General features: G+C 43.5%; 2 protein-coding genes across 3 annotated transcripts; both read right to left on the reverse strand.

The window, feature by feature from the left end:
- Positions 1-8,978: 8,978 nt before the first annotated feature.
- On the reverse strand, positions 8,979-102,810 carry HEATR6 (HEAT repeat containing 6). 2 transcript variants are annotated; one of them, XM_075589529.1, is made up of 20 exons: positions 102,514-102,806; positions 100,346-100,453; positions 98,568-98,708; positions 96,967-97,082; positions 93,569-93,683; positions 89,765-89,866; positions 83,945-84,082; positions 75,794-76,068; positions 71,359-71,536; positions 70,763-70,969; positions 67,878-67,977; positions 66,190-66,548; positions 65,961-66,083; positions 65,697-65,783; positions 62,940-63,074; positions 51,928-52,050; positions 27,513-27,637; positions 27,077-27,173; positions 26,485-26,689; positions 8,979-10,702 (listed from the first exon to the last, which is right to left on the reverse strand). In XM_075589529.1, the coding sequence occupies exons 1-20, from the start codon at positions 102,766-102,768 to the stop codon at positions 10,167-10,169; spliced, it is 3,525 nt and encodes a 1,174-aa protein (XP_075445644.1). In that variant the 5' UTR covers positions 102,769-102,806; the 3' UTR covers positions 8,979-10,166. The 2 variants fall into 2 exon arrangements, with proteins under 2 accessions (XP_075445644.1, XP_075445645.1); XM_075589530.1 differs by lacking the exons at positions 8,979-10,702; positions 26,485-26,689; positions 27,077-27,173; positions 27,513-27,637 and adding an exon at positions 40,828-41,241 and having other exon boundaries at positions 102,514-102,810.
- Positions 59,741-61,189, reverse strand: LOC142489182 (actin, cytoplasmic type 5-like). Its single transcript, XM_075589528.1, is given in 1 exon segment — positions 59,741-61,189. A coding segment is annotated over 1 exon segment (1,131 nt). The 5' UTR covers positions 61,091-61,189; the 3' UTR covers positions 59,741-59,959.
- Positions 102,811-144,179: the final 41,369 nt, after the last annotated feature.

The following is a 144,179-nucleotide window of genomic DNA, read 5'->3' on the forward strand; positions in this document are numbered from 1 at the left end:
TCTGTCTCTGGTTTTAAATAACTTACTCACATGTAAGTAATTAAAAGTAGGCTCCTCACAACACCGAAAAGAGCTGTGTCGACTGACAATTGCAGTGTCTCTGGAACTCACAGCCGTGGGTTCCTATTGGTCGACAGCTCGCAGCACCCGGATGTGAAGAGATGCAAAAGCAACTGATCAGCCTCTGAGAGCATCCTGCATGCAGCCATCTGCACCAATGCCAAAACAGGGTTAACCTCACTTGTGCCTCCAAGCGCTAGAACACTTCCAACTACTTAAGGTCAGGGAGTTCCACCGTTAATGTGCTTGATACCATAATAGTGACTACCTCAACTGGTTTCGCACGAGAAGTATTTCATTGGGGGTGACTACTGTCATGACCCCAGATGAAGTCCGGTGGGACGAAACATGTTGGGCCTTTTTTGATGCTTTGAGGCAACTGTACCCAATCTCCTGAGAAGTCCTGATTGGAAGGAGATTGCCGAGACGGCCGTGACGCGGCGGAGTGACACCACTGCGGGTGAGAGACGCTGGCAGAGGCAATCATGGTCTGTTCCTGACTGAGAAGTGGAGCGGTTGCATCAGGTGCTGTTATCTAAGGAGAAGGGTTGAAGTGCGCCCAAAGTCACTTCTTGTTTACTTACAAGCGGGGAGAGTGTGAGTGTGTTACCATCCCCTCTGTGTTATCTGTCATCTTAAAGTAAATGTTAATGCACTATATCCTTTGCATTTGTGTTTTTTTTTTCTTCATATGAGGGTCTACAAATAATCTGCTAGCCTGGAGAATCTTCTACTTGGAGTTACAGTATTATGTGTTTTTCAGTGCTAACTAACACTGGGTTCATTTGCACATATTAACTGTTTTATCACTTTGCGCCATGAACACCGTTTTGTTTAGGTTTTGTGCTTAAAGTCATGATGACTAGAGCACAACCTTAAAAATCCTCTTCTACCAGTTTGCTGAAAGTATCAACAAACTAGCCTTTAGCCTGATAAAGATAAAAGACTGACACTGGTTTGAATCCAGAGTGCAAAACTGGTATGGGAATACAATCTGTAGTGTCACCCTCTTCCAAGAGTGACTCCATATCCTTCAAAGCAGCCACATCAGCAGTGCTTGTAAGGATATCAACATCCAAACCCCTGGAGTTGAGTCTCTTGAACATCTGAAACCCCCATTTTACTAAAATGTCTTTTCAAGAGTCAATGTTCTAATATACTTCTGCAAGTCCAGATATAATTCCAAATCACTAAGTGAAGAGGAAGGACAAAATGTCACACCCTTCCCCAACACACTCATATGATGAGATGTGAGTTGCATGTCTGACAGATTGTAAATTCCATTAGACCTTAGGATGTCCAGGTCTGGGAATACCTTTTGGAGGGAGGACGTTCTCCTTCCTCGTACTTCTCATCTTGATAGCTTCTTTTTCTCCTTGTTGGAGTTTCCTGGTAATGAGGAAGATGATGTTCAGTCCTCCATTCCGAATCTTTTGATCTCGTGACCCAACACTCCTGAAAACGAGATGCCTTCCTTCTAGACCCCAAATTTCGCGTTGGTTCCAGAGAGCAAGACTCTAAAGCTGAAAATCTATTAGACACAGTTCTCATTTTTCTTTGCATTTTCTTTTTGTTTCGTGCCTATATTAGTATTAGCAGAATTCTTATTTATGGATGCTGGTTTAGAATGATTGTTTTTCCCTTTATACAGTAGAGGCAACGTTTATTCTAACATTTGCCGTAAACTAGCCGGGTTACATTCTGGGTATGTGCTGGGTATGTTCTGGGCTAGTTTGAGGCACGTTTAAGGCATTTCTGCATTGACTAACGACCCATAGGATTAACACAGCAGGGATACCTGGCAGTTCAATTCAGTTTGAATGGGACTGCCAGGGACCCCCGCTGTTAATCTGATAGGCCATTAATCAATGCAGAAATGCTGGGGCTAGTTTAAGGAAAGTTTAAGGCATGTATTCAGAATGTACCTGGGTGTTTCCTGGTTTTTTTGGGGAATTGCCACTGGTTTTTGTTCGAATAAGAGTTGCCTCTACTGTAGTTTTTAGAGTCTTGGGCCTGCTGTTTTTTTGAGGGGCGTCCTTGCACCTTCCTCCATCTCTCAGAGACCCTTGGTGATTTAGCATCAGTGTCAAATCTGACTTTATTTTGTATCTGACGCACAATGGATTTTTCAATTTTCTGAATATTAGTGTGTGACTTACAGTACTAATATCCCAATCTGTCTATTTAACAGCTAATCTATCTTATCTCATTTAAACTTTTTGTTTTTGATATTCATAATATGAGTTTCATACTTCTTCAAGATTCATATCTGGATAAGAGTAATTTTGCCCATTACTGTACTGTGTGTTAGGGGCGTTGTTGGGGGTTCAGGGGGTGGGGTTGTGTATTGGTAGAGTAGGTAGCAGGTATTTTAATGTTGATTTTGGGTAGATGGATTGAGTGAAGGGGTAGTTGCCACAGGGTGGGTGGTCAGGCCTCGGTGGGTAGTGGGAGGGGTTAACCCTTTCATTACCATAGCGGTTACTACCGCTAAGGTAATAAAGGAGTTAACCACTCCCAATGCCCACCCGAGAGGCCTAACCACCTGTCCTGGAGCTATTACCTCCTTCACTCACCCTCTCTGCCTCCAATAAACCTGGTAGTCTGCCTTAACCCCTTCATTGCCCTATCCATAGTGTGCGTGAGCAGGGGGTCTTTTGAGCTGCACCGCATTGATTTCAGCCTCGGGGACCCTTTGCTTCCCGAGATACAGGCCCCGTTATGGGGTGCCGGTATCCCCGCTATGTTAAAATCTCTGAGTCACATGACCGGAGGCCTTTAATATTGCGGGGATACCGTCACCCCATACTGGGGCATGTATTTTGGGAAGCAGGTGGTCCCCGAGGCTCAAATCAATTTTGTTCAGCTCAGGAGACCGACTGCTCATGCACACTATGAATAAAAATAAAATGTAAGCAGCTTCATTACCTTAAGTCTGTAATATAATGCGCCCGTGCGCGCGCGTCAATGAAAATTGGCTGTGTAAGCCAGATGTTTGTATAATTGGGACGTGTGCACGCAAGGCTGTGAACGGAGGTGCGGCAAACCAGAGAAAATACAAGAAAATGTTATTTTCGCACTGTTGCCGCGCCACGTAACGCTATGAACCAATCACAGCGTGGCCCAATGCTGTGATGTCATAGACATGCCCCCTAGCCGCATGCATCACAGCTTGCCCTATACAAACAAAATGCCCGTGCAACGCCAGGTACGCATCCCTACTATATAACAAGCCTTAGCAGCTATCCGCTAAGGTAATAATTGACCCACAGGATTTTAACATGGCAGGAATACCGTTACCCGATAAAATTAAATAAAACCCCACGATTGCCTCTTACAGGCGCGCAGGTAGAGTGACTGATTCAGCCTCTCTTTTACTACGCATCTCTTACAGACAGGTAGACCCCGGCAGGATTAACACAGCAGGGATCCCGACGGGCTATTAGTCTGTTGTGGCAAATCTAGCGAGCATCTCCGGAAGATCTCCGAAAAAAATTAAATTAAAAAAATCAAGAAATGGTCGGATAACGGCCGCTGCATCTGTACAAAGGATAAAACCACATATAACCCGCCCCAAAAAAAACCTGTAGAAACAGAGAGAAAGGGGAATTCAGGTGGGAAAGGGCAGAACACACAGGATAGAGACAAAGGGAGAGACCCACACCCAGTAACAAATAATCAATCTGAGAAGTATGCCCGACAAGATAGGGATAATGGGAGAAGAACGGACCATAGGTACCATACACACTATGATAGGAGGGACCAATATGCACCCCATTACTCTAGGGACACTAGGTATTACAAGCATGAGTGGCGAGACAGAAGGGAGAGATCACCACGGTGGGAAAGATCACCAAGAAGGGAAAGATCCCCTAGGAGGGCCAGGGAAGAAAGGTCGAATGAAAGATATGACTATAGAAGGGAAAGAGGAGACCATAGGGACAATAGACACGATCATGCGCCTCAGAAGAGCCCAATCTGGGAACGAACTGATAGGAGTAAGTTGGGGGTGTCTTTTTTAGATCAGGCACCAAAGTCACCAATAATAACACAGAACAGATACTCCATTCTGGACGATCCAGGGATATCAGGATCAGTGGAAGGGAAGGGAAAAAAAAGAACCAGAGAGGGAAAAGAGGAGGAAGAAAGCGCATCAAACAAACGAGCAATGCGTTAAGCAGTATCTTTAATATTAGCACGAAAATATTGAATGAAGCAGAGGAGAAAGTTTTATCAAAGGGTCTTAACTTTGCACCCTCTAGAGGCCCAAGTGGCTTCGATCTGTTTGTGGACGCACAAAAATACTTACGCCAATTGACCGTAAAGCGTTTTTTCTTAAATAAAAATACAGTAACACAAGGAGATCAGGGTCTAACTATTAACACAGAAACTGAAGTGGCCCAAACTGCACCTGACAAATTTGTCCATTCATCATTAAAAAATAAATCACATTTCTACCCTAGCCATTGCAAAGGACAATTTTTAGAAGTCTTTAACCAATTGGTGATGGATGATTTTGAGGATATGGTGAACCAAAAAAGGAGACAGCACAATAACCTAAGAAAGGAAGAGAGGGAAGCTCTGAAAGCTTTGTCAGAAGACAGAAGTATTACTATAAAACCAGCGGATAAGGGAGGCGGGGTGGTAGTGATGGACACACATTACTACCACACAGAAGCGTTGCGCATCCTTAATGATCGCATTACATATGAGAAACTAGAACAAGATCCGTCAAAAAAGTTTCAGGAGGAATTATTGAACATTCTAATTCAAGCTAAGGATGTAGGGATTTTGGGTGAGAGAGAATACCAATATCTGTTGAAATCACAACCAGTAAAGGCGGTATTCTACTTCTTACCCAAGATCCACAAAGACCGCCTTAGACCCCCGGGGAGACCAATCATCTCAGGGATTGGGTCACTGACGCAAAACTTTTCTGAATATGTAGATCATTATCTTCAGAAGTATGCCACCAATGCAAGATCATACTTAAGAGACACCCTACAGGTTCTAGGGGTTTTATCTGAGGTACAGTGGCAGACAGATTTCCTCATGGTCACGTGTGATGTGACCTCACTTTATACCTCGATTAGACATGAAGACGGATGTGAGGCAGTAAGGGATGCTTTAGAAGGAGATCCTTTAATCCCAATTGAACAGAAAACATTCCTAATTGATGGGATTAAGTTCATTCTAAAACATAATCTCTTTTGGTTCGATGGCTCCATGTTCATACAAAAATGCGGGACCGCAATGGGGACTAGGTTTGCTCCCAGCTATGCAAACATTTTTATGGCACATTGGGAAGAGAAGAACATCTGGTCAGGCAACCCCTTTGGAGCAAACCTAGTCCTCTGGAAGAGATACATCGATGATGTGATCTTCATATGGCGTGGAAGCAAAGAAGATTTGAACCTTTTTCTAAGTCATATCAATGAGAATCAGGTAAACCTATCTTTTACATCTGAGATCAGTCCGACAAGCATCAACTTCTTAGATTTGACCATCTATATAGAGGATGGTCAAATCAAAACGAAGACATTTTTTAAGGAGGTAGATGCGAATAACTTTATTTTACAGAACAGCTGCCACCATCCACAATGGCTAAAGAATATACCCTTTGGCCAATTACGCCGGATCAGGCGGAACTGCACTGAGGTGGGGGTGTTTAATGAACAAGCTGGGATCCTAAAAAGCAAGTTTGAGGAAAGAGATTACGAACAGGGGGTTATAGAGAAGGCCCTAACAAAGACATTGGCACTATCAAGGGAGGAACTATTGAAACCTAAATCAAAAGCTAGGGTAGATAATGATAAAATTACAGTACCCTTTGTCACACGCTACAACACTGAAGCCAACAAAATATGTGAAATTTTAAAAAAGCATTGGCACATTCTACGTAAGGATGTAATATTGAAGGACCACCTACCAGAAGCCCCACGCGTGATCTTTAGACGGGCGAACAATTTAAAAATGCAATTAGTCCCCAGTGTTTATAGGAGGGAAGTTGTGGAGCAAACCACTAACTGGTTGCCCAAACCAGTGGGCTTCTATAACTGTTTTAGTTGTAAGGCGTGCAAACACGCGTCAAGGGATAAAACAAGCTTTACTTCGACAAAGACTAAGAAATCATTCAAAACAAAGCAATTTATTAATTGCAAGTCCACTTTTGTCGTTTATCTGCTGGAATGCCCGTGCGGTCTCCAGTATGTGGGCCGGACTTCGAGAAGTCTTAAGGTCCGCATACTGGAACACATAGGCAACATTAGAAGGAAAGTGGCGAATCATAGTGTACCTTTGCATTTCAGTTCAGCCCATGGAGGTAACCCTGAGGGTTTGACCTATAGGGGAATAGAAATAGTGGAGGAGGATTGGAGGGGAGGAGACAGGCTAAAGCGTTTACGCCAAAGGGAAACATTTTGGATTTACCAACTAAAAACCCTAAGCCCCAACGGTCTGAATGTTGATTTGGACATGGCTGCGTTTGTGTGAAAGTGAATGGGAAAGAACCATTACACATATTCCCATTCATTAACCAGGGACTTTTTTCTTTCATCATCCACTTTCTTTGTTCATTTGCCCGCCCCCCCCCCCCTCCAAGGTCCTCTTCCCCCCCCCCCCTTTCCCCCGCCCCCCCCTTCTCTTTGCTTCCCCTTTCACCCACTTAATCTATTTACCAAAATATAGGGGTTGATTGGAACAGGTTACCAGAAAAACTGTGTCTTAACCAATATAACCCTGTTTTTTGATTACAGATACACGGATTACCATCTACTGTGTATAAACTGCATTGACCACTAAATTCAGGTCCATATTCATTTTAAAGTGGAAAATATGAATTTGAGCATAAACACCATTATTTTTAGGTTCATTTATACTTATCATCGCAACTAAACTTTTAACATAATAGTTACACATATTTTAAAGATTTATTGAATAGTATGAGTTTTTTAACATTTTTAAAACTTCGACGTGGAAATTTATTTTCTACCAATTTTTCCGATAATAGCAGTATGCATTTTTTAAGTTACATTGTAATGTAATAAAATTTGTAATGTAATTGAATTTTAACTTGTGAAAGAAGAATGCCCTAGAATTAACTATATTTTTAGTGATTGCTAGGATGCTTTTAAGAGTATTTTATATTTGTATTGTTTTTACCTATATTCATTGTTGTACATCATTATCACATTTGATTAAGTCAGCAAGTCTCCATTTTTAATGTTTTTTCATAATGTTTTCTACAACACACTATAGCAGCCCTGCATATGAATTAGATACCACAACCACAATGGGGGCATATCCCTTTAAGGCAGATAACAATTAACTGACCATGTTTAACCAATATGTATGATTAATGGGGTCTATATAAGTTAAGAAGACCCCCACCATTTTACATTTTGAGCCTGAGGAAGCCGTCGAGAACGGCGAAACGCGTTGCTCTAATTCACCACATCATTTTGGACGTTGGAGGCATCCGTAGCAAGTGGAAGCAGACTGCAGTCACAGCCGCGTCAGAAGTTTCCATCACTTCTGAATCCGGATACGGAAGACAGCGCAGCTGGAAGGCGACCTGCACCCACGCTGATCGGAGTGCCACGGGGTGCTCTAAACATTATTCTGTGAGTCTTTTGTTCTGTTTAAATGTTTAATAAAACGCTCATTTAATTGAAGACTGTAACTGACGCCCTGCTATCATTTTACCCCACGCATCCCCGTTTCCTGAATCGGGGAGGGGGGAGGATTGGAACGTGTGAGGGAAGGGGAACCGCCAGCAATTACTTTGCCCGCAAGCAGCTGATTATACGTTGCCACGGGAAGTACCACGGACGGGTCCATCAGACAACCCCACATTATTCTCTCCCAGGATCGAGCTTACACATGGCCGTGTAAGTAGTGTATTATTATTTTTTCTAAACCCCCCCCTTCCATCTGAACAACATTTGGGCTAAGAAGTGGATACCAGGAACAAGATACCCTTACACATATGTGCTCACACAGGGCCGTGTGAGTATTGGATTACCATATACTGTCATTTCGTCACCCCACCTTTATTAAACAGCTAGATATGCTATGAAGTCATCTTAGTAATGTTAATATAGGTCCATCTAATCCTTTGCTCCCCCTTTTTTTCCTTTTCGTTCTCCTATACCTTGAGGGTTTGGATACCCCTCTCTGGGGTCGAGCAGAGGAATTCATCGCAAGCCACGGATTGCACTGTGAATGACTACATCCATTGGTTTTGGGATAAGTATTTTACTTTATTCTCTACCCTGTACTAATACCCTAAGGTAAGCGCCCGTTTTTTTGCCTGCATTTCAAAGGATAAATCACCAAGATAGGGGTGTAATTCTGTTACATTACATTTTTCAACAATATTCGCAAGAAAGCCAAGGATTAATAAATAATTTAAGAACTGTGCTAAAAAAAAAAAAAAAAAAAAAAAATTTAAAAAAAAGAAGTTTTCAAATACAAGACCTCACAGTAAGTTTCAATAGACCACATAGCTGAATTGCGAATTACTTACTTACTTACCGGTAAGAAATCATTAAGAAAATTGAAACAAAACAAGAAAATGAAATGACTGAAGCAAATAACCTTATGATTGTAAATGTTTCTAGGGTCTTACAGAGTGAAATACAGCTGGGCAGACAAACATGAGATGTTTAATCTAAAATACACAAATAAATTACCATGAATAAATATTAGAAGAGAAGACAAATTACGAAAGGGGAAATATTGTCTAAGAAAACTGTAAACTATTGAATTATTTTCCAAGTAAAATTAAAATGGGTGAATGTGCCACACAGGCATTAAAATGATTATGAAAATGCATTTTAAACCCTAAATAAATACTATAAATATATTTATGATATTAACCTGTATGTTTTTATAACATTCAAATAGCCATGAATCTGTTGCATATTAAAATAAGACATTCATTTATTTCGAGCAGATACATTTATAGGAAGTAAAAAATGTGTTCCTGAACATACATTTTTAGATAAATATATTATGGAACAAGCAGATAATAAAGTTGTTCAAACCATTGTAAAATAGTTTTGGTTTTAAAAACAAAAAAAGATTCAAAACTCAGTTTAATGGTGCTGCTGTTTGAGGAGACATCTTGAAATGAAAAAGAAATGCACATAAATGTGAGTTGTGTCATATCTTCCAATACTACAAAATAAAGTGTTCCTTTACACAGCAGTTACATATACAGTGGCGAGAAAAAGTTTGTGAACCCCAATGATAATTACGGCAATTCCATAGTTTTCCATGATAAAGTGTGATGGTTTAGGGCTGCTTTGCTGCCTCAGGACCTGGACGGCTTGCCATCAGACAACCATGAATTCTGCATTGTATCAAAATATTCTAGAGAAGGTCAGACCATCTGTCTGTGAGCTGAAGCTGAACCGAAATTGGGTCATGCAGCAAGACAATGATCCTAAACATACAAGCAGATCTACAAAAGAATGGCGGCAGAAGAAGACATTACGTGTTTTAGAATGGCTTAGTCATCAAAATGTTGTGGCAGGACCTGAAGCGAGCAGTCATGCAAGGAGGCCCTCAAATGTTACTAAGTTTAAGCAGGTCTGTAAGGAGGAATGGGACAAAATTCCTCAAAGCCGTTGTGAGAGACTGACCAGCATTTACAGGAAACGCTTAGTTGAAGTCATTGCTGCTCAAGGAGGTGCCACCAGGTACTGAATCTAAAGTTTCACATACTTTTTCATAATGGAAATTGAACATCGAGACATTTGTGGATAAAATTAAAAACTGATCATGTTTGTGAGTAATTTGTTTGATCAGGTTATCTTCATCTATTATTAGGATTTAAGATTATGATGTAATAAAATTTTAGGTTTTTAATATATGAAAATCCTAAGGGGTTCACAAACTTCCTCTCCACTGTAACCGAGCTCTTGTGTAATCTGTTCTTACAGACAACAAACTACATTTTAATTCTTCTTTTATTTGTATGGAGATTTCTTCCCAAAGAATTACACAGTGAAACTTAGTACTGCAATGCACCTATGGTAGAAAAAAGAATTTCAGTAAAATAACACAAATATTGGGCTTTCTGCTTGGTGTAGTGCATATGATTAGGCTTCCATTTCTTTCTCACAGTTCATTAAAATAGCTTCTAAATAAGACACTTCAACTACCGCTGTCACGTCTTCTGGTAATTCCTGGATACTGCGTACATGATCTATGGCATTTTGAAGCATTTTATCCCTTTCTTGATGTTCTCTCTGTGTTTCATCTCCTTCGACTCCTGATTTCACATACTGCAATATGTAGTTTCTGATTGTATCCCCTTTCTCCAGCACTGTTTTTCTAATACATGGCAGGTCTCCATGGTTTGCCATGCTGAGCAGATGTATTAAAGCCTGGCAGATTTGTGCACGTAGACTGGCACAGTACTTGAACTCCAGAAAATCCTCTGTCTCTTCACTTTTCTGCAAAGCTGTAACTAGGGCATTCCAGATGTCACTATATTGTTCAGTATGCCCATACTGCTCTCTTTTTAAAGGTATGGAAAGAGCCATTGCAGATTTTATCCGGACTTTGAAATTTTTACAGGATTTTACAACAGTAGTGAGAGCACTGTAAGCATCTGCTGTCCATGCAGCTTCACCTAAAATAGAGAGGTTTGTGCTTATATTGTATAATTCACAAAAAGGATAAACAATGTGTTAAAGAAAAGGTAAATAATGTGACTACACATTATCTAGCACATTTTTGACACTACAAAAGATCGCAGCATGGAGTTTAGTGAATGCAGGAACACCAACCCAAATGAAGATACTGTACCCCGTAGTAAAACTGGGAAAATATAAAATGCATTCCAGCTTAAAGTAATTTTATTTTCCTGGAACCATATGGCAGTGGGCACTGGTATGGTTAACTCCATCCTTAGCTTGAGTAGGACAGGAAATTGAATTCTGCAGGTACTACAAAAAGGCCCATCCTACTACCTGCGGGCAGGTCTTTGGTTTCTCCCATAGCTGAAAAATTCAACGGATCTATATTAAACATAGAGAAGGTAGCTATGTGCCCATTGCCATATGGTTCCAGGAAGACAAAAGTACAGTAAATTGAAATACATTTTCTCTTTTCAAGTTCCCCATGGCAGTGGGCACCGTAAGGACATACCCAAGCAATACTACAAGGGAAGGAAATAATGAATACAACCAATATCAGCTTAAACCATATTTATTTTGTTACTACAGACAGAAGTACTTTACGTCCAAAACTTGCATCAGCTGATGCCTGATTGTCTAGTCTATATTTCATAAACATATTAAATGACCATACAGCTGCCTTTCAGATCTGTGCAGGCAATGCTTGTAATTGAAGGTAGAGCACGCACTCAATCATAAAGTGTAGAGGGGGGTACTTAGCTGTCGGTGCGCTGGGTCCAGGGAAATCCAGGTGTCCAAAAGTAAGCCAGTGAGTTGAAAGGAAGCAGGAACACTGTCAATCAAATAATTCAATCTAGAACCACCAATTGGGGATCTCCGTAATAGATTTTTTAGCAAGGGGGTATCCCTCTGCGGCGTTGGACAAAACCCTTTCTAAGGAGGTGAATGCCACCAGGGGAAAAAAAAAAAAAAAAAAAAAACAAACAAAAAAAAAGGTGGATAGGCTTATATTCACCACAACTTATAATCAAGCAAGAGGCTTCGCAGAGCAATGATTATGAAGCATTGGCACCTTTTACAAAATGATGATTATATTATCTGATGTATGCCGTACACCACCTATGGTTGCCTTTAAAAGAGGGAGAAATTTGGCTGACACCCTTACACACAGACAATGTAGGTAATTATAAGGTCCATCATTTTCTGGTCTGTGGCAGATGGGGTCGTTTCAGATGCCTGAACTGCTCGGTTTGGAATAGCCTTGTCACCGGGGATGTATTTTGTCACCCCAGTAATGGAAAAGAATTTCAAATTAAGAACAGAATTACATGCAGATAAACATATGTGGTGTACATCATTAAAGTGTCCCAGTGGTCTAGTCTACGTAGGAAAAACAAACCAGAATGCTCAAAATAAGGTTTATTGAACACAAAAGTGTGATCCGAAAAGGCACAGACCCCACAGTCACAACATTGTGTGAAGCAAAGGCACAATGTGGCATCCCTTTAAATTATGGGGATGGAGTATGTAGCACATAGACAAGGGATTCCTGACAGGGAGACTTTTCTGCTTAGGTGTGAAGCCTTTTGGATACACTCATTGAACACCGGCAATGGTGGTGGTCTCAATGAACAGCAAAATCTGAGGCGCTTTCGTAACTGGAGATAACTTTGTCTCCCATCAGACTGTAGGGAGCATGGTCGTGGACTACTTATGACTCCCCCTGGACTCCGTATACCTCCATTTGGTGGATTTCTCCTGCTTCTTGATGGGCACCCAGTGTCTTGTGGTATGCACTGCTGCTGTTTGAACCAAACATTCATCACAAATTAGATGATTGTGGAGTATCAACAGTTCTCATTATTAATTCACTCGGTTATGGTGTTTATAATTGCTAATATATGTATATGCATAAGGTATTAATTTGATTTATTATAGGTGATTGATTTTCTTGCACTTCATAATCTCTGAGAGGGACCACACTCCTCCCCGCTCCGACAGGGTTCCCATGGCGACCGGCAAACACTACCAGCTTAGTCCGGTGAGTTTTTTTTTTTGTTGAATGGGGCCCGTCCCTTCTGACGTCATCACAGCGCATCAACATTATGGGGGCGTCGGTGTCATGGAGGGTGCACGATTTGAGCGTGGTGGGGCGAGTACAGCAGGGGATAAATATGAGTTATGTTTGTATCATCCTGTAGCCCTCACCTTGTAAAAGGCAGGTGTACTGCCGAAATGTCGGTTTCTTAGGCACATTAAATTCTTTGATGATTAAGACTGTGTGCCTGCTTCCTTTCAACTCGCAGGCAATGCTTGTGTCTTAAATGCTCATGACGTGGCCATGGCCCTTGTTGAATGAGCCTTTAGATTAATGGTGGATTTTCCCCTTTCTGTTCGTATGCATGAAACGATCTATTGGGCTATTGTTGCCTTGGATGCTGCTTGTCCAGTCCTGGGCCCCCCATGGATGTTAAACAACCTATCAGAGTTTCTGATATTTTGTACCCGGTTTTCAAACTCATCCCATTAGGATTGTGTAATACTTCCTCTTTCATATTTCCTGTGTTTTGGGCAAAATGAGGGCATTACAATTTCTTGGTTAATGTGAAATTGAGATACCACTATAGGCAAAAAAACATGGTAAACTGGCAGCATTACTGCTTTATCCCGGTGAATGATGAGGAGCGGTTCTTTGCAAGATTGAATTTGCAGCTCTCCTACTCTTCTTGCTGACGTTCTATGAGAAAAGCCATTTTTCATAACAATATTTTCAAAGAAGTTTGGTGTACTGTCAGCGCATCTAGGACCAGAGAGGGGTCCCATGACAGAATTCGAGTGCTGACTTGTAGTCTTAATCGTTTGACTGCTTGCTAGAAACTAATGATGAGCCTCTCAGATGCTAGGTTCCCTTCTAGCAGTGCTGATAACGCAGATACTTGCACCTTTAATGTACTCAGACCGAGTCCTCTATCGAATCCTTTTTGCAAAAATTCTACCAGTACCACGTAGGTTGGAGAGAAGAATTTATGTTTGTTACACACCAGTCCCTGAAAAAGCCAAATTCTGTAAGACAGTTGACTTCGTCCTTGCTTCCAACCAAGTCTGTATAGTTTTATCTGAACATTCTTTGTCTCTTAGGACTTGCCACTCAATCTCCAAGTCACCAAGACTAGTTGTTTGGATGTTTCACAAGGCCTTGTTTAAGCAACCCTCGTACATTCGGTAAATGCCATGGTCTCCTTGGCCAGTATGGTATGATCAGTATCACTTCTACCTGATCGGCTTCTATTTTCCTCAATACCTTTGCAAAAAGAGGGATTGGAGGAAAGCCAGTTTAAATTGCCATTTGAAGCCGAGGGCATCTGTTTGCATTGCACAGGGATGAAATGCACTTGCGCAATAACTGTCCACCTTTTTGTTGTCGTATGTGGCCATCCAATCTACTTCAGATTACCCCAACGCTTTACTATTTAGTGAAACACTTGGCTGTCTAAAGCCCATTCTTCAGGGTGAGTTTCACTGCAAAGGAGAATCTTCTGTCGTGTTTTGTGACCATGGTATATGTAAGGCTGTCATATTTGTGACATGGTCTTCTGCCCATAACAGAATTTCTTTTGTCATTTTCATCATCCTTCTACTCTTTGTTCCTCCCTGTTTGGCTATATATTTTACCACGGTGCTGTGGATGGATCTTATTTGTTTATTTCCACGGTTTGTGTGTCCTTGGAACGCTTGTGGCGCTTTCTGAACTGCCTTAAGTTCTAGCAGATTTGCTGGTAACGGCTGGTCTTCTGCTGATCAACTACCCTACACCACTAGCTCTCATCTGTGCTCCACAACCTGCACCACTGGTGTCTGTGGTGATCGGTAACTAATGTACTTGTAACGTTTGTCCTTTTAACAGATTTTGGGAATTCTTAAATCGTCTTTTGTTTGCGGGTATATATATATATTTCTTGTGTCATATCTTTTGGATTTCCGTTCAATTGTTGCAAGAAATGTTTTTGTAGATGTCAGGGAGACTAGGACTAACACACCAGGGATCAATTTGCCTGACAGAGTTTATAAAATTAATTTATTGGAAAAATAATTATCCACAGCTATTTACAGCATGTCAAAAAACAGACACACGAAATTAGGGTAACCTATAAATCTAGGCGCAGGTACATCCTTAAAGAGATTTTCCCTGTTCTTCCTGCAATGTCCATGCAGCTTCTCCCCGTTGCACACAGCTCCTTGCCAAGCTGTTTCTCCAAATGAAATCTGCTTCACAACTAAAAACTCAGTTCACAACTAAAAATCTCACCAGGAATCTCCCCTCCCCCAGATGCTTGCATCAAGACCCAGTTCCTGATTGGTAGGGGAAAGGGCAACACAAATACGGTTACATGCAGAGAATTACTTAGGAATAAATTAACCACTGGTCCTTGAAGTGCTGGAACCAGGCTACAGAATACATACAGTGGTCGACAAATCACCAAAAAATCTACTCGCCACCTAGTACCACACGTGTGCTGCTTGGGCCAATAGGAGCTCGCCACGATGTTAAATCCACTCGCCCGGGGCGTGCAAATGTATAGGTTTGTCGAACACTGCATATACACACACAACATAATACAAATGTATTACTGACAGGTAGGGATAATGAAGGGCTTGACATTTATTAAAAGCAGTCACATTTACCCCTACCGTCACAGTAGAGGCCTCAAATGAAGCACTGCCCATTTCCCCACATTCAAGGTTGACATGAATTTTCCCAGGAGTTCCATACAACCTGCTGCGGAAGTGGAGCTTGCTGTCCCAAGCGCTCTTGTCTGGACCAAAATGTCTTGGGCTTTTGAGTTAGGCAAACAAACTTCTCCTTCTGTCATATGAGATTTTATTCCCAGGAACTTCAATGACAGAATTGGAATTAGTTGGCTCGTTTTTATTTAGGTATGATGATGTAGAAAGGAAATTACTACCTCTCCGTTTTCTAATAATCACTCTTTTCTTTGCGATTTTACCAGCAGTTTGTCCAAGTAAGGTTATATTTCTATACCCATCTTCCTTAATTCCGCTATCTATGGTGCCAACAGCTTTGTAATTTTTCTTGGTGATGTTGCTAGGCCAAATGGAAGAGATGTATACTGTACTTGTAATGCTTCTAACTTAAAGAATCAGTAAAGTGTGGGACACAAAATGATTGTGTCCCAAAGAAAATTCACTTAAATGCACACCACTTTAATAAAATGTAACCTTTATGATTTTGCTCGTTTATATACCATCGCGGCACACTGCCACTCGAACTCAAACTTTAGAGCGCCACTGCGCATGCGTGACTACATAGTCAAGCACTCTAGCATAGGTTATATAAGCATATGCTTTGATATTTTAACCCCTTCTGGGCTTATTTCACATAACACTAGTATGCATTTAGCGTAGGGACCTGCTAAAGAAACTTACCTTGACGTGGTTAGCAGGCTTGGCATTATTTGATCAAAGGATGTATACCAAAAGTCTCCTTTTTTCTTATAGGTATTTACACCATACATATATTTATATTCCCCATTGATTGGTATGCCAATCTGTACCTGGGCTGGTGGGAATTTGTTAACGTGTTCAGTGAGGAGTTATCTATGTATACTGATCACATTTTGCTATGGATCAGATACATAGAAGATATTCTCCTGTTGTGGGAAGGCCCTCAAAACCTTCTCCACCAATTCGTAGAGCATCTTAATACCAACAACTTGAATTTGAGATTAACAACTGTACTTAGCACGATATCAATAACCTTTTTGGATTTTAATATATATGTCGATAGTGACCGCAATATTCAAACCAAAGTATTTAGAAAAAGCACGGCTACGAAGTTTACTGTTGGCACAGAGCCAACATCCAACTAGTCTCATTGCTGGCATTCCTACAGGCCAGTACCTCCGATTAAGGAGGAACTGCTCTACGATACAGGAGTTTATCATACAATCAAAAGAACTACGTGATCGGTTCCTACGTCGCGGGTATAAGATCAAAACACTCAATCGTGCCTATCATAGGGCACTACATAGTGACGGAGTTTCTCCTATCATCCAACACACCGAAGGCTAAGGATACAACCATCAGATGCATTGGGACCTATAATAAAAGATGGTGGGCAATTAAAAGGATATTTGCTCGCCACTGGCATCTTCTCCTATCCGATGTGGATTTGGCTAAGGTTATTGACCCTAGACCAACAATCACTAGTAGGCGATCTAAAAATCTACGTGACACTCTTGTCCACAGCCATTATCAGCGTTCTAGCTCTACTACCTGGTTAAGTACTATAAAAGGCATGTATCGTTGCCAAGTGTGGCAGGACGGCCTCCCGGCGGGGTCAGTAAGACGCTTGACACGATGGGAAACTTTAAACACTAGTGGTTTATTAGCCACAACCAAAATAAGCACGGGTGCACTGTCCCTTTAAGAAACTACTTTCTTGCGAATTAAAGCCTAGTCCCGTTAGGGACACTAACTCACTAAGCTGCAGGTGTGCTTCCTTATCTCTGAGAAGAGTAATAACACTCTGAACTGGCTGCAGCGTCTCTCCATTCACTATTCCAGCCTACTGAGTCAGTGACTCTGTCACATATCCCTCTCCCCAGCGAAACATTGTCCTGTGGAGCGGCCCGTGCACCATTCCCGTGCACCAGCATTTTTGGCGAAAATGTCTGACGTCGGCCCTTCCCTCCCCCCCCCTTTTTTTTTTGCCTTCCAATTTAGGCATTTTCTTTTTTGGGTAATTACCAGGCCATCTGGGCCTGAACACTCATCCTTCTCTACCTCTTTCTCTTGTGCCGTCCTGAGTCTAGGGTTGAAGCTCCGCCTTTGTTGTGTCCCCCTTTTGCAAATGTCCCCAAGCCTCCTGCTGTCTATCAGCTATCTCTGCCTTCTTCCTCTTGGGCTCAGAGTCTCCCTTACCCTGTAGAAGAGCCAAGACCTCCGTTAGCTCATAGTATTCACTCACCAGTGCTTGTCCTGCTTCTCCCTCTGTTTTTTGACCTTCCTCAAAGGTTTTTTGTACTTCTTCGTCTGAATTAGAAGTCTTCCTGGCCATTTTCTTAGAAGAACCCACACAAATTAAAGCTTCCCATGATACAGAGCTGTCAACCTTTTATCTTCCGGGCTCTTTTCCAGCTTTTGTTCCTCACCATTTTCTTTAGCTTCCTCTTGATTTTCAACAGAACCAGCACTACCAGTAGAGGACATGGTAGCACTTTTTGCCTTTTCAACCTCATCTTCTTTGTCACTTTCAGAAGGCAGCTTTGCACGCTTTTTAGGGGTGACCATTTTTTTAAAAGAGACCCATGGTGTAATGCCTTCCTTCTTTCTTTCTCCATCAGAAGTTGCCCCAGATCCAGTGAAAAGCTTCCTTAGAGGGCTACCTTGAAGCTTAGCCTTCTCTTGTGAAGACAGTAACTCCGCTTCAGTGGTGATGGCTTCTGGACCTTTCTCCATCAGCGTATTTTTAGTGTTGGTTTTCACCTCATTTATCTTTATAACTTCAATTTGGGTGGGGGTCTTATCAACCCTAAGTGCACCCCATGATGCCGCTCTATTACCGTCGGCAGACTCGTAGGCTTGGGCCTTTCTTTCTTGTCCCTTTAATTTACTCCGTTGGGAGTGTTGCTGGATAACCTGTGATGTCTTTCTCATCTTATTTTCCAACTGAGCGGTGTCCAACATAGCCACATGCTCAGTCTTTAGGGCCTCGAGTATCTCGTCCAGGTCACGCTTTTGTTTCTCCGCCAACTTGCGGCCAGCACGCTCAGACTCCAGGTCCTTCCTCAGGTCATGAAGCTGTCCTTCTGCATATCTTTTTTCACTCAGTGCCGCTGCCAGTTCATCCTCTTTGGCGTTGAGTCGCGACTCCACATCTCTTAGCAGGTTCAGCGGAAGGCTTAAATCTGTTTCTTTTCCTCTATTTCTGACCTGCAATTGCCTGTGCTCCTCCCAGACCTTGTCCAGCTCCAGCTGCAGTCGGTCCCTCTCATTGGCCGTGTCGTCCAGCAGCCTGTGGGTATCAGCCATCTCGATTTCATAGCGTAATGTCAGGCAAGCCACCTGACGGACGGTCACCTCCTCCCTCTCGGCGAGTTGTATTTTGCGCTCAGCAATCTGCGTCTGCAGCTCTTCAATTTGATCCTGCAAATCCCCTCTCAGGGCCTTCACCTCTTCCCGGTGCTTGCTCTGGGCTTGCGTCAGCGCCGCCTTCATCTTTTGGAGCTCTGTAGTTTTTGTCGCCAGTATCGCCGCTGCTTCTGTTTTCCAGGCTTCTTTCTCCTTGGCATACTGACTCATGGAGATGGAGTTGCCTCTCTGCTTCTCCAGCTCTTGCTCCAGTCTCTGGACCTTTTCGCGCTCCCTCTCACACAGAATCACCTGGCTTTCAAGCTCCGCCCCCAGCGATGCTCTTGTGGCGTACAGCGTGGCCCTCAGCTCCTCATGCTGTTCTGTGGGGACATACTGGGTACTCAGCCGTTCCTGTAGCACTTGCTGCTTCTACTTGGCCGCTTGCAGACTTGCATGTAGCTCTTGCAGCTGGCTCTGCCATAGGTGCGCTGCTTGTGTGTGCTGCTCCAGGGAGACACGTTGCATCCTCTCTGCATTCTGCAGTGCTTCCTGTACCTCTAATTTTTCTTGCGCCAATTGCGCCTTCACTTTCTGCGCTTGGTGAAGCTTCTCAGTCCCATGACTGACCTGACCGGTCAGGTTTAAAACCTCTTCTTTCAGGTTTATATTCTCCATTTTCAAAGTCTCTATATCCCTTAGGACCGTCTCATTGGCTTTCTTCAAAGTACCTAGCTCTGTTTTGAGCGCGCTAGCTTCTTGGTGAGAAACTTCTAAGTCTTTGATGAAGTTTTGCACATCTCTCTGGGACATCTGATAGCACAGTCTCCAGTCAGGACTTGTTCTTTCTGATTCCATGTTAGCAATTGCGGTGTTGGCTTTATTCAAGCTTGTCGTCAGCTCCTCCAACTCACTCCGCAAGAGTTGCTCTGTTTTCTTTAAAGCCGCATACTCTTGTATAGCTGGGAGTATACACCTCTGTACCTCGGCATTAGCTTCTCGCTCCCTATTCAATTGTTTCTGCAAGACATCATAATCACGCTGGGCAGTTTGGAGTGCAGAAATTAAGGCCTCTTTTCCCTGGATCAAGGATTCAGCTTCCCTTTGCTCCTCCTTTTCCTTTGCCACCGTTCCTGTGACAATTCTGCCCATCACTCCGGTCTGCAGCACATCTCGGTGGCTTGCTGACGCCTGTTGTCCTGATATCGCAGGCTCAAGTGGTTCGGTCACTTCCTCTGTGACTTGAGAAATATTTTTATTTTTCTTCTTTCTCTTTGTTTTATTAGTTCCAGAGACATCAGTGGTACTGGGCACACACACACTGGACACTTTTGCAGCTTTCATCTGCGGGTTCGTCTCTCTTCTCGGGGCCACATATGCGTCGTCATCATAATCATCATATGGCCTGAAGGGACACTGTTTTGTATGGTTATGTACATTGCAAAACTGACAAATGACGGCGGCCATTTTAAAACCCCGTTTTTTTTTGTTTTTTTTTCCTACACCCGACGAGGCAGACTTTGCACAACACAAGCAAGTTGTTCTTGCTTTACAATATTTGAACCTTCTGGGTTCTTCTTAGGGCAACTTCTTTGCAAAAATTCATTTTCACTTTCTTTTTTTTACCAGACAGGGCAACCTTTGCTCACAGCACTTGCTAGCTGCAAATTCACTCACTTCAGCAAAAGGCATTAGCTTTACACAGCAATCCTTTCATACCCGACGGGGCAAAATTTACACTCAGCGCTTGCTAGCAGTAACTTCCATGCTTCAGCAAAAATCATTTTTTTTTCCCGCTTGAGTTCAGTGTCTCAACACATCTTCATCTACTGACCCCCAGACGCGTAGCATCCCACTTCTGACACCACCTGTGGCAGGACGGCCTCGCAGCGGGGTCAGTAAGACGCTTGACACGATGGGAAACTTTAAACACTAGTGGTTTATTAGCCACAACCAAAATAAGCACGGGTGCACTGTCCCTTTAAGAAACTACTTTCTTGCAAATTAAAGCCTAGTCCCGTTAGGGACACTAACACTTCTTGAGCCCTTACTAACAGGACAGCCAGATAATCTGGTCATGCCCAAAACATGCTACACAAACGATAACCAATAAGCATAATAAGAATAAAGTCTTATCTATTTTGCAGGTCCAACAGCAAACAGGAACACGGTTCCAGGGAGCAGGCTGTGTCCAGCCTCGCAGCGATCTTGATCTTTATCCTGGGTTGGGGTCCCAGCTGGTCCCAGCAGCCTAGCTCCTCGCAGGACTGGGGACCAGAGCAACAGCAACGACTTCCCAGCCGGGAGAGTTCTCTCCACCTTCCTGTGGAAAAACAAGCTCCCTGTGTGTGTGTCACTTCCTGCTTTTAAACCTTCAGTCTCTCAGGCCACCTGCTTAATTAGGCTGCAGGTGTGCTTCCTTATCTCTGAGAAGAGTAATAACACTCTGTGAACTGGCTGCAGCGTCTCTCCATTCACTATTCCAGCCTACTGAGTCAGTGACTCTGTCACACAAGCTAGCAAAGCATGTAAGCTTGTAACGGTGGCAAAGAACTTTCCGAGTCACGATAATACCCAGCTCTTTAGTGTGGACAGTTTTATCAACTGTCGGACTACTAATGTTATAAACCTCATCACGTGCAACTGTGGCAAGAGGTAGGTTGGTAAAACAACTAGACAGCTCCGCAGGCGTATACTGGAACATGTCAATTCTGTTAAGCATTCTGGTGAATCTCCAGTCGCAAGACACGTGACACAATTCCATAACGGTGATGTGAAGTGTATAAGTTTTATGAGTATATACCAACTGAAATGCCCTGCTAGAGGTGGCAATACTGACCAGATGTTATTACGCATTGAGTCAGAGTGGCTCTATAAGCTAAAGACTAGGAGTCCGAATGGGCTCAATGAAGGTTTTACCTATACTCCTTTTATTTGAAGCTGTTTGATCTGAACGCACAATCTTCCCCATGGGTTTATTTTCTATTTTATTTGAACCAATTTTCAACTAATCTGATTATAACCATTCACCTCTGCCAATCTCTGGGAGTTACATGCCAATCCTGTGAGTTACCTGTTCATGGTATTAACGCTATATATTAATTTATAATACTATATCTCAATTTTGTGATTATATTATTAGTGATATAAACCCTTTAAGGTTTATTTTGAGTGTAATTGTTATACATGCATCTGATTAAGATTGAACTCTATATTTACAATATAGGCTATGCGTGTATTACTACCTTATTTATGTTATATCTATTTATTATCATCACTTTAACTTCTGACATTATTGCGCACTTTATATTTCAGGGTAGCTTAAAGTATGCGTGTGCTGAATTTAGTGACATCCTACCTATCACCAATATTAGACATTTTTAAATGGATACAGTAGTATATCAGTAATGTTAATCCTGCAATACCTTTATTGTGTATCTGTTGTGGGAGTACATCATTTCGACTTTAGGAAAATTGCATCTCTCTACGCATGTGCTATAGACTTAAACAATTGCAAAGGTGGAAAATATTCTATTTCCCCACACATGCGCAATGGCCATCAATAGCCGACTGAAGCTCTAGGTGAAAACCTATCTCCCCACATGTGCGCAATCGGCTTTATTATCCCAGTAGATATTCTATCCCTTCACACATGCGCAATTAGGTGCAAGAGTGCTTGACTCTATGTAGTCACGCATGCGTAGTGGCGCTCTAAAGTTTGAGTTCGAGTGGCAGTGTGCCGCGATGGTATATAAACGAGCAAAGCTGATGCTGTGCTATCAGGTAATGTTGGTGTCATGTCGAGTAATAGGAAAGGTAGTCATAAGCATACTTTAATCATATTTGAAACACACACGCATACGATCGCGCATGCGCAATGGCCATATTATGATACTAGTACATGCGCAACGGGACCTATGTATTATGTTTCCATGGTGACGATCAACCATAAATATGCTTCGCTCCCTGTTTAGTGCAAAATTGTCCCTGAGGAAGCTCCGTAGCTGGAGGGAAACGTGCGTTGGGCACGTGATAATGTCATCAGTCTCCGTTATGGAGCTGTTTTAGTTTTGTGTGTGATCAGTGATATCAGCTACACAGTCTATATTTTATAAGTGAGGGGGTATACATCTCTCCCTGAATAGGCACTAGTGTCCAGTAGTGTATCCTGGTATCCCTGTGCTGTTATACTCAGCATAGTCTGTGTTATATCTAAGATATACCAAGTATTCATCACAGTGTTTTACATCTACAGCAGTGAGGGCCCATTGTTGTGGATCTCTGCGGCATTATATACTGTGTTATCTCATTAGGAGGATATGTGTGTTAATATTCACCATCTACACACAGTGAGGTGTTGCTAATGCCAATACAATTTGACAAACTGGATGACACCTTGGCATTGCCCCTGGTTAATACTGGACCACACTTTTGTGTGTGAATATAGTGGTATTTCTGGGAGTTGGCAATTCATCAATACTATATGATTTATCTGTTTCTCCCTCAGCACATTTCAATATCACTGACTGTGTTTAAATAGCTGGTACTGGTGGTTTATCCACCTTCCTGATCTGCAGTATCAATTCCCACCATCTCATTACTATTTATGTTTATGAGTGGTCATATATACATTAGGGTTTGCTGCTGTCCTGTTTAGTTTATGCTTAATATTTTATCACAATTACATTAACACTCGGTAAAATATGTTTTAAGTAAAATAATAAAGGTTACATTTTATTAAAGTGGTGTGCATTTAAGTGAATTTTCTTTGGGACACAATCATTTTGTGTCCCACACTTTACTGATTCACTTTTCAGTTCACAGTTTACACCCACCTATAATTATCGTATTGATTTTTTGTTAATTAGTAAGGTTAAAGTTGATCACTCCCTATCCCTATTGTTTTGTGTAAAATACAGAGAATCTTAGAAACCGTTGACATTTCTTTGCTAATCAGGTTATGCAAGTAGGCATCTTTGAAATCGATTGATATCCTCCAATTGTAAGGCTTTACCTCTTGCATAATTGTGTTTAGTGAGACCATTTTGAAACTTCTTACGTACAAGTTGGTATTCAGTTCTCTCCTCCCTCCTGATGCCTTTTTTTTTTTTTACAAAAAACAAATCTGAAATTAAACTCCCGTTTCCATCTGGCTTTGAGGTATTCTTATCCCCTTTTCTTGCAATAGCGGTTTTAAAATGACACTAATTTTCCTTGGTCTTTTCTTTGGTATGAGGACGTCTTGATATTAAGAATACACCTTTTCTTTGAAACCTATTGAATTTCAGGTGGTAACCGTAAGAAAGGATCTGGAGAACCCACCTATCCCTTTTGAGTGAGTCGAAGCAGCCTTGAATTGGATTAATATTCATTCAACTGGACACCGCTGGACTCGTTGACCTTCATGCAAACTTCCCTGGGATGAATGTCTGCCACTCCAAGAAGTTTGACTCAAAAATGGTCTTCTTGGGCGGTATGACCTTGTTCTGACTGCTGAGATGAATAAAATCTTTTTGCTCGAGGTATTTAAAAAAAAAAAAAAAAAGTACTTTTCCCTCTAGACGCTTTTGATATACTTGTATCCAGCTTTTCCCCAAAAAGGAATTCTCCAAAGGGTAAATGAACAACTGTGCTTGGATGCGAAGTCTGCCACCCATTGCCCAAGTCACAAGGGTCTTCTTGCCCGTACAAAAAAAATGTGGTAAAATTAGCAGGCAGATCAATTGCATCTAGTGATGCTTCAACTATGTAGTCGGCTGCCCACTTGATCTCTGACAGGTCTCTTAGAATTGAAGCTCATTTGGCTCCTTTTTCTAATGCTTCTTCAATATTAGAGATCCATATGCGCATAGCTCTGGGAACAGCCGTGGTTGACATTGCAGGATTACATGCTGCACCTAAGATTGTTTTTTTTTTTTTTTTTAAACAGGTTATCCATCTTCCTATCCATCACGTCCTTGAACAATGCTGTGTCAATTGGTAGCGTGGTTTTCTTTGTAACTCTAGATATTGCTGCATCAATTTTCCGAGCTACTTCCCAGTATTTCACGTCTTTGTACAAAAGGATACATTCTGCTGAACTTGTTGGGAATCATTAGCTTTCTACACGGGAGAACCCATTTCGGATTCCACCATATCCTTAAATCACTTGAAGATCGAGAAACAGCTAGTCTTTCTTTGGGTCCCCCCAAATAACTTAACCGTTCTTTGACTTATCTTCCACATCCTCTAATTCCAGTGCTTCTCTCATTGCTTTTATTAGAGGCTGCACAAGTATAAGTTGATGATTTTGTCTAAATCTCTTGTTCTGAGGATTCACGGTATTCGATTTCTGAAAAATGCTGGTACTGAACCGTCTGACAAGGACTCTCACCTTGTCTAGTTGCTTGTTGTACTGCTGACTCAACACTGAGGTACTGTATCCTATCCATGATAGGACGTTCAACTGTTCGTTTGAAGCTGCTGCTGCATCTCCACAAACTTTCCAGTTCAGGTTGATCACATGCTGAACATACTTTATCTTTTTAGTAATTTTTTTTTTTTGATAGAACCTCCATTGTCACTTTAGACATTCCCTCTTCTGGCTGTGTCACAGAATAGCGGATGACAAAAATACTTTTAGACCCGCATAACCAACTCTTTATATAGGTCAACTCTGGAAGCAACCAGTTTGTACCAGTCTACATACTGATTTTTGAAATCCTCCCAGCTTCTTGCAGCTGAATTGTTCTCTTCTCTGCACAGCACTCCATGCTGCTAAGTGGCTTTAAATTTTGAGGCTTTCGCTCCGTCACCTCTCTGACGGCACTGTCTGTTTATCCAATCAGAGCACTGAAGGCATTTGCACAGCCGTGCTTGTACCTGCGTGGGGGGATCGTGCGCAGGAAACGGCCGCGCGCAATGCAACCACGTGGGACATCATGAGAAAGCTATGTCCCTGCATCGGTTTTCTTTGCCGCCGCTGCGTTCTGAGACACGTCTGCAGTCTGCCCGGTCGCACAGGTGTCCAAACCGCAACCACCCACAGTGTTATATATCGGAGCTGCAGGAGGTGAGAGGCTGAGAACCCCCTGGATTAACAGCACTAGCTGCAGTCTGGCGAGGCCTTTAAAAAATAACAAACACTACCCCTAGCTGTGACAGAAAAGAGAGACTACCTGCAGGTAGTAGGAGGGGCCATTTGTAGTACTACCCACAGAATTCAATTTCCTATCCTACTTAAGCTAAGGATGGTGTTAACCCAACGGTGCCCACTGCCATGGGGAACAGGAAATAATAATTTCTTAGCTAGCTCCCAAACATGAGAAATGAGAAGGCTCAGCGAGTAAAGACACTGACCCTGTAAAACAACGACACCTAGTTTGAATCGGGAACGTGGTTCAATTCCCGGTGTCAGCTCCTTGTGACCTTTGGCAAGTCATCTTGGCAAGTATCTCTCTGTGGCTCGGGGACCAAAATCATAGATTGTAAGCTCATCTGGGCAGGGATGTGTCTGTACAAATCCTATGTGCTTCATTCCGCACACTATACGGTTATTGTGAAGCGAATTGAATCCCATTGGGATATATGAAATAAAGTTATTCGTATTCTAAATGTAGGTTAAATTTTATTCTTATGCTTTCTATTCAACAGGAGGGACAAAATTCAATTGAAATACAATATGCCTACAATTTCAGCTACTCACCTAGAGGCAAAGCAGAGTTTTTAAACACATTTCCTAATGCATAGCATGCGTTCCACCTCACTTTCATTGTACCATCTCCAAGAACAGTTGAAATGAGAGCCTGAATAGAGCTTTCAATGGTCTCGCTGAACCTGGGTTTTATGATGTGATAAGGCTGTAGAAAATGAAGTAGATTCCCTAACGCACGAACTGCATTACTCTTCACCTGGGAAAAGATAACAAAATATGTTATGTTTTGTATAGGACTAGTTAGATAGTTTTTAATCCGCGCTTCCTAAATTAATCTTTAAAGTAGATCTTCTCCTTCCTCTTTCAGCTCCTGACATAACGCTTTGCCGCATTCCTGTGCTTCTTTTCTTTTTGTATAGGACTGAAATGTACAGTCAATCAGTGTGCAACTTAAAGTTTTATACTTTTGACCACCTTCAACGTAGAATTAGGCACAGTTCGTTATGTCCAAATGACAAAATTAATTGTAAATAACTTGTTGTGCACTACTGTATATTTACCAGCAAAAGGTACTGCCAAATTAGGATCATCAATGCATACTGACATTGATTCATAAGTTTGCAAGCGGTTGTACTGTACCTACCTTATCTTTGTCTTTGGATGCTTCAGTTGCTGAACGCAGCATTTTTAAGAGTAGCATGTCTGAAAATTCCTCCTGAAAACTTTGCCCCAAAGCTTCCCTACAAATCAAAGTAATCGTTAATAATGCATTCTACGGACAAACAGATAGTTGGTTTAATAAAACAATTTGACAAGCACACAACATTATACTATTCAATTTGATTGTAGTTGAGAAATTGAATTATTAACTTTTATCCTGTACTGTAGGAATGGAAGCTTTGTATAGCAGTAATTATGTTTAAAAAGTAAAGCTTTAAAACGTAGCTTAATGGCACTACGGATGTGTGTCAAGGCTGTTATGTATTGGAAAAAAATAGCATAAACATCCGATACTGTTCACAAATATTTAACGATCGTCTCCGTAATAAAGTGCTTACCGGAAGAATAACAATACTTACATATTAACAATTAGGGTGTCAGTAAGGTTGCCCAAGGACCAGGCTGCCTTGGCTCGAACATTTGGAGATCTGTCACTTAGAGACATCAGTATTGCATTGGCTGTGTCAGCCACAAACATGACATCCTATAACATACAAGAGAAAATACAAGAGTTCTAGCATTTGATCTATTTTCATTTTGAAGCAGGGACTGATTCATTCATACAAGTCTGTATTTAATAACTTAAATCTTAACTGTACTAAAATAGCATTCTGGTTTTCATTTCAAGCCATAAAAGTGAGCAACTGACAAATCATGATCAGTGGTTGCTTATTAACAATTCAGAACCTTAATTCTCAGGACATTTTCTAATATAATTTTGAAAGAATTAAAATGTGTAAGCATTGAATATGCTCAGGAGCGATGTTTAATTAGGATACACAAAGCAATAAAGTGCCAACTATACTGCAAACTATAACTACATATTTCCGCATATGGATTAGAGAATAACCCTCATCTTTTGCAGAAGTTGAAAAGCCTTTTTAAGCCACTTCATTACTGTAGACTTTCCCCTTCTCTCTATTAAAACCGAAAGTAACGTCCAGGGGTCTCGGGTCCAACCCCATATACTGTACTAAGAGGATTCAGGGTAAGGAGAATAACTTGTCAGACTTGGCCAGTGTGAACCAGCAATGGATGGGTTAATGTTGAATGGATACAATGGCTGGACAAGAGGGGGGGGGGGGCAGGCATATCAATTACCACCTAAAGAATAGAAGCTTAAAGATGCAGATCAAGCTGCTGTTTAAAAAAAATACATCAATACAATCTGCACACTGACAAGTGATTAGCTAAGCTGCAGATCGATCCGTTCTTCTGTAATCGATCGCTTGCTCAGGGTTATTTAATTCAGTTCTTGCACAACATTCTGGCCAATATAGTCCTGGAATATGATTGACTGGGCAGTTACTAGATACAATTGGTGCACTGCTAGAGAGAGGGTGGGGCTCAAGAGCCAGAGCCTATCAAAAGGTGAAGGGGGCTGTCACTTTGGAATTGCTTCCTACATTACAAACATTAAAAAGGTCTTTAAAACATTTTTTTTTAAATGCTACAAGTATTTTCTCATAGTACAGCACTGATTTATGTAAAAAAAAAAAATACACATGTAGGATATTGCTTGAACTGCTGCTTTAAACGCAGGACAAAGATATACATGGATAGGGGTCAGAAAGTGCCCCATGCATGAAGGGATGGTGGATTTCAGAGAGACGGTTGGTACCACAACAGACGGAGGTATACGGTTACCTTGGCAGCCAGACACCCCAGTGAACCGACGCTGACGTCCACGCGGCTTGTGGTAGGAGGCACAAACAGCTCCGGATACTTTTCAGGGCTTCAGATGTCGGCACGTTAGACACAGGATACCCAATATCAGGTTGTATATCACCTCACGGAGGCTACTAAGTATACAAACTATACTGGGTTTATTCTCAGCATTTACCACCCTGTTTGCTGTGCACCATACAGTATGTACTTACTTGGCATATAATCACACATATTTTATGTGTGATCACGCAGCTGTTGTCAGTATATTATTGTGGCTTTGGACATTGTCCGTTTTCAGCCCGTTCTTGTGCCTCCACACATTTGGGGATTTTAGTTCATGCATTCTTATGCATTTTTATGGTGTCTCGTCAGTTTTTATATTGTTTATTAAAATATTTTCTTTTTTAATTTGAGTGTGACCTTTTGCGGCTTACCCTATTTAGGGAATAGGCTATTCAGTGGCCTCCTATGTGATGACATTTTCCTACAGTGTCACCTACCAAGAGTGCAATTATAGGGGGCTTTATATAATCCTTGCTGATTATTTGTGTGTTTATGCAAATGATAGCCCCCAGGAATCAAATACAACATGGAACTTTTCGAGAAATATGTTCACAAGTACAGTGGCTTCTATATCCCCTTCTCCTCCTTCTCTTACCGTGCACCCCAAAACTGGAACAACCTACCGGAGATTCTCACATCCACCACCAGTTTAAGTTCTTTCAAAACTTAGGCTGTCTCACATTTTAATCTGGTCTGTAACTGTTACATAAGCCTATAATATACATCATCTCTAACTGTGCATGCAATGTATTGTATATAATGTATACCCTGTTCATTTATGTAACTATTTGTAACCACGTATTATTTGTCATATTAACTATGCCCAGGACATATTTGAAAACGAAAGGTAACTCAATGTATTACTTCCTGGTAAAATATTTTATAAATAAAATAAATAAATAAATCCCCTGTAGTTGATCAGTTTTTAATTTCTTCAAGAACAATGTAAAGAGTGTAATAAAAATAAATAGGATGAGGTGGTGAAATTAGGAAACATTCTGACAAGGTTTTCTGATGCGTTCCATAACCGAAGAGGCTAGTCAAAAGTGGGCCAAACAACTAGCCTTCCAAAAAGAATTTGATAATACCCTAATCACACCTTTACCCATCAACAACCTGATATGGATTAAGAAAAACAGACTCAAAATAATATAAGATATAATCACCATTAATCATCCCCGTTATATATGGGATAGATGGAAGCTAAAAGCAAAACTTGTCACACTACCCCTCACCATTAACAACCTTACTAGATAACCCAGACTTCCCCAATGGATGAATACCAGGGAACTTTCCGAAGTGGAAGGAAGCAGGTGCCATTAGGTTGTTCCACATGTTCGAGGGAGGGAAATTGAGACCCTTCTCTTATCTCCACACACAATTAAAAACTAGCCAAAACCGAATTTTATCGTTATCTACAAATTCAACATTTTATTTTCTCCTCAAGGGTCACACGTGCCTCACTGCATTCAAACACGATTTTAATAATTATATAAAGACAATTCCCACACGAAAGGATTGGTCTCAATTGTATACAATATCCTACAAGAGACAATTACACTCCAAAACCTCATATATGCTGAAATGGGAAGAGGAGCTGTGTCTTGAACTACCTATGGAGTCATGGCACTCAATCTCTGTCAAGACAAACTTTACATCTACACAAATATTAAACAGATACAAGATCTTACCAAGTTGGTACTTCGTTCCTGAGAGATTACATGACATTTTCCCTGAAGTATCCAACACATTCTCGAGGGGTTAGTTGTGGAGAAGTGGGATCCACGTTACATATCTAGTGGAAGTGTCCAATAATTTCCCAGACCTGGGATCAAGTATCCACGATCATTTATATATCTTAAAAGTAAACATTCCCCAAGACCCTTGTATGGTCCTTTTAGATATAGATATTCCTAATATAACAAAGAATGGTAAGTTATTAAACGCTTACATTTTATGTATCACAATTAAGATATATATATATAGAGAGATATTTGATTTTAAAAAAATCTGAAAATATTTCAGTAAATTTTAATAAAATTAGATTTACTAGAGGAAAGGACCCTTCATTACCAAACCCTTTCCATGTCAGCACTTCACTTCCTCAGCTACACTGCTGCCTAACATACACCTTTATTCATCCAACCCTCATTCCATCACTCACCCTTAGATATTCTCCCCATTTAAAAACATATTTTCTTAAGAATTCTTGAAAAACAAAACTGTTCTAATTAATTTTATAAATGAAATGTGTTTTTTTTTATGGAGTGAGTATCTTACAGTGTGGGTGATGGGACGTTGGGGTGATGGAAGTAGTGTAGGTAAGAAAGGCCAAAGTGCAGACATTGAAAGGAAGCGGTAAGGGTCCCAAATGGGGTAGGGTAGGAGGGGTTAAGGGTCCCAGATGGAGTAGGGTAGGAGGGGTTAAGGGTACCAGAGGGAGCGGGTTAAGGGCACAAATAGGGGGGAGGAAAAGGTGTTAAGGGCCCCAAAGGGTGTGGAAGAGGTTAAGTGCCCCAGGAGCCAGCACCCCAAAATACCACGATAACAGGTAATCTCATATCAGTACAGCAGGAGATTCCATTACCACAGTATTTCGGTATAGCACCCAACCCTACTCCCACCCAATTGGTCCTCCCAGTTAGAAAGTCCAGTGGGTTTGTCCATCTATCTTAGCTGACCCTAATACAAATTCAGGCTGGGGAAGCAAACCTTAAAGATTGGAAGAGGTAACAAGAATTTTGGGATGCAGCAAAGTTGATAAACTACCCTAGGGAACATGAAAATAAATATAACACTCTCCTGTAGAATTTATGATCCAGTATTAAATATCTATAGATCTATTTCGATCTATAGATTATTTCAATCTATAGAACTATATACACACACACACGCCTGTTTTTTTTCCCACAGCCAGAGTAATCTTAGTATGAATGATTCTGGCTTCCGATTTTCAGCTTTTGCTCGCATGCCATATAAATTCTTAGTCTTATGTCCAATAGCAGCTATGAACAATTTAGTAGTCCTACATGACTGGATACAGGAAAAAAAGGATCGATCACAAATACACACTTATAAGTGTATTGAAAAGTACATAATTAAGTGCAACACCTTTAGTGAATAAATACTCATTCCTGGAAGTAGTGTGGCTCCTCGAATGGACTCAAACCAAGTCAAAAACAGATAGATAAAGCAGGATCCAGAGTGCAAATAAGTCCAGGATATGTGAATAAATAAACAAAGCACAATATAGTGTAATATAGTATCAACAGTTATTGTGAATGATGCATGTTTAGAATATCCCACTCACATTTCAGTGAGTAATTAAAGTGGTGTGATGATCAGGCGTAACATACACATATAGCCTCTCTGGCACCCTTGTCAGACATCCATCAGACCCAGTAATGGGGGGGGGGGGGCGCGGAGGGAGGGAAGGTGATTCCCACATAGATTAAAAAACAGCAATATAGTGCAGATTGCTTTGATCAATAAAAAGTTAAAATATAGATAACACATTCACAAACATGTGTGGTTTTTAAGCAGTTAGGCCACCCAGGGTCAGAGGCATAGAATGGCTGCTCACTCCGCGGGTATTGTATGTCTTTATTTATATAGCGCCAAAAGTGTACTCAGCGCTTCACAAAGAATACAGTACAGGGAATTATAATTATACAATAAGTGCTGCAAAATCAGACAATAGGAAAAGAAAAACCCTGCCCCGAAGATCTTGGTGATGTCACCACCAAGAGGTATGGGGCATACTCCCCCTCGACTGTTCCCAAGTGATTCTCCTGTACTTGCCACGGAAGCTTCCTCAGGGTCTATAGGAGACTGAGGAAGCTTGGAACAGTCGAGACACCCATCGTAAATACAAATACTAGAAAACTTCTAAAGACAAACTCAATAGGCGCAGAAAAGTAGGAACAGATAAGATAATAGTATAGACGGAAAAAAAACTTAAATGCATGCTTGCTAATGCAAGAAGCATGACAGAAAATGGGGGAGCTTGAATTAATAGCTGCAAGGGAGCAGTATGATATCATAGGCATTACTGAAACATGGTGAGATTAAACTCATGACTTGGAAGGGTGGAGCAAATAGAAAATGAGATGTAGTATGTTTATATGTTAAACCGAATCTAAAACCTATTCTAAGGGCAGATGTTTATGAAGGGAATTGTGAAAATGTACAGACCTTGTGGACAGAAATTAGCAGTGGAGGTAAAAGTACAAAGAAAATGTTTGTAGGGATATGCTATAAACCACCAAATATCAGTGAGATTGAGGAAGCTAAAATACTTTTGAAAACAGAGAAGGCATCAAAACTAGATCATGTTTGCATAATGGGTGATTTTAATTATCCAGGCATAGACTGGGGCAATGAGATTAGCATTACAACAAAAGTAAACAGGTTTTTGGGGGTGCTTAAAGACAATTACATGACTCAAATTATTGAGGAACCAACCAGAAGAGGGGCCATACTGGATTTAGTAATATCAAACAATGTAGAAGAAGTAATAACAAATATTCAAGTCCGGGCACATTTAGATAACAGTGATCATAACATGGTCTCATTTGAAATAAATTATCAAAAAACAGATTACTTGAGTTCCACAAAGACCTTAAACTTTAGAAAGGCAGATTTAAATAAACTGAGGACTAATCTGCAAGTAATACATTGCCATTATGTTTTTACCGGGGAAAAAAGTAGAACATAAACAGGCAATCTTTAAAACATTCTTAGAAAAGAACACTTATCAGTGTATAACCTTGGGTAATAAATATAAAAGAAATAAGTCAAAACCAATGTGGCAAACTAAACTGGTAGGGAGGAAATGGAAAAGAAGAGGAAAGCGCTAAGATACTTGAAGTCAGAAAAGAAGGAGGTATATCAGAATAAGGAATGTAGAGGCGCATGCGCGGCTGATAAGGGTATGGCGGCAACTTTCTAAGCTCCGTCCAGCCTGGCACAATCAATTGATCAATCAACCCGAAAATCGGCGTTCACACGCTAATAAACACAGTAACTGGTAGCGGAACCCCCCAGGATGCCTACAAAAACAAAAAAGACAAATAAAAAAAAGAAAACTGACATGAAAAGCCATAGGCACAAGCAGGAACATCAGGGGCAGTTAGACTGTCAGAAACGGCACCAAAATATGGCTCCGACTCAGAGCGGGAGAGCAGTGCTGGCTTAGACAGTGAACTCGTCACGAAAAGTGATTTTAAAAAAAAGACCTGAAGGACCTGTTCGTAAATTTTAACATTCTATTTCAATCAGAGATCCAGGATCTGTGGCGCGATATCGCCAGTATTGGGACGAGAACAGACGAGTTGGAGAAAAAACTGGATGTGACAATCAGAGCTTTGAAAAAGACGGAAAAGACAACATACCAGAAAACGCAAATATCAGAACTGGTTGACAAACAAGAAGACCTAGAAAATAGAGAAAGAAGGAACAATGTAAGGATAAGGGGAGTACCAGAGTCTATCATAGATTGCGAGTACTATGTTTCAAAATGGCTATCAAACGACATCTGAGTTAGCAATGGACAGGTGCCATAGAGTACCGGGAGTCTAGCCTCAAGGAAATGAATTGCCCAGGGACATTATTCTGAGACTAAACTATTATAAAACTAAGGAAGCTTAAATCAGGTCACAAGAAACTTGAACCCTATAATGTTTGACGGTACAAGACTACAGATCTTCCAGGATCTATCCCCTGTGACTCTAGGCAGACGACGGAGCCTCCGCTATCACTAAATTACTCAGGAACAATGGGATAAAATACAGGTGGTTATTCCCATTTGGATTGCTAGTGATCAAGAACGGCAAATCCTTCTCCCCGAGATCCCTGGAGGAAAGTGACACGTTTTTTTAAAGAAAGTAGGTATAAAAAGAATGCCTACTTACCAAGAAGCAGAAGATCCTGGGTTGGAGCCGACGTGGAGAGAAGCAGGCAGCAGAGAAATGGCTGTCAATTAAGCAGTTCAGAGTTTTTGCAAAAAGACACAGTTGCGGTTAAGATCTCCCAATTAAGAATTAAAGCTATACATTCCCTTTTCCTACCAACTCAATGGATCCTAAACCGGGTTTTCCCTCAAAGGACTGCGGAGCAGAGTGCTGGCCAGGTGAGGTCCCTCACCCCCTCGGACAAAAAAAAAAATAAGAAGAAAAGAGACAGAGCAATGGCACCTGAAGCGACGGGAGAACAACTCAACAGCAGCGATCGGAAGGTGCCTTGGACAGACGCTGGGGGCAGCAGACTCCTTACATAGGATGGAGAGTGATCCTAAAAGGAAGAATGGAAGAAGGTGGCATAGACCCGAGAAAGGGTGCCATTGACGAGACCTAGAGAGAAATGCTGGTCGGTCCCCGAGAATTGACGGAGTATAGGAGGCCTCCCCTGCGCCAAGCTGGCAGAGCTTAGCGTTAAAAGTCCTTCAGAGTTTACAAAGGTTTGGGGAGAGGTTTGGGGAAGCTAACAGACACTGAAGTGGCTGGGACTATATTAAACTCACCAAGGGTAGAAGCCGAAAGGCAGAAAAAAGATGCGGGAGGAGGTTGTTGAGGAGTGATCAGAAGGGGGTAGCGTGGGGCTTGGGCAGGGGTCTGCAAACCTGTCCTCAAGAGCCGCACACAGGTCAGCTTTTATGGATATCCCTGTTTCAGCACAGGTGGCTCAATCAGTTCCTCAGTGCTTGACTGGGCCACTGATTGAGCCACCTGTGCTGAAACAGGGATATCCATAAAAACTGGCCTGTGTGCGGCTCTTGAGGACAGGTTTGCAGACCCCCTGGGCTAGAGGAATCCACTGAGGGGTAGCTCTGAAGCCATCTGCCCTGCCACAGAGATTGATTTAGAGGGGATAACGCTAGGTGGACCATATTCGGGTGTTTCCTTCCCCGGTTCTGGCAGTTCAAAGGGGAAAACTCCCTAAGACCTCCCTGACCGAGGTCAGCTTGATTTTGGTCCCTTTCTTGGCCCTCGGGGGTAACAACAACAAGTAACATCACGAAGAAACAGCACACAAAAATAAAAATACATATAAATAATACATATGATACATGTGTATGCATGTGCGCAAGGGGTACATGTAAGTTCATATATGTGTATAGGCAGTGTTCGACAATCATATACATTTACACGCCCGGGGCGTGTTGATTTAACCCTTGTTTTTTTAAATTTCCCTGCTCGCGCTGAAATTCTCCCTGCTCGCGCTGAAAAAAACAAAACAAAAAAAACTCCACCTACCTGATTGCTGATTGGTGCGCGCTCCCAGGCTTTGTGGCGCGCGCGGCCAGGCTCTACATGAGCCCGCCCCCAACGAGCGGCCATTCTTTCTGGCCGGAGATCTATTGGAGATTAAGTACTCTCCAATCTCTGCATGCTGCGGCCCCTCTGCTCCTTCCCTGCAAGTCCCCTTACTCCCGCTTCCCGCGCGGGGCAGGAGATGATAGTGGTGTGTCCCCCCTTCTGTCCCTGTCCCCGCTTACCCTGGCTTTCCGCCGATCCCCGCGCGGGGTTGGAGATGGTCACGGGGGGAGGGGGGAGGGGGGTGGTGGTGCTCGGTCGCGCGGCCTTTCCTCTTCTTCCCCCTGTCGTGTGTGTGCATGGGTGTGCGTATGCATGGGTGTGTGTGAGTGTGTGAGTGTGTGTGTGAGTGTGTGAGTGAGTGTGTGTGAGTGTGTGAGTGAGTGTGTGTGAGTGTGTGAGTGAGTGTGTGAGTGAGTGTGTGAGTGAGTGAGAGTGAGTGTGTGAGTGAGAGTGAGTGTGTGAGTGTGTGTGTGAGTGTGTGAGTGTGTGAGTGTGCATGGGTGCGTGTGCATGGGTGCGTGTGCATGGGTGCGTGTGCATGGGTGCGTGTGCATGGGTGCGTGTGCATGGGTGCGTGTGCATGGGTGCGTGTGCATGGGTGCGTGTGCATGGGAGAGTGTGCCTCCCCCCCACCCTGTCGCCTCACCAAAGATTACACTAAGCCCAGCTATCTTCATGACGGGGCAGCATGTGGTGTGTGTGTGTGTGGGGGGTGACTGACACTGACTGGGGGGGGGGTGGGTGGGGGGGGATGCCGGTCTGCCCGCTCGACCACTAGCTTCATGCCGTCGAGGGGAGCAGGGCAGTGGCGGCCACGGCAGGGCTGACTGTCCCCTGGCGGACACCTCGCCACGTGCCTGCCACCTCCCCACCTCCCCAAAGCTTCCGACTACGCCCGCGTGAGGTATGGGGGGGGGGGGGGGATGTCGGCCTGCCGCCCCTTCCCCCCCCCCACGAGCGGGAGATGGGCGCGGGTGGGTGGGGGAGGAGTGTGGTGGTGGTGGTGCTGGTTGCGGCCTTTCCCCCCCCCCCCCCCCTGTATGTGTGTATGGGAGAATGTGTATGGGAGTATGTGTGTGACACCAGAGGTACCCCCCCAATCAGTCACCCCCCACCCCCCCCCAGTCAGTGTCAGTCACCCCTGCCCCACCCAGCCAGTCACTCACCCAGCCAGCCAGTCACTCACCCTTCCCACCCAGCCAGTCACTCACCCACCCAGCCACTCACCCAGCCAGCCACTCACCCAGCCAGCCACTCACTCACTCACTCACCCAGCCAGTCACTCTCTCTCTCTCTCTGTGTGTATCACCCACCCTCTGTGTGTCACCCACTGTTTCCCCCCTCTGTGTCTCCCCCCTCTATCTCCCCCCCCCACACACACACTCTCTCTCTCCCCCCCCCACACACACTCTCTCTCTTTCCCCCACACACACACACACACACTCTCTCTCTCCCCCCACACACACACACTCTCTCTCTCTCCCCCCACACACATACTCTCTCTCTCTCCCCCCCACACACACACTTTCTCTCTCCCCCCTCCCTACCCACACACACACACACTCTCTCTCTCTCTCTCCCCCCTCCCCCCCCCCCCCACACACACACTCTCTCGCTCCCCCCCCCCACACACACACACTCTCTCTCTCTCCCCCCCCACACACACTCTCTCTCTCTCCCCCCACACACACACTCTCTCTCCCCCCCCACACACACACTCGCTCTCTCCCCCCCCCCACACACACACTCTCTCTCCCCCCACACACACACACTCTCTCTCTCTCCCCCCACACACACACACTCTCTCTCTCTCCCCCACACACACTCTCTCTCTCTCTCCACCCACACACTCTCTCTCTCCCCCCACACACACTCACTCTCTCCCCCCCCACACACACACACACTCTCTCTCTCCCCCCACACACACTCTCTCTCTCTCTCCCCACACACACACACTCTCTCTCTCTCCTCCCCCCTCCCCACACACACACACTCTCTCCCCACACACACACACACACACACTCTCTCTCTCTCTCCCCTCCCCCCCCCACACACACACACACACACACACACACACACACACACACACACACACACACACACACTCCCCCCACACTCTCTGTCACTCACACTCTGGATCTCTTATTTACCCTATATATCTTAACTGCCCTATACTACACCGAAATCTTAACTGCCCTATACTGCTTTCTTCCAGATCTGACTCAAGCTTCACACGGAAGACATCGGAACCCCCCCCTAACCCAGAAGACAGGTAGGGAACACCTCCCCTCCAATGTACAACATTGCGGGAATGAGGGTACCTGGACATTGAGGGACTCCGGATCAGTTAAGATCCCAGCTGGGATTGCTGCTTTAGATATTGTGAAGCGGGGACGTCCAGACACTGGTTAAGGGGTTCAGCAAACTAGTCATTCACACCTGGCTTTTAATTCTAGATCTGACACACACACACACACACACACACACACACACACACACGTCAAAAACAAATGTTGTTCTGACTAGGAATTTATTAAATGTATTTTATTTATAGATTTTATTTTAAAGCGGGGTTGGGGCGGGTAGGGGCGGGACTAGGTGGCGAGTAGATTTTTTGGTTGGGCGAGTAGATTTTTGGGCGATTTGTCGAACACTGTGTATAGGAGTGGATAATTTTGTAGGTGGGAAGGTGTGTGTATGCGGATATGTGCGTGTATGTGTATATTTAGGTGCAGGTATGTAGCGCAGTTGAGGGCATGGGTGCAAGTAATACATGTGATAGGGATATGTGCATGTGTGGTCGTGAGCATGCTGATGTATGCCCATATACATATGAATAATTATTAATAATAATATACAAATAATGAGGAGAGTATTAATAATAAATCCCTATACAGGAGTTGCAAAGATAACGGGAGGGGGTAGGATTCACAGAGTATACCTTATGGCTCAAAAGTCAATCAAAAAAAAAAACCCTGATGGAGGTGAGAGGTATAAGGGAGAACCTTAGATGGTTAGCAAAAAGGGAGTTGTGTCACGTACACATTGCCTCTACAAAGGCTTGTACGGGTTGTAAGTTAGAGTTCATAGTTTTGAGTTAACTAATTCGGTTAGGGTTCTGGGTTTCGAAACTATAGAGTTCTCTCCCTCGCACGAGTTAAAATGGAGACAGAAATAGGGAGTAGAGGAAAAAAAACACGTGGTCCACAAGTGCAATCAAAATCAGAGCTAGTACGAGAAACACACCCGTGGCCACGAGCGGAGGACGACGCTGATCCAGCGCTGCTTAAGACGATCGGGTACTGTATATACATGTTGCGGACGGCAGTGTGTCAATTTTAAAGGCAGGATACATTTTAAGTGTGTCTTACCAATGTTTTAATCGTTTGTGAGTAAAAGGAATAGTTGTAGCTCGATTGCACTATTTGGTGTTTTTCTCATCTTGTCATTTGGATGATCTGTGGTGTGTATGTCAATGGAGAGTTTTGGGACAGAGGACTGAAAATACATCACTAGGGGTCAAGTGGAAGGAAGTCCTTGAAGCAAGCTCAGATTCTATCCATTGAAAATTCTAGTCTGCTATTTTGTAAGTAGGCTTCTTTCTAGGGTAAGGGATCCTCATATGTCCTTGTGGTACTGTGCAATGGTTTTGCGTTTTCTTCATTTTTCATAGGAGTAATAAAGGAAACACCTGTACTTATTGTGGGACTAATATCCATCGTAATGGATTGAGGCTACGACAATTGGACATAGTGATTGGTACTTTATTCATTTTTTTTTTCAAGCGCTGGGAATTGCATTTTTTTATTCCATTCCTAGTACTAGAAACGTTACAACTACTGAACAGCGGGCGCACGCATGTAAATGCCACAGCGGGAGTCCCCGCCTCCGGATCGCGGCGCGCATTATCTGTGCGCGGCGCACGCGCGTGACACACCCAAGCTCCGTGGCAACAGAGCCTGATTGCTCCAAACACCTCCACCTGGCTTCCTTACATTAGCCTATTGCAGGCTCCGCACTGAAACTCCCCGATTCCGCCTCCTCCTTGGATTGGACTGCTTCACCTATTTAGGCTCAGCTGTGCCACAGGCACGTCGGCTGAGCATAAGCTTCCTGTTCCTGTGCTTACCCCTCCTGTCTCTTAGATATCCTGCATTGTCTTGCTTGATCTCCCGTGTACCGACCATGGCTTGCTTTTGGACCACCGCTTCTGGAACTCTGACCTTGGCTATCCTCGACCTACCGCAACTCTCCTACCCTGAACTTGACACTCGGACCGCGACCATTCTACCTTCTCCAGCACCGACCCCAGCGACTAGTGCCTCCTACGTTCCGGACCTCATACCCTCACCTTTGGCAAGTATTACAACGACTCTATCCTCTCCACTCCAGACCCGGCGAGATCAACTATCCGCACTCCAGACCGGACCACGGTGCCCGTCGGTGGTGTTATCCCTAATCCCCCCTCAGTACCGAGGGTCTCATCTTGTTTGTGGTGAGCACAGCGTGACACCAGGATGGTAGACCACAAATTAGCGGACGGATAGGGTGCCATCCGACTGATCTGCTAATTAACACAGGTGCTGCCATGAGTGTAACTGACCTTGACTTACTTAGACAGAAAGGTGCACCTGCTCTATCCTTAATGGGAGTCGACGGTGCTCCAGAATGACATCACACCTTTCAGAGAAAACAATTGCAGATGGAGAACAAAATGTTTGAGAGACAAATACTGACATGTAAGACACAAGGGAACTATTCTGAGAATTAACTTTATTGCAACGTTTGGTATCATTGTGGATTTGTGCAATCTTTGTCTCTGGCAGGGACGCCAATCATGATCACAGATGTTTTTTTCCTTGTTATCAATAAAAACTTCAGATGTATTGGATCCATCCAGCCTACTGGCACCAAGGATCGAGAGCTCGCCAACATACTTCAAAAAAGGATTGTGGAAGGGTTTCCAATATGAAGCTATTGGTTCAGGGGCCTGACCCACCTCCACAAAGACAGTAGAAGTTATCCGCCAAGAGTTTACCCTCTGTGAAACAGAATATTACATCACTTATACAGCAGTGGGTGCTGAGATAATGCACATTAGCAAATAATTCCCCTATTCGGCCTGTTAAGAAAACAAATGACATGTAAACTCAAAATCGCCTACTGTGCCCTAAATAAAAAGTAACCCCAAAAAGGTAAACAATGTTGTGTCAAGTATGCCCGACTTAATGTCTAAATGAATCCCTAATGCCGTCTGCTGTCACGAACGACCCCTGCTAGCACGCGACTTGCATACGGGACAAGGGTTAATACCGACGCTCGCAAGCGCACCCACTCTTCACCTCCGCAAAAGGTTCATCAAATGGACAGTATCCCCTCTCAAGCCGTCCCAATATACCACCGCCTAGAATAGCACACAAGAGAGCACGTGACTCTAGCAACCCCCCTTTCTCCTCAGCAAGGAACCAGCGAGTTAGTATTAATCTCTACTCAATTGCACGTCATAACCATCCACTTGAACATAACATCAACTGTAGTAACTTGTGCCCGAGCTTAGTAAATTATTCTCTCCAGCGTGCACCAGTTCAATCAGAGACCAAAGCATTACTTATTAAATGAGATATATATATATATATATATATATATATATAACAAAAAGAGAGAGCGCGCAGCCCATAGCGTAAAAAGCGTAAAATGTAATAAAAATATAATGGAGGAGGGAAACAAGCTCACTCACAAACGATAAAATATAAAAGGCATTTGAAAAGTATCACCACCTCGGGAACAGCAGGTTGAAGTCTCCACAGCAAGATGAAATGAGCGCTGTCAGCTGTTTGTCCAAAAGTTCAGACCTCGTGGATAGGTGATAACAATCAGTATGGAAGTCCTGAGTAGTCAAGTTCTTCCTACCAGTGGGTTCTCACCCGTACCGACACTGGAGCTCCGTGCAGCAGGGGAAGACGCTCGTCACAAGCCAGCCGCCCCACAATGATGACGTATCAACGTCGCTGCGTTCCTGACGCGTTTCGTCAGATGCCTGACTATCAAAGGATAAATGAAACTCCACTCAGACCCGAATATAAACAGAAAGGGGCGGGTTGCTTAACGGCGAATATCCAATAAGAAAAGAGGGACAACCCTGCATATATTATACTTCAATTCCTGTATACAGATTCGCCGATATAACTTGCTGCAGTCTCTGAATGCTATTTTGTTGTTTGTGAGTGAGCTTGTTTCCCTCCTCCATTATATTTTTATTAAATTTTACGCTTTTTACGCGGTGGGCTGCACGCTCTCTTTTTGTTTTGTAGATTTCTTGGATGTGAAAGCTGCCATATACCCATTTCAAGCGCAACTATTGGACTGGATCTATTTTCCAAAGGAGTGGATTAGTATCTGTTTCTTTTACACATATTAGCTGTTATTTTCTCTTTTTACTGTATTAAGATTGATATATATTCATCATTATTTACTATTGTCTGGTTATCTCTTGGTGCTACTGTGTTTTTTGAGATAGATATCTATCTCTCATGAGAACCAATCCAAAGACCAGAAAAGAGACAGCAAACTGCACGGGGTTAATCCAAAAATAGTTGTATTCAAAACATACACACACGTGGCTTACGTGTATCTATGTTTTGAATACAACTATTTTTGGATTAACCCCATGCAGTTTGCTGTCTCTTTACTGGTCTTTGGATTGGTTCTCATGTTGTGTGCAGCTCTATGGGACTAGCATCTGCCCTTTGCTTTATTTCAGTGTGCTGACTGATTTCGTGTGGAATATAGATAGATAGATAGATAGATAGATAGATAGATAGATAGATAGATAGATAGCTTAGATTACAGAAAGGAGATACAAAATAAACATACAGTTGCAATATAAGGCAGAACAGTTTCTTAAAATAAAAGGAGTAAAACAGAAAATCCTATACAGTACATTACCAAAGGACATAGGTTCTTCCCAAAGAGGTCATTGATAAGAGGCAATGCCATATCCTCAGTCGGGTCTCCATAAAACTCTGAAGCTAACTGCCTACAAAATCTTGTAGCCAACTGCCTTTCTCAAGGCACCACCGGAAGGAGCCCACCCCTTCTACAGAATACTTTGAAGCTACCCTCCTGGACAAGGTCTGTAGGCCTTGGTTAAAACAGTTAACACCTTGAGTGGGCCATCCAGGATGCAGAACAGACCAAAGAAACATCCTGGCTGGTTTCAAACCCCGCGTTTTTATCTTTTGTTAAAAAAAAAAAAAAAAAAAAAGTGTATGTCATTAACCCCTCAAGCACCAACAGGGATTAAACGACCTAGTAGTTCCTGATATCATGACATGACCCCAAAATGTAAACAATGTTGTGGCAAGTATGCCCGACTTAATGTCTAAATGAATACCTAATGCCATCTGATATAGTTGCATCAACGTCTGCAATGGTTTCTTTCCTAACCCTGTACACAGCCAAATTGTATTGTGCAGTATGTGAACGATGTACTTTTATAAACGGCCACAAGAGAGTAGCATTACTCTTTGCTTGAAGAACTGCTAACTTTAATGCTCAAAGCAGGACTTAAAAGCAGCAAGACTTTTGCGTTTTCATTTTTTTAAATTAATTTATTGTGTACTATTAAATAATACTTAATGCATTTTTTTTTTTTAAATAATTTTTTTTCCAACTCGGCCTTTGTTTAATCAGTTTTAATAACATACTGAGCATCCCGTGGCAAACTTAACAGCCATATACAAAGTCATCTCTACTTTTTGATTTGAAACAGGCTCTGAAACACTCCTTTTGGAGTTCTGTCTGTTGGCAACCAAGTATCACAAAACAGATCTGTTGTGGTGTTCCAGAAGCAGAGGTCTATTGCTCAGCTGAAAGCTGTAACAATAATGTTTTACTTGGTAATCTAATGTTACATTGCAGCTGTATCATTTCACAAAATGCAGGAGTTATAAGTCAGCCATTTTGATAGCCCTGGGAGGATATTCAATATTTCTCATTAAAGCTACTCAGATGCTACATATAATAATAATAAAAAAAAAAGTTAAAACCAAAAAAAAGTGTAACCAGGACTGCTGCTGTAAGCCAAATCCTGCAAAAGCACAGCTGCTCAGAGAATTAGTCTCAGTTCTAGGGGTGATTATTCACGTTGGGGCAGAATTCCAGCCCCCCCCCAAAAAAACACAATTGATTCAGAAATTACCTCAACCACTGACATGTACAGACCTCTGCTCCTGTGAAAGAGGCAGTTGATACAGATCTGTTTGTTAAACAGCTCCAAGAACAGGTGTATAACAGCAGCAGTTTGGAGCCCAGAAAATTACTCCCCCCCCCCCAGGGGAACAGAACACAAAGCCACACATAAAAAAACTCTTAGGGCCTCATGCAGAGATCAGCGCTATTTAGAATTGGAGAGGGGAATACAATTTAGCTTTTATTTTTTCTCCATATGCAGAAAGGGCATAAAACTGCATTTACAATCCTTTCTGCATATGGAGAGTTTCAACCAGCACTATGAGCGCTGTTGAAACTAGTGGGAAAGAAATGGTTTTTTTTTTTTTTCTCCTCCACCGGCCGCCGAGCGCCAGCTTCATGGTGGAGAGGAAAAAAGTTGAAAATCGCGCCAACAGCCACTAGATGGCGTTCGCGGCTCTCTGCATACGGCAGAAAAAAACACTGGAGAGATTAGGATCTCTCCAGCCGCGCGGCGAATTTCAAGATAAAAAAAAAAAAAATGGCGCTTTTTTTAAAACTTGCCTTTTTCTGCTGCTTTCAGCTCGATTTTCGCCGGAAAATGGCGAGATTGCTATTAGCGCTGCTCTCTGCATGAGGCCCTTAATGTGGGAGATAAGGTAATGGTGGACAATTTGCCCAAACATACTCTTGGGAGGCACCATACACAGTCCTGCAGACACACACTCAGTGGGCAATGAGTTAAAGTAACAAGAAAACCACGCAAGGGCCTTCAACAGAAGAGCACCCCAAGGAGGTATAAACACTTTAAAACAATGAACAAAAAAAATGGGTACATGTGGATCAATGTAAGTTGCATCTGCCTAGCACTGCTAATAATTGATATTGAATTTGATCTTTTACAGACTCCACTACCATGGAGCAATAACAAAACAAAAAAAAAGTAATCCGTGGGATCTGGAATCACGGATGCCAGTGTTTGTCATCCTAACAATTGGAGCCATGCTTGGTATTGGACTCAACTATGCTCTCAAGGAGCCTGACCCCTTCAAGCACCTGTAGAACCGACCATTGCAATTACTTGAGGTTCAATTTCATTTTGGCGCCAACCGGCGTTTGTGAAGGTCTGCTTGCTGCAGCGACGTCTACAGAGGAAAGAGCCAGGACGCCGACTGACCCAGCAACTGAAACGCACTCGCAGAAGAAAGCTGTGCACTTGGTCTGCTAAAGCGGATAACTACAAGTGCCACAGCACTGGGCGGGCGGACGTGTCAGTGGGTGTACCGGCGGACTTTCGTGTGAGAACTACGATTTGGAGTGTTGGAGGGAGCATTGACGGAGGAATCTGGGAATCGTAGGCGATTGCTTCACAGGCTGCAGATCCCAGCAGCAATCTTGTGCTGTAAAGGAACACAGGTACAGCAGCCAACTGATCAAAGATCAGCAACGGTAGCAGTTTGAAGTATTGCGGTACCACTGATTTCAAAGAAACCCTTCAGAAATCTGGAGGACAGCTACTAAGGTGATATACTTATTCTACTTCTTAAATCTGATGAGTTATCTATAGAAGAGACCATCTTAAAAGTAATATCACCCTCTATTATACATAACCAAGTGTGTTATATACAGCACCAAGTTAGATACATTTCTTCAAATCAACAAATACATAATTCTCCAACTTACCCAACAAATTGCTCCATAAGGAACATAAATAAAAATTCAATATATAAACAATTTATAAGAATTTTTCTCCATCAATATTTGGAACTTGGAAATATACCAACTACAATATATATTGTTTTCTTTGAATATCCGTAGTCCAATTTAAACATCTACCTTTAATTCTGGACATTAACATCCACGAAATATCCAAACATAACATCAGCTGCAACTATAAATATTAGGTTCACCTATAAGCTTTATTGAGGTCAGGGCATACCAATGTGTTATTGATTTAGTGATGAAATGTTTTTGTTTTTTAATAAATATAAATCGTATGAAATACATGAATACATGTTTTGTTCTCGGGAAACTCTGTGACCACGATATACTGTAATTCATTCGATGGAAATAGTCTAAATTTATGCGCTAAGGGATATCTATTGCACTTATTTTAGGGAGTAAAGAGACTCCTTCTCACCTAGGGTGCTAAAAAACTTCAACATCGTTCACACAAGATACACATCGATAGATTTGTTTGTTATAAATGTATAATATTTATCACATTGTATTTCACATTTAATATTCACTGATTGTAGCTATCACGAAATGATAGCACTTAAGTTTTTTTTATCAATATGCTCTCATGAAAGCTGTCCTATGAACACTTTTTGACAATAAATTGTTCCAATTCATAGGATTTTGTTTTACAGAGGACTGATGAAAAAGAGTTGGAAAACCTTACTAAATTATTCTTTTACTAGCAATGTGAAAGGTCGGGTCAATTTAACTGGTGCTAATATGAGGGAATTCCCACCCCTTGAGCCATCTATAATGGTAATCCCTCGTGGAAAGTTAATTGCCCAATGTAGAGTTGGGGGTAAATGATAAAATATTTCCCAGATTTCAGTATTCCACAATACAACTTGTCACAACCAGGCCCTGGAAATGTGTAACCATCAGCAGCCACAAATTAAGGGTGTCAGTGAGGCCAACCCGTGGTGCTGCAGTGCTTCCTGTGATTCCCCTGGAATTTTTTTTTAAATAAACGACTGCAGGGAGAGGCACCATAGAGACATGGGAGAGAAGCCAGCGCGCCCCCTAACCAGCTCCTTGACTGAGCTATGGTTTCCAAGAAGCACAGGGTACAGAGAGTATACACCCTGCCTGCTGGGAGCTCCACATGGTGCTTGCATTGGAGATAGGAAAGCAAGGTAGGGACAATCACTCCACTGCCCCCTTTCCCACCTTGCCTTCCCCTTCCCCTCCTGCCACCCCAACTGCCCCTATAAACTTCTTGTTCACCACTGCCCCAGTGACCCCTTTGTACCAGCTGCCCTGTCTTCCCCACTACCCCCACCCCATCCAACACCCCTCCCAGTGTGTCAGGTTATACTCTGCCCTATACACTGACAGAACATAACTGGGTGGCACTACGCACTGAGACAGTCAGGCTATGCTCTGTCAAAATATAAAAAGGTATTAATTTGATTTATTTTTATTATTATTGCGGCCATTTGACAATGGCACTGGTAATTTCTGGTTCCAACTCCGTCAGGTTGCCTACCCCTGTGTTAGTGGATAGTGTCTACGAATTGAGAGAAAATGTTTCATTGGTACTTGTATGCACACAGACCCAGAGAATGGTCAACCAATTTAAAAATCAGCCCGCAAATGTTATGGGTAGGTAAATGGCCCATGGAATGGCTTTTGCCAGTAAAATTTTCTATTTCACATGTGTGACATGAAAATCTGTAAAGTGCACTCTCTTGTACCATGGAAAGGGGAGGAAAGGATCATTTATGAAAATATAGTCGTAATGGTAGCTATGAAAGGATTCACTCTCTATCCCAGACTGCTCCACACACGTGTTGAGCTTGATTCGACACTGGGAAATGGACATTGGTTGACTGGCCACTCTGCACTTCAGATAAATATATGCATACTATGTTATGTTAACAAGCACAATACAAGGTTGCTGATTAACAATGCTGGGTAAACAACACACGTTGCATCATGGAGGGTAAAGAACATGTAAATGACCCTGTTTATTGCCTTAGGCCACGCTTATAGTCCTTGCTACAGTGACAGCAACGCTGTTACGCTGCGGTCGCTGAAAAAAATCAAATTGAATTGACTTTCAGCGATCACGACCAAGCTGTCGCGTCTCTCCTACAATAACCGCACACAACGTATTCAATACATTTGTTTTGACGCAACGTGCTGTTGTCGTCACTATAAGCGCGGCCTAGGACAGGATAGTATGTTTTTATCTTTGGGGAAAAAACAGAATGCAAGTTATACAGACATGAAGGGTAAATTAAACCATACTCCCGAGTGAAGGAACCTGGTGTATTAAGATCTCCAAAATGTATTGTAAATCACTGACAGCCCTGACTACTTGTCGAGGAGTACTGGCAAACGGTATCTGCGCGTCTTCACTTCCACCCATACTCGAGCCGTCACCGGAAGTGACGCAGAGATTCGGGAGAGAGACACACGCCGAAGATTGAGACACCAAACACTCATCACAATGCCCAGTTCGAATGTTAAAATATGAGTGTATTTATCTTCATATGCTGTGATTTACAATACATTTTGGGAATATACCACACTATGAGAGTTTTCTTTATATGTCCTTGAGCTACACAAGAGGATCCATAAGGCTAAGGCCCCGCTCCCTCAGCAGCGTGCTGAGAGGAACAGACCGCTATCTGCGGTCTGTAGGGAGCGGGAGCCGGAGAGGGGGGGGGGGCGTGGTTTGAACGGAGGGTCCTTCTGTTCGTACCCCCCTCCCCTCCTCCGGTGTGCAGGAGCCCGGAGATACGATCACGCTCTGGCACAAACAAACAAAAAACAAGCCATGACACACAGCTCAACAGGCCGCCTCCCTACGAGCTCCTTCCCTGCTCCCCTCCTCATTGGCTCACACGCGCACCACGTCACGCGTCAACGCTCCAGAACACCTTCTTCTGGTAGAGCTGGCCGGCTGACACGTCACAGCACGTAGTGAACCATGGAGAGGAGAGGCAGCGGGGACCAACGGATTGCAGTTAAGGGGACCAAGCGGGGACCAAGCCCTTATACTGCCACGAGAGATCATACCGATGTCCATTATACTGCTGCAAGAGAGGCCATACGGATACCCATACTGGCTCCAGTTAGAGAGAGATCGAGTCTCTAACATGCTCTAAATCTAAGAAGACATTTGTGAGTGGATTGATATATTAATCTAGAAATTTATTATACCGCACTGGTCGCACTATTTTGTTCTCTATTTTATTTTTTTCATACGCTGTGAACACTCTGCGCTCACCTGGAAGAAAAGAAGGTTCGTACAGACCTAGGAACGGTCTAAAGAGGGTTTTTCTAGAGTCACTTTACATTTTTTTTCACATGTATCACTTGCACTAATGATGGTGTTTTTTTTTAATTTATATTGTCCACTTGAAAAGGTTAATTGCACGTGTGAAAATGTGTTCACTTTAAACAACGTGATATAAAGTGATCAAAAAGTGTCTTAGTGTGTATTATACACCTTATTAGTCTCCTTATATCCAGTATATTGGAGCGCCCGATTACATTTGTATTAAGATCTCACCATTTACTATTCAGGCAAAATAATATATTTTTCCCATTCCCATAACATATAAAAGCCCAATTTAACTATTCTTCAAGAGAAGTAAACTTGCAGAGATCAGCTTTTAGATTGGGAATGGAACAGGTTAAATAATTTTGGAAATGAGGAACGTATCTTCAGGAATTACAATACCACGGTACCAAAACAGCCCTAGTTATTAAACATGATTTACAGAAAATCAGCCAGGTAAGTTAATCAATTGGAGAGAGCAAAATAATCTTGGTGGGAGGCAATTTTCAGATATAACAACAATTAATCATGTGTTGAGTGTTATTTTTTTGATCATTATCTTTTTCTTTCTTGCTCAAATCGTTGTGCTTTTTTATTAGAAAAATGCATCACAAGGTTCACAGAGTGCAGTATTAATTGTAAGCACAACACAGCATAATATACTGTAGAAATCACTTAACTAATCATATTCAGTACACTTTGACATGTGAAAGTTGCACTCCACACCTCACCCGAGGAGTCAGAAGAAGGTATGGCACTATTTGGATTTGGGCCAAAGGGGAGAACCCTAGACTTTACCCCGAGGATTCTGGAAAAGAAGAATGACCGTTTTGTCTAAGACTTGGAAAGTGTGAACCAGCAAGCCATGAGTTAATGTTCCAAGGATACAATGGCAGGACAATGGGGAGGGGAACAATTACCACACAAAAATAGCAACATACATTCTGTTGAGCGGTTATCTTTTCGAACGACCTTGCCAGAGACTGATCTGAAATACCTAACAAACAGCTAACGCAGGACAAAGATCATCTTACATAAAACACACACACAGAAAAATAGGAAACATTATGCTTAAGAGAAAAGTTACAGAACAGAAGACAGGTTGGGGGTGGAGCACGGATGGAGAATGCTAGTGGTACGAGTGTAACTGCTTTTGCAAAAGATATAAGTATTGAGCCCTGAATGCAATTCCTTTGTCTTGACCAGGAAAGCATATTCTTGATTGTTTTGTTCTGCGCACATACTGTAGGATAAAACTGTCTATTTGCTCATATTGATGCTGTGCTCATAATAAACGACTTCTACCCTATGAACACACCTCCGTGTCAGCCTGACCTTTCCTATGAGTATGCTTGCACAAATGTGCGTCACAATACATTTTTAAGTTGCTTATTAAGCAAACTCCCTGATACTTTAAATTAGAACAATTGTGTTTTCAAAATCTATACATGGGTTCTTTCATTGCAATCCATAATCAAGGTAATATGTAGTGATATTGCCTATGTGCCAACATTTCACTGAAGATTGCTTTCAAAATTTCCAGCCACAGTATGTACAGGAGGGAGAATGTCAAATGTCCCAACACTTACAGAAATGCAGATTCCATTTATTAAAAAGTTTTTTTTTTTTAATTTAAATACTTTTTTTTTTGATGTTTCTATATGTGATTAAAACATGTACCACTTCTCAAGATGCAAACGCAAATTATTTCAAAAGGAACTATTTTTAAAATATAAACAAGAGTTCTGGATCTTATTCTTTGTAGGAATGCTTGGAGTGTTTTCCAAAACCTATTTTAGAGGATTGCATATTTAACTACCTTTAGCTTTACTTATATAGGATTACACTGAAAGTATCAGAATGTTTTACCGCTCGTAATACTGCTACTATTACCAGATACTCAAGTTTCCGATGTTTATATACTTAAAAAAATTAAAACAATTTGCAGGTGTTCTAATTTTTGTGATCAAATTTTTTTCAAAGCATACAAATTTACGAGAGTTGTCAGTAATCTGAAAAACATTCAAAACCATGGTTTTAAAAATGCAGTTATTTTCGCATGCTTACAATGGTTTGTCTCAGATGTTTGCATAAAGGCAGCTCTCTAATGCAATGCAGACAGAAAACAAACATTTCAATTTTAATCTGCCAAACCCAGAATAATTGCAATAAATCACTGAAATGTCAAATAAAAAAGGAAAAAAATAAACAAAAACAGAAACTGCTGCAAATGTTTGTAACATTTAAAGTTATTATTTATTGAACCAATTAAGTTCAGATCTAACTCCACAGACTGGAGAAGAAAGACAGTTACTGTAACTAAGGAATTACAGACTGTTGGTTTAATGGCAGGAGATGCTATAAAAAGCTTGAAATAAGGATATCTGGAAAAATTATTGAAATAAAAAGTAATACGACTTGTAAATCATTTTATAACGGGAGCTTGAATGATGCGAAATTTCTGCTAAATTAGACTGGGAAGCAAGAAGGATAAAGTTGAGCACCAACCTGTCGAAGACAAGGAAAAAGGATGTAAACCCCAAGGGCTCGCGCAGCTGCTGCCTTGACCAGTGGATTCTCACTATGATTCAGTCCAAGCAACAGCGTAATACAAAGAATCTGACGGTCATTCTGTAATTACAAAAAAAAGTGTATGAAGTCAGCAAAATTATTATTCAACACAAATACACACATGTAGATATACACACACACACACACACACACACACACACACACACACACACACACACACACACACCAGAAGTGATAGTGTTTTGCATGAAACACGTAAGAGTTTTTTTCCCTTGCTGCTCTCAATGTGCCAATAAATATATTTTTTTCTACTAGTTGATAGCAGTCCAGTTTACTTTGTCCCGGAAGCAGATGCACCGCCTCACAACCTTATTTTACATCCAAATTATGTAATATTCTCTCCTTTTCAATAGAAATGTGAGGGCAAAAAGAAAGGACCACGATATCCAGATTCATAGCAAACTCGAAAAACCACTGTATCATGTTAGTGAGTAATGCCTCACGACAATATTTTCCTGTTGAATCTTGAAATATAGTTCCTTTCATAATAATGCCTGCAATTCTCCAACTCTGTGTGCTGAGGTGATTGCTGTGAGAAATACAGTCTTTATTGTTAGTGTTTAAATGGACAGGTCACACAAAGGTTCAAAAGCCAGCAAAGTGAAAGCCTCCAAGACCAAATTCAGATCCCATGAGGGTATAGGAGTCTTTATAAGTGGTTTGATTCAGATGGTTGCCCTGATAAATCTGGCGACCACAGGATCGAGAGCAATTTGCTTATTAAGAATTGCACCTTCAATGAAGCACACAAGATCTTTTTGAAAACCAAATTGAAGGAACGGCAAGATCTGTGGAGTTGTCACTTTGAGCGGAGTCATCTTGATTGTGACACCACTTAAACAATATCTTCCATATTTTGTAATATATAGCTGAGGTGACATGTTTTCCGTTGGAAGGTAGCTATCACCTGGTCTGAAAAACCTAATGCTCTCAAAAGATTCCCTCTCAACCTCCACGCTGTTAATTGAAGGAAACCAGGATTGGGATGGAGAATCGGCCTCTGCGTCAGCAGGGTAGGAAAAAGAGGGTGTCTCCATGGAAAGGTTCATTAGGTCTGCAAACCGTGCCCATCGGCTCAATGTGGCACTATTAGTATAGCATTCGCCCTGTTTAATCAAAGTGATCAACCTTTTTGTTTGCTCTGGATGCCATATGGCTCAATAAGTTTGTCTTTAAGTTTTTGTCTTCTGAAAGGCAAGTCGCTTAAAGATGGGGAATTGCATGTTCTGCCAACATCAAAATGACCTCTGAGCTTTTATACTTCTGATGCCCCCTTGTCAGTTGATGTAGGCTATGGCTGTGACATTGTCCAACAAAACCCTGAGCGCAAAAGTCCTTGGACTCATTCTTTGGACAGCGTAAAACACTAAGATGTAATTTGGTTTCTGTGGGTGACCACTGGCCCTGGACTGAAATCTTGACAGAAGGCCTGTCCACCCCTTCGATTCAGACTGGCATCAGTGGTAAGCAAATTCCTAGAGTAGGGAGTCACAAACCTGCCTTTGTGAAGGTGTTCCTCCTTTGTCCACCAAAGCAGGCTGTCTTGTGGATGCCAATAGAGGAATTCGCTCTTGCGGTGTGGGAAACCTGGTCCTCACGTCAAATAAAACTGACCCTTTTGCCACCTGAGATGGAATCTGGCCCATGGAACCACGTCTGTAACAGAGTTTAGAAGCCCAATTAGGTGCATAAACTGCAGACGGATAGCCGTTTGATCGTTATGAAAGAGTGAATTTGCCCAACTATGTTTGTCACTTTTATTGGGGTAACAATACTATAAGCTGTGTAGTATTGAACAGAACCTCAAGAAATGGTGTTATTTGAGCAGGAATCATATTGCTCGTTTCCATGTTTGACATTGATCCATGGTCATCAAGCATGTTTGCGAACAAGCTGGATATGAAGTTGTCCCAGGTGTTCTGAGGAAGCCTTGATCAGCCAAATGTCTAGATAAGGCAAGAGAAATCTCTATTTGGCAAAGTTTTGCTGCTTAACATCAACTTCGTTAATGACCGAAGTATTGTCACCATACCAAATGGCAAGGCCTTTAGCTGGAAGGGTCTGCACTTCATGCAGAAGCAGAGGAATTTAAGATAAGCCTAGTGAATCGGGATAGTGAAAATGTGTCTCACATCGATGCCAAGTAATGGCCTACCTGTATCGCTGTCCTGACTACTCTTAAGGACTCAATTTTGAAGTGTCTAAAACTTAAACAGTAAAGAGGCTGCTTGAACTTGACAGGAATTCCAGGGCAAACGGTGTTCTAGGATCTGGAGTAGGGGAGCGTAATCTGTTTCCCCTGCGCCGCTTTCCACGCTCCCCCACTCCTTACCTTGACTCAGACGTTCTGGCGTCATGACGTCACATTGCCATGGCAACGTGGCATCACAACCCCGCGGCGTAATCTGTTGCTGTATTGCCATGGCGACGCGTCATCAGAAGATGTCGGAACCAAAGAAAGAGTTAGAGGCCTTCGTCGCTTCCACAGCATTTAATTTAAATGCCTTTGGGAAACATACTGGGCCCGCAACCCCCGCAGATAATCTCGTGCCCCCCCTGGGGGGCGCGTCCCCCCGGTTTGCACACCCGACCTGGAAGACACAGGACCCAACGGTCGAGAAACTTTGGCAGTCTGCCTCCAACTGGTGTATGCTTCTCAACTGGGGGCCGCAAACCTCCAGGAGCTAAGCTTCTTCAACCTGTCTGGCTGAATCTTGATCTTGGCCGGTCTCTGAAGACTGGCTTGCACTGCCAAGTCTGCACAGCCTAGTTTCTGATGGAAGGCCTGCCTCATCTGTAGGTTCTGGCCTCCGCTAAGACTTAGTTTTCAGATCTCAAGAGTATGTTCTAGACCTTTTTAGTTGTGGATCCTGGCAAGGATGACATTCATAGATTCTCCGAAAACATAAAAACCATTATAAAGGCAGGGATACCAACTTCAATTTGGTAGATGTGTCTGCCGCCCAAGTCCAACTACAGCGCCCTCCTGGCGGCTACTGCATTCGCTGAGGATCTTGCGTTAAGTAGGATGACAGCCATGGATGCGTCAACACAAAATCAATGGCACCTTTGAGGTTCGTAAAATCCCGCAACCATCTCTGGAAGTTCCCGTTTCAATTTGGTCTTCCAATTTGGAGATCCAGATTCTCAAGATTCTGGATATACCGGCCATGGCAGTTGCTGAATTCAAAGCCGTTTCCAGACTGGTGTATTCCTTCTGCAACATGCACTTTATACATTGCGCCATCTGTTCTTGCTATCCATGAAATCGCTGTGTGCACCTTAGGAGAATAACCATGTTTTGCAGTCTACTTCGAATGGGTACATTTCAGTGAAGCGTTTTGTCGCATTGCTAGGTCTTTCCGCTAAATTACATTTGATTCCAAAAGTGCGTTGAATGGAGCTGTGAATTGGAACCATGCAGCCACCTTCCTGGGCCCAGAAATGCTTGATTTAAGACCCCGAGCTGTTACTTACGGTCTTCAATATGGTGCACATATTCTTTATCAATACTTCAATGGAATCACCTTTTAATGCCCCAAGCTCTTCCTGGATATCCACTTCTTTCGAGGACTCCTCATCCAGCTCAGAAAAGGCCCGGGCCATAGAGGGATGGGGAGAGCGGAGGCGCGCTAACGCTGAGGCTCGCCTGCTTCAGTCAGCGCGATTGCACGGACTTGCAGGCGAGCCAGCGTGCGCGAAGGGAGCCGGGGGCCGGAGGTGGTTGGAGGCGGGGCAGTGACGTCGCTAAGCCAATCGCCCGCAACGCACTGACGTCAATGTCATGGCGCCGTGACGTTGACGCTGCTGTGCTGTGATTGGAGGTTTTCAGCCGACAGCGCACTGAAAAACAGCTTGGCGCTCGGCTGAAACCTCCAACTCGTCAGCACGCCTGCGGACGCTCGCGTGAGCCCCCTCTCAAGGCATCCTCATTGAGGATGCAGGGGCTCAGCGCGGAGCGTCCGCACGCCTCAGCACGGCCTGTCCGTCTATGGACTTGGCCTTTGTCTACCAACACTTGAGGTAAGGAACGTTTGAAGTTAGTCTGGGGACCTAATTTCTCAAAAGATTGCATGAGAGTAGATTTATTTCAGTCAAAGTTATTTGAAGAAGGAACATCTTCTTCAGTAATTTTCCTAACACAATACGAACACATTCTCTTAGGATGAGAGGCTGGTAACTTGACATTGCAGGTAGTACAATATTTGGATTTTGCAACTGCATTCTTTGGCTTAGAAGCCTGAGAGTCATGCAGCAGCTGCTTAGATTTCTAATCCCCTGAAGCAGGTGGGGCAGACATTGTTAAGGGCAGAAATGCCAATATAGCTGCAGGGAAGAGTAGACTAATAAGGCCGTGATGGCTAGCTGTGAAAAGCGGTCAACAATGGGTTGCAGACAGGTTGCTAGACTTGCAGGGAGTGCCTCTGGAACACAACAGCGTTTCAAGGAGGTGTAAAGAGCTTGTTGAATTTTGCTGAGAAATAAATACATTCTATTAAAAAAAGGTACTGCAGCAAAGTGCAGTGGCAAGAGTACCTTTTAAATATCTGGCTGTCCTGGTGGAGACTGAGAGACGAGAATCCTGCACCCCAGGCCACCAATGGAGCAGCCCTGTACCTGGCTCCTAATCCCTCTGTACAGCCAGAGGGCGCCATGAATTCATGGACCCCGACAGTGGCCAGTTCAGGACAAAGACGCCACACCTCATTTATACATGCATCAGAACTCTTGTCCTACCACACCTCTGATTTTGGCTGCCATAGATGACACTGGAGAAATAAACAGATGTAGCCGGACTTGTTTGCGTGGCCGCGAGGCACAAATTTCACTTTTCATTTGCATCCATCTTGAATGAGTTTGCATATTATATGACCAAGATGTCATAAATTTAGAAAAATAATAAATCTACTTATTTTATTAATATTGTCACAGATTTCTCTAACAACCGTCATCCTCCCTTTAAAAGGAATACTACATTTGTGTGCCCCTGATTCCCATAATACACTGATACCAGATTTGTAATACAGACCCCAAATTAGCAAGACTATTCAGGCTGAATATAAAAAGGTGTACAAAAATACACTAGATGGCGCTCCAACACTATATAAACCTCTAAGCAGTGAAAGTGAACATATAGTGACAAATAAATCAAAATAATGTGCAGCGCAAAAAGGTGGTAATAAAACACTCAACCCCTTGGAGGACTGTTTCAAGGTCCAAACAGATGCATATAAAGGAAAAACCAGTGGAGCGAAAATACCTAGGAGAAAATATACAAAACTACCATAGTGTAGTAGTGGAAATGCTCTCAAAAATGGCTAATATGACACACTAGATGATGTCAGCAATGTCCAACAACAGATAATCCAGATAGCAAAAAATAGCACAAAAATAGGAGGTAGTGTAGATATCAAAAGAGAAACACAGAGCCCAGATAAAATACCAAAGCGATTTATTGAACACTCGTAAAAATGAAGGTTTTTTTGGTTACAGCGGATTCTCGGTTGGGAGATCCCCCTGGACCCGTGGTTGTTTCTACTGGGCAGGCGGGTCCAGGGTATGCCAAATGCGACGCACAAATTAATCGCGCACTTTGCAATAGCCACTAGATGCGAGATCGCAGCATTATGGAAGCAACCAGTAATTCCAGTTATCCCCAAGATTCGAAATCGGATTTGGCACGTTTGCCGGATGGAACAATTAACGAGTTTGGTTAATGACACCGGCACAAACTTCCTAAAAGTCTGGTCGCCTTGGCTGACACAGACAGACATCCCCGGGGTGGATGCCACCGCAATCCTGCTATAATAGGTACAGGCGCGTTCTCCTCTAGGGGTCAGAGTCCAGACGACGAATAGCGACGAACAGGTAGGTGACAGCCCCCAGGGTAGCAATCCAACACACCTAGTCTATAGGGATAACTCGGCATACTCGAGATGGAGACAATGAGGGATATCTACAAAGATAAGAAGCTCATAAGAGACTATACGTCGGTAGGCATACCCGGAGAAAACCCCTCCCCCTTCTCCCCCCCTCCCTTGTCCATCGTCTAGTTTGTCTTGTTTGTCCTATATGTTTGCTTCTTGTTCCATATTGAGGCAGTTCAAATAGTCTAATGTATGATATAAAAACTTTATTGGGATGCTTTAATACAATGGGCTGTGATACAATGTAAGAATCTGTGAACCCAATAAAGGAAAATTTGAAGTTGAAAAAAAAATAAAATGAAGGCTTACAGGATTCCAAATGGGTCACAGCATAGGTATAAGGGTATAGGTGGTAGCCGAGTAGCGTTCTCGGGATCCCGTCACACCGCCGCTGCATCCACTGGTCTCCGTCCTGCACCTCTGCTCGGAGCCGATACGTCACTTCCGGTTCGTCCGCCGATCGAAGTTGACGTCACAGGACCTCCCGGCAGGTTCTCTCCCTCCAGATAACACACTGAGGGTCACACTCTATGCGTTTCGCCGTTCTTAGTGACGGCTTCGTCAGGAGTAGCATTAACCCATAAGAGGATACTATATATACCCTCTAAACTACCAATGACCTTTCCTCCTATAGGTCAATGGGTGATAACATCTATACCAATGGGAAAATGGCTAAATAACCCCTCCCAGTCATAGAATTACCACGAAATACAAACTTTATACATTTCATTTAAAATAAACTTTATACATTTCATTTAAAATAAAAATAGAACATAGTACTAGATCTTCCTTTACAACATAAGGAAAAGATCGATACTAAATAAAATTATTAAAATTATAGAAGTATTAAATAAATTAAATAATACAAATCTATATTCAACATAAACCCATAAATCGCTAAATATATATCCCTGATCTCATGAATAGAGTATAGGAAAGATGATGATTGATGAATCTCGAAAATGTAAGAGAAAATACAGTTAGTCGATGACTTGATAATTGATTATCAAGTCATCGACTAACTCTGTATTTTCTCTTACATTTTCGAGATTCATCAATCGTCATCTTTCCTATACTCTATTCATGAGATCAGGGATATATATTTAGCGATTTATGGGTTTATGTTGAATATAGATTTGTATTACTTAATTTATTTAATACTTCTACAAATTTTTTTTTTTTTTTACTGCAGCGCTTTATTTTTCCTTACACAATGAAGTGTTTCTGGGAGTTACAATTCTCAACCTCAGGATGACTAACACATTTTGGTTTTCTACGGTCATGTGAGAACATTAAGGCAACATACAAATAAATTTACATAAATTAACTCAGATGCATAAATTTACATGTGTAACTGCAATAAGTTTGTAACATTTCTTTAAGCCCCGTGCTGTTTGTTGGGAATACAAGCTGGGTTAAGAAAAAATCGTTCTAAGGCGTGGACGCCATGTTTTGCCACCTTACTAGAAAGTGTGGCAAGACAGAAGTGACAATTCCTTCATGTACTCTTACCAGCCTCGGATGTGAAACTCTGGAATATTAAACGCTCAATAGATGTTGGGAAGCCTAACCTCAGATACCCTGTACACATCTCCAGCCTCGACTCCTCCCAGAAGAGCTACGAATAACTTAAGGGCAGAAGTGTCATTATTCACAATACTGACGCAGATCGTCAGCCTTTCACAGAAGTGCTTTTTTCTACGCAAGATGTTGGTTTAAATGTCACCCAGACTGCTATCCCCACCAGGATTTGTATCAGAGGTGTGTACAGTGTATGGTATGGTATGGTATGCTAGCATTGACACCACAGGAATGGTTTGAGGAGACAGGTCAAAGTCTTGCAATACAAAATCCCAACAAGTTGTGACTTAAAGATGTCTCACATTCCCAGGGCAAGTTCATTTGGAAGTTGCCTCTATTCCAGTTTCACGAGGCTAGCATGAGGCGTACACATTTGCCAAGGCAAATTAATACTTTGACGAACTCATGCAGCAAATGCTACGCATCTGCTACCAGTCCATTTAGAAGCATTTGCGGTGGACAATGGATGGGCCGGACTCATCGTATTCCTGCTTGCTGATCCACATCTGTTGGAAGGTAGAAAGGGAGGCCAGGATGGAGCCACTAATCCAGACAGAGTATTTGCGCTCAGGTGGGGCAATAATCTTGATTTTCATTGTGCCGGGAGCCAGGGAAGTGATTTCCTTCTGCATTCTGTCAGCAATGCCAGGGTACATTGTGGTACCTCCAGATAAGACAGTGTTGGCATACAGGTCCTTACGGATGTCAACATCACACTTCATGATTGAGTTGAAAGTAGTCTCATGGATGCCGCAGGATTCCATACCCAAGAAGGAAGGCTGGAAGAGGGCCTCTGGACACCTGAACCTCTCATTTCCAATTGTGATGACCTGACCGTCGGGCAGTTCGTAGCTCTTCTCCAGGGAGGAAGATGAAGCAGCGGTGGCCATCTCCTGTTCAAAGTCAAGGGCAACATAGCAGAGCTTCTCCTTGATGTCTCGTACGATTTCCCTCTCAGCTGTGGTAGTGAAGCTGTAGCCTCTCTCGGTTAAGATCTTCATGAGGTAGTCTGTCAGGTCACGACCAGCCAAGTCCAGACGGAGGATAGCATGGGGTAAGGCATAACCCTCGTAGATGGGCACTGTGTGGGTGACACCATCACCAGAGTCCATAACGATACCAGTGGTACGACCAGAAGCATAGAGGGACAGCACAGCTTGGATGGCAACATACATAGCTGGGGTGTTGAAGGTCTCAAACATGATCTGTGTCATCTTTTCTCTGTTGGCCTTGGGGTTCAGGGGGGCTTCTGTGAGCAAAACTGGGTGTTCTTCAGGGGCCACACAAAGCTCATTGTAGAATGTGTGATGCCAGATTTTCTCCATGTCATCCCAGTTTGTGACAATGCCGTGTTAAATGGGGTACTTTTGAGTCAAGATACCTCTCTTGCTCTGGGCCTCATCACCTACATAGCTGTCCTTCTGACCCATGCCAACCATGACACCCTGATGTCTTGGGCGACCAACAATGGAGGGGAACACAGCACGGGGAGCATCATCTCCAGCAAAGCCGTCTTTGCACATACCAGAGCCATTGTCAATGACGAGCGCTGCAATCTCTTCATCTGCCATGTTTATTTACTTGGAGTTCCTTAAAGCGCAGTAAAGGCTGTGTGATTGTTACAGGAAGGAGCGCGTGCTGGAGGGAAGGTACTATCAGATCCGCTGCCGCCGGCTGAATCATACTTCTATAATTTTAATAATTTTATTTAGTATCGATCTTTTCCTTATGTTGTAAAGGAAGATCTAGTACTATGTTCTATTTTTATTTTAAATGAAATGTATAAAGTTTGTATTTCGTGGTAATTCTATGACAGGGAGGGGTTATTTAGCCATTTTTTCATTGGTATAGATGTTATCACCCATTGACCTATAGGAGGAAAGGTCATTGGTAGTTTAGAGGATATATATAGTATCCTCTTATGGGTTAATGCTACTCCTGACGAAGTCGTCACTAAGAATGGCGAAACGCGTAGAGCATGACCCTCAGTGTGTTATCTGGAGAGAGAGAACCTGCCGGGAGGTCCTGTGACGTCAACTTCGATCAGCGGAGGAACCGGAAGTGACGTATCGGCTCCGAGCAGAGGTGCAGGACGGAGACAAGTGGATGCAGCTGCGGTGTGACGGGATCCTGAGAACGCGACTCGGCTACCACCTTATACCTATGCTGTGACCCATTTGGAATCTTGTAAGCCTTCATTTTTACGAGTGTTGGATAAATCGCTTTGGTATTTTATCTGGGCTCTGTGTTTCTCTTTTGATATCTACACTACCTCCTATTTTTGCGCTATTTTTTGCTATCTGGATTATCTGTTGTTGGACATTGCTGACATCATCTAGTGTGTCATATTAGCCATTTTTTAGAGCATTTCCACTACTGCACTATGGTAGTTTTGTATATTTTCTCCTAGGTATTTTTGCACCCCCTGGTTTTTCCTTTATATGAATATAAAAAGGTACATGCCATAATTAACAAGCAACAAGCCTCCCCTCCCCCAGCATAAAAATATCACAAAAGTATGCCCCAAGGAATTCAAACATGGGTAGTATGGGCATACACACACAAATATAAACATACATGTAAAACACATATACATACAGTACATGAACACATCACTCCCTTCACCGCCTATCCCTGCAACTTCGCTCTTCCCCTCCCTCGCACGGCAAGGCATGGTAAAGCGCGGCACCACCCCCCCTTAAGCTCCGAAGAACATCTACAGCCTGAAGCCCCCGTCCTTTCTACAATGTCTGACCCCTTACCAGTGGCTTGGGAGTGAGCGGGGTGCAGACCTCATTAGTAGCCGGGGGTGTGAGGGACATTCTACCATAAAATATAACCCATTCATGCCCCACACCAGATCCCTACCTTCCATTCCTTGGGGTCTGGTCACGGGGGCAATCGTTCATCAGGTGTCAATAAGACTCCTGCAATGCCCCATGTGCCTGCCCTCTGTTCCGCTGTCTCTAGGCGACGACCTTATTAACTGGAGACAGCAGAATAGGGGCAGACACAACGACAGCCTCCTGCACGTGGGGCATTGACGGAGGCTGCTCTTATCAGCGCTACAACACTAGAAGCCAACGATCTCCCCCTCACCAGACCCCAAGTGATATGGAAGGCAGGTATGCAAGAAAAAGGTGGTCGGTAGGGCATTAAGAGATTACATTTTGAGAAACAGGGTCCCCTCCAACCCAATAAGGGCTGGCGTCCCATGCAAGCTGGAGGGAAGGAGGTGATTGAAATTAGTGATAACTCAGATCACTTTTATTGTGGGGGAGGGGGCATGGCGTAATTGGTTCGCCACAAGAGCCACTGGTGATCCAGCTCATGACGTACCTATGTAAATTGGGTAATCAAAAAGGTTAAAAAAAAAAAAAAAAAGTGTCTTTTTTATACAACAGAGATCTCTTTACTTACCGGCAAATTGTTGAAAGCCTCTGGCAAGATGGAAGACAAAGCGTCACAAGCACTTGTTTGAAGGGTAGGATGCTGTTCATTCTGCAAGGCACCGGGCAAAGGACCATTCAGGATCATGCTCCAAAATGTTACAGCCTGTATTAGAGCCAAAAATGTTACAATTTATGTTGGAGCCAAATTATGGAAGAAAATGTAATATAATATCATAGTAGATGAGGTTGAAAAAAGACGTATGTCCATCAAGTTCAATCTATGCTAAATTTAGACAACAGATACTTTATCCTATATCTATACTTATTAATCCAGAGGAAGGCAAACAAAAAACCTCAGTGTCATATCATCCAATGATATCTCAAAGGGGAAAATAAATTCCTTCCTGACTCCAAGAAGTGGCAATCGGATTAATCCCTGGATCAACATCCTCCCCATGTGTACTTATTTGGTATATCCCTGTATACCTTTCCTTTCTAAAAAAATGTCTAAGCTTTTTTTTGAACAAATCTATTGTATCTGCCATCACAGTCTCCATGGGTAATGAATTCCACATTTTAACTGCCCTTACTGTAAAGAACCCATATCAAGTTGAAAACACCACAATAAGCAAATTAAAGAAAATCTGTAGAGAGTAAAATGATCAATATTAAATGCAAGCTTCAGCTGCTTGGTTTGAGTGTCTCTACAGTTACTGATGTCAATTAATCCATACAGCGCCAAAAAAGAGCTTAATGAGAATATAAATATACACACACACACACACAAAGTCCGCAACACACTCAATAGAAAAAGGATTATTACATCTCAAAAAATCATCAGGCAATCACCAAAACTCCAGAGCAACGTACGTTTCAGACCACAAGGTCTTTTCTCAAGCTCTGTGTTGTCAATGAAGCAAGGACAGAATATATAGGGTGGAACACATACAAAAAGCATTAAAGTCATAATCACCAAACCTAGATCAGCTGTGTAACCCAGGGGTGAGCAAACTATTTGCGCTGTGCCCCCCCAGTGCTCGCGCCACCCCCTACCTATCTTTGCGGCGTGCGGGAGTCATGTGACGTCACACCATGACCCCTGCCATGGCGACGCATCACACAGCCGGCTGGAGCAAGGCGAGTATAGCGTTGCAGTGGCCTCACGCGATACCCCGGCATTAAATGCCTGTGGGAAGTGCACGGGGCCTCTTCAACCGCCCGCACCCCATCCAAACAAATCTCAACCCCCCCCCCCCCCTGGGAGCCGCCCCCCCCCAGTTTGCACACCACTGGTGTAACCTATACTGCTTGTCTGAACAGCACTACAGAGCATGTGCATTGGTCACAAATTAGCATAAGCTGCTCATTATATACACAGATCATACACTGCCCAAGGAAAGAACTAAAACCTTGTACTCTAAACTAGAATATTAGAAGTATAAGGGTACATTTTGCAGAACCCTCTAAATGTGTGTTCCTCACAAAATGCCATAATCCCTATATATATATACACACACAAAAAGACAACATCCCTAACTGACTAGGCAACCAACAGTGAAAACAAAATAAAAAAGTACATTAAATACACATAAATAATAAGAAAACAGAGGGAATAACAGGGATGTGGTTGGGGGAGAATAGACAGGACACGGTAAACAAAAGAAACACGTGAAATAATGGAACAGACAAAAACTCCAAAATTACAAGTCAATATTAAATAGTCCAAAACAGAAGAGTTGGAATAACATAACACAGGTAAACACCACATCAGTAGCCTGGGTGTAGTCATAAACAAGGAGGTTTCGAACAGTACTGCGTAGAGCCCTTCAGACAAACACGAAGATAGACGGGAAACCCAAATAATAGGTCACGTGAAAACGCTGAAATAGTCCATGCACATGCTATGTGCAACCGCTCTAGGAGCACAATTGTAATGGTTGACACAAATGGGATAGCAACGTAATAAAACACGTCTCCCAGATAGCATCACACCACAAACAACCAACACAGGCATCCTTTAATTATACAAAGTCCAATCCTCAGAAACCCATCAAGTCATAATCACGGTTAAGACCATGGGGATGTAATGTCCCCAACTCGTGTATCCAGAAGGCATCACGTTTTTAAAGGATAAAAATCCTGTTACCCCCACGTCTTGATTTCAAGACATGTTCTATGACTTGCACCCGTAGCTGGCTGATACTGTGCCCTGCTGACAAAATGGGCGGACACTGGCTGGTCTTGTACACGGCATGAAATCGTAGATTTGTGTTGGCTCGCCCTCTGCTTGAGTTTAGGGGTGGTCTCGCCAACATAAGCCATGCCGCAGGGGCACTTAATCAAGTACACCAGAAAATCTGTATTGCATGTGGTGTAATGTTTCATGTGGTACCAACGTCCTGTTTGGGGATGTGTAAACGTAGGGCCCTTATGGATGTTACCGCACTGAGCACAAGAAAGACAAATAGCAACAATTTTTGCACTTACGTGGATAACAGAATCCAAGCACATTGCTATATGTTGTCAGTCAACCCATATACAGTACTTAAACTATTGATGTACCTTTTATAGTTCAGTAATCTACAGTGTTGAGGATGTATGTTTGTACTACAGCAGGCATATCACCAACTAAATACATTTTTTTTTGTGAATTTTAAGCAATCACTAGAAAACATTTATGCCAGAGGAAATTTAAAAAAAATAACAATATTTTTTATGCAGGAGTTACCCATTTTGTTATTTCCCACAAAGAAAAAAACAAAACATTATTTTGCTGAAAACCTACCTGACTGACTGGCACGCGCTGAGGAAGAGGAACAAAGGAATCTAGTTTCTGCTGTTGAACTATTCCTGTTCCCAACTCCTCCAAAAGCTGTAAATAACACACAAAAAGATTCTTATGAAAGTTCAGTCCTAATTTAGTTAATTAAATCACGTTTGAAAAGACAGACACTACAGTAAAACAGATTTCATCATCATCTTCTAGACTTGCATTTCCCCAACATATTAATGATATATATGAAATATTAATGTTTTAAACAAGTTTTACCTTGGCACCATGGAGCTGAATTGAAGCATCAGTCTCCTTCATGCACTTGCAGGCCACCTCCCCAAGCTCTATCAAATAGCTCTGTGCCATAATAAAGTATCCTTTCAGAAGACGTGCTAGAACCTAGATAAATTGAAAATCAAATCTGTTTAAATGCGCTTAGGTTTACTGAAATAAGTTCTATTAACCACATTAGTTTTATCTTCAATGTTTTACTCAATTTTCCTACCTGCAACGCCTCTAGCCGAACAGGAGATGGCTCGTAGAGCACTATAGCTGCAGAACTGGCATCACCGTCAGAATAGCAGTCTTCTCTTGGTTTAACCACTAATGTGATACACAATCGTATAAGACAGCAGGGCTCAGCAGGTGACTGCTCAGCATGGAGACCATTACTCCCTTCTAGTTCTAAAAATGGTTCTTTTCTCCACCATTCTGGATCACCGAGTCGACTTGGAGTGGCAGAACCACTATTTGACAATAGAGAGTAACTGGGTTGTTGTAAAAGCAGCTGTACCTCTGGTAAAGGGAACTGAGCAGACACAATGGCCCCCAGTAAAGTAAGGCTAGAGACACGAACATTTACATCTATTGAATAAAAAATAGGATACAGAGATGAGACAACAAAGTATCATTGGTTTTATAATATTGCTTATTATAGACTAAAGCTGTTAATTCCGGGCATTATTGAAATCCCTGCTCTCTAAATAATTTTAACCAATCAGTAATGGCCTGGAATTTTTGGCACCCTGCCAAGTTTTTCAGCCAATCAGCTTTCAATTCTCATTCACAAAAAAGAGAGTGAAGTCAGCTCTCAGAGGAGGTGATTGGACAGGACGCACCAGCAAGGCACTGACTCCTCCCCAACCATGACTGCAGAGAGCTCCGCACAGGAGTGAGGGGAAAAGGTTTGTGTGTCTGTTGTGTGTCAAGGGGGCCAGAAGAGTATTTTATTGGTGTGTCTTATGTTGGTGTAGGGGGGAGGGGGTCTGCAGTGTGTGTTTTGTGGGTAGAGTGTGTTATGTTGGTGTGTGTGTCTGCAGTGTGTGGGTTTACAGGGGGCTGCAGTGGATGTAGTGAGGGAGCTGCTGGTGTGCGTTTTGTAGATGTAGCAGTCTGTTTTGTTGGTTTGTGCGTCTACAGTGTGTTGTGTGGATGCAGAGGGGGGGCTGCAGTGTGTGGTTTCTGGGTGTAGGAGGGGTGCAGAGTGTTGTGTGTGTGTGTGTTTACAGGGGGCTGCAGTGGGAGTAGAGGGGGGCTGCTGGTGTGGGTTTTGTGGATGTAGAGAGGCCAGCAGTCTGTTTTGTTGGTGTGTGTCTGCAGTATGTTTTGTGTGTAGAGGGGGTCTGCAGTGTGTGTGTGTGTGTGTGTGTGTGTGTGTGTGTGTGTATCAGTAGGTGTAGAGGGCGGAGGAGGGTAGCAGTGTGTTTTGGTGGGTGTGTGTTGCAGTGTGTGTAGTTTTGTGGGTTTACAGGGGGTTGCAGTGTCTGTGGGTGTTGAGGGGGGGGCTGTGTGTATAGAGGAGGGGGGCTGCAGAGTGTGTAGGGGGGACTGGAGAGACACACACACACACAGACACACGTCTACTGATAAAAATCAACATGATTACAAAAGTATTTTTATGACAAATATAAAAAAAAATAACTTCCCCCCCCCCCCCCCCCCAAAAAGCCTACATTTAGCCTATAATAGTCATAATCCCCTCAGAACAGGGCCAATGCCCTGGCTGGGTTAAAGTCCCTTGGCTTCGCCTCGGGCCTTCAGCTCCTCCAGCCACGGCATTATTGGCCAGTAATGCCCTGTTCTTCGGGAATAATTACTTAAGTACAGTGTCAACAGTACTTCAATTTATAAACAAGTCTAAAAATTAGTAAATTCTTTATGCAAGAGGGGTAAAACAATAAATATTCTGCAAACCTTTATTGTGAATATAAGGCTTTATCTGGTTCCACACTCTGGTAAGCAGGCCAGGTTTTAATCTATGATAAGGTGCATTTGAAACCAAATTTGCAAGGCACTGGCAAAAAAAAAAAAAATTAGTCAAACATGTTTCAAAATAATATCAAACTTACATATTGCAGGATAATTTGTTTTTTATAGACAAAATGCAAGAAAAATTACTTCACAACGGCGCAGACCTATGCAACTAATATTTTTGCATAAACCCGAAAGACTGAAAGACTGATGCACAACATATAATCTTTTTTCATGCTGTCCATTGTGGCTAATGTGCTCTTGCAGCACCCTAATTTCTTCATTTGTTTTGCTACATGTTTTGGAGTAAACAACTCATACCTTACTATTTATAAGTAATTAAAAAAAAATTGAGCTTTTGTTAAAGTACGGGAATGCTTTAAAATTTGTATAAAGCCACTTTTAAAACTCCAATATAATCTAACAAGCTATGTTAGATATGCAGTAAAGTAACAATTCTGTATTTATTTCAAAGGATCAATCATCTGAGTAATGAAGAGCTAGTGATAGATAGATAGATAGATAGATAGATAGATAGATAGATACACACACACGGAATACGTTACCATCGGTGAGGATGGCAATGAAGAGACAGCACCAGCCCTGAAGATCCCTCTGTGTGGATCGAAGCGTCGGATTGTGTGATTATACTCTTAATATATTACCTTTTTGATTATACACTGAGTGTCGTCTCTTCATTGCCATCCTCACCGATGGCAACGTATTTCCAGTATTATTCTATGGGACAAGAACCAGGCATTTAACCATTGCTACCGGTGTGCCAGCTATCCTTCTCACATAATACACACACAATATTTGTCTAAATGTTTGACCATGAAATATATTTCTAAATAAAAGCAATTTATTTAAAAAAAAATTACTTTGAGGCTGAGGGGGTTATTCATTAAAGTGCAGATCGGGCCACTATAGCATGGAAACTTACCACTGACCTCAATGGGAGTTTCAGTGCTTTAGTTCCCCCGATCGGACAATCACATTTTAATAACCCCCTAAAGGTGTGGTCTCATGAAAGCTTAGGGATCCAAGAGTGAAATGTTTAAGAAGCACAAGGTATTTAAACAAAAAATATATACATACAAAAAAAACAACATTTAAACAGGTTGAAGCTGTGACCGACAGGTTAGTCAGCACCCCTAAATCTGGCCAGGAGGGGGAGCAATGCGCAAGGTGGGGAGAGTAGGGTGGAAGCGCTCTGCGACTACCTGTTTAACTTGTGGCAGTGGGGGGAGGAATACATAGAGAGAGAAAGCTTTAAGTAATAAGGAAGAAATAATTATCACATTTAATGAAAATACCAATTGTGAGCACATTCATACCGTACGTCTCAAGACAGGTCTACAAACCTGCCTTTCCCCATTATCCCTTAGCACAGGGGTGCGCAAACTTTTGGAGTTGCGCCCCCCTGCCTGCTCCCCCCTTAACTTTTTTGCTTGTGTGAAATGATGCAGCGGGGTCAAGTGATGTCACATGACCCCACTCCGCGTTGCCATGGCGACGCGTCACACCAAGCCTCTGAATCTCTAAGTTGAGTTGGAGGCCTCGCGTGCACCCCGGGCATTTCATTTAAATGCCTTGGGGAAGAGCGTGGGGCCTCTGCAACCGCCGCGGCCGCCCAAAGAAATCTTGCGCCCCCCAGTTTGCGCACCGTTGCCTTGCCATACAATGCTTCAACTGCTTCCAGGGATTCTGGGTTATGACATGCAAATGAGCACTCGCACTAATCACATTTAAAACCCTACAATATTCATATGATTTTGTATTAACACAAACACTCAGGCAAAACTGCCCCTGGTCTGATTTTGATTTTTTTTATTGCGTGTTCTTTTATTAACTTAAACATGCCATTTATTTATTTTTGGAGTTATGAGAGACCGCCCCTTTAACCATTACACTGTCCAGGATCTCCGGCACTTCTGCGTCATGTGATCGCTCTTGGAGCAGCCTGCAAAGTCAGGAGGGCATACTAAAGCTTAAATGAAAAAAACTTTGTAACGGGAGATGCAATGCGGGTCATATTAATAAAGCCTAGGCATTGCCCCTTCCAGTCTGATGGATGTACAAGATCACACTGTATATGCATCTGCCCTTGGCTCATGTCGACAGAATGTTATGGGTTAACCCTAGCAATGTACAGATAAACCTTTATTGTATGTAGATTGTGTGGTGTAAACTGTTAAATGCATTTCTTAACTGTGATTGACCCAAAACAGAGCATCTACAATTGGATTAGTCGCTGCTCCCTTCTCAAACATTACCTATAGAGACCGGGAACCTAGAAAAGCAGCGTCTGAACAGAGTTCCACAGATCTCTCCTGGGTTGGCGTTCAGATAGACTAAGCAGTGGGCTCTGAGGACGTGCAACAGACACCCGAAGGTTGAGGCTGCTTGCTACGCCGAGCGGAAGATTTTAAGTTGCCCTGCCGCAACTTGCATTCAGCACTGCCTGGAAACTCTTGACCCCTACAGGAGTCTAAGCTGTACCGGGGGAAGTTATTGCGCTTGCGCCGTACACCTAGGTGACAAAGATTCCCCCTGTATTGCCGAGGGTTGCGAGTACACATTCTGTTGTGACTTTTTGCTGTGTCTGTTTATTTGATCTCTATCTCCTGTTTGGGGCTTGATCTCATAAAAGAGTCCTGGTCTCCCGTGACACAACTTCATGTTTATTTTAGGATTTATTAGCAATTACATTTTTCTCACCTACTTTGTTGGAGCACAACATACAGTATGACATTTCCTTACACAAAACTTTTTAATGAAGCCGCTTGTTGCATCTTACATTTAGTAGTGTGAACATGAATATTTACCTTATTGATTTGTGTGAGAGTTTGTGCTGAAGACTCCGCAACTAATGCTAGCAACAGGCACCTGTGCAGCTCCCTAATACTTAAGGCAAGAGTGACAGAAAAGGGAGTAAAGGCCCTCTTGTGATCACTAGCGTCATCAGCAACAGAAAGGAACTGCTTTGATCCATCTAAAATGGCTGACAGAACCTGGAGGGCACATGCCCGAGTCTGAAATAGAGGAAAACAAGAAAACATTTTAGATTTAAAAAAAAAAGAAGTCATTTTCCATTAATTCCTCAGAAAAAGTAAAGTGAAAGCAAACGAGAATAAATAAATACATGCATACATACATACACATAGCAACCAAGACAAAAAGGAACGAAAAATAAACAGAAGGAAATATAAACAAACAGTTTCCATTCATATATTTTTCTAAAAAGTCTAAAGAATTTAAAAGAGATAATCTCAAATGAACCATTTGTTTTGGAAATAAAATTAAATATTACTTCCATTTTAAAATAAAACATTTTTTAGTTTGCTATCATTTTATTTATTTCAGATGTACCATAACAGTCTGCTACAGCTCTTTACGCTTTCACAAAACACCAAAAGATTACCTTTGGGGAATAGTCTTTAAGTGCAATTGTCATCAAAGACACAGACTGTGGGCTTCCTATCCCCGGCATATCGGGCACGAAGGCTGACCAGTAGCCATAGAGGACTTTTTTCTCAATGGATTTTATTGTAGACAGAAAGCAGGATAAAGACCATTGTCGAACTTTGGCTTGGAAAGACCTTAAATGACAAAAGAAGCCATTTTTTAGTAGTGGCGGAAAAGACATACGATTATAAGACATGCTTACTGTATGTATTGCTTGGTCAGTACTGATAGACCGTGCATATCATCATACACTTGCAACCTTTTAAAAGCTTTCTCAAATTGAATGCCTTAAACACAAATATTGCTCTAGGTGTGGGGTGTGGAAAGTGGGGGTCGCGAGATGTTCTGTGGGGGCGCGGCTGTTACAAAGGCCCTGCGATTCCCCGAAAGTATTTAAAATAAATGCCGGGGATCGCGTGAGGCCTCTGTAACTTTTGCTTACCTTCCCATCCAGCAAAGCGTCTCCATGGCAACCCGGCATCAAATGACATTGCGGGGTCACGTGACGCCACGTTGCCTTGGCAAGTGACGTCATTTGACGCCGGGGCCGTGCAGGGATGGGGGACGCAAGCCAGAGGGGAGTGGAGGCAGGGGGGCGCATGTCAAACTTTGCGCACCCCTGCTCTAGGTTACCATGTTACCACACTGTTCTCTAGCCCAGGGGTGCGCAAACTGTGGGGCGCGACCCCCAGGGGGGGCGCGACACTGCCGACGGGGGGCGCGGGGTTTACAGAGGCCCCGCGCGGTTCCCGAAGGCACTTAAATTAAGTGCCGGGGGAGCTGCAGGGCCTCTGTAAACTTAATTTACCGTGGCTCCGGCGGCTTCCTCCCTGCGGCGCCATGGCAACGCGGCGTCAAAATGACGCTGCGAGGTCATGTGACGTCACGTTGCTATGGCAACGTGACGTCATTACGTCGGAGCGCGGGTAAGTTGGGGTTGAGGGGGGCGCGGGAGTGAGGTGACAGCCGTCAGGGGGGCGCAGGGAAAAAAGTTTGCGCCCCCCTGCTCTAGCCCATACTAAAATCCAAAGAAGCTTTTCCTAATGGCTATTTCTAAGATCAAAGGCAAACAGGCATTTGACAGTCAGATAATCTGTGCTCCTAATATGTTTTGTAAGGCGGTTCCAATTTCTGAAGCCGAGCCTAAAAATATAGGATTACGATAGTATATAGATTATAATCTGCATTATTTATTTTTGTACCGGAGTCAAACTGTACGCCCTAACTCTGTAGTGAAAAGTAAGAATTGCCACTCGCGTTTGGTAAAAATTCTATATCCGAACCAAATTATAAAACCAAAAACTCAAAATAAAAAAAAATTTAAAAAAAAAAAAAAAAAGAGGAAAATGCCAGAATAGCATATAAAAAACAAAAACAAAAAAAAAATCTAGGAACCTAAAATAACTGAAAAACTTTAGGTATTTCTAGCCATATCTTTTATAATTTAGAGATTGGCACTTGGCCTGGTGTTCTGGTTTTGGTTTTAAAATGTAACGTTAGGGAAGATCCAGATTTCACACACCCATCTCTAGTAAAAAGTTCCAATACCTTTACGGAACCTGGAAGGTTATAAAAATGAAGGTCATAACTTTATTTTAATTTAACCGTTATTTAAAGAGGGAGTGGCTTAGTGAATAAAGACACTGACTGGCACTGAGAGGTTGAAGCAGGGGAGCCTGGTTCAATTCCCGGTGTCGGCTCCTTGTGACCCTGGGCAAGTCACTTTATCTCCCTGTGCCCCAGGCACCAAAAACATAGATTGCAAGCTCCACAGGGCAGGGACTGTGTCTGCAAAATGTCTCTGTAAAGCGCTACGTAAAACTAGCAGCGCTATACAAGAACATATTATTATTATTATTTGTTGCACCAGAGCATTCAAGATATCAATAATCTTGTACCTTGTAAGAAGACCTCTAATGGTGGTGAAAAACAAATTATACAAGCATAGAAACGTACAATATATTTGTAAAGCCATTCAAGAAATATGAAACAACTGTCGTAAAGGGTACACACAAGATTTTAACTGCAAGATGCTGTATTTGCTGCTAATTGGAACTAGGTCATGGTTTCCACAAATTAAAGAGCGTGTAATGACTATGGAAAAAGTTAAAACTAGTCCATCAGATAAATGTTTTACATTTAAAAAAAAAAAAGTTGAATCTATGGATGAGTCAAACAATTCTAATTTTGAAACCTCAGGTAAATGGTGAAAAGAAGAAGCATGAATCCCCCCCCTTCTCCCACAATGTACCTGTGATATTCTCGACTTACAGTATATACAGTGGTGAGAAGGGAAAAAAAAAAGTTTGTGAACCATTTGGGATTTTCATATATTTCAAACCTAAAATATTAGATCTTAAGCTTAAACATTCAATATGCATGTGTGAAAAAGTATGAACCTTTCAATTCCGTATCCCTTGAGCAGTAATGACTTCAACTAACTTTTTCCTAAGCTTGTCCGCCTCTCACATCGGTTTTGAGAAATGTTGGCCCATTCCTCCTTACATAACTGTTTCAACTCAGTGACAGCTCGCTTCAGGTCCTGGTACAGCATGTTGATGGGGTTTCGGTCCGGACTTTCTAAAACGTGGAATTGCTTCTGCAGCAGCCATTTTTTGTAGATCTGCTTGTATGTTTAGGATCATTGTCTTGCTGCATGACCTACTTTCCAATCAGCTTCAGCTCCCAGATGGATGGCCTGACATTCTATACTCTATAAATCTGCAGTGTATCAGAAGATTGTAGTCGTTGCAATGATGATATGACGTCCAGGTCCTGAGGCAGCAAAGCAGCCCTAAACCAGCCCTAAACCAGCACACTACAACACTGTTAAGATTAGGTTTTTCTGTTCGAAAGCAGTGTTTGGTTTTCGGCAAACAACTTTTCTCATTGAGGCAAAAAAGTTCTACCTTTGACTTGTCTGCCAAGAGACCATTGCTCCAGAAGTCTTGTGGATCATTTGTGCGCTCTTTGGCAAACTTCAGACAGCAAAAATATTCTTTTTAGAGAGCAGTGGTTTCCTCCTGGCTAGCTTTCCATTAACACCATTCTTGTTCAGTCTTTTTCTGATAGTAGAGTCATGAACACTCACATTAACCAAGGCGAGAGTGGCCTGCAGATCCTTGGATGTTACTCTGGGGTTCTTTGCGAGTTACTTGACGATTTGCTGGTTTGTTCTTGGAGAGATTTTGGTAGGATGTCAACTCCTGGGTACAGTGATTGTGGAATTGAACTTTCTCAATTTGTCTTGCAGTGGATTGGTGGAGCCCAAATCCTTAAAAATTATTTTTTAACCCATTTTGTTTCATATGACATGGAATTAGTCAATAAACCATATTAAATTTTTAAGAAAAGACTGGTTTTAATTCAAGAAGATCGTGAAAAAACTATGGAATTTCCGTAATTATCATTGGGGTTCACAAAATTTATCGCCACTGTATATTACCATTGTTTACAAAACAACATCTTTTTATGAAAAAATATATAAAATGTTAAAAATATATATATTTTTTTTACAAGTAGTAAGAATTGCATACCTTACACAAGCGATGTACTGCCACCTTCACGACCAATTCAAACCAAAACACCACAAGATGAAATGCTATAGCTATAGTACAAATCAGTCAACAATCATTTAACTAATACTTTAAAATGAGGACTGCTGTAGCAACCTATGTAAACTGGCAAGAAAGCTACAGGCTGCACTTCATATTTATATATTTTTTTAAAAGGCGTAACTAATCCAAAAAGCTTACAATATAAACATTTGTTGTCTAGGGCACAGAAATTTAAAGTGACTTGGTCATCTTTATTACACACCATCAACAGAATTGGGTTTCCTAGGTTTGTACAATGTAATATTTGGAACTTTCCTTTTAAAAGTAGCAGTTCAAACAAGATCCTACATGTGTGATTTTTTTTTTTTTTTTTTTAAATAAATCTGTTCTGTACTATGAGAAAATATTTGTAACATTTTAAAAGAAAAAGCCCCCTTCCCCTTCCCCTTCCGATAGGCCCTGGCTCGAGCCCCGTCCTCCCTCTAGCAGTGCACCAATTGTATCAAGTAACTGCCCAGTCAATCATATTCCAGGACTACATTGCCCAAAATGATGTGCAAGAACTGAATTAAATAACCTGGAGCAAGCGATAGATTACAGGAGAACAGATTGATCTGCAGTTTAGCTAATCACTTGTCAGTGTGCAGATTGTATGGATGCACATATTGAATAGGGACTTTTTTTTTTTTTTTTTTTTTTTTTTTTAAACAGCAGCTTGAACTGCAGCTGTCTTACATTCAGGCCCTTTCCACTCAACAGTATTTTTTCTGTGGATAAAATACACAGGCACCACAATTTAGGACCAACTAAATGCATTATATGGGCTGTCCTAACCTTATTTTGCTCTGCAAGCCACCTTCTGTGTCAGAATACTCTGAATCACTACTGTTTATCTTTTTGAATCTGTGACAGGATGAAGATAATTGATCCTTTCCTGCTAGTCCATGTGCAGGTTTCTGGGGGCCTAAATATGGTGCATCCCCCACACACAGCTTCAGTTTGTCCAAACCATGGATTAGTCCTATTCCTGTCTCGTTTTCAAGTTCTTCTTTAATCTCTTCCTCCTGCTGTCCTCTCTTTGGTTTGCCTCTTGATTTCTTCTTTTTGTTCTGTATGAGAGACAGTGGCTTTAAATATTTACAACAAGTAGTATATTCTGCAAACACAGGAAGGTTTGTACTTTGCCCTAGTCAGTTTTTATTTTGCAATGATTACGGTCATTTTTTTTAATTACAATTTTTAATACTTTTCAGTTAAGCACACAAATCTGGGAATTACTTTCAGTGGCAAAAAAAGACATTCCTGTAGGGACTGAAAACATTTTTCTCATAACATTTCTTGCCAAATGGCCCCCTGAACATAATTACTTTTACTGTGGAATGCATAGGTTTTGCATACTAAACTACTTCCCAAGAGAGAAGGGTACACCAGACTTTAGAGGATTTTTTTTTTTTTTTTAATGTATAAGTTTTCAACATTTTGGTATATTTACAACACCTTCTGGACATAAAAACATAATACACAAACATCCTGGGTATAAGTGCACAAAAATTAACTCCCTCCAAAATACATACCCCGTCCCTCAAGAGGCCACCTCGAGAAAGTGAAAACAGAAACATAATCCACACACCCTAAATAAAATATTCACTATCCTATTGGATGTTTTGTCAGTTTGTTACCCACCGTAACTTAGTGTGTGGTTGAAACCTACCCCAGGTTCAAATTGTAAAACCAGTCTCATGAAAACCAAAAAGGTTGAAACAGCTGTCTGAGTAGGTTTACTGGCTATGCACTTCTTTAACCCAGACTGTACCAAAAGGCAGTGTAATGCGGCAGGCATAAGCTTATAGTGCTCCATGTTAAAATGGATTTGAAGCAACAGGTGACATGGTGAGCTCATGTGCATGTCACGTCACAGAATTCTTAGCTGCAATGTAAGCATTGTATGCCAAGACAGGGGTGCGCGAACTGATGCGCGAACTGAGAGGTGCGAGATTTTCTGGGGGGGACGGCGCAACAGTTAGAGGCCCAGCGCTTCCCAAAAGGCATTTAAATGAAATGCTGGGGATCACGCGAGGCCTCTGTAACTTTACTTACCTTAACAGCGGCGCGGCGCCATGACAACCCAGCGTCAAATGGCGTCGCTGGGTAATGTGACGTTGCATTGTCATGGCAACGTCATGTCACATGACCCGTTGCATCATCTGACGCTGGAGCAGAGAGGGGGGCGGGGGTGGGAGGCGCGAGCAGGGACTGAGAGCAGGCAGGGGGGCGCAAGGAGAAGAGTTTGTGCACCCCTGTGCTAAAAGACCTGTGAATGTGTGAAGTGATATTTATATTTGCTGTATAGTATCCTATTAGAAACATCATACTAAAAACAAAGTGGTAACCGTGTGTCCCACTACATCTGATGGACCAATCCATGTTGCAATCTGTTCTACATTAAACCACAATGAGAATAGAGCACACTGCTCGTGTATGGATACAATAGACTGAAATAATAGAACAGACAAACTACACAAAACAGCCCACACTACTAGGGGTAATGCATCATTGTGGTACAGGTATAATGTATAACAGATTGCAATATGAACTGGTCCATCAGATGTAGTGGGAGACAGTTACCACATGGTTTTTAATATGTTTCATTTATGGTTTTGGGATTATGTTTCTCTTTTCACTATATTGGTGAGTGTACCTACGTTCTGATTTGAGAATGAAGTCATGATGGCCTTGAGGGGCCGGGTATGTATTTGAGGAGGGAGTTTGTTCATTTTTGTGCACTTATATCCAGGATGTTTGTGTATTGTGTTTTTATGTTCTGAAGAAACTGTAATAAATACACCGTACAATTATAGAGGTAAATAAGAATTTTAACCCAGGTGAGTGTTAGTACCTGCTACGGTCATGCCTTGTAAGTGGCAGCAGGCTTAAGACGCTTTGGCCAAAGGGTTAAACTAAATGACCCGTTTTACAAGAGATATATAGGTATTGCACTGTATATTTTTGTCACATTGGAAGTAGCTTTGGCATCTTTGTTTTTTGTTGTATACATTTAGCCACGCCCACTGGCACTCCTTTTGACACATATGTATATGTATATGTATATGTATATATATATATATATATATATATATATATATATATATATATATATATATATATATATATATATATATATATATATATATATATATATATATATATATATATATATATATATATATTATGTGGTAATGGTTGGGGTTTCTCAGAGCTTGTTGGGAATCTGTGTATATGATAACTACACAGAAACAATGAAAACTTAGAATCAAATATTTATTTATATATTGTAGTCTGGTGTGCCCTCTTCTCTTGGGAAGTGCATACATATTGGCAGCAACAACTTGTGCCAGGACTGAGCAACCAGCTTATATTTTTATTAACCTACATTAAACACGTTTTGCATACTACCACGTGACTGACTTGCATTGAAAGAACATGAATGGTAGAACTGGCAAGCTCTATAACTAACATAGTTTAAATACTATTTCAGTGGGGCGGTGAAATCAGTGAGGTTAAATTCAACTGCAACCCCCTTTCCCAACCTACAGGAGGTAGTGATTGGGTGGGATATTATAAAAGGAAATACATCTAGGGGAAGAGAAGGTAGCTTAAAGCAGCAAAAACGTGAGAAATCCTATATAGTTTTTTTTATAATAAATCAGTTCTGTAATATTCGATAATGGTCTGCATTTATTTTCCAGACACCTGCCATTTAAAAAAAAAAAACATTTTGGTTACTACAGCAACCATTTGTTAACTCATATCCATTTCCTCTTTTAAAACAGGTGGACATACTTTGTTACCTTTTTGAACGATGCCCTATGGCAGCGGTGCGCAAACTGGGGGCGCGAGACTGCCTGCGGGGGAAGGAGTGGTTTATAGAGGCCCCGCGCGCTTCCCGAAGGCACTTAAATTAAGTGCTGGGGGAGCTGCAGGGCCTGTGTAAAGCTTTAGTTACCTTGGCACCACACGCGTCGCCATGGCAACATGGCGGAGGTCATGTGATGTCATGTTGCCATGACGCCGGAGCCGAGGTAAGTGGGGGTGAGGAGGAGAGCGGGGGTGAGGTGACCGCCGGCAGGGGGGCGCAGGGGGAAAAAAAAAGTTTGGGCCTGCCCTATGGCATCATGAACAGATCTGTTGCTGGGTTCCAAACAGCAGACTGTCTATTACTCTGAAAGCTGTAACAATAATGTGTTACACTTAGTAATATAATGTTACATAGCTGCAGCATTTCAAACTGCAGCAAAAAGTCAGAAGGCAGCCATTTTGTTAGGCACACAATCAGAATATTTACAGATTTAAAACAGGAGCACCAAACGATTGTCATCTTAGGCAAGTATGTAGAATTATAGATGGCATATGCTTTACATATAAATATATACAAGGGGGGGGGGGTGAAGTAGTATTGCAGCTTTAAACAGCAACGAGAGCAACACAGGCAAAACCTTAGGGCAATGGTATAATGAAAATCAGGAACGCACATAACTATACCAGGTTACACTATATTTAGAAAGGTTAGGGAGGAGGAGTTTGCCTATATGTGAAGAGCAACATAAAGGCTACAATACTACAAGGTACTGTAGAAAAGTCTGAGACGCTTTGGGTAATCCTAAAAACTGTTGAGAACGTGGTCAATTTGTACTGGAGTGGTCTGGAGTTCTCCAGTACAAGAGAAGGAATTGGATGAGGGATCATTATGAGAGACTTCAGTCTGCAGTCCATTGTGGGTGCGACGGCGCTGCGCAGCGACATGGCGACCAAAATCAGTCGATTGAGTTTGTGTGCAGCTGTCGCGTGACGTCAGCGTCATGTGAAGCGGTTCAGCCAATAACTGCTAACCGCTCGCGTGATGTCACGTACCACACCTTCGCCAGGCTCCCCCGTCGCCCTCCTGCACCTCAGTGTAACAATTGCCATAGTGACGGCGACGTGAGCACTCGAAAGCACGTCGCCGTAGCAGCTACTATAAGCGTGGCCTGACGTATCTTTTGCAGGCTCAGCCAGAAGCAGACATCCTACACTGGCGACACACTTTATTCGAGCTCGGCTAGTCCCACGAATTCGGGTATACCCGGGTGTATTGAGGTTTGTGACTGTTTTCTGCCCGAGTGCATTGAGGTATTTTCAGGCAGGGATTGAAGCATTTTATTCTCACTGGCTGCAATACTGCACAGTATATATATATATACTGCATTACAATTCATGAATTTATGCCATCTGGTAGACACGCGAAGCATTGCAGCCTATTAAATCCTAATCATTATCATTTAACAGATCAACCGCCCGTCAGCCAGGCATGAACCCAGGCTGGGAAGGCAAACGCAACGGGGCTTGTCAGAGGTGAGGAGCGGCGCATTCCAGGTATCTGCCAGGTACATACTGGGTATTTGCTCGAATAAAGTGTGTCGGTGCAGTAGATTGCTCGACAGTGCTTCTTTCAAGCAATTGGGGAGGGAACCCACTCGCAAGGAAGCAATGCTGGCCTGATTACATATCAATGGGGACAGAGTATCAAATGTTTTTGTGGGTGAGATCTTGGATTCCAGTTTGGTTTAGAAGACAGAGGCGGAATCATACAACACAAAAAACAGGGTTTTAGATTTTAGGAGGGCCGACTAGTTAGATATGGGAACTCTAAGGGATTATTTTGCAGGGTGGAGATGTTTGAGTGGAGGGCAGGACCAGTGGGAAAAACTAAAAAGATGCAATACTAAAAGCAACAAACCTGTTTCTGTCAGACAGGTTAATAAAAGGAAAATAAAGCTCATGATTCTCAAAAGGTGGGTATTGTAAAAGCTAAAAAGACAGACAATTTTTAGGAAATCTAAGCAGACTCAGAGGAAGGAGGATTGAGAATGATATCAGTATATTTAGGTATATTAGTGGGAGAGAAACAAAAAGGAGAAATAGTAAGACAGAAGAGAACAGAATTGCTGACAAAAGTACAGAAAATTACAATACCTAGGCAGCATGGATTTACTTGGGGGAGATCATGGCAAACAAACCTAATTGCTTTTTATGAGTGACTTAGAGCAGCGGGGGTTGGGGGGGTGCTAGATTCAGGGGAAGGGGGGCGTGGCAGTTGTAGAGGTCCCACGCTCTCCCTCAGGCATTTAAATGCCTGGGGACCGTGCAAGGCCTCTATAATACACATACCTTCACTTCCAGCGACACGTTGTCCTGGTAACGCAGCGGGGTCACGTGACATCGTGTTACAATGGCGACGTGACGTCACATGACCCCGCGCCGGGGATCGAGCGGGGGGGGGGAGGTCACAGGGCGCAGGGAGGGGTGCGCACAGAGAAAAGTTTGCGCACCCCTGACTTACAGAATATATGGAGCAGTTGCGTGTTTTAGGAAGGTAATAGTCTCCGTCACACATAGATGACTGATAAACAAGTTGCAATGTTTGGGATAGGACCATGGCGGTACAATTAATATGTTTAAAGGATAAGTGATAGACTTGTGCCAAAAGGGAATACATTCAGAGCAGGGGAAAGTGACCAGTGGAGTACCTCAGGGATCTAGACAAGATCTAGTGTGCTTTAAAATGCCTTTTTGCCGATGACACAAAGATCTGCAACATGATTGCACTCCAAGGGGAGGGGGAGATAAACACAATCACAATTTAGGTAGACTGGAGGAATAGTCAGAGTGTGGCAACTACAATTCGTTGCTAAAAAGTGCCAAATCATGCACGTGGGTCACAAACCAGAATATAGGATTAATGGCACTATAATGTCAACTACTATAGAAGAAAGGCTGGTAGCCATTATGTAATAAAGCTATGAGGCAAGACAACAAGATGTTAGGTTGTACAGGTATTGTAATGCCGCTTTATAGATCATTGGGGAGTATTCACAAGGAGTACGATGTTCAATTCTGGAAGACATATCTCCTGAAGGCCGTAAATAAATTGAAGATTGGGGATTTGTGGAATAGTCCCCAAACAGAGGTGGTAGGGCCTAATACAGTAAGGGAATTCAAAATAATTTTTGGGGTAGACAGAGCTGCTGCCCCACTCCTCCCTGCTGCACTCGCACATGCAGAGACTACAGCCGCGTCCGGTGGTCTGTAGGGGAGCTCTAAGCGAGCGTTGAGGAGCGGGGCCATGATGGGGAATATCTGTCCTGCCATTGGCTGCGCTCCGACCACGTGACCGTATCACAGCGCTTTGCGTGTCTACACACACAGCCACTGGGGCCTGCGCTGTGGTGTGTGACGCGCATACCGCCATGACCACCGGGGACTCTGCCTAAGGCTATCCTGAATATGAAAGAAAGCCAAGGATCAGATAGGTTCTGAGGTTTCACAGTAGAAAGTAAAATGGGCAGATAAGGGCTGTTCTACAGTGGGTGCGCTTGCTGTGCCGTGCGCGCGGCAGTTATAGTTGGCTGAGGTTAGTCAGCCTTTCTATAATGGTGCCGCGCACGGCAGTGAGCGTGGAACCGACCGACAGAGAGGGGGGGGGGAGAAAGGAGAAAAAGAAAGATTTTGCGCTGCGAGCGAGCGAAATAAATAATTTATTCTTACCAACGTGTCTTTTTTTAATAATAAATTACAAACACACACACACACAGTGTGCGTCACGTGCACACGCGTTCGCACAGGCGCACACAGTATATTACGGGCCTACGGTGGAACAAGTAGTTCTTATCTGCTGTGAAATTCTATGTTAACACAGATGAAGGCAGGATTTCTCATATTTAAATTACTTACGTAAGAGTTTCCCAAATACAAAAAACAAAGCTCAGAGTTTCTTTAAAAGAAAAAAAAGTGTGTTTTAAAAAAAATGATCTTGTGTGATGCTCAGTACACGACAATAAGAAATATCCAGTTTTAGTGTAGGTACCTGCTTAACGGAGTTTAACTTGGCAGGCTCAAATAATATTTTTGATCAAAAGACGCAATCAAATAAGGCTTATTAAAATAGAGAGGATACATTTTGTTTTTATACATTTCACTAATAAAGAGCAAGCCAATTTGGAAAGTAGCACGTTTTATGTTTCTGTTTTCCTTTTCTGTAAAAATGCTCAGTCTTTTGTGCCACGGAGACACGGAAAGCATGAGGTAGAATATGAAGATTGACATATCAACATATTATATAACGCAGTCTTTAAGACAGGTATCACAAATGTACAACCAAGAGTCAATACAAAATGAAGCATACAATGTTGAAAAATATTTACTCTATATATTATTCTAAGCACTATCCAGAAAGTATCCATCTTAATATTTCATTTTGTATTGGTCCATAAGCATACACACAATTATTTAACATTTGAGCTTTTGTAATTCAAACAAGCCGTTCAGGAGAAATAATGAAATACAAGTTCGGCCAATCATAATTAGCATAGGTGTATCGCAAGGTTAGCTATTCCTTCACGCATTAAAAAAAGTTGTGGGTTTAAAAAAAAAAAAAAAAAAACCACACACGCACAGTAAATACAAATACGACTTATGGTGCATTTGCATGTCTCAGACAGGTCTGCAATCCTGTTTTTCACCATTATCGCTTAGAAAACAGTGATTCCGCTACAGTAGGGGTTCTGGGCAATGACATACAAATGAGCACCCAGTGTCACACTTTACTGCTCATCCATTTTAACATGGACCCCTATAAGCTTATGTCTGCCTTTTTACACAGCTTTTCAGCACAGCCTGGGTTACAGAAGCGCATAGGATGTAAACCTACTCATAGAAATCTGTTGAAACAGCCGTTTGGGTAGGTTTATTGGCTATGCACATCTGTAACTCAGGTGCTCGGAGCTCCGCCCTCAGCGGGGAGACAATATCAAGATGAGTGCCGGTATTTCTTTGCATGTGTGCCTTACATTCAAACACAAATATATTAACAATTAAAACTCAGTTACTAAACTGGCGATACAGCACAAAGCAATCTGAATACAGAACTGTATTTCATTACATTTGACTTACCCAGGTTGGTCGTACTGGGGTTGCCTCAGTTTGCTCTTGTTTCGTTGTCGATTTTCCATCATACTGAGGGAGGAGAGTTGGATACAGAACCAAAGGAATTTCTATGTTGAGTCCAGGCAGTCCGTGAAACATGTATTTCTAGAGGAAATTGAAATACTGCTTTAGGATTCAATGTTAAAGTTAAACCAGCAAAAATTAATAAGAATCAGGCTCCTAAAGATTACCAGATGATAAACCAGAAAAAAACAGTAAACAAAACCACTGCGGCTTCTGGCCAGCAGGTGGTGTGCAGAGCACTCCTTAGCTGCTCCTCCCTACATCTCCAGGTTCAGTGTGTGTGCTGGTGTGTGTATGTTTCATACATTATGTGCATGTATAAGTTGTATATTTAGAGTGTTTGTATATGTTGAATATAAATGTGTATTTGTATATGTTATGTGTGTTACACTAATGTTGCATGTTTGGTACAGTATGTGTTTATATGGTGTAGTGTGTACATGGGGGGGAGGGAGGAAGGAATAGAGGTGGGGGGGAGAGAGGAGGGAGGAGAGAGGAGGAGGGAGAAGAGGAAGGAGAGAGGATGGGGGAGGAAAGCAAAAAAGATTGTACCAGATGCCTGCGGGCGGCAGTGCAATCCTGTGACGTCACCCTCACGCTGCCACCGAGCGGCATCAGATCATGCAGGACAGACAGGAGAAGCAGAGGAGACAGGGACGCGTGGCCGTGAGCAGTTTGCCCTCATTGGCTCAACCGCTCACGTGATGCCGCCGTCGCCTGCCAGAAACAAATTCCTTTGTCTCCTCTTCAGTCTGCCGTGCTGCCCCTAATAGAGACACAGACAGGTGTGTGGGGAGAGATTACAGTGAAATCAAATGCAGTTCCGGGTAAAACGCTGCAAAGGGCAGGGAGAAATCTTGCTGAAACCTGCAGTTGGACATACATGATCTGTGAGGCTGTTTTCAAATTATAGCCTGAGAAGTCATTATACTCATGCAAGTTAGAGACGGTTGTCCCCCCGAGACACGCAGGTAAACATGGGGAGTTTCTCTGGCACGCACCGGCATGAGAGGGAGCCCCGCCACATGCCAGCAGCTCGGTATCGGACAGTGTGTGAGGGAAACCCGCAGTTGGGGGGAGCCGAGGCCTGGCGGCAAGGGGATCGGAAGCCGGGCCCGGGGTGGGGGGTAAGGGGGGATAGTTATATAGATATACATAGATTTTTAGATATATTCAGTAATAAAACAGTTAGCACTCCCAGTCTCAAAAGGTATCCTGATGATTGCCCCATATGCATAAAATAAATATTTAGCTACCAAAAACTGGTCTAGCGGCAGAGACAGCACAATCGATTTTTTGTAATCGAAAAGCGTGTATTGAAGATACAGGGCACAGCATCCAATGTTTCGGTCCATGTAGAGGGACCTTACTTCACCCTGAAGAAGGTCTTCAATACACGCTTTTGGATTACAAACTACTGTGTGCTGTCTCTCTGTCGCCAGACTATATCTATATCTCTAGATAGATCTATCTATTTGGGTGTTCTTTTATATGTATTTGGAGGGTATATATATATATTTGGGGGGTTGGTTTTTTTTTTTTATATGTATTTGGGGGTGGGGGGGGGGTTCTTTTATATGTATTTGAGTGATGGGGATTTTTTTTGGTATGTGTAGTGTGGGAGGTTATCGGGGGGTTATCGGGGAAGAGGGGGAAGTGAATGAGTGAGGAGGGTGGAATGAGTGAGAGTGGGGTAATTGATGGAGGGGGAGAGCAAAAAGAGAGTGAGGGAGGAAGAGAGAGGGAGTAAGACGGAGGGGAGAGAAATACATGCGGGGGGAAAGGATTGACTGGGGTAATTGATGGAGGGGGGATAGTGAGGAAGAGAGAGAGTGAGACGAAGGGGATAGAAATACATGGGAAGAGGGGGGGCAGTCGCAACTCTAGCCCTGGGCCCCGGGAGAACGGCCTGCGGCCCTGCAGCTCCATATTGGGATTAATCTCATTGTGATCAATTGGCCGATGGATACTTTGTTTAGGGTGAACTTTCATTCACATTTGGCAAGCTGCAGAGGAACAACTGTTGTTTATACCAAAATCTGTTTATTATTGATATACATATATTAATGCTTGTGAGTGCGTATAATTAAGCTATACATTTAGACTTTTTTTTAAATCTATACTTCACTTTTATTACATTAGCTAAATATTTGGGACCATGCGCTTCTACTCTCTTTATCCAACTTTTTTTTTTATTTGCTAGTCCAAAATTGAAGCTGCCAAGACTCCATATTGTAATCCTATATCCACTAATATCTTATTCCCCACTTTTTTATCCTGACTATATTTTGATTGAAAGACTTCCACACCTTTGGATAGTCTTTTCAGCATTGTGATTAGTCACCATATAGATATAGCACAGATATCCAATGTTTATATACACTGTATAATATATACACATGGAGAAGGAGCGGCTCAGTGAACCTGGTTCCACTCCCGGTGTCGGCTCCTTGTGACCTTGGGCAAGTCACTTTATCTCCCTGTGCCTCAGGCACCAAAAACAGAGATTGTAAGCTCCACGGGGCAGGGACTGTGCCTGCAAAATAACTCTGTAAAGCGCTACGTAAAACTAGCAGCGCTATACAAGAACATGCTATTATTATCTTATACTATATAATTGAAAGCACTGTATGCCTGCCTGCCTGCCTGGATGTCCGGTGTCCCTAGGGGAAATCTCATTGGTCCCTTGGCCCGCCCCCGCACACCTCTCATTGGCCTGAGGCGGAGTGACGGGCCAAAGGACACACAGGGACACACACACACACACGGACACACGGACACACGGACACGGGTACACACACACACAATCCCCTCCCGGGTGCCCCTCACTCTCCCCCGTCAGCTGGACCGCACCTCAACTTCCACACCCCCCCCCACCCTCCCTGTGCCCGAACTTACCCGGAGTCCCGTGTATACACACACACACACACACACACACACACACATATTCCCACCCCCCCCAAGCTCACACACACACCTCACCCCCCCCCCCAAGCTCATCCCCCCCCAAGCTCACACCCCGGCGCCGCTACAGTCAGCGGGGGAGCGGAGCGAGCGCCCGGGACACACGCGGGGGAGCGGCCACAACACGCGGCCTCCCGCCTCACATCCACGTGGGAGCGGCCGGATGAGTGAGGCAGCGGCCGGATCAGTGAGGCAGCGGCAGGATGAGTGAGGCAGCGGCAGGACGGGTGAGCTCCCCCCCCCTCCACATGCTACGTGCTGCTCTTGCCCCTCCGCTCCCGGCTCCCCCCTGTCACCGCGTGACAGGCCGCGGGACGTGAGATGGGAGGGGGGATGCCCCTCCGGTCCCGGCTCCCCCCTAGGCCGCGGGACGTGAGATGGGAGGGGGAATGCCCCTCCGGTCCCGGCTCCCCCCAAGGCCGGGGGACGTGAGATGGGAGGGGGGATGCCCCTCCGGTCCCGGCTCCCCCCTAGGCCGTGGGACGTGAGATGGGAGGGGGGATGCCCCTCCGGTCCCGGCTCCCCCCTGTCACCGCGTGACAGGCCGCGGGACGTGAGATGTGAGGGGGGATGCCCCTCCGGTCCCGGCTCCCCCCTGTCGCCGCGGGACGTGAGATGGGAGGGGGGGTGCCCCTCCGGTCCCCGCTTCACCTTCTCCCCATCGTTGTCCCCGCTGCCTGCGCAGGAGGAGGGGGGGGGGAGCGGGTGTTGGTGCTGGTGTGTGTAATTGTGTGAGACTGTGTGTGAGTGTCTGTGACTGTGTGTAAGTGTGTAAGTGTCTGTGACTGTGTGAAACTGTGTGTAAGTGTCTGTGACTGTGTGTGACAGTGTGTGTAAGTGTTTCACAGTGTGAGAGTGTGTGAGTTTGTGTAAGTCTGTGTAAGTGTCTATGACTGTGTGAAACTGTTTGAAACTGTGAAAGTGTGTGTAAGTGTGTGTGACTGTGTGTGAATGTGTGCAACTGTCTGTGATTGTGTGTAACTGTGTGTGTGTGTGTGTGTGTGGTGCACTGTGCAGTGTGAGCAATGAGCAGTGTGTCAGTGTGTGCAGTGTGAGCAATGACCACTGTGTGTGCAGTGTGCAGTGTGTGTCAGTGTGAGCAGTGTGTGCAGTGTGTGCAATGAGCAGTGTGTGTGCACTGTGTGCAGTGTGAGCAATGAGCAGTGTGTCAGTGTGTGCAGTGTGACCAATGAGCAGTGTGTGTGCAGTATGCAGTGTGTGTCAGTCTTAGCAGTGTGTGTGCAGTGTGCAGTGTGCAGTGTGACCATTGAGCAGTGTGTGTGCAGTATGCAGTGTGTGTCAGTGTGTGCAGTGTGAGCAGTGTGCAGTGTGTCAGTGTGAGCAATGAGCTGTGTATGTGTGTGTGTGCAGTGTGAGCAGTGAGCAGTGTGTGTGCAGTGTGCAGTGTGCGTCAGTGTGACCAGTGTGTGTGCAGTGTGCAGTGTGTGTCACTGTGAGCTGTGTGTGCGCAGTGTGCGTCAGTGCGACCAATGAGCAGTGTGTGTGCAGTGTGCAGTGTGTGTGTGCAGTGTGCAGTGTGAACAATGTCAGTGTTAGCACGGTTCACATCCCGGGCAACGCCGGGTCTCTCAGCTAGTTATTTATAATACACAAAATGGTAAATCACAGTAAAATGTGGGTCTCAAAATAATCACGTAAGTTTACATATCACCATGGGGTTTACATATTTGAGGTCGAAATTGTACATTTTCATCCTGCATCAATGTATCAAAGTACTTTGGTTCAATGTTGCCCTGTCTGCACTAGCTTGTCACTTTGAGTGGCAGTAAGGGGAGTGGGGGAGGAATTACATGGTGCATATATTGTAATAACAATGTGTGCTATTCTTTAAATTTTATTTGCAGCTGCAGGGGGCACGGCCAGCTGGCGCTGGAAGTTTGGTCCGACTTCTGCATCCGGCTGTGTAGCCGCCGATTGCTGCTGGGCCCACCACCCTTGCTAAAACCTGGGCCCAACTTCTGCATCAACGTGCGGGAACGGTGTGCTACCGGAGGCCTTCCAGGCCCAGGGTAAAATGTGTGAATATATGTATATTGTGTCGGTATTGTGGAGCTAGTGGGGTGGGGACACGAGTGAGTCAAGGGGGTGGAGAGGAAGTGTGTAAGACAGGGAGAGTAAGCGAGGGAGAGAGTGAGGGAGGAGGGAAATAGGAGGTGGGTGAGACGTCGGTAGCCCTGCATATGATGTTACAGTGTTTACACATACAGTATATCCCACAATATTGGAGTCCCGTTTAATACATGTCCCATATGAAGTATTCTGATCATGTCTTTATTTCTCTCAGATGTTCATCCATCATCTAATTGTCCTAAAGCAGCAATCCCACTCATTTTGCCTACTGATTGAGGGGCCCTCCGGAACTGAACTGTACTATTTTTAGTTCCGAGAACCTCCATTCACTATTTAGTTGCAGGTGTTCTTTACAGGATTTTTTTTTAAAAGGCGCCCACAGTCATCCAACAGGAAGCCGCAACATCATCCCACCAATGTTGTTGTGGCTTTCTATTGGCCCACTGGACTTAGCAGCCATTTTGATTCTCTGAATCAGAGCTGAACCACTAGCAACTAAACTGGTAAGTATCTCAGGAACCTGGGGGGGGGGGGGGTGGGGGGGGGGTTGTCCCTTGAGGGAAGAAATTGCACGGTTCAAATCCGTAGGACCCGGTTTAAAATTCTAAAACAAAAATTAGAGGGCATTGCTGCTTTAAAGGCAGCAAATGTTTACATGTGGATGGTGATATTATGATTTAAAAAAAAAAAAACCATCAGCAAAATTACCTTTAGCACAGCAAGAAGTGATCCAAGTTGATCAGTCTCCACTAATTTAATCTTGCCACCATTTAAAAGAGATTGGATGCCTTTTAAAGCATTCTGCCGCAACTGAAAAGGAAGGATTTGTACAGTTTACCTCAAAGTGTTGTAAACATGACATCAAATTCAACCAAACTGTCTTTAGTCTTAACAGTGCAACAGTATATCCCTAAAGGATTTTATCACATGAAATAATATCTGTATTATTAAGAACGCTGACACTTTATTTAATACTATATTTAAAATCAAAATACAACTAACAATTTAAAAATGTAAATAATCCTGACCATTTCCATGGTGTAATGAATTTCTCCGTCCCCCGCAAAAGCACCAAAAAAATAAAAATGTATTTCGTTGTACAATCAATATCTTTTACAATGGGGTAAAAAGAATTTCGTACATGGTTACTTTTTAGATGAGATCAGGTTAGAAGTAATATAGCTTTCTATACTGTTATCTGTGCTAGGAGAGAGAATGTTATAAAGGCTGGAGGAGACTTTAAACTAAGATGGAATAAAACGTGTACAAAATAAAGCAAATTGGACTCTGTACAAATATTTGCACCTGGATTGAAAACTGGTCAAAGGATAGACAATAGAGTTGTCAAAATTTTTATTTTTTTCAGGTTGTGAGTGGAGTACCTCAGGGATCGGTACCGAGACCCCTGCTTTTTAACTTTTATATTAATGACCTTAAGTTTGGCATAGAGAGCAAAGTCTCCATCTTTGCTGATGACACTAAATTGTGCAAGGTACTGTACTAGAATCAGAGCAAGATGTCATTTCTCTCCAGAAGGACTTGGAGAGACTGGAAACGTGGGCAGGTAAATGGCAGAGGAGGTTTAATACAGATAAATGTAAGGTTATGCATTTGGGAAACAAGAATAAACAAGCAATTTACAAATTAAAGGGGGATAAATTAGGCGAACCCATGGAGAAGGATTTAAGAGTGCTTGTAGACAGCAGGCCCAAAGTTGTACAGTAGCTGCAAAGGCAAACAAGATCTTATCTTGCATTAAATGGGCAATGGGTGGAAGGGGAGTAAACATAATTATGCCCCTCTGAAAAGCATTAGAAAGACCGGGCCTCGAGTATGAAGTAGTTTTGGGCACCATGCGATAGAAAAGATATTATGGAACTAGAAAAAGTGAAGAGCCACCAAATTAATAAAGGGGATGGATAAATCTGATTTATGAAGAGAGGCTAGCTAATTTAGATTTGCTTAAGAGGCATCTAACAGGGGATATGATAACTATATACAAATATATTCAGGGACAATACAAGGAGCTTTCAAAAGAACTATTCATCCCAAGGGAAGTACAAAGGACATGGGTCATCCTTTAAGGTTGGAGGAAAGGAGATTTCACCAGCAACAAAAGAAAGTATTCTTTACAGTAACAGTAGTTCAAATGAGGATTTCATTACCAATGGAGACTGATGGCAGAAATAACAGATATCTTAAAAAAAAAAAAAAAAAAAAATAAAAAAAAAAAGTTGGACACCTTTTTAGAAAGGAAAGGTATACAAGGATATACCAAATAAGTAAACATGGGAAGGATGTTGATCCAGGGAGTAATCTGATTGCCAATATTTTGTCAGTGAATATATTGTCAGTGAATATATTGTAGAAAATAAACCGCTCATCCTTAAATTCTGTTTTGTACTTTAGTTTTAAATGACACGGTGCATGAGGATAGGTATATAGAATACAGGGTGGGTCAAAAAGAAGATCCAAAAAGATTCCTCCACTAATTGCACTCTGTTTTTACAAGTATGATTTGGACAATTAGTCCATGCATATTCTCAATATATGTAATGGCTTACTATTGTAGCTGAATCAGAACCCAGTTAAAATGTAATAAAGTTTTATTATTTTATCAAATATTGCGTGACGGTGCCTTTATTTAAAGTGTATATTATTTAAAAATCCCTTCAGGACTATAGACTATAGACTCCACACATAAGGTTATTGACCAATGAGCACATTTAATAGTGTGTCTGTGTATGAGTAGCTTATATCTACTTGGACATCTCTAAACAAGGTAAGTATCGTTATAGTATATATATATTTGATTATATTTATGCTATTAGTATAGCTATCAAATACACTCTTATAAAACCTTGTACTATTCCCAATAGTACAAATGCGTCTTCATCAGTAACTATATTGTCTCAGATCAATGTAGAAAGTAATTGTTACTTAGTGGCTACATATAGCCATCCACAACATAATATCTCAGATATAGCACAAATTCTGTTAATAATATACCTTGTTCCAAAATATCTTGCACCTAATAGCAGACCCCCAACTCATATAGATATACAGGGTAAAGTATTGAATACAGATAAAAATATATCTATCCACTAAATTATGTCAGCGCAAGCGTAAGTATATATGAGGGTTATGGTGATAAATCAATCTGCTACCCATATAACTCCTCCAAGGGTGCATGGTCTCGGCGGACCCAATTGTATTACAATATACACAGTCAAACCAAAACCCTCAGTATATATATGGAACAGAATAAACAGTGACTAATCTGAGTGGGTATAGATCGATATGTGGGTATATAATTGCTGAAATAAGGTTATCCTGGTCACAAATGACCTATGTAGTGGATATTAGCATAACCTAAATAGTACCCATAACATATGGTCTCGGCGGACCAAAGAAGTGTGTGTATTAGTTGCGCAAATTCAGTGGGTTTGGCATAAATGGCCGCGGCGGACCAGTGAGCAGATGGAAGCTCAACACTGATAGCACTAGTATACAAGCCGCGATCCCGTGGGAATAGAGATGTCGCCTCCTGATGACGTCAGACTAGACGTCCAATGTACAACGTTTCATAAGAGTGTATTTGATAGCTATACTAATAGCATAAATATAATCAAATATATATACTCTATACTATAACGATACTTACCTTGTTTAGAGATGTCCAAGTAGATATAAGCTACTCATACACAGACACTATTAAATGTGCTCATTGGTCAATAACCTTATGTGTGGAGCATATAGTCTACAAAACTTCTAAAGGGATTTTTAAATAATATACACTGTAAAAAAAGGCACAGAGTAATAAAGTTTTATTATTTTATTTTAACTGGGTTCTGATTCAGCTACAATAGTAAGCCATTACATATATTGAGAATATGCATGGACTAATTGTCCAAATGATACTTGTAAAAACCGAGTGCAATTGGTGGAGGAATCTTTTTGGATCTTCTTTTTGACCCACCCTGTATTCAATATGTTGTCAGGAAATAATTATTTCTTTTCCCCCTTAGTCAACGCTTATAGTTGTTCACGTCTCTCACATATGGTATGGCGCATTCGTGTATTGGTTCAGACAGTTTCTATGGATTCCTTTTTTAATATACATATTTAGGGTGGGCTATTTCTTAATATCGATATGCTTTCCAATTCAGCTGAGCTGGCTAGTCCCATTCTGCCAAATACTTTTAGAAGTCCATAGAACAAAATAGTACAAATAACTATGGTATAAATATATGGCATGAAGGAGTGGCTCAGAGAGTAAAGACTGACAACAATGGCACAGAGTTTGAAGCAAGAGAGCCTGGTTCAAATTGCGCTGTCAGCTCCTTGTGACCTTGGGCAAGTCACTTTATCTCCCTGTGCGTCAGGCACAAAGAAAAGCGATTTTAAGCTTTATGGGGCAGGGACTTGTGTCTGCGAAAATTCTATGTACAGTGCTGCATACACTGTCAGTGCTATACAAGAAGATTTTTTTTAATTCTGTCTCCCACTTACTGTGCAAACTGTGATTTCATCCCCAACTGCGGTTTTCGATGTCTGAAGGACAGTGAGAAATATTTTAAAACAAGTCATTCTGTAAGGTTCGTCCAAGTAAGGCTGCCCAGGTACGCTAAAATTGAGAAGAAACATTTAATGAGAACACGGGACTGCTGGCTATAGTAAATGTAAATTAGACTGAACATATTTTGTGTGGCCTATGCAGCAGAAGAAATGTAAAAAAAAAAAAAAAAAAAAATTGTGGGAACTTCACAATGTAATGAATTTCGAAAGACAACTGCCAGAAAAATAAATGGGCACTTGTATCACCAGACAGCCTGCCAAAATCCCTATAACTAAACAGCAGCCATTTACTGGAAAAATGGATTATCATACTAAATTAAAGCTTTAATTTAAGATAAATCAGATAATGAAAATATGTATACACAGCCACTTTAGATGCACTTGGTATAAGCCACAGTCTCAATTGCACCAAAACACTGCTTTCCCCAACTTGTAAACAATCTAAGGAAGCTGGGATGGCTCAAAACATGGACCACTATTGACTCCATATAGAATATGTTGGGTGTACTGGAACTTTAAATCAGGTCACCAAAATATTAAATTAATATTGGTATCAATATTCTTCATATACAGATCTGTTAATAGACAAGTATGTTCATTTAAAATGGAGTGATTTTTCTTTGATAATTAAGAAGCAAAATTAAATCTGTTATTCGCATTGTCAAGCAAGAAAAAATAGTCAACTAAACAATAATTCACAGGCATGTTGCTGAGCCAATGTATCTTATACTATATTAGTGAAAGCACTGTATGTTTGCCTGCATGCATACCTGCCTGCTGGATGTCCGGTGTCCCTAGCGGCAATCTCATTGGTCCCTTGGCCCGCCCGCCCCCGCACACCTCTCATTGGCCTCACACACTCACACCACCCCCTTGGCCCGCCCCCCACACCTCTCATTGGCCTGAGGCGGAGTGACGGGCCAAAGGTCCAAAAAAATAAATAAAACACACACACACACACACACACACACACACACACACACACCCCTCTCTCCCCTCTCCAAATCACCTTTTCCCCCTCCCCAGCGGCATCACCTCTTCCCCCTCCCCAGCGGCATCACCTCTTCCCCCTCCCCAGCGGCATCACCTCTTCCCCCTCCCCAGCGGCATCACCTCTTCCCCCTCCCCAGCGGCATCACCTCTTCCCCCTCCCCAGCGGCATCACCTCTTCCCCCTCCCCAGCGGCATCACCTCTTCCCCCTCCCCAGCGGCATCACCTCTCCCCGCTCCAAATCACCTCTCCCCGCTCCAAATCACCCCTCCCCGCTCCAAATCACCTCGCTTCCCGCCTCCCCGCTCCAAATCACCTCGCTTCCCGCAGCTGCCACGCGGCGCGTAAGATGGCGGACCCCCTTCCTCCCTCGCGGCGCCGAGTCAGACGGTGGCGGCGCCCGGAAGTACAGGTAGGTGTCGCTCCCCACCTCCGGCGCCAAACGGAACTGAGAAAGGGCGCATCAACTGAGGTGTGTGTGTGTGTGTGTGTGTGTGTCACTGTCCACTGCCCCCCCCTCCTATCCACTGCCCCCCCTCCTGTCCACTGCCCCCCCCTCCTGTCCACTGCCCCCCCCTCCTGTCCACTGCGTCCCCCCTCCTGTCCCCCCTCCTGTCCACTGCCCCCCCCTCCTGTCCACTGCCCCCCCCCTCCTGTCCACTGCCCCCCCCCTCCTGTCCACTGCCCCCCCCCTCCTGTCCACTGCGTCCCCCCTCCTGTCCACTGCGTCCCCCCTCCTGTCCCCCCTCCTGTCCACTGCCCCCCCCCTCCTGTCCACTGCCCCCCCCCCTCCTGTCCACTGCCCCCCCCCTCCTGTCCACTGCCCCCCCCCCCCTCCTGTCCACTGCCCCCCCCCCCCTCCTGTCCACTGCCCCCCCCCCCTCCTGTCCACTGCCCCCCCCTCCTGTCCACTGCCCCCCCCCTCCTGTCCACTGCCCCCCCCCTCCTGTCCACTGCCCCCCCCCCCTCCTGTCCACTGCCCCCCCCCCTCCTGTCCACTGCCCCCCCCCCTCCTGTCCACTGCCCCCCCCCTCCTGTCCACTGCCCCCCCCTCCTGTCCACTGCCCCCCCCCCTCCTGTCCACTGCCCCCCCCCTCCTGTCCACTGCAGGAAATGCAGGGGGAGGAATCCATGCCTTTGAGGCGCCCCCCCCCTCCCTTTGACGCCCCCCCCCTCCCTTTGACGCCCCCCCCCCTCCCTTTGACGCCCCCCCCCCCTCCCTTTGACGCCCCCCCCCTCTCCCTTTGACGCCCCCCCCCTCTCCCTTTGACGCCCCCCCTCTCCCTTTGACGCCCCCCCCCTCTCCCTTTGACGCCCCCCCCTCCCTTTGACGCCCCCCCCCCTCCCTTTGACGCCCCCCCCCCCTCCCTTTGACGCCCCCCCCCCCTCCCTTTGACGCCCCCCCCTCCCTTTGACGCCCCCCCCCTCCCTTTGACGCCCCCCCCCCTCCCTTTGACGCCCCCCCCCCTCCCTTTGACGCCCCCCCCCCCCCTCCCTTTGACGCCCCCCCCCCCTCCCTTTGACGCCCCCCCCCTCCCTTTGACGCCCCCCCCCCCTCCCTTTGACGCCCCCCCCCCTCCCTTTGACGCCCCCCCCCTCCCTTTGACGCCCCCCCCTGCCTTTGACGCCCCCCCCTGCCTTTGACGCCCCGCGCGCACACACTGACTGACTGCCGCACGCACGCACACACTGACTGACGCGCACACAAAGCCTGACTGACGCACGCACACACTGACTGAGGCACACACTGACTGTGTGTGCGTCAGTCAGTCTGTGTGTGTTTGTGTTTCTGCCTCAGACTCACTGACGCGCGAGCAAACACACAGTGACTGACGCACACACGCTACATGAAGCTGTAAAGGAGGGAGGGAGGGGGGGGACTGGATTGATGTGAATGGGGGACAAACAGAGAGAGGGGGGAGGAGAGAGAGGAACGGGAACATTACATCCCGGGCAACGCCGGGTCTCTCAGCTAGTCAGTTAATAAAGTAATACTCTTGCTTTTGATTATGTTTGAAAAATCTTGTAAAATAAAAATGGGGTTAAAAACGCCTGCCATTGTAAATTTATGTGAATCTGTTTTTATAATAAATATAATGATTTTGGTAAATTCTATAGTGATTGTAATGTTCAGGTAAAAATATATATCTATATTAAATATCAATGACATGATCTGGACATAAAAGCTAAATAAATAGTAAAACAATGTACACAAAGTTATTTTACCAAAAGGTAAAAGCAAGTACCCCCAAATAATTCAAAGTTATAAATAACTAATGGTAGCAATAATTATTACTATTATATAAAATGCAACTTGGTGATGCTACTGAAATGTGCTTACCTGAAGCATAGATTGGCCATGCTGTGTATTGCGGCTCCCCATAACTCTGGGTCAGGCTGACTAGGATCACTTAACTGCACCAGTATTCCAGTTTTTCCCAGCAAATCTGGAAGATGCTATGAGAAAGTCAGAAGGTATTAAATGTGGTTCATGCACTTGGTCTTTTAAGTTTTAAAGTTTCCATGGGAAGGAAGGAGCTAGAAGTACTTTTGTGATAAGACTGTATGCGGTACATCTAGGAGGTAAAAGTTCAAATTGTCCCTTTTTTTTCTTTGCAGAACATTGTGATGTCATCGTTTGTTAAACAGCTAGGAGGTAAAGAACAATAAATAGGACGATGATGAATTTGACAGAACCCAAAGCAAAAATGTTTAAAATCAATTGTATATAGGACACTAATAAGTACACATTCCACTTTAAAATGTGACTGAATTTGTCTAAGGAAGCCATTTACATTTTATTTATTGACTGGAAAATAAATCATGACACCATGAATCAAATGAGGACTTTTGCTTTGTTAAATGAGAACGCACACACACACACACACACACACACACACACACACACAACACAAAAAAGTCGTAATTTTAAAAAATGGCATTTTTTGCACAAAAGCAGCAAGCTTTCTAAAGAAAAGTTCAATCTAAAATAGTTATACAAATAACCCAAACCACACATTATATAGGTTATGGTGTGTAAAAATTGATAAAAACCCTCTACCGTACAGTGTATAGCAAGTGAAAATATCACTTGTGAACCCATTCACATGTCTCAGGCAGGTCCGCAACCCTGTTCACAATTATCTTAGCATACAGTACTTCCACTGCAGCCAGGGATTCCGGGAAATGACATGCAAACGAGCAATGTCACCTGTTACTTCAAGTCCATTTTAACATGGACCCCTAGAAGCTTGTGCCTGCAGTATTACACAGACTTTCAGCACAACCTGGGTTAAAGAAGTGCATAGCCAGTAAAACAAACAACCACAGACAGCTGTTATGACAGCAAAGATTGTGTGTTCTACACTGTCTAAATGCAGAAATGTCTTAATGTATATGAAACCTATATTTTACCAGGGTTGAAATTCATCATGTACAGTACACACCAACCATAGCTCAGTTTAAATTTACTTAAAATATTCACTTTATAAACTGGTCCCAAACCAGTTTTCCTGTGGTTTGGAAAGCATATCAAGTGCTTACAATATAGGTATCCATAAAACAATCGCCAGAGGTCCCACAAGTAAAGCCAAAGTTTAAGTAAAGATAGCTCACCAAACCATGTACCAAAGAAAAACATATCAAACTGTAGCCGACTTGTGTTCAGAAAGAATGTGATCGTGACAATGCAAAGTACCAACCTTTCAATAAAGTATGTTTACATGAAGTTGCTCGTGAAATGTACCCAACCCCCTTTGTTTTGTTTTTGTTGTCTCTGTATCTTCATTACGAGATGAAGTATTGTCTTTAAATGTCCCCATGCCCGCCCCTCCCCATCTTTTTTTTTGTATCCCCTCCCCAAAAATCTTATTGTTTTTTTATTAAAGTTAAAAAAAAATAGTTCACTTATTAGTCTCGAACATAAATAATACCAAAGCATACCTTCTGGCATTTAGGTCCATTGTTGTAAACTAAAGCTGCGAAGGCCTGAAGAATTTCAACATGTGTCCAGGAGTTGCATTGTTTCAGAGCAGAAATGGAAAATACCATGAGAGTATCCAAATTCTGTTCATCGACAATAACCTGCCACCAAAGGCAAAAATCAAAGGGTTAGTTACGATCGAACGGATAAGGATGAAAGCAATATATTATGATTCAAGAGTATCCAATAATGCATGTTCGTTGATGTAGCAGATTGTCTTTTTTAACTCTCTTTTATTTGGAGGGCAGTGGCAAGTTGTGCAGAATGTAGCAATATGAAATACAAAAAAGGTCATTAATATACAAAGTTCAGATCAACAGAATAAGAGCCTCCGACTAGGGACAAGTTAATCTTACCGTGAAGTTGAAAGACAAAATTTGAAGAACATTTAAGACAAAGAAACGAGAGGCAGGAAAGACATGAGGTGCAATGGCAACCCAAAAAGATTAATTAAAAGTCTTAAAGCTGGCAGACCAAGCAATATGCTATGTGTTTATCAATTTTATTTTATTTTTTTATATAAAATCAGTTCTGTACTATTAAAAAAAAATGCTACAAGTATTTTCTCAAACAATTCTGAATTACATTTTTTATGTATTATAATGTAACAAGCCTTTTTTGTTTCCATAGCAACCATTTACAAAGTCACAGATACGGAGTCAATACTCCTCTGCAGTCATTTAGTGAACCCCCTAGCCGAATCTTCGCCGATCGACAATTTAGCTAATTACTTACTTATTGTGCGGATTGTATTGATACACATAGGAATTTAAAAAATATTTATTTCTTTAAACAGCAACTTTTTGCATATTCATTTTTAAAAGAAAAATACAAATATGTAGGAGATTTCGTCTTTCCCTCTCCAAAGGCGTTTTTAGTTTTAAAATCTAATGCTTTAATCAGGAGTTACAAATCATTTGAAATAAAGTGTCAGGGAGGTTAAAATGAAATTCAACCCTGAGACTATTGCAGTGTTACCATGGTAATCTGAGACTAGCAATTAAGAAAATGATGATTTCTCACACACTATGTTTATCCCCCCCCCCCCCCCCAAGCTAGAGATATTTGTATTTTTTTTGGTGTCAAAATGGGGACAATAAAGATAAAAAGTACAAATATGGCCATATGGTCACTGACAAAGTCACAACATCACCTCTTGAAACATTTGAAACTTTCTATTGGCGCATGAGCAAGCCCTGATCCCTCAACCATTTTGCATCCGCCGGGAAAGAATTCGTTCATGGTGGCCAAAGCATATCGGCAATCGGAAACAAGTGGTTCCCCAGAGGTCAGGTAAGTTAAAAAACAAACAAAGAAAAACTCAAATCTTGAAGGAGCAGGTCATCCTAAAACCAAAATGAATCAATGACATGGATGTGTTTAATGGATTAAATCTTGGTTACCAACATTGATAAATCAGACTGTACTCCTCAACAGATCACATTTTTGTACATTTATAAATACATATACAGTACCATATTTTGGGGTACACAATATGATCTGATTAAAGAACAAACTTTAAATATGATCAACATCAACGGCTAAAAACACTGCAAAACAAATATTTGAAGAGATCCCAGACTGTACATGGAGGTTGACGAACATAATAAAACAGACACAAATAAATGTTGACCCCATGTTTGCAAAAACATGATAAAAATAAATAAAAATGTGTCATGATATATTAGCTATTCAAACTGATTTATTGTATTAGATTTTTTTTTTTAGACTTTCCTACCTGAAGTCTGTTGAGCAAATAGTGAATAAGCTGGCACACTTTGCTGACAAGATGCTCCTGATTGAATTGAACAAGTCGACAAGCTTGAACAAGTAAGGCACAAACATCCTGCAAAATAAAAAAAATAAAAATCACTATTAAAAGGCTAAATCACACAATCTGGAGGGGATATAGTATAGTATAGTATAACACTCCAGCTGGTATAAAAACCATGTATATACAAAAAAAATTTAAAAAGGCAAAATTAGTGAGGGCAGAAGTCACTGTAAGGCTAAAGCTGCGGTCCCAGTGATCACTGTGACACACGCGCCCGGCAGGGGGGGCGGCGCGTGAACAGCGCTACCCGCGGTCTTTAGGGAGAGAGGGAGATTGCGACGGGAGGGGGGCGTGGTTGGGGTTTTGCGGGGGCGTGGCCATGACCTCACGCGGCTGGTTCGCCCTCATTGGGTGAACCACCGGCGGGGGCGTGGCCACGCCTCCGTCGCCAGTTCTGAACTCAATTCCATTGAGTTAAAAAAACCTACGAGTACAGCGCGGCTGCACCTTCAGCGGGAAGGTGAGTACTGGGCCCAGCCCCATTGAGGGGCGGTGCTTACACGCACAGCGAGGTGTACGCTGTAGCAGTGACTGGGACCGCAGCCTAAGTCTCCGCTAGCACTGAGCGGGCACTTACATATATAGATACATGCAAGTCCCCGCTCACGCGGTGCGCGCGGCGCTCGTGCACACAGCTCACCCACGATCGGCGTTTAGGTAAACAAAAAACCTATTCTTATCCGTGCGCTCAACTACCCGCAATGCCCTCCCCCGCGCACAAGCAGGACATCCGGCGCTCATGCTTGGGAGCGCTCTCCAAGCATGAGCGCACTCAGCGCCAGCGGGGATTCAGCCTAACCAGTTATCTTGGAAAGGAGATGCTCACTCAGATATGACACTGAGAGACATGCTCCTTGTGAGGAAGAAAAATCCACAGAAGCAGTCATTGTGTTAAGATAAGGACATGTTGAAAAGGGAAGAGGAAAATGTAAGAAGCATGAGGTCCGAGGAATTAGTTGGTAAAGGGGGAGGGGAGAGGTAATGTTCATGCTATCAGTTGTCAAATAAGAGAAGAGGGACCATTAAGTCAAGCATCAGAGCATGAGATGCAATGGGGCACAGAGTCCATCATAACTGGGGGGGAAAAGTTCTGACTATGAGGCAAAAGAGGATCCAGGGAGTAAAGCAACAATCCCATATTTACTCAGCAGTGCCAATCCAGAAAACACCTTATAGCCCATTCACTTGAAAATAGAGCGTCCACTGGCCCCCCGGAAGGTGGCTTGTAGAATAGAAATGCTTAGTAAATATAGCTCCTCACACACAGCTGTAATGACCCAGCACCTCAAATGAATTATTCGAATGATAGATACTGAGCTTGTCCCAATATCTGCCTACTGTAATCTTGGGCAAGTCACTGTCTGTGCAAGTCACTCATGCCTCAAATCATCTCTAAAATGGGCTAAGCTTTTCAGAGCAGTGATTTATGGCTGAAAGACATGCAGAGCGCTGCACACATAAAAATAATATTTGATGCTCCTTTTTAATAGTATACAACCAATAGTACTCTTTATAGTCCTGGCACTGTAGGGGTTTAATGGAATGTGTGATACTCTCCCCAACAGCAAACTTGTCAACTGACTTCACACACTTCAGTGCAGTTTCAACCTCAAATTCCATCAATTCAACCAAAGAATTTGATTTACAATCCTGCTTTCTTGCTAGATAACGAAGTGTCAATTACAGTGGGGTCTTTTAAACCGGATCCGGAAATTGTCCAACCCCGGTCTATCGACACAAAGTTTTGCAGGAATGTTTAATTTAATCCCGGTTTTAAAAAAAAATAAACAAACTGAAACACCACCTCTGATCCTAAAACATGTGTAGTTCTGCACTTGGTACTCAGAAAATTAGGATTGCGGACAGGAGTCCAATAACAGTCCCAGAGACGAAACTGCTTTGACATTTTAGCCGACTGTAGGTTGAAAGCTGTGAATCCCCGTGACAGTTACAGGCGGTCTGATAATTGTGTAATAGGGGTGACACTAGACCTCATACCGGCAACTTAATCTCTCCCCCCCCCCCCCCCCCGTTTGTGAGGCCTAGCTTGCACGCGGTGTGTAGCGCCCCACCTCCTCCCTGATCCCGCAAGCCCCGTGTGTGTAGTCCTCGGAGATCAGCTGGTCCAGGAGGTGGTTGATCTCGGTACGGAAGCCCTCGGAGTCGGAAGGCCGCAGGCTGCGAAGTTTGTTAAAGTGCCGGTGAAAATCTCGCCCTGGATCAGAATGACTGTATAATCCCAGCCCGCCCGCGAGTGGCGGCTGGAGAGGCAGCTCTCCGCCACGCTGCATCGTTGCCGAGCCTCTAACAGCCTCTTGTAACGCCATCTTCCTACAGAGGTGCCAGTCGCTATAGCAACCAACCGTCACTTCCGGGGGTGGGGAACGTGATGACGTCAGTGATCAAAGCGTGTTGCTAAAACGTACAAGAGGTAATTCTGTCAGCCATTCTTATCATGAATAAGGACACCCCCTTCATCCACAGAACAGGAGGGGGGGTGCCCTGTTTGGCTTGTTTCCCACTTCCTTTCAACATCCATTGTAATTAGATCCAGGGTTGCCTCCACTCCGGGTTTCACCCGTAGATTACAGGTTTTGGCCACGTATCTCCAGGCTGGTTGTATGGTTGTATGTATGTATGTATGTATGTATGTATGTATGTCTTTATATAGCGCCATTAATGTACATAGTAGTAATACACGTGACAATCATATAAATAACAAATAATACAAATAACAGATCATGGGAATAAGTGCTTCAGACATAAAAGTAACATTTAGGAAGAGGAGTCCCAGCTCAGAAGAGCTTACAATCTAATTGGTAGGAGGAACATACATAGACAGTAGGAGGGCATTCTGGTAAGTGCGTCTGCAGGGGGCCAAGCTTTATGTATCAGGTGTATAGTATTAGCCACTGAGCTACTCGTATGCATCGTTAAGCAGGTGTGTTTTAAGGTGGGTCTTAAAGGTGGGTAGAGAGGGTGCTAGTCGTTTATTGTGGGGAAGTGCATTCCAGAGGTGTGGGGCAGTCTGTGAGAAAGGTTTAAGGCGGGAGAGGGCTTTAGATACAAAAGGGGTAGAGAGAAGACATCCTTGAGCAGAACGCAGGAGTCGGGATGGTGAATAGCGAGCAATTAGGGCTGAGATGTGAAATGTAGGGATGAGCAGAAGAGTGTCAAGCTTTAAAAGTGAGGAGGAGAATTGAATGTGTGATACAGAATTTGATAGGAAGCCAGGAGAGTGATTTCAGTAGGGGAGACACTGAGACAGATACAGGAAACAGTAGAGTGATTCTGGCAGCAGTGTTTAGGATATATTGTAGGAGAGACAGGTGAGAGGCAGGAAGGCCGGACAGCAGGAGGTTACAGTAATCGAGACGGGAGAGAATGAGGGCATGTGTCAGAGTTGTAGCAGTCGAGCAACAGAGGAAAGGGCGTATCTTTGTGACATTGCAGAGGAAAAAGCAACAGGTTTTAGACGCGTTTTGAATGTGAGAAGAGAAAGTGAGAGAGGAGTCGAGTGTGACCCTCTAGGCATCGTGCTTGCGCTACTTGGTGTATGACTAAACTTTCAACAGTAATGTGGAAGGAGGTAGTGGGGCCAGGTTTGGGAGGAAGTATGTGGAGCTCTGTTTTTGCCATGTTAAGTTTAAGTCGGCGGAGGGCCATCCAGGATGATGTCGCAGAGAGACATTCATAAACTTTGGTTTGTACAGCAGGTTTAAGGTCAGGGGTTGAAAAGTAAATTTGTGTGTCATCAGCATAGAGGTGATGTTTGAACCCAAGAGATATGATTAGGTCACATAGAGAGAGTGTGTACAGAGAAAAGAGGAGAGGTCCTAGGACAGAGCCCTGGGGTACCCCCACAGAGAGCTCGATAGGAGGAGGAGGTGGTGTTGGCAGAAGAGACGCTGAAAGTACGATGGCAGAGATAAGAGGAGATCCAGGAAAGAGCTTTGTTACGAATGCCAAGGGTATAGAGAATGTGAAGGAGAAGAGGGTGGTCCACAGTATCAAATGCCGTAAAGAGGTAAAGTACTATGAGCAGAGTGTAATGACCTCTGTCTTTGGCAGCATGGAGGTCATTAGTTATTTTAGTGAGAGTTATTTTTATTTTTCCTGAGTTCGATCCCTGCAAGTGTTTTGTACAAAATGTTTTAATGTTCAATTCCCACGTGGTGTGTGTATGTGTCCGGTAGTCAATAAAGCATTGAATTGAATGTTTTTTTTTCAAAAATGGCACATGATGGCAGGAGAGCAGAGAGATAGATGACACGTGGACAGCTGGAAGAGGATTTGAGATGCGGGCAAAATGGAGGCTTTGAAATCGGGAGCCATGCTCAGACCGCGTTATAAGCGGATTCGCATACATACACTCTAGGGTGTCCAGGTGTCCCGTTTTAGCCGGGACAGTCCCGGTTTTTTAATGACTGTCCCGGCTGCCCCGCATTTTTTTTAAATGTCCTGTTTTTTTGTGGCTGTTCTGGATTTGGCCATCAGAGCAGGGGGGGCAGCAGAGAGCACAGAATGCAGGAGAAGAGTGGGGGCGAGTTTATCTGCAGATGGTGGGGGCGGGGTTATCTGCAAAGGATGGGGGTGGGGTTAGTGTCAACGGAGCCTCAGCAGTGAGAGCCGGAAGTGAGGTGCCTGCTGCCAGTCAAGATGGCTTCCACCCCCCACCCCGCCCCCCATGCTCCACAGTGACAGGTAGGACACAGAGAGAGAGTGAGTGTGAGTGGCTCTGTGTGTCACTGGTTGTGTGTGTGTGTGTGTGTGTGTGTGTGTGTGTGTGTGTGTGTGTGTGTGTGTGTGTGTGTGTGTCACTGACTGTGTGTGTGTTTGTGTGTGTCACTGGCTGTGTGTGTGTCACTGACTCTTAAGTGTGTGTGTGTGTCACTGACTCTGTGTGTGTGGGTCAGTGGCTGTGTGTGTGGGGGTCAGTGGCTGTGTGTGTGGGTGGGTCAGTGGCTCTGTGTGTGTGTGGGTCAGTGGCTCCGTATGTGTGTGTGGGTCAGTGGCTCTGTGTGTGGGTCAGTGGCTCTGTGTGTGTGTGTGTGTGTGTGTGGGTCTGTGTGTGTGGGGGTCTGTGTATGTGTGTGTGTGTGTCAGTGGCTCTGTGTGTATGTGGGTCAGTCGCTGTGTGTGTGTGTGTGTGTGTGTGTGTGTGTGTGTGTGTGTGTGTGTGTGTGTGTGTGTCAGTGGCTGTGTGTGTGTGTGTGTGTGTGTGTGTGTGTGTGTGTGTGTGTGTGTGTGTGTGTGTGTGTGTGTGTGTGTGTGTGTGTGTGTGTGTGTGTGTGTGTGTGTGTGTGTGTGTGTGTCAGTGGCTCTGTGTGTGTGTATGTGTGTGGGTCAATGGCTCTGTGAGTGTGGGTCAGTGGCTCTGTGTGTGTGTGGGTCAGTGGCTCTGTGTGTGTGTGTGTGTGGGTCAGTGGCACTGTGTGTGGGTCCGTGGCTCTGTGTGTGGGTCAGTGGCTCTGTGTGTGTGGGTGTGTGGGTCAGTGGCCCCGTGTTGGTGTGTGGCTCTGTGTGTGTGGGTCAGTGGCTCTGTGTGTGTGGGTCAATGGCTCTGTGTGTGTAAGTTGCTCCGTGCGTGGGTCAGTGGCTCTGTGTGTGGGTGTTATAGGTCAGTGGCTCTGTGTGTGTGTGTGTGGGTCAGTGGCTCCGTGTGTGGGTCAGTGGCTCCGTGTGTGTGTGGGTCAGTGGCTCCATGTGTGGGTGTGTGGGTCAGTGGGTCTCTGTGTGTAGGTCAGTGACTCTGTGGGTCAGTGACTCTGTGGGTCAGTGGCTCTGTGTGTCTGAGTGGGTGTGGGTCAGTGGGTGTGGGGGTCAGTGGCTCTGTGTAGAGATAAAAAAAAATTAGATCTTTTTATTATATACAGTATATATATTTATCTTGCCTTTGGCTGTATCCTCCCCTCCAAATTCCGTTAACATGGCCGCGCGACGTCACGTAATGCACATTGCCATAACAACGAGCCGCTCCGTGACGTCACGCGGCATCAAGTTGACATGACAACGGGACGCATTACGGCGCCGAGGCATCACGTGATGCCACATTGTCATGGCAACATGTCACCGCCTGAAGTCAGTGTCTCGTCATGGCAACGGGGTGCGTCATGTGATGTAATTTGTTTTATAAATAATTTTTTAATGTGTCCTGGTTTTTCATTTTGAAAATCTGGTCACCCTAATATACTCAGAAAGTAAACAAACCATAACAGTGCAGAATCCTACACTTTCTTTGTGACCCCAAAAGCACCTTTTGACTCCTGTGTTTCCTTCCTATACACTATAACCTATGTATATACCATGTACCCCAGCACACACATTTCCACTATCTATACTTTGGTACAAAAATACCCACTGTGTACCCCATTGCGCACGTACCCAAGCACGTACCCACCCACTATGCATACCCCAGCACGCGTGTACCCACCCACTGTGCATAACCCAGCGTGCACGTACTGTACCCACCCACTATGCCTACCCAGTATGCACATACTCACCCACTATGAATAGAACAGCACACACATACCCACCGACTATATGTACACTAGCGAGCATGTACCCACCCACTTTGCATACCCCAGCTCGCACGTACCCACCCACTTTGCGTACCCCAGCGCTCACATACATACCCACTATGCATTCTTACCCACATACTTACCCACTAAGGCGGGGCCCCGGTACTGAGGTGGGAAGAGTATAAACGCCACCCACAGCAACGAGGCCACGTCTGTTGAATGGATTGTCAAGGTAGCCGGGTCAGAGTTGGAGATATAAGGAGAGTCTTGATACTTGCCGAGTTCGAGGGTAGGAGACGGTAGAATAGTTGATGTCCGGGTGCCGTGGTCAGGGTTGGAGAGATGCTGAAGGTCAGTGGTAAGCCGGGGTCAGTAGTACAGAGAAGCGGAGTCCAAGAGTCAAGCCGGGTCGGTACACTGGAAGTCAAACTAAACAAGATAAGGCAGGATAGGCAAGGCAAAGCTAGGAGTGGGAACAGCAAGGCTTCAAAGAACTATGCTCCGCCAAAGTGCCAGTGGCAAAGCTGAGCATATATAAGGGAAGAGATCCAATCAGACAGAGGGGAGGAGTGGAGGCGCGGCCTCAGCGGAGGCAGGGATAGGTGGAGCAGTGCAGGAGACAGGTGGGCGAGATTAGGTGATCAGTGGATGTTGACACGTAGCTAGGGGGGGTGCACACACGTCATGTGTGCGTGGTGCCATCACGTGACATGAACGGGAGGCGGGGCCAGTCCCTGTGATGTCATGAGTACCTCTCGGCGCGTGGTATGTCCGCAGAGCTTCTTGAGGTTAGAGGTAAGGAGGGAGTGCGCCGTGGGGGACGCGTTCCCTGATTCCTTACATATACTCACCCACTATGCATACCCCAGTGCGCACTTACTATTCATATCTTAGCACACAGATACTCACCCACTATTCATACCCCAGCACCCACATACCTTTCTAACATGTTCACTGTACATGACATCTTTTTCTCTCACTATGCTCCTTTTTTCTTTAACTGAGACTTGACTCTCACAGTCTGACTGTGCACTGGATGTTGCCTTCTTTTATGGTGGCCTTTCTTTCTCCCACAATACTTGCCCTGATGTAAGGGGTGGTGGGGTGGGGCTTCTCCTCTCCTCCATCTGCCATTATTGAACCATTCCTATACTTCTCTCTCTTTTCCTTCATTTGAGGCTCAGACTGTCCAGCTTTTATCTCTTCTTCCACTCTACTGTCATCTATCGCTGTAAGGATCCATGAGTCTCGCTACCCTCTGCACGCTTCCTGCTTACCTCAGCCCACTATCGGGTGCTCCACTTCCCCCGCCTCCTGCGGCGCGTCACCTGGGCCATCTACCAGCCGCCGGTATACGGGACCGTGCGCATCACGTGCGAGAATTAATGCAGACTCCTCTGGTCCCGCCTTTGGATTACACCCGCGCGGGGGCATCATCAGCACGCCTCTTACGCGTGGGACACGCGCAGGTACCGTATCACCAATCCCTGTCAGTAAACCTTCCCACACCTACAGTATCTCCTGCACCTCTTCAGCCAATCACAGTAGGTGCTCCTGATACGCTCCCTCTCGCCTTTTCCTCATTGGTCCCAGTATGCCTTATATGCTCAGCCGTTCCACTGGTTCATCGGCTGAGCATAAACCTTCCTACGTGCGAAGTGTTCACTGCTGTCTTGCCTCCACAACCTTATTGTGCTTCCTGACCTTTGCTCCTGACCTTAGCTATTCCTCTGGACTCCGCTCTTCTGTTCTCCGGACCTCGGCTACCTACAACTATCCGTACCTCTCCCCGGTGGTCGCTTTTCTTTTCCCGTTTCAATTTTATTATCTCTTTTCTTCCGGGTTCTAAAAATTTCAAAGCCGGTGCTCTTTTTCGTCAGTTCCTGGTAGACGACAAAACCGAGGATCAGCAGGAACATATTCTTCCCTCTAAATATATACTTTCCGCCAACACTTTTGATGCCTTGAGAGACATTGTACAAGACCAGTCTCACATTCCTGAGGGTCTCACAGTTCCTGATGGGCGATTGTTTACCTCACCATCTCATTGAAAGAAGGTCCTTGAATGGGGTCACTCTTCTAAGTCTTCAGGACATCCGGGTACTAGAAGGACCACTGTCCTTAGGGAACAGACCTTTTGGTGGTCTGGCATGCAAAAGGACATCAAAGTATTTGTTGCTGCATGCTCAGAATAAGACTCACCGGGATAAACCACCAGGACTCCTTCAACAACTTCCCAACCCGGACCATCCATGGACACACTTGTCCATGGACTTCATAGTCAAACTGCTGGTATCTAAAGGGATGTCACCATCTTAGTTGTGTTAGACCGCTTTTCCAAGCAGTCTCACTTTATTCCGTTTAAAAGGTCTACCCAACTCTCCGAAATTGGCAGACATCTTTATCAAAGAAATTTTCGCCTCCGTGGGGTACCATTGGCCGTAGTCTCCGATAGAGGTTCATATCCAAGTTCTGGCGCTCCTTCTGCCAGCAACTAGGAATAGCGTTACATTTTTCTTCGGGTTATAATCTCCAAACCAACGGTCAGACTAAGTGAACCAACCAGTCCCTGAAGCAATACATCCGGTGTTTCGTCTCGGACACTTAGGACAACTTGTCTGATCTGCTTCCTTGGGCCAAGTTCGCGCATAACAATTTGCGTAATGCTCGAAAACCAGGAGTATGGGGGACACTGGGTATTCCCAGTGTAATTCAACCCCCATGCCGGCAAATCATGCCTGCACGCTGGGGAGAATTAGGGGACTACAAGTAACTTTGGCCCCCGAACTCCTGCAAACAAAACAATTGCATTTCTACACAAATACCCACCTAAAACTTATACTCAGAAAGTTTCCTGAGTCTGAGGCAAAAGGAACATGAAAAGTGAAAAATCAGGGGACACTTTAACTTTCCCATGTTATGATACATGGCCCCTGGCTTATGGTGCTATGTAGCTGCCAGGGACCCACGGTTTTCAGGGGTAACCAGATGGGATTAACCTTTATTGTATAGCCTGGCTACCTCTACCGTCACACTGACATTCTGAATTAATAGAGGAGTGGCTCAGTGAGTAAAGACACTGACTGGCACTGAGTTTGGAGCAGGGGAAAATGGTTCAATTCCCGGCGTTGGCTCCTTGTGACCTTGGGCAAGTCACTTTATCTCCCTGTGCCTCAGGCACCAAAAATATAGATTGTAAGCTCCACGGGGCAGGGACCTGTGCCTGAAAAATGTCTCTGTAAAGCGTTATGTAAAACTAGCAGCGCTATACAAGAACATGTTGTTGTTATTGTTATTATTATTGTATCAAACACCAATATCTGCATGTTGGATGAACCTCTCATATACTGGAAAACACGTAACATCTGATATTACATTGTTTTTGCTCAGCTATTGAATGTTTGAGGTCAATGAAATGTATATTTCTGTAAAGAACTACAATGTTACGTCAATAAATATTTTTTGTCGCTGTATTTAAGGTGATTCAGGATATGGGATCCAACTGTGGCTCCTAACCCCACTGGGTAACCCTCAAACCCTTGCAGAGGAGCGTTATAATGTGGCACACATATCCACTTGCTTGGTTATTGAGCGGACGTTTGGACTGTTGAAAACTTGGTTCAGATGTCTGGATAGATCTGGTGGTGCCCTACAGTACTTGCCTGATAAGGTTTCTGACATAGTGATGAGTTGCTGCATTCTGCGCAACAATGCACTGCGTCACAATGTTCAAGGCAACATACAGGAGGGTCCCGAGGAGGACCCTCCTGTCCGTGCTACAGTGGATAATGAGCAGACAGCCAGTGGGGTGGAGACACGACGGAATGTCATCGCCACCTATTTCTCAGGTAAGCCACAATATATGTTTTCATGTAAATTTATACTGTCCTTCGTCTTTCTTTGAATTAAATGTAAAAATATTTTCTCATAGGATAGTGCTGGCTGTACACATCTTGTGTATACAAGTTCTGCTGTGTGTACATGGCCATCTGTCTATGGTATGTCAAGCTCAAACACCTTTGTTATAACCATGCCAATTGGCCCACACCCAAGAAAGATTTATCATGTGTGCATGAGAGGTGAATATTGTGTATGTACATAAGGGACATTCATGTATTGTTGTGTATGACTGAAATCAATGTGATATTGATAACAGACATATAATTGTTTTCAATAGTAACCATGCTGAATGTATTTTAGAATCTTAAGCAACATCTTGGAAGTAACAGAGAGGTGGAAGAGTGGAAAACAGTGATTATGAAATGTTCACATAAAAATAAGATTTCAATTAACATTATATATTTATGTCCGTGTATAACAAATAATTTCACAATTTGAAATGTGTTAAAAAAAGTTTGATGTATAATTACACATAATATGGTAAATGTGACATTATGTGTTCACAAAACCTCATGCAGATGATTGATATTGTACATTTAGGCTATCTATGATGCAACATACAGGTTGCAGACCTGTCTAAGACACGTGAATGTGCTCAGAAGTAATATTTTCATATGCTATATGGTGGTGGGTTTTTAGTCACCTTTTCACCCACCATACCCTAAATAATGTGTGGTGAAGACCTACCCAAGACTTAAATTGCAAAGCCAGTACAACTAAGCTCACACTGATGGCTGTGCTGGGTCTGCAGTGGATAAGTTTCCACTTGCTGCCTTGATAGGGTGCCATTTAATCTTCTTTTGCCAGGTTGAGGAAACAGGGCACCAGTATTTTCTACATAGTCTTCGGTTATGTGCTGGACATCTTCTTTTACTTTCTGCAGGTGACTGTGCCATAGATGCTGCAGGAGACTGTAAAATCAATGCCACAGGACACAGTGCTATAGATGCTTCAAGAGACTGTAAAGTCGATGCCACAGGACACCGTGCCATAGATGCTGCGGGAGACTGTAAAATCGATGCCGCAAGAGAAAATAGGCCTAAATCAGATGAACCAAGAGATGATGGTGCAGGAGACTACTGCAGAAGCAAGTGCCGAGGCACGCATATCATTGTGCTTTATAAAGCTTACAGCTATCGATTACAGTGCAGAAGTATGTATTTGATAAGCAGAACTATTCATTTGCAATATTTCTTTTATATTGCGTAGCTCCACAACCATTTGTTGATTTACAGCCAGCAATTCTTGGTAACAGCCTAATTGAACTTGTAAGAAACTGATTGTTGTATAGATGCCAAAAGGTCATGGTGACCACGAGCTGGTTGGGCATGTCTTGAACCCGGACTCACTGCTCTGGAGCGGTAAGTAAGGATAAAGGCAATGAAGCTGACAAGTCAGATAGTAATCCAGGAGATAGGATATCTGTTGTAAACAAATGAGGACAACATTAGTTGAATGACACAGAACATGTGCCGGTCACATAGTTCGTGATTGGTGATAATTAAATCAAGCCATATACCTTCAATGATGACCTCAGACTCCATATTAATTAAATGGGTGCAGATGGTTGCAGGACAATTGGGCATGACTCAATTTAGGCCATTGAAGCAGTACCTCTTCAGTCTGCCATGCAGCAGACCATCTAATAGTTGTGTCATCTCACAAGTAATGATGTTCATTTGACACCTCAACACAATTTATAGATGACTGCAACATCAGATCTCTAATTTTTATGGAGATAACTGTCGATGTCAGTCACACCTGCAACTGTCCCATGGTCATGTGAATCGGTAGCTGTGGCACAGAAGATGCCACACAATATTCTTAGACATTTATTGCCTCACCTTCATTAGGTAATAGGGCTGCCACCTGTGATGCAGGGGATGAGACCTGTGATGCAGGGGCGACTATGTTGAGTTAAGAGAAGATTGTTGTTAATTAGGTGCAAGTATGTTAACATAACATTACCTGTAATATGGTTAAATTAGACTATAGAATTCATTAAAGACTCATTGTATATGTGTGACTTTTAATCTAATCAGCAGCAGCTGTATCTGTTACATATCAATTATATGAAAATACTTTTACACTTGACCAAATTTGAAATACTATGCTAATACTGCTACATACTATGTGAATGCAGATATGTATGAATTGGTGTGTAATAGTATTTTATGTAGACTCACATTATTAAGCGTATGTACTAATTTCACATACATTGCTACCACATTTGTTAAGATGTCATGAGTTAATACAGGGGAGCGCAAACTTTTAGTGCTGCGCCCCCCTGTCTCTCTCCCGCTGGCTCCCACACCCCCTCACCCACCCCCCTCCCCCCCCGCCTACCTTCATCCGCGTCAGATGACGCTGCGGGGTCATGTGACATCACGTGACCTGCGGCGTCATTTGATGCGTGGGACATCATTTTACATGGCGCCGTGGCGTCATTTGACGCCGCGTTGCCATGGCGACGCAACACAGTTGGCTGAATCCCGGTAAGTAAACAGTTGCAGGAGCCTCACGCGATCCCCCGGTATTTAATTTAAATGCCTGGGAGAAGAGTGTGGGACCTCTGCAACTGCCTGCACACCCCCCTCCCCCCAGCAAAATCTCCCGCCCCCCACTTTGCGCACTGCTGCGTTAATAGATGATGCGAGCATAGTAAAAACTATTGAACAGTAATGATAATGTACTTTTCATTATGATTTTGCCACATGTCAAGTGAAAACGTTTACTCGTGTAAAAGTACTGACTTCGGGGAAACGGGTAGTTGCACACACCAATATCCCAATCCCCAGGAATGCCGTCAACCAAGACGGGCTCAAGGATTTGTCTCAGCTTCTCCTCCATCTCCGTCAGCCTTAGATTGGGGGCAGGAGGTAAACGGATGCTATTCAATTTCCACTTATCAAGAGAAATGTTATCACTAAACCTTTTCCTGCAGTTTTGATACGTTCAGACCTGTTTGCCACAAGCCGACACAAACAGTTGAACCTCATGCCACAAATCCTTTTTGACCTTGTTTGATGTCCTGGCTTTAGATATACAAAAAAATTAAATTGTTAATGGACATATTTTATAATCAAATACAGGAGAGATAATGTGTGAACGCTTGTAATATTTGTGATGCTGTTTGACAGTGAGTACAATATCTGTGGCACATCAAGATTAGCAAAATTGAGGCATACCTAGCTATTTATCTATATCTGTATATATAATATTTACATACAAGTGTAGAGTTCGTATAATTGTAACCTGGTTGCTACACTCAATGATAGCTTGTGTGTATACATAAACAATGACATTTATATGTAAATATCAGTTCAATGTGTATGCAGAAATGTTGCCGAATACATGGCAATTATTATTTGGACACTAACTGATATTGATCTTCTTACCGGCTAAGTTCCCATACAGCCGGTCATAACGCTCCAGAATCTCAGTCACAAGGACTTTGTTCTCCTCATCGTTGAAACGTATATTTCTTTAATTTTCAACACGCTTCTTACGTTGAGGCCGAGTTTCAACCACTGAGCTCTGCTGCTGACTGGAATCCGCTGCTTCCAATGGAAGAGACCTTCGGAGCCTCCCACTCACCCCACCACCAACACTCCCCACACCAACAACACGCCCCTGACTCTCACTCTCACTCACACGCCCACTTACACTACTCCCGTCCATACCAACCCATTCCTCAAACACTCACAAATAACAGAGAAATAAAATTAATGACGCACTAACAAAAAACTTTCAAACTCACAATAACAGAAAATTGTAAACAAAACAACAGAAGACAAGCCTATCAAAATTCACAACAACTCTCTAGCAATACCAAATCCTCCAAACACCTAGCTTTGTCTGTCTCTCACTCACTCCCAACAACACACAGACAGATTGAAAGAAATACACAATTTAAATAGGCCCTTGGAAATTGGCTGTCTCGCGAGATTCTCAGTGAATGAAAACAAAAGTTAAAAAACACTTGAAAACAAAGCGCCCTTCCTGAGCCATTTCTAACTTTTGAGAGAGGCAATCATCACGCCACTAGCTACTCGCCCGTTTTGGGAATTTTGCTATCACATGTAAGCAAGGCTTTCTGAATACCGTGATAGCAATGCTTAAAAATCTGGTGGGATAACCGGTGTCCGTTTTTTTTATGAAGGCTTATAGAATAGGCCTCTAGGTGTCCGATTGCCTTTTCGAGCTCTACCTTCCGGAGCCGTCTATCACATTTCACATCCAGATATTTTCTATGTAATGTGAACACCAGGGGACATCCTCCTCTAATTGTGTAATGCTTTAGACTCTTCTGGAGAGGAAATAGGACCTTCACCTGAACTTACTCTGTGTTCAGAAGTTGTGGTCTCTCTATCCTATCAGTGTGGAACCTTTCGGTTAGAATCCTATCTCATAAACATTGCAGTTTATACAAATAAAGAATTGACATCCAACATAGTAAACATTTTAAACTAGAACCTAATCAAATTCTTAGCCCAGCTGTATTGAGTCCTTACATTTTGAGAGCCGATCATCCAGTTCGGCCTCCCAACCTTTTCAGAGGAATCCAGTCTCTGTGGGAGTCCCCACATCCCAACTTTCCCCTCAACCAAGCCACAGCAGGTGCACCACATTCTCCACCCACTCCTCCACGGGGGAGTCAGCACAAATAGTCCCAGAGTCCAGCATGCGCAGGGCCCCCAACCAGGACCTTGTTAGTGCTCCCCTCGCCACCCTCACCCTCCCGATGGGAAGGCCGCATTCTTTGTAAGAAGTCTAACATGCTCAATAATTCTGACTTTTTAAAAAGAAAATATACCAGCGAAAGGAATCCCCTATAGTGAGTGCACTCCAAAAAGTAGCTAAACCTTAATAGGTGACCAAGTGGTGATAAATAGCCAGGGTAATAACGCAATGAGGTCGGTGAAGTAATATGATAAGGACTTAAAATGATAACTTTATTGTGAGAAATACTCAATTAAAATAAATGATTGATCGCAAACCTAACTAACAGAACAATAAACTTAATGAATTAAAATGGGGGTGTAGCTTCACGGATCCTTCTGTAAAGTATGTATCACATAGGTTGGGTGAGTGCTAAATAAACTTCTCTTTATTACATATATGAATCGTATACGGTGTGGTACTTGTATGCAATAGAACAGAGATCTTTATATATCTGTCTTCATGGTGAGATAACCTGTTCAAAGTATGTTTCCATAGACAGAATGTGCGCTCTCAGAGTTCATATTGGTAGCTGGTATATTCACTCTACCGGGAACAGTCTCAGAACTCTCAACACCCTTAAGTTTCTTGGGGGTTATAATACTTCTGCGTGACTTGGACAAAGGAACAGTCTGTTTGCGACTGACTCAGTGTCTCTAGTCCAATTCACCGGACTGCTGGTAAGTAATGTACATAGATATCTATTAGCCAGGGAGCATAACTGTGCAGTATATTTAGACAGGTAACGATTAGTTAAGTGTCTTAGCAGCCCTCAGTTAGGGTAGTCCTGCAGACAGTCATTAAAAGCCGTTCCTGTTGATGTATAACTACATGACAGGACAGAGGGACAGTCTGTTTATGACTGTCTCAATGTCTCTAGTTCCAGATGTTTTTCAGTAGCTATTCAGACCATAGGTAAGTAATATGCACATATCTGTCAGAAAACGCACGTGCATAATATATTTAGACAGGAGAGCAGTCTGTTAACGACTGATCAGGTGTCTTAGTAGATCATGGCCATGAAGCACCGTACCTGTTGTAATACTCCTGCATGACTGGACAAAGGAACAGTCTGTTTGCGACTGACTCAATGGGGGTGATTCACTAAGCTCCAATTATTTGCGCTGAAATGGGAAAAATTAGTTCGGGCGCAAAAGGGTGAAGCCAAATGCGCTATTCACTAAGGCTGCTTGGCGCGTTTTCGGCCTGCCTTGCCAAAAAGGGCCATATTGCGCGAGCACCTTCTTTCCCCCCTGCTATCGTGCTTAAAGTTATATAGCACGATAACTGATATAAACAAAGCAGCCTTTAAGAACTGCATGGAGACCCTGCGTCTCAATGCACGGCTCTTACAGGCGATCGTGCTGTACAAATATGATTTTTAATAATAGTGTAGATGAGCAGGGGGTCTCCTGAGCTAAACTGCATTGGTTTCAGCCTCGGGGACCTCCTACTTCAGGAGATACAGGCCCTGTTATGGGGTGCCGGTATCCCCTGCAGAATATAAATGTCCCGGTCACGTGACGCGGGAGCTTTAAAAGTGCAGGGGGATACCGGCACCCCATAACGGGGCCTGTATCTCCTGAAGCAGGGGGTCCCCGAGGCTGAAACCAATGCGGTTTAGCTCAGGAGACCCCCAGCTCATCTACACTATTATTAAAACACCAATACCAATAAATAATAATTCATTACCATAGCGGATAGCCGCTATGGTAATGAAGCTGCATTAATGTAAATTGTATTAATAGTGTGTGGGAGCAGGGGGTCCCCTGAGCAGAACCGCTTTGATTTCTGGCTCAGAGACCCCCTGCTTCCAGAGTTACAGGCCCCGGTATGGGGCATCGGAAGCCAGTGTCACCGTCATCTTTATAGCGTCCAAGACGCGACGTGGGCTCTATAAAGATGGCGGCGACACTGGCATCCAATGCCCCATACCGGGGCCTGTAACTCGGGAAGCAGGGGGTCCCTGAGCCATTAATCAATGCGGTTCAGCTCAAGGGACCCCCTGCTCCCGCACACTATTAATAAAAATACATTAAAGCAGCTCCATTACCTTAGCGGCTATCCGCTAAGGCAATGAAGGGGTTAAGGCATAATAGCATGTTTATTGCGGACAATTGCCCCCAATAAACATTGCAATATACAACACACATCCTCCCCCCCCCCCCTCCCGACCCCTATCACATACACTACAGTAATGGGCAAAATTACTATTATCCACATATGGATAATAATGCATTTGCCCATTAAATATACATTAATCACAATAAATAAAATAAATACATTTTGTACTCACCCTTGTCCGGCACCCACGATGAAGGCCATCCTCATCTTCATCACCGTCCATACACTCGGGTGCTGAAAAATATACACAAGAATAAAAAGAGTCAATCTAATGTCCCCTAACCCTTTAATCACCTTAGCGGTTATTAACCGCGACAGTCATTAAGGGGCTAACCCACCCTCACTCACCACTCACTCGGGAGGCCTAAATACCCCCCACTACCCCCACCCGTGAGGCCTAACAGCCCTCACCCACTACACACCTGGGAGACCTACCCAGGCTCGGGGACAATAACCCCTTCCCCCACCCCCACTACTCACAATCAAAACGCGGGGTCAGCCGGGGGACATCAGCGGGCCTATTGTATTGATGGTGTGCCTGCAAAAAGGTAAACAAAGAAAAAATTTCTAAGTCCAGCTCCTTTTGCGCCTGCCTTTAGCTGGCGCGTTTGTCAGGCGCGTTTTTTAAGGCCAATTCACTTCGCGCTGCTTAGTGAATCTCAAGTACTGGCAAAAATCAGCGCATTTGCCTGATCGGGCGCATTTTGCACCGAGGGCTGAAAAAAGCCCTTTTAAGAGCGATAAAGCGCAGTTATCACTGCTTAGTGAATCGCACTGCAGCCTTTATCGGGCTTAAAGGGTACTTTGCGCTCTTAAAGCCACTTATAGGAGCTTAGTGAATCGGCCCCAGTGTCTCTTTCGTCACAAATCACCGTACTGCTGGTAAGTAATATATATGAATATCTGATTAATCAAAGAGCATAAGTGCGCAATATATTTAGACAGGGGAACAGTCTGTACACGACTGATCAAGTGTCTTAGCAGATCACCCTTGAGGTGGCTCTGTAGACAGCCATTAAAAGCCGTTCCTGTTGACAGCCATTAAAAGCCGTTCCTGTTGATGTCTGCCTACGTGACTGGACAGAGAGACAGTCTGTTTATGACTGATTCGGTGTCTCTCTAATCACGTCCTCACTCGCACCCGACACTGAACACGGAGCCACAGTGAAAATTAAACACCCCAAAGGAGGCGCACATGAAGTGAAAATAAAATAAATATTAAACTTCTAAATTCCCTGAGTCAGTATAGTGGGAATTCACTGTCCCTCTGTCCTGTCACGTAGTTATACATCAACAGGAATGGCTTTTAATGACTGTCTGCAGGACTACCCTAACTGAGGGCTGCTAAGACTCTTAACTAACCGTTACCTGTCCAAATATACTGCGCAGTTATGCTCCCTGGCTAATAGATATCTATGTACATTACTTAACAGCAGTCTGGTGAATTGGACTAGAGAGACACTGAGTCAGTCGCTAACAGACTGTTTCTTTGTCCAAGACACGCAGAAGTATTATAACCCCCAAGAAACTTAAGGGTGTTGTGAGTTCTGAGACTGTACTGGCTCAAAATCCCGGTAGAGTGAATATACCAGCTACCAATATGAACTCTGAGAGCGCACATTCTGTCTATGGAAACATACTTTGAACAGGTTATCTCACCATCAAGAAATATATAGAGATCTCTGTCCTACTGCATACAAGTACCACACCGTATACGATTCATATATGTAATAAAGAGAAGTTTATTTAGCACTCACCCAACCTATGTGATACATACTTTACAGGAGGATCCGTGAAGATATCGTGTGGCAGCTTCTCCAACTGGGATAAAGAGCCGGTCTGATGGCCTTAAATAAATACAGATAGGACATAATTCTGACTTTTAAACTTCTCTTAGTCCTCCCTACATATTGTTGTCCACAATCGCATTGGAGCAGGTAGACAACAAATTGAGTTTTACAGTTAATAAAAGAATGTATCTTATAAGTTTTGCCTGTTGTAGTGGAGAAGAAAGTAGAGGCTTGTCTCATTTTGGTGCAAACATTACATTGATTACATCTGAATGATCCCTTCGGTAACAATGAGGATGCTCTAGCCTCAGATTGAAAAAGAGTTGGATAAAGGTAGTTAGCTATTGTTTTAGCCTTTCTGAAAACCACTTTGGAGCCAGATTGTACATATGGTCTCAAAATATGATCCAGGGTGAGAATCCCCCATTGCTTTTTAATGATAGACTTTATCTGGTTGGCCTGTGCTCTATATTGAATGATGAACAAGGGGTCATCGAAATCAAATGATCCCTTATAATTTCTATCAAATAGACCTAGTATATCCATGTTGGAAACTTCTTTAAAAGCGCCATCCCTCTCAGTTTTATTAAAGCCCTTCGCCCTGAACAAACCGAGAATAGAGCTCTTTTGACTGAAGGAAAAAATCCTCATCCCTCGCACTTTTTCTTCTGTTGAGCTTGAATTGCCCCTTAGGGATACCTTTAATTAAAGACCTGGGGTGGCAGCTGTTCACTCTCAAGAAAGTGTTACGTGCATTCATTTTGTGAAAAATATCTGTTTGTATAGAAAGAAATATATCAACATAACGTAAAAGACCTAGAAATTGTATGTGAGTATTTAGCATCGATGGCAACCTTGTAAGTAACAGTTTTAGAACCTTACTGCCAAAAAAGGTTGAGAAGCTGGTATTCAGCAAAATGAAGTACAGCATGTTTGATTAATACTTCTACCATCAAATTGAAAAGGAACAGTTAGCAGTTAATTCCAATGGGGATAATCCTGATGACAATACTGACAGTAATGATGATGATCAAGATAAGGAAAACAATCCATAATCCAGATATATAATCCTTTCTGCTGATTGGCACCAATATAATAATCACGTACAGAGGTCACACACACTATTTGGCTTATGGAGTTGGGATGGGAGAGTGAATAAAACAGACAGAGTAGACAGTGAAAATGATATGTCATATTATTGGCAAGAGAAGGGTTGGGAACGTGATAGGGTGGTGGTTATCGTCGTCATTTTGTTGGGTTCTTAACGTGATAGCACAACTTTCCCAGTCACAGATGTATCATCCATGTATGTATGTGTAGCCAGGTTACCTGATGGCTACTATTCTGGGCTGGCAGTAAACCCACGGGCTGGCAATAAACCCTGGTACAATCAGGTTTCCAGTAGTTGCTATGGGGTTTTCCCCCTCAGAGGAGCTGCATTTGAGTGACAGCAGGAGGTGGTAGCATCAAATCTGGGCATGACTAATCATGAGCCAGACATGGTGCCCTCCTCCTGGCAGTACTTAAAGGCAGTAGTAAAGCTGTCTGGCACACATATCGTCTATAACATGAGAGGTATCAACTGCCAGTGCTCACGGATAGGAGGGATTGTCCTGAAATATCCCAAATGAATCACGTAGAAAGAGAAATAATCCAGGCATCAGCAATGAAACCAATGTTTCGACTGCCATGCAGTCTTTGTCAAGGGGAGGGCTGAAGAGTGCGTGACCATACTGGGGGGAGAGGTAATAAGTTCTACTGTGGGAGATCACAGGAAACAGGACAGGTTTTCAGTGACGCATGGCTGGAAGTAACAAGATACGCTTCCAGAGCAAGTGGTGAAAGAAGGAGGGAGGCTAGGTATAGTGTCCAGGGGATCCCGGCATACCATAACCAGGGACCCGATTTCCCCGCCACGGAACTATGACTTAGACTGCCCTATTGGGTGAATGGTCTGGAGACACAAGGCTATAGCTGTTCCAGGTTGCCCTGAGGCAGGTAGTCGGGATGCCTAAAGGGGGTGCTTTGGTTAACTGAGTCCCAGAGTGTGAGGAATCGCCATCCTGGCGGCCATGGACCGTCTCCTCACCTCACTGGCCCTCCGGTGACAGACAAGCAAGATGCGCATTCCTCTGTTCCTGTGACGCGTGCGCGGACCTTGTGCAGTCTGTTCGGCATCTGCGAACCCTGGCCCCGCCCCTCACTTGGGTGTACGATGCGGGTGCTCATCCAGCCTCCCCGCTGACGTGCATGGTAAGCCCCGCCCCCGTTCTGTTGATCAACAGTACCAGAGTGGCAGTGACGCGTGCTCCAGTCTCCGCCCCCGCTCTGATGTCACGCAGAACTGGCGTGGGAGTATCTCACGTTCTAAGCCCTGTCCTCTAACCTCAGTGACGTGCACGGGCTGCAAGCAACCTCCTACCTGATCAGGCTGCATCATAGGGCACACCTGTGTGCACCAGCAGCCTATTGGGTTCTACTTCCTGGTTCCGTCCTTGCTGGGCATTGGAGGCTCCTCCTTTATATACCCTCAGTTTGCTCTCAGTCTTTGCCGAGCATAGTCTTGTGTGACGCCGTGCCTTGCTGCATTCTGTTCCTGATACCTTGCCTGCCTGATTAACCCCTTGTTGCCTGAACCCTGCTTGAACTTGGACTCCGCTTCTCTCCACTCCTGACCCGGCTTCTACGACCATTCTCCAATCTCCAATCCTGAACCTGGCTACGTACCCCGACGATCCGCTACTCTCCAATCCTGAACCTGGCTACGCACCCCGACTATCCGCAATTCTCCTCTCCTGAATCTGGCAAGAACCTCACTACTCTCACATCTCCAATACTGACCTGGCTTAATTACTACTCTACACTCTAGGCACGCCCGCGTGGCTGTGGGTCAGCATTACTCAATTCCCGGCCTCAGCACCGCGGTCGCGCTTCGTTTGTGGTGAGCTACGCGTTACACAGAGACCTCTGCATCAGGTCCGCGATACTGGCAGCCGAGTGGAATCGCGTAATTGTAATAATTGCTCAATAATAGGCTCAGTCAGGAGTCAGAGTCATGCCCCATCCACGTCATAGGTCGTCCCTCCTCTAATCTTCACCAGAGGGAGTGGTCACGCTGACCGCCAAGGCTTTGGAAGAGAAGAGAGGTACCGGATGTGGTGAACCGCACCCTCAGTTTTCGGAGCCTGGCAAGCTAGAGGAGTGAACTTAACTTTTCTCTTGTGCCAGTGCTTACAAAAAGACTTGAATACTGTATGTCTGGTGATATGGACTTCGACCCCTACCGACTACCAAGAGGGCTTCTGGGGGTGAAGGTGGAGTGGAAGAGGTACCTCAGATTCCTAAGCCCCAAATATGATTTCCCAGGTGGCAAACTGACCTGGGGAGCCAAATGTGCCTGCTGCAGAGCATAGTTCCTGAAACCCACGATGCTGCGGCCTACGGAATTCGCAGAGAAATATGCGACTCTACCTGGGCGGTCGAAACTGCTGCAATTCAATCTACCTCAACTATGGAAGCTTCGGAGGGTCCCTGCGACCCTAGTTGAGGCCCAAGGGTATTCGAGTATCCCAGTGACCGCAGAGCAAGCTGAGACTGTTCCAGACCCGGTACCCGCAGAGGAACCAGAGACGGTCGGTGAACCGGAACCAGCCCACGAGCACTGGGGTAAGGTGAATACCTGGGGTGATGAGACACTGTTGTTCTCAGAGGTTCATGAGTCGGGACCGGCTCTGCTGATTGCCGCTGATGACTCAGAAATGATCCGGTGTCTCTCCCCTGCGGAGGTGTCCCTGCCCTCTTCCTCCCGTACCAGTAGCAGATGGTCTTCTGTGGTGTTTCGACCGCTGGTACAGATACAGGTACCTTCCGGTGCCAACGTCCATACGGCGGAAGCTGACAAAGGCAAAGACAGCACCCCTACGCAACGGCCGGATGTCGATGCCCTTCAGGTGCGGGTCCTGGACTTGCAACATCCTGGAGCCTACGGCAGATGGAGGCGCTACACTGCTAAAGAGATATGTGGGGTATGAACCCCAGAAGCCTGATCCTGGGTCCCCACTACCATCGATGGACGACTCAGCTCTCCTGTTGCCAGCAGGTATATGTACCCTACACCGTAGTAATGGACAAATCTCCCACAGGGTGGGGGAAACACTGTTACATATGTATATCTTTATTTATAAATCACCCACATTATACTCAACACTTTACAAAAGAGAAAAAAAGTACAGGTAATTATAATACAACAAGTGCAACACAGTCAAACTATAGGGCAAAATGCTTGGTTTATTTTTTATGTGCATCCTAACTGTTTCTTCTGTGATGCAAGGATGGGAGGGAGGGGCCCAAGGACATACTACCATTATTTTTATTTACATACAGTATCCAGAACAGTGTTTTATGACTGCTGCCACAGCAGCTGGGCCTAGTGCAGTGGTGTGACGGTGAAGGTCTAGATAGTCGGTGTTCAGAATTGCTGTCCACCCCAAAAATGTAACCGGGAGCCGAGTCAGATTCCCGGGTACATGTAAACACAGACCTCCGGACAAAGTTCTCCCTGGAATGCAGTTACGTGGCTCACCGCCAGGATGCCCTGCTTCAGCACAGACAAAGAAAGGTAAACGGGGGCATAGGGATACGCGTATCCCGGGTAGAGTTAAGGGTCCCTGGTTTAGGGGGAATCCCCCGCAGTATATGCCCAAACACCTGGACCTGGTATAGTGGTTCGGAGTGTCTCCAACCATCCTTGAGGTTGCGATAGAAATAACCTCACTAAGTCCAGCTTCGGTACAATAGGAGCAACTCTGAAACTTAACCTAAGTGTTATTTGAAGCAACTGTTTAATAAACATCTTATAGGAAGGTCTAGGAGCTCTAAAAATTAACATGCACGTCTTTTCAGTAGATCCTAGAGGACGAGGGACTTAGAAAAATTTTGTGAGATTTTTATTAACATAGTTTATAAAGGTATACAGGCATACCCCGGTTTAAGTACACTCACTTTAAGTACACTCGCGAGTAAGTACATCTCGCTCAATAGGCAAACGGCAGCTCACGCATGCGCCAGTCAGCACGTCCTGAACAGCAATACCGGCTCCCTACCTGTACTGAAGGTGTGCGCAAGCGGGGAGACTATAGAGCCTGTTACAAATGCCTTATTTCCATCAGTTATGCCCGTATATGATGTTTGCAGTACAGTACATGCATCGATAAGTGGGGAAAAGGTAGTGCTTCACTTTAAGTACATTTTCGCTTTACATACATGCTCCGGTCCCATTGCGTACGCTAATGTGGGGTATGCCTGTATATGTTTTATGAGCTGGGGAATTTCCAAGTCCCTGGTTCCGAGAGACCAGAGGTGGTGCCACTGAGTCTGCTCAGGTCCCGGACTTGAAAATCTCAGAGATGCCAAGGTGTTAGGGTGTGTGGAGTACCGGAGTTATGCTTGAGTACCCACGTCCTGGCATGAATAAGGGCTATCCGGCAACCATTTGCCTGGCTCACGACTCTGTGGAGCCTAGCCCAGCGCGTGGGATCAATATGCTAAGTGGCAGAAGTGCCAGGTTGGTGCATGCCCCTTGGCAGAATTGAAATCCATGCCCGCCCAGCTTCAGGGTGCCGGTGTATTGCTGATAGGCTGATGGAAATATTCCCACGCTCTGATTGGTTGAGGTATTCTGTGAATGGGACTGAAATCCTATAAGAAACCTAGCAGCCAAGCAGCTCAGTAGATTCCAAGCGCCAAGACAGCAGTGGCAAATTCGAGATCAGCAAAAGATGCTCTGTTTGAAATAGCAGCGAGACGGCTCCAAGGATTTTGAGCTAAAATATTTTCTAAGTCCTCACTTTTTGCGGCCAAGTTCTACAAATCGAACATAGCGGTCACGGCTGGAACTACTATACATGCCGATTTGAGTTCCAAGAGGTTTGGGACTTACTTGCGGTCAAACAATTTCATCGCTTCTGAGTTTATCCAGCGGTGGTGTGGAACTTCATGCCGATTTGAGTTCCAGGACATTTTGGGTCAATTGCAAACTTTGTTTTAAGGACTGTAAAGGCTAGGAAAGTCTAGTTTGTTTCCCCAAACCCCCAGTAAATGTGTTTTCTTCTGCATAATTGTAATCCATTGTGTGTATGTATGTATCAAAGGAATATATCGCAATTTGTTTACTTCTTGGTGTTGCTCAGTAATATGATCCCGGTATAAAGGTGTAAATACCTGGCCTCCCGTGACAAGTGGTTTTCAACCTTTTTTTGGCTAATGAACCCTATAATTATATTGTGAAAGTCTTGGGAACCCCAACCCTCTCCCCCACTCTCGTATCTCACTTGACACCCTCCTCTCACTCCCCCTCCATGTTCTTATCTTACACTCCCCCCTCCTCTCTTCCTCTCCTCAACTCATACTTGCAGTTCAGCTCGGAATACTTTATCACTGCTCCCCATGCCTGGTTGACTCTGGGCTTTATCTGATTGGGTTGCTTACTTGGTTCAGCATGCTGCCTGCCACCCTTCCCCGGGCTGCCAGGCATCACTTTGTCCCCTCCTCTCACACGCTTGACCTCTGGCCATCCTCTCTGTGGCGATGAGGGGGTTAATCAGGCCATTAATAAAGGCATTATCCCCAGCTGATTAACCCTAAATAGCATTGGGAGTGAAGGGGTTAAATGTATGTGCATTACCCTGCTGTGTTTTCCCCTGCACTACCTTTATTGTCCCCATTTTGCAGCCCATACCCTGGCTGGAGTAATAGGGATATATGCAAACTGGTTTTCAGACGCAAGATGGCGTTGTGAGCGCCGAACCAAGCGCTGATTGAAGACCCATGGCTGTGTATGGGAGGGCCGCTTTGAAGTATAGATATCCATTTCCAAGCACTAGACCTCGTAACCGCAAGGTCAATTGAATAAGTGTTTTGTGGTTAAACTGAATTGGATTCTGTCAAAATGTATCTCTCATCTTGTTAGCGTCCTAAGTTGAAAGGGAGAAAGTCTATTGACGTGGGAACTAGGTTAACCACGAAAACCACAATAGTCACCTTTCAATTAAGTATGCTAACTTGCGAACCAAGTGGGCTAGCACTCTGATTTTTTGGAGTGTAACCCAGAATAAAGAAACCATGCAACCACATATAAAGTTTATTCCCGTAGCATAAGCAGAACATATTGTTTTAAGAAACTGTCTTATTCTGTTTGTTTTAAATGTGCAGTCGGGGAAAAACTTTTTCTGTAAGCCCGGGAAAAATCCTTTAGTATGTAAATATGCTAAGGGTGAATGAGCTGAGGGAATTTTCCTCCCTGCACTTCAAAGAGCCCCTGCTAATTGGCAGACTCTGAGTATAGTGAAGTACAGGGTTGAAAAGCCTCAGAGATTCCAAGTGTGAAAATGGCCGGTCAATTGCTGGGTGCCAGATCCCGGTACTCAGCATGAGCCATTGACACCTTGGTACCAAACCCTAGACTGAGGGTCGCCAAGTTAGGGGTGGATCCTCGGTATGGTAAACCGCATAGGTGTCAAGCTGACACATGCGCTTTGCAAACCAGAAAGCTCTTTTTGCCCGTTCTGCACACTCCGGACAAATGGAGGATTGGTGGGTTAAGAGTTCCCACGAAGGGGATTGGGCATGCATGTTAGAGATAGGACTGTGAACCCTATAACCCTAGCTGTCGAGCTATCCCCTGTGTGATTCATGACTTATCCAAGCTTTTCTCAAGATTCCGTTCAATTACAGCGGTAGCGGTTCCAGGACGCAAGGGGTTAACAACATCGTAACTAAGGATTTACCCCTAATTCAGGAATTCGTTAGCCCTGGTGACTCCCGAACGAATTCTAACGAACGAGAACGAAATTCTTTCATTTGGCGGAGATATTAGGTCGGCACCTTGCGACCTAGCCAAAGGGACTTTAAATCAGAGACTTTATTTCTTCCGCTTTCGTGCAAAGGACAATTTATTATGTTTCCCCATCCCAGTAAGTGTTGTATTAAGTGTATTCTGAGGTTGTCATGTATTTGTCTAATAAGGAAATAAATGACAATTTATTTTGCCCGCCTTGTATTCAATCGAGAATCCCAAAAATATAAAAGTGTTAATAAGTACTGGTCCACCGTGACACTCTCTCTCCTGGGTATGGTCATGACACCTCAAGCCATCCTCTCTCTCCTGGCTCCAGGCAGTCTTTGCTCCTGGCTGTCCTAATCCCCAGGGAAGCTACTGTATGCTCATGCGCTCAGCCTCTTCTCTCATCTTCCAGGTTAGCTTGTCTGCTTTTCCAACCCCCAAGCTGTCCAGCTTCTGTCATGGTCTTCCTAGACATCCTGCTCCCAGCCACCGTTCCTTTGTCTATCCACTGGGTGTGCTGCTGTTTCTGTCTACTCTGGGTTTTCCTCCATCTGTCTCCTCTTGGTTTCTCCTGTCCTCTGTCCCTGCCTTCATAGTTTCTGTTGCCTATGTTTTATGTGCCTGACTGCCTCTCCCTTATCTGACCTGTTTCTGTATTAGTCCTGTTTCATATTAAAGGTCTTTGCCTATAACTGGCTTGTCCCTGTTTTTCCAGCTCCCCGGTCCCAGTCCTGATCCCTTGCCCAGTCCTGTTCCCTTGTCAAGTCCAGTTCCCCTGCCTTATTCTTGCTGTCTTGCTGCCGACCCCTGCTGTGACCCCAACTACAGTTCCTGCTGCCTACCCTGGACCCTTGCCTGTGACCCCGACTAGCTGTGCCTTCCCCCTGCTGTTCTGACCATTGAGTTCCTACTTGAACTTGGATTCCATGACAGCTTTGCTCATGCACCTGGTTACTGCAACGGCGTGCATTGCTGTCCATTCACAGTCTCGAAAATTCCTATCCCCTAATCATTGTTTTACAGATGCAGCGGCCGTTATTCGAACAAACCACGGAGCCATTTTCGTGTGCGCTGCTGTACTCTACGCGGCATTAACGCGGCCAATCGCCCCAGGCACACGTGTTTATCGCGGTTGCTTTGTTTGAATTTCAAGGATTCTGTTTCTGTGCAATAAAATTAATGAATTGTAATGTGTAGAGTACTGTGCTACTGTGCTACTGTGCTACTGTGTCAATTTCAGTGTTTAACACTGTTTAACACTAACACTAAAATGCCATTTTCTGCACTTGTGTCTTAAGGCGAGAAGGTTGGAAGAAATCACGCGCCATGATGTAGGTATTTCGAGGTATACAACGCAGGAAGTGTTCGGAATAACGGCCGCTGCATCTGTATACTGTATCCTGTAGTAGGTCCAAAGGAAGGACAGTGCTGCAGTCATAGTTCCTCACAAGTTTCCTCCACATTGAATTTTTCCTGTCCTGCTTGCTGCTATGCGTTTGTAACAACATTTTTGCCCGTTTACCATCAGCCCTACACATTCTATTTCAGGGTAATAAAGTAAAAGTTCCTAACTCTACCAATTGTTACCAATCGTTACCAATTAATTACCAAGTATTGTCTTGGCTTTCAGTCTCTCTCGCTGCAGCAAGCCGATTAATAAATCCCAGCTGAGCTATACCTTTAAATAGCTGACACTTTCCAGTCTCCATTGCTGGCAGTAAAATCAGAATCCAGCATCCACTCCTCCTCCTTTTCATACTACTTGGTATGGGCTTTTCGCTGTCAACCCAACACCGTCTACCTCAAGCTAATAAAGCCAAAATCCCTAACTTTATTAATGATTACTAAGCATTACCAATCCATTTCCTACATACACACAAGACAATAAACACTTCTGGAGAAGATGCCTGAGTAACACATGTCCTTAGCAATAGCTTCAAATACTTTGCAGACAACAAATCTAAACTCCCCCTACATTGGCTGACCGTGCTGCACATAGTTTAATGTACTTCATAAATGTTATTGTCAAAAGTATAGGCACATATTAAATACATCTTTTCCGATTTTTAATTTTAATGTCTTACATGTACATATGGCTATAACAGCTCATATTATCAGTGGCAGAAGAGGAGAGCTTTATTTTGCAGTTGACAGAAGTGCCACAAGAAAATGACACACCTGTTGCTCCACTGCCTGCACTGTCTGTGCCCGCAGCAACTGCTGCCCTCCTGTCAAGCTGCTAATGCTGCACCATTCTCTGCAGGTCAACAGCAAAGTAGGGAATGGGAGGAGAGTCAGGATCTCCAAAGGTTTGACTTCCGCACTCTGAATTGCACCTTATGTGTGATGATGGGTGAGAACAGCCTGCATCACTGTGAAACTATGGCTATGAGGTGGCAATTCACAAATACTACACCGACCAGCTGGTCTCTGTTATACACCACTTGGGGCACTGTCTTGTACTGCTCACCTGTGAGAACGTGACCAGCTTATCGGACAACGGTTAATACACAGCTCTATAGATGGCCCATTTTTCACCTTCACAGATGTCCCTGTAAGGTAGTGAAGTATTTATTTCGCTCCCTCTGCAAGGATAAGGAGACTACACACTGGTGTCAGGTTTCCTGCCTGAGCTATTTTCGAATTAACTCGTGATTGAACAGGGTTTAAAAGGAAGGAAGTAACTGCTTGTCAGTGTCCCTGATAGATTTCCAATTCCTGCTATGCAAGAGCCTATACCCACCCCCGAAGAAATTTGTGTAGAATGAAATGCGCGTTAGGTTATGATGACATCGCGGTCATCACTCTAGTGGCGCGACTTCAACGCAAGTTGAGATCTGATAGCAGCAGTTTTGGTCACTGTAATGAGAATAGAGTTTATTGTGTTTCTGATGGCCAAGGTGCATGATGGGTTAACTTTTGTCTCTTACAGACATGCTTAAATGTAGTTCATTCTGCTGTGAGCAGGATACAGAGTGGAAAGTTACTTTTATTATGAGAAACTCTCTAGAGATGTGTGGGAGTCACCTGGGAGCGGGCTTCCCCTCTTGCCTCCCTAACTGGGATGTTGGCTGAATGCCTTGATGTGTTAATAATATAGTCTAGCTAGCTAACAAAGATGTGGGCCAACTGAGGCAACAACTAGCAGAGAGATCAAACTAGACTATTAAGCAGACGTATACCAGTGAGTATTATCCCTTCCTTATATGAATTCTTAGTACACTAAGGCCGCGCGTATAGTGCCCGCGACGGGACGGGTGACGTCACCCGTCACCATCACCGCTAGCGAAAGTTATATTTCGCTTTGCGGCAGCGGCGCGGGCTTACTGGCATTTGATTGGTTCAAAAATCAAATATTGCCAGCTTCCAAAATTCGCAACGCGACGTCGCTCTGTCGCAATGTCGCCGTCGCGTTTACTATAAAAGCACGCGGCGGCTGCAATGCATTTGTTTTTGGGCGACGTCGCGTCACCGGCACTATACGCACGGCCTAATGCTGCTGATCTTTATGCAACTCGTTTTTTGATACTTTCTTGCACTATCTCTGCAGTCTGTTACAGCTTAGTAACAAAGGGCCTCATGCAGTAAGCGCCGATAAGGCTTTTATCGGCATTTTCCCGCCAAATTTGCATTTGCTATTCAGTAAGCGCCGATAAGTGGCCAAAATCGGCATTTTCTCTTCCCGATAAGAATTTATCGGCAGGCGGCTGCCGATAACCCACTTATCGGCACTTTTCGCCACTTTTTCAAATCGGTTGTATTCTAGTAGCCTCGATCAGCTTATCGGTGCTGATCAGCACTCTAAAATTGAGATTTCTACGGCAATTTGTCCCTCCAACTAAAGTTGGCAAGTTGGAGGGGAGAAGGATCGGCAAGGTTGCCGGGACGGCACTTAGAAAAAATAGCTCATCTCTACATCAATGGAGTCAATGGAGCGGGGACTTATAACTTTATAGGAGTGTTTACGTTCTATTGCTCATAATAAAAATGTGCTTGGCATTACAGTGTCGATGTGATTCACTTCATCGTGTCACCGCTTACGTTTATTATTGGCAGAACATTGTACTTTTGTATGTTTTGATGTTTTGCGTGTTACATTAGTCTTAATGTTATGATGTGTCAAGGGAAACTCCTATAGTAAACTCTTAAAGGAAGAGGTCACATAATATGAAACATGTTACTTAAGTGTGCTTCAATTTATTATATGATGTAACAGATTTCACACATCTAACAGATCCAGCGTATAGTAATGTTGGTATACATTATAGAATGCTTTGAATGTGTAACGCATGATCAAATGTAAATATAGCGGGTTTGTACATTGTACACGATGCATTATAATCAGTTCATGCTAAGTTATACACAGATCTATAATAGTTTCTCATTTTTAGACGATTGAAACATAATCAATAGCAAGTATACTGATGGCATTAAATTATGCATATTCACATTACAATTAGTTCATGTGAACATGTGACAATAACATGCCAAATTAGACATGTTGCAACGTACTTTTTCAACATCAATGTCATGCTTGTATCCTAATGAGATGACTGAGTGTTGCGTTCAGAAGTGGTACCTGCATTACACATTTCATAAATACTTGCGAATAAATTATTTTACAAAGCTTAACGTTACATCAGTGTCAAATATCATGATTGCCTGGTGAACACACATAAATAATCCGTTTAATTCGTTCTGGATACCCGTTTGGAGTTAACTACTTGGATATGTTAATGTAACACCTTGCACTTCATCAAGTCACCTGACATCATCACATAGGTATTTAAAGGAGGCCAATTACCTGCGCATTGACAGCTATAGACCTGAAAATGATGCGAATGTTTATGAGACGGTGGAAGATTCTATTGGAGGAGAGGCTTGCTGATGAAGAGTATGTCACAGGCCAAGGAAGGGACAGAGACAGGGACAGGGACAGGGACAGGGACGCAGAGAGGATTGGGAGAGGGAGAGGGCAAGGAGATGAGAGGAGAAGAGAGAAGTTGTGCCTCGTCCTCGTTTGTACAGGGAGAGAACCATGTTAGATGGGATGAGTGAGGAGGAGATTATAAGTCGCTATCGTTTGAGTTCAGCAGCAATCTTAGCTCTTTATGAAGAGATCCGGGGAGATTTAGATTTTGTGACAGCCAGAGGTCGTGCAGTCCCTGGGCTTGTTAAAATGCTGTGCTCATTACATTATCTTGCTTCTGCGTCATTCCAGACAACTGTGGGCATAGTGGGCGGGGTCTCGCAATCTACATTCTCGCGGGCCTTTACCCAGTTTCTATGTGCACTGAATAGACGTGCTAGGAATTATATTCATTTTCCTATAGAGCACACAGAGTGGCTGGAAATCAGGAATGGCTTTTATAGCCGGGATACCATGTGTGATGGGTGCAATAGATTGCACCCATGTTGCTTTGATCCCGCCTAGTCAGAGTGAGCATGCATTCCACAACCGTAAGCACTACCATTCCCTGAATGTACAGGTGGTATGCGATGCCACGATGAGATAATGCATGTGCTAGCCAAATTCCCTGGTTCCAGTCACGATTCCTCTATCCTGAGAAATTCATCAGTCTTCCATGCTTTCGAAGAAGGCTATTTTGGACCTGGTTGGCTGGTGGGTGAGTACATATTATGATGTGTTAACAAACAACTCTAGTTTTTCTATGAACTGTTGAATGTAATAATGTTAACACAAATTGTATCATATTTGTGCACGATGGATTATAGGTGACTCAGGATACGGAATTAGGCCGTGGCTGTTGACCCCGGTGGCAAACCCTCAATGTGAAGCAGAGGAAAGGTATAACGTGGCACATATATCTACACGATCCGTCATAGAGAGAATATTTGGGCTTCTCAAGACACGATTTAGGTGTTTAGATAGAACTGGTGGGGCACTTCAATATAAGCCTGCTAAAGTATCAGATATTATAATTGCATGTTGCATTTTGCACAATCTGGCACTCCGCAATAATTTAGAAACAGACATACGTCAGGCCTTGGAGGAGGAGCATCCCGTACATTTACCAGCTGACACTGAGCAAACAGCCAGTGGTGTGGAGACACGTCGGAATGTCATAAACACATATTTCTCATGTAAGCAAATACATATATGTTCATAGTACTACATACACTGGCGACACACTTTATTCGAGCTCGGCTAGTCCCACGAATTCGGGTATACCCGGGTGTATTGAGGTTTGTGACTGTTTTCTGCCCGAGTGCATTGGGTTATTTTCCAGGCAGGGATTGAAGCATTTTATTCCCGCTGGCTGCAATACTGCACAGTATATATATATATATATACTGCATTACAATTCATGAATTTATGCCATCTGGTAGACACGCGAAGCATTGCAGCCTATTAAATCCTAATCATTATCATTTAACAGATCAGCCGCCCGTCAGCCAGGCATGAACCCAGGCTGGGAAGGCAAACGCAACGGGGCTTGTCAGAGGTGAGGAGCGGCGCATTCCAGGTATCTGCCAGGTACATACTGGGTATTTGCTCGAATAAAGTGTGTCGGTGCAGTAGATGTATTAATTCATTGTAATGATAAATACATGTGTCCAAATACCATTCACTTAGGAAACAGATGAATATGGTTCTCACACCTTTCTCTTCTCTGCTGTGTGGACAATTACATGTGGCACCGGTATGTCATTCATCAACAAGTTGTATTATACTTCTTACCACTAAAAGGTGTTGTGTGTACGTCAGGAAATAATGTGTACTAAATCTATATTTTCTGTACATGCTCTTTTTGGTTATGCATACACAATAAACCTACTATGTCGATAGCCAATAGCTAGTGCAGTATGGTTACATACAATTTTTCTTTAGGAGTGTGACATGTGTGTCACAATGATGTGTAGACTATTGTCTATTTAAGATCATATTTGACGTATTGTAGATTTTGTTTCATATCACATAGAAAAGTGTCACTTCTGTGTGTTGCTTACCTTAATGAACATGTCATGACAATGATTTATATTCATTCATGTTTTCTTTTTCAAGGTATATCACTCCAAGGACTGCTCATGGTATTTATTTGAATTCACATCTGTCATAAGATGTGCTAACCTCGATACAGGTATAGTTACAGGATGTATAGACATAACGTAATGAAAAAGATGTGACAATTGAAACATGTCGTTTCTGTATTGTGTCCGTGCATTTATCTACACTTGGAGGTTATTGTGCATTGTGTTTTCAAATCATTACGGACATTACATAACATGTAAGTTTGCCAACCTAACAACATACATTCATGCACATGAGCGCTGTAAACACTCAATGCATGTTTGTATGAAAAGACCCAAATGTGTTAAACATCATTAACATTGCAATGTATGTGATTAGTTCTTCTCTCACTTCATCTTCATGTTGATTACTACATTGTCACATGTGTATGTATCAGTAAAAAATGTGTGTTGATTTGACGTTCATCTAACATTTGTCAAAATGTTAACACCATTCCAAAGTATAGTTCTTTGTATTCTCAACTTTTCCTAAATCATTCAACACAATAACAATGTAGTTAATCAAAGTTTTATTTCATTCACGTTAGTTATTCATAATGATCATGATCCTTTATAACTACTGCCAACATATGAACATAAATGAAGTGGACATTTGCATACGCACACATTTCAGCAACATAGTGTGTGTGTGTGTTGTATTTTTTGTGTGATGCATGTATTTATAACAGAAAGAATATAAACCAACATAATAATGTTGCTTTTATCATCTGCCTCACTTAGCTATGTATGTGTTGAACGTTTACTAATAACACTAAACTATAGTTACTCGTGTGAATTAAATGTACACACAAATGTTCATGGTTTAATGATCTGTACCTAACATTCATTAGCTCATGCATGTAAGGTTACCACTAAAACTTAGGTGATAATATAACATTCACATGACTAAACAGTTTCTATCACCTCCCTATTGTTATTGTGTACGTTCAGATACAATGTCTACGAGTTGTTATGTAGCATTTACATTCTTTGACAAGTCACACGTGAGATTATAATATATAGTAGATTAATGTGTTTGCTGAGTGATAATATTGGTTGCATATATCACATGGCAATACATATAATGTTAGTAGAAAAGAAAAAAATATCAATAGAAGTTCTAACTTCAGTGCGTAGCAACATCATTATGATAATTAAGTGCATAGTAAATATTTGCACAATAGGATAAATTATGTAGTGATTGTTAATCTGCGCACCAATCATTGAAAGCATTGTTACATATTTATTATAATAGTTGTTCGCTAGTCGTCACAATCATCTAATATAACGATTGGCCCATCTGAAATCATACATTGGTCCCATGTATTCATCCTCGACATCTGTGAAATACAGCAAACACATGATGTTCAAAGATGGCACATTTATCTATGTCTCAGCATTACAACGCTTAACACATCTCTATATGATAGTGGATATTCACGCATAAGTTACGTATATGTTTAAACTGCAAGGATAAAACTACAGATACAGAACTGTCTCATTTTTCAAATTGCGTTGCTGGCATGACTACTGATATGTTTGTTCCGGTGCCTGTATACATAAAAATGTGTGCACACAACGTCTGTTGCGCGCGCACGTCACGAATGTGTGGACTAAGTCTTAGCGCATGCGCAAAACGATGTGTACGCTGTGCGTTCAATACATGTCCCTCCATGGTGCTGCTAGCATTACGCATATCATGGCTGAAAGTTAGGATATGGAAGCGAAACAAATTCACTTCAACACACGTACATATCTAAACTTTGTAAACGGATGTGTGCCCACGGCAAAAACGGACTATCAGCCAATGAGCGAACAAAATACGTGTGACGTCATGTTAAGGCACCGTGAAATGCACGCAAACACCCCTCCTACTGAATGAACATTGGCCTCCAGCGCTGTGCACGCACCGCCCCACTGACATGCGCGCATGACACACTGCACTGACCGTAACAATAAGCTACGGGCACAGCCAATACTGTTTCACGCACGCACATCGGTTGGGGGTGGGGCTTGCATCGGTAACCTTTTTAAGGACGCCTTGGGACATGACCAGGTTCCCACGTCATATGTGGGCGACACTTTGTTTTTATATGTTGAATGCTAAACAATGAGGTGTGTGTGTGTTACAGTTAGTGTAACATGTTGAAATGATACTTTAAAAGCGATAAGCATCTATGATTTAGGACTCCGTCACCAATGTGTACTAATGGTTCGTCATGTAGTATATTGTTATAGGAAATAATGTCTTTGTGCACGCTACATGTAAGGCTGTCTGCAATGTTAAGCTGTATACACTCATTTGGCTAACAAATGGTGTATTATTAATGTACACATATATAATTTGAGTAAAGGCATAACGAAATTTGTATTTACCATTCTTGTAGAAGTCAAAACTGATTTGGCTGCAACTGCTCGCTCCAGGAAGGCACAACAGTATCATCCATGGTTGAGGCAACCGTTGAATCCTGAATCACACACATCTCCATTAGGGCGTCATATGGATCTGCAGTGGCTTCTTCAAACAAGACGTCTGGAGGTACGTACAGTTGTTGGTTGTTTTCATATCCACATTGGTATTGCCCATATAAGTTCGGATATATATCATAGTAGTTATGTCCATCTTGCATCTGGTCTTGATGAATGGAGGGTGCAGGTATATCAGCAGACGCGACAGTCGGTGCGGCTTCAGTGTAACTGGTATTAGCAAAAATATGCTATTTAACAGAAGATATGTTCCATGTTCCATGGTAAGTTTAAATGATGGCGCAACATGCCAGCATCCATATCGTTGATCTAGCCGATCATGGACACGCTCAAAACATTCATTTGCGGATAAAGTGAATCGTACAGAAGTTTTAAAATTTCGTTGTTTGTCAGGTTCTTGGTAGTATGGATATTTCTTTTGGATCAAGTCATAGATTTTGCCCACGGTTGCCCTTTTCTCTGGCGTTGATTCGATTGCTTCATAAATCATAAATTTGTATGATTTACGTGGATGGCTGTGCAATGTGGAAGCTTCTGCCATTTCTCTCTCTTCAAGTGTACAGTGTCTAAGGTGAACGCATACGGATGTCTGCTGAATGTGTGAATAGTTACATGTTATCTTCGCGGTTTGTTTCAAGGTTATAATACATGTGTACAGAAGAAAAGGAAACCTAGTATAACAGCACTCTATCAAGCTAAATGTATAATTGTTTTATTAAAATACTTTATTGGTGAACAATGAATAAGAAAATGGGCTTTAAAATAAGAAAATGTGTCAAACAGCACGTGACTGTGGTCATTCATAACTTAACTAAAGGTAGTTAAGTAGTATATACATATGGAGATCCTTGATAGATATTTAGGATCTGGTGCTCTGTATATAGCATGTACACATGTACATTAGGACTGACATTCTGTGTGGTGGGTACATCACGGACGTATCTCCATATCTATAGGAGGCTATATACATACTGTAGCACCAGATCCTCAATATCTATCAAGGATCTCCATATGTATATAATACTTAACTACCTTTAGTTAAGTTACGAATGACCACAGTCACGTGCTGTTTGACACATTTTCTTATTTTAAAGCCCATTTTTTTATTCATTGTTCACCAATAAAGTATTTTAATAAAACAATTATACATTTAGCTTGATAGAGTGCTGATATACTAGGTTTCCTTTTCTTCTGTACACATCAATTCTGTACCTAGTAAGCACCTCAACGTGGTTTATATTGTGGCGGTGCGGGAGTTCCCTTTGTGTGTAGCTAAGGTTATAATACAACCTAGCAGTTATACACCTAGGTTTTCTCCCACAAGAAATTTGTTACAATAATTGGCTGAAATTCTTTGGGTAAGATACTCTTTTCACAGGAATCGAAACTTTACTTTTGGCTTAGGCAATCAACATGTGCAAAACAACTTGACTCTTTTAATTAAAATAACAATGTGTGTGAAATCATCTACAGTGCTATGATGAACAAATTTCTGGTTACACTTAGCTAGATTTAACCATACACACACATCTCTCTCTTTGTCTCTTTTTCTGTTTTTCTCTCTCTCTCTTTCTCTCTCGGTTTCTCTCTGTTTCTCTCTCTCTTTGACTGTCTCTGTTTGTCTCTCTTGATATACTGCTGCGACACACTTTATTCGAGCAAATAACCAGTTTGTACCTGGCAGATACCTGGAATGCGCTGCTCCTCACCTCTGACAAGCCGCATTGCGTTTGCCTTCCCAGCCACGGTTCATGCCTGGCTGACGGGCGGCTGATCTGTTAAATGATAATGATCAGGATTTAATAGGCTGCAATGCTTCGCGTGCCCACCAGATGGCATAAATTCATGAATTGTAATGCAGTATATATATATACAGTACTGTATATACACAGTATATATATATATATATATATATATATATATATATATATATATACTGTATAACAACAACCCCTATAACCCCTAACATACAGTACTGTACACATACAGTACTGTATATGCACATACATAAATGATACTATGGGCCGGCGGGGGCGAGATGTGTTTGCAGCAGAGAGAGATCCGCTGCTCTCTCTCTGCGCAAACATCGGCACATTAAAAATTATTTTAAATACATTTTTATTTATAGTGTAGATGTGCAGGGGGTCTCGGGAGCTGAACCGCACTGGTTTCAGGTCCGGGGACCCCCTGCTCCCCGAGATACAGACCCCTTTATGAGGTGCCGGTATCCCTCTGCGTTTAAAGGTCCTGATCACGTGATCGCGGCCTGTAAACCAAGCAGAGCAGAGGGATACCGGCACCCCCTAAAGGGGCCTGTATCTCGGGGAGCAGGGGGTCCCCGGACCTAAAACCACAGCGGTTCTGCTCCGGAGACCCTCTGCACATGTACAGTATAAATAAAACACATATATAAATAAACACTCGTTCTTTACCTTAGCGGCTATGCGCTATGGTAACGAAGCAGCATTTCTGTATTTTAATAATGTACAGTGAGCAGGGGGTTCCCTGAGCCAGAAATTAATGCTCAGGGACCCCCCCTGCTCCTGCACAATATTATTAAAAATACAGAAATGCTGCTTCATTACCATAGCGGATAGCCGCTAAGGCAATGAAGGGGTTAACTCACCGTGCCTGCTTTATTGTGGGTAACGGGGGTGGGTGAGGGGGGTATTTGGCCCTTGGTGTGAGTTTAGGGCTTGCGGGGGGGGTTGCGGGTGCACTTAAACCCTTCACGTCCGTAGCAGTTAATACCGTTACGGTCATGAAGGGGTTAAGCCCTCCCGCTACCCCCCCGCAAGCCCTAAACAGCCACCGTTGGGGCTAATACCCCCTTCACCCACCCCCACTACCCACAATAAAAAAAATACACACACAGCAGCCGCCAAAAAATAAATAAATAAATATAAATAAATAAATAAATGACTATAAATAAATACATTTGAAATACATTTTTATTTATAGTGTAGATGTGCAGGGGGTCTCCGGAGCTGAACCGCACTGGTTTCAGGTCGGGGGACCCCCTGCTCCCCGAGATACAGCCCCCTTTATGAGGTGCCGGTATCCCTCTGCTTGGTTTAAAGGTCCCGATCACGTGACCGCGGCCTATAACCCAAGCAGAGGAATACCGGCACCCCCTAAAGGGGCCTGTATCTCGGGGAGCAGGGGGTCCCCAGACCTAAAACCACAGCGGTTCAGCTCCGGAGACCCTCTGCACATCTACACTATCAATAAAAATGTATTTTAAATGTATTTATTTATATTCATTTATTTATTTATTTATTTAGATTTATTTATTAATTGTGCTGCTGCTGCTGTGTGTGAATTTTTTTTATTGTGGGTAGTGGGGGTGGGTGAAGGGGGTATTAGCCTCATCGGTGGTTGTTTAGGGCTTTTGGGGGGGTAGCGGGTGCACTTAACCCCTTCACGACCGTAGCGGTATTAACTGCTACGGTCGCGAAGGGGTTAAGTGCACTCGCAACCCCCCCGCAAGTCCTAAACTCACACCAAGGGCCAAACACCCCCTTCACCCATCCCCGCTACCCACAATAAAAAAAATTCACGCACAGCAGCCCCACAATTAATAAATAAATCTAAATAAATAAATACATGAAGAGAAATAAATATATACTGTATATATATACTATATATATACAGTATATATATAATAACAATCCCTATACATATACAGTATGTACTGTGTATATATATACTGTATATATACATACATACATATACATATACATATACATATATATATATACATATATATATATTATTTTTGTAAGCGCATTTCTTAACCCCTTCTTCCCCTTCCCCTCATTAAATTTACTATTTTACGCTATGGGTGTGCGCTCTCTCTCCCCTTTTTTCATATATATATATATATATATATATATGAAAAAAGGGGAGAGAGAGCGCACACCCATAGCGTAAAATAGTAAATTTAATGAGGGGAAGGGGAGGAAGGGGTTAAGAAATGCGCTTACAAAAATGCAATAAAATCAAGCATTGTGTGATATAATCACCACCATCCGGTTCGTTTCTGCAGCATCTTGGGGCAATCCCGGTCTTGCATTAGTAGGATCAATGTCCCAACAAGTGTCCAGGGCAGGTAATCTTCTATGTAACCGTGTTAGAGTCAAACATATGTGGTTGTTAGCGCAGTTGAATATTTAGCTTTCCAGCTTTGCACCACAGGAAACCACTGTCCAGGCACTTTTATCTGCAGTCCATGTTGCTCACTTTGTCGGGCTTGTGGGATCCTCCTCTGTGGTCGACTGCTCCCCACGGTGTTTATTTTCCTCCTTCCCTTCTGTGGGCTGCTGCAGTCCAGGCTCTTACCCTGGGCTGTGCACTGGTATGCTTGGTTCCTGTGTTGCTGAGATGTACACGAGCTCTGTTTAGCCCTAGGGATTTAAAGCCCCCTCCCCCCTAATGTTTCTGTTAAATCTCCCTCCCTGCCTGCATTGCTGTGAGTGCAGTGTATGTAAATGTGGGGAGGGGGGGGACCCAATGTGCATACTGTGAGGTCTAACCACCCTCACCCCCTACCCACATACCGTTACCCCCCCCCCCCCCCATCCTGGCCATGGCCCCTCCGCTTCTGCAAAACAGACACAAAAATTAAAACATCCAAAGTAATGTCCCCTAACCCCTTAATCACCATAGCGGTTATTAACCGCTACAGTCATTAAGGGGTTAACCCACCCTCACCCACCACTCAGGACGCCTACATACCCTCCCACACTAACCCCTCACCCCGTGAGGCCTAACCCCCCTCACCCACTACCCACAAGGGAGGCCTACCCACATACCGTTGGGGAAACACCCCACCCCCAGTACCCACAATAAAAACAGTACAATGACCCACATTGGCTTGGTATTGGCTATGTCTTGTATGGGCAAGAGAAGGAAGGCGCTGGCGACGGACACTTCGTATTGATGAGGTCAGTAGTACTTTATTTATTTGTATATGCTAGTTAATGTTTTTAATAATGGGCAATTAATCTATTATCCATATCTGGATAATAGTTATTTTGCACATTATTGTACTGTAGGTGTTGGGGGGGAGGGTGTATGTATTGAATGTATAGGCCAGGTTTATTTTTTTTACATTCAGGGTTGGTTCCGTGGTTCTGCGTGGGACCTCTGGAGACCACCTGTGGGTATCCTCGGGTATCCCAAGGGTATCAGGCTGGTGGTTCCACGGGTGACACATGCGGGGATGATGATGTGTGGTCCCACTTCTGTGGGGGCACCGCGGACCCGTAGTCTGCGGGGATGACGATGTGTGGTCCCACTTCTGTGGGGGCACCGCCGACCCGTAGGTGCGGGGATGATGATGTGTGGTCCCACTTCTGTGGGGGCACCGCGGACCCGTAGTGAGCACCCGTGAGTTCCCCAGACCCCCGAGGGAACCACCCGAGGACCCGCAGACACCTGTGGGTCTGACCCGGGGCTCCCAGACATCCTTGGGCCTACCGTGGGGACCCAATTGTGGCCCACGGTGACCCAAGGAGACCACCTGGGGGCCATGGTGCTGGCAGGATCCACCAGCAGGCCTCCAGAACCTGTGTAAAAAGGGCTGCTGGTAAACTGTAGGTCTGTCCAGGTGCCCTGCCAGCCCACCGGGGACTCGCGTGGGGCTGCGTTATGAACCCTGTATGTAAAAGAATAAATCTTGTATTTATGGGGGGGCACAGGGGGTGGGTAATGTATTTAATAAATATAATGCTGTTTATTGTGGGTCATTGTACTGTTTTTATTGTGGGTACTGGGGGTGGGGGGGGGTGTTTCCCGAACGGTATGTGGGTAGGCCTCCCTTGTGGGTACTGACTGGGTGGTTAGGCCTCACGGGGGGGGGGTTAGTGTGGGAGGGTATGTAGGCATCCCGAGTGGTGGGTGAGGGTGGGTTAACCCCTTAATGACTGTAGCGGTTAATAACCGCTATGGTGATTAAGGGGTTAGGGGACATTACTTTGGATGTTTTCATTTTTGTGTCTGTTTTGCAGAAGCGGAGGGGCCATGGCCAGGATGGGGGGGGGTAACGGTATGTGGGTAGGGGGTGAGGGTGGTTAGACCTCACAGTATGCACATTGGGTCCCCCCCCCCTCCCCACATTTACATACACTGCACTCACAGCAATGCAGGCAGGGAGAGAGATTTAACAGAAACATTAGGGGGGAGGGGGCTTTAAATCTCTCTGCCTTCAGTGTAATCTGTTTAACAGAAACATTAGGGGGGAGGGGGCTTTAAACAGATTACACTGAAGGCAGGGAGATACAGGGGATGTACTGTACTGTATGTTGTTTATTGCAATGCTTCAATGTGTGTATAATGTATACTGTTTTTTTACAATTAGATAGATGTAATCCTTGGTATTGTAAGGGTTAGCTTTGGTTTTAAATTGTGTTTTCTGGTTGGTACTTACAGTATACAGGCATACCCCGGTTTAAGGACACTCACTTTAAGTACACTGACACTCACTTTAAGTACACTCGCGAGTAAGTACATATCGCTCAATAGGCAAACGGCAGCTCACGCATGCGCCTGTCAGCACGTCCTGAACAGCAATACCGGCTCCCTATCTGTACCAAAGCTGTGCGCAAGCGGGGAGACTATAGAGCTTGTTACACATGAGTTATTTACATCAGTTATGCACATATATGACGATTGCAGTACAGTACATGCATCGATAAGTGGGAAAAAGGCAGGGCTTCACTTTAAGTACATTTTCGCTTTACATACATGCTCCGGTCCCATTGCGTACGTTAATGCGGGGTATGCCTGTATATTGATTTTTGTTTACTTGATTGGTTAAAATAGTTAACTTGTTTGGAAGTGTTTGTTTTTACTGGTACAGTAGCTTGCAATGATATTGTTAACATTCATTTGCAGAATGTATATGGTGCATAGATTTTATGCATCATTTATACAATGTAAATGCAATGTACTGTGTGGATTGGAATGTTATGTTTTATATTGTAAGATCAGTTAGGATTATTAAATGGATTATTATTATTGTCTGTATAGAGAAGCGTTATTTGTAGGACAGTATGATTTTGATAACCATTCTACATGTATTTGTATATTGGTTCATCATGTGTGTGTATATACTGTGTGTATATATATATATATATATATATATATATATATATATATATATATATGTATGTATGTATATATACAGTATATATATACACAGTATATACTGTATATGTATAGTGATTGTTATTATATATATACTGTATATAAACAGTATATATATACAGTATATATTTATTTCTCTTCATGTATTTATTTATTTATTTAGATTTATTTAT

Source organism: Ascaphus truei, chromosome 3 (genome assembly GCF_040206685.1).
Source record: "Ascaphus truei isolate aAscTru1 chromosome 3, aAscTru1.hap1, whole genome shotgun sequence".
Taxonomy (NCBI): domain Eukaryota; kingdom Metazoa; phylum Chordata; class Amphibia; order Anura; family Ascaphidae; genus Ascaphus; species Ascaphus truei.

Coding starts and splice junctions, on each gene's coding strand:
- HEATR6 (XM_075589529.1), bottom strand. CDS start 102,768: ATGGCGTTACAAGAGGCTGTTAGAGGCTCGGCAACGATGCAGCGTGGC. Junction 76,069..83,944: donor CCCCAGTACGACCAACCTGG/GTAAGTCAAATG, acceptor TCTCTCATACAG/AACAAAAAGAAGAAATCAAG. Junction 26,690..27,076: donor CATCCAAAGACAAAGATAAG/GTAGGTACAGTA, acceptor ATCTTTTCCCAG/GTGAAGAGTAATGCAGTTCG.